The 144,179-nt window shown below is 40.9% G+C and overlaps 2 protein-coding genes across 2 annotated transcripts; both read left to right on the top strand.

The window, feature by feature from the left end:
• Positions 1–56,101: 56,101 nt before the first annotated feature.
• Positions 56,102–118,273, top strand: LOC148042135 (uncharacterized). Its single transcript, XM_087664802.1, is given in 4 exon segments — positions 56,102–56,269; positions 116,426–116,599; positions 117,186–117,243; positions 117,684–118,273. Coding segments are annotated over 4 exon segments (990 nt in total).
• Positions 118,274–123,786: 5,513 nt separating this feature from the next.
• On the top strand, positions 123,787–124,251 carry LOC148042134 (putative F-box/LRR-repeat protein 8). Its single transcript, XM_087664708.1, has one exon. The coding sequence runs from the start codon at positions 123,787–123,789 to the stop codon at positions 124,249–124,251; it is 465 nt and encodes a 154-aa protein (XP_087520834.1).
• The last annotated feature ends 19,928 nt before the right edge of the window (positions 124,252–144,179 follow it).

Here is a 144,179-nt window from a genome sequence, read left to right as displayed (position 1 = left end):
CTTCACCTTGAACTGCGTCCCGTCATCTTTACTAATGAGCATCTTCATCACCCCACTTCGTCAACTTCGTTCGTCTCTTCTACTATAGTGCCCACGTTCCTCTTCTTTGATAGTTTCTTTTTTTGTAGGTCTTATGTTTGATCCGCTGCTACTAGTCTCCCTTCTCCTTCGTCGTTCCATTCATAGCAACCATCGGTGAGCTTCCTTCCCCTCTCCAAAATCTTTTTTTTCTACAATTGTCTTGATATTATTCCTGGCTCCTAGTCTTCATCAGGTTTCGTCATTCGGCATTACCTTGGTCCTCCATCATGCGAGCTTTTGGGATGTGGCCTCAGCATCTGGTTTTGTTGTCAAGATGTCTTCTTTCTCCCCCGGTTCGTTGATCGTCTTCGTCCTTATACTTTTCAGTAGCTCACAAAAGCTTGATGATTTTGTAAGCATAAAAAAGCTTCATGACATTTTTGTTCTCGACGTTTTCTATTGATGGCTTCATCCCGTCAAAAAGCTTCAGAAAGCTTTATTCTTTGATACCCTGCTATGACGTCAATGTTGACACCTTGCTTCGTACTCTATTTTTTTCTGCCATATTGGCTATCCACAATGTCTCTTATGAGGATAGTCTTGTCAGTATTTCAAAAATAAACAAGGTCACCTCTTGTGTTGGAATTAGGAGTATATATGTGATATCAAAGCCTATTCATTGGCATTTCCCTTAGTACTTTATCCTCAATGCTATCTTTGGAAAATGATAGAATCTTAAAAGAAAATCATATGAAAGTCAGAAAGTTGTTTTGAGAGAGGAAATAGCTTTGTGTGGCCTATTGAAATGAATACTAAACCTAGCAATGTTTTATCAATATTTCAACCTTCCCTTTCACGATATGAAATAGACCTGAATGAAGCATTGCTATGCCTCTCTTCACATATCTAATTCTTCTCATCAACAACAAGATACAATCCAACATAACACTGCAATGGTAATGGTTTCAAGTCAATGTATACAACATTGCACAGTTGCTTGTGCAAATATTATATCCATTATCGAGGCTTTAAAGACATTTTCAATCTTTTTCTTGAGGTCAAATCTCATGATCCTCTATGTCCTTGAGTCCTCGAGATGGAATCCTTCGTAGGAGCCTATTTTTCCCATGCATTGTGCCCTATCAAAAATATGGTTTGGAAGAGAATATCGTGCCCAATCACTCATGCAGTTTGCAAATTAAAATACATGCTATGCAATCAATCGACCGTTGCTCCACACAAAAAAATATGAATGCATTGAAGAATTTGTGCCTAGCTTATCTATATGTGCTCGTGCGTCATGCAAATGCAAACACAAAAGATACACACAATGGAAAATTAATCCCTAATGACACTAACTTAAGACTCCAAAATCTTGGTAGAAAATTCCGCCCTCAAGTTTGTAGTGGTAGACGCACAACGTCATGAAAAAGTCCTCTCTTCTATCCCCCCTTAAAAAACTATAAATTGAGGTGTTGGGGATGACCAGAAGAGCAACAACAAGCAATCTTGACCAAGACGAAATGCTGATTGACAAGGAGGAGAGTCTATTCCATGAGAGGAAGAGACATCATTCCATTCAATCCAGGCAAGGGGACATGCTGAAGGACTATCATTTTCTCCTACCTTGATCTAAGAAGAGAAGACACTCAAGAAATCTATCCTATTCTATCATACATCTACTCTTGTCTCTATTCTCTGATGGCCCCAAAGAAAAAAATGGAGCCCCTCCCTGGCGTCATCAATGACATTGCCAAAAAATGCTAAAAGAAAGCATTCTCTCTTTGTCATCAATGATGTCATTAAAAAATGCAAAAAAAAAGCAAGCATCCTCTCTTCTATCCCCTCCTGTGCAAAACTATAAATTGAGGAGTTGGGAATGACCAGAAGAGCGACAACGAGCAAACTTGAGGGGTTGGGGATGACTTTGTTCTATCCCCCCTCTTTGCAAAACTATAAATTGAGGGGTTGGGGAATGACCAAAAGAGTGACAACAAGCAATCTTGATGAGGACGAGACACTAATCAAGAAGAAAAAGGCTCTTTTCCACGAGACGAACAGACATTATTCCATTCAACATAATGAAGGGTATATGCTAAAGTACTGTCATCCTCTCCTACCTTGATCCGAGAAGAGAAGATACTGAAGAACTCTATGCTATTCTATCATTCCTCTACTCTTGTCTCTATTCTCTCATGGCTGCGAAGCAAACAATGGAGCCCTTCCCTGATGTCATCAATGATGTCGCCAAAAATGCTAAAAGAAAGCATTTCCTCTTTGTCATCGATGATGTCATTGTAAAATGCAAAAAAAGCAAGCGTCCTTTCTTCTATCCCCCCCTTGCAAAACTATAAATTAACAGATTCAGGATGCCCAGAAGAGTGACAATGAGTAATCTTGACGAGGACGAGATGTTGATTGAGAAGGCGAAGAGTCTATTTCACGAGGTGAAGAGACATCATTCTAATCAACCCAATGAAGGGTATACATTGAGAGACTCTCATCCTCTCCTACCCTGATCCAAGAAGAGAAGATACTGAAGAGCTCTATTCCATTGTATCATACCTCAAGTCTCGTCTCTATTCTCTCATGGCTCCGAAGAAAAAAATGGAGCCACTCCTTGATGTCATCAATGATGAGATCTAAAAATTTAAAACAAAGGGTTCTCTCTTTGTCATCAATGATGTCTTTGAAAAATGGAAAAAAGCAAGCGTCCTCTCCTCTTCCCCTTGCAAAACTATAAATTGAGGGGTTGGGGATTACTAGAAGAGTGAGAACAAACAATCTTGACAAGAACGAGACAATAATCAAGAAGAAAGAGACTCTATTCCATGAGACGAAGAGACATCATTCCTTTCAACCGAAGGAAGATCAGGAGACACTATAGGACTCTTATCCTCTCCTACCTTGATCGGAGAAGAGAAGACACTGAAGAACTCTATTCTATTCTATCATACCTCTACTCTTGTATTTATTCTTTCATGGCCCTGAAGAAAAAAATGGAGCCCCTTCCCGACGTCATCAATGATGTCGCAAGAAACACTAAAACAAAGCATTCTCTATTTGTCATGGATGATATGATCGAAAAACACAAAAAAAGCAAGGGTCCTCTCTTCTTCCCCCCCCTTTGAAAACGTATAAATTCACGAGTTGGGGATGACCAGAAGAACAACAATGAGCAATCTTGATGAGGAGGAGATGCTGATCCAGAAGGAGAAAGGTCTATTCCACGAGACGAAGAGATACCATTCCATTCAACCCAAGGAACGGGACACGCTAAAGGACTCTCATCCTCTCCTACCCTGATCTAAGAAGAGAAAACACTCAAGAACTCTATCCTATTCTATCGTACCTCTACTCTCGTCTCTATTCTCTCATGGCCGCAAAGAAAAAAAGGGAGCCCCTCCTTGACGTCATCCATGATGTTGCTAAAAATGCTAAAAGGAAGCGTGTTGTCTTTATCATCGATAACGTCATCAAAAACACAAAAATAGCAAGTGTCCTCTCTTCTCTCCCCCATGTGCAAAACTATAAATTGAGGGATTCGGGATGACCAGAAGAGCAACAACGAGTAATCTTGACGAGGACGGGACGTTGACCGAGAAGGAGGAGAGCATATTCAACGAGACAAAGAGACATCATTGCGCTTAACCCAAGAAAGGGGATAAGTGAAGGACTCTCATCCTCTCCTAGCTTTATCCGAGAAGAGAAGAAACTGAAAAAAAACTCTATTTTATTCTACCATACCTCTACTCTCATCTTTATTCTGTCATGGCCGCAAAGAAAAAAATGGAGCCCCTCCCTGACATCATGAATGATGTCGTAAAAAATGGTAAAAGAAAGCGCTCTCTCTTTGTCATCGATGATGTCCTTGAAAAACGCAAAAAAATACATGTGTCCTCTCTTCTATCCCCCTGTGCAAAACTATAAATTGAGGGGTTGGGGATGATCAAAAGTGCAACAATGAGCTCTCATACTCTCATACTCTCCTACTCTCCTACCTTGATCCGAGAAGAGAAGAAAATGAAGAAAAAAACTATTCTTTTCTAGCATACCTCTACTCTCCTCTCTATTCTATCATGGCCTCGATGAAAAAAATGGAGCCCCTTCTTGAGGTCATCAATGATTTCATCAAAATTACTAAAACAAAGCGTTCTCTCTTTGTCATGGGTGAAGTAGTCCAAAAAGGTAAAAAAAGCAAGCGTTCTCTCTTCTATCCCCCCCTTTGGAAAACTATAAATTGAGGGGTTGGGGATAACCAAAAGAGCAACAACGAGCAATCTTGACAAGGACTAGAGACTAATCGAGAAGGAGGACACTCTATTCCATGAGACAAACAAACATTATTCCATTTAACCTAATGAAGGGTATACGTTGAAGGACTCTCATCCTCTCCTACCCGGATGCGAGAACAGAAGACATTGAAGAACTCTATTCTATTCTATCATACCTCTACTCTCATCTCTATTCTCTCATGGCCCTGAAGCAAAAAATTGACCCCTTCTCTAACATCGCCAAAAATGCTAAAAGAAATCGTTCTCTCTTTGTCATCGATGATGTCATTAAAAAATGCGAAAAAATCAAGTGTCCTCTTTTCTATCCCCCCTTGCAAAACTATAAATTGAGGTTTGGGAATGTCCAGAGAAGGGGGACAACGAGCAATCTTGAAGAGGATGAGACGCTGATCAAGAAGGAAAAGAGTCTATTCCTCAAGACGAAGAGACATCATTTTTTTCAATCCAGTGAAGGGTATACGCTGAGGGACTCTCATCTTCGTCTACCCTGATCCGAGAAGAGAAGACACTGAAGAACTCTATCCCATTCTATCATAGCTCTACTCTTGTCTCTATTCTAACATGGCTCCGAAGAAGAAAACGGAGCCCCTCCTTGACATCATGAATGACGTCGTAAAAAAAGTTAAAAGAAAGGGTTCACTCTTTATAATTGATGATGCCATCCAAAAACACAAAAAAGCAAGCAACCTCTCCTCTACCCCCCCTTGCAAAACTATAAACTGAGGGGTTGGGGATGACAAGAAGAGCGACAACGAACTATCTTGACGAGGATGAGACACTAATCAAGAAGGAGGAGACTCTATTCCACAAGACGAATAGACATTATTCCATTCAACCTAATGAAGGGCATATGTTGAAGGACTCTCATCCTCTCCTACCTTGATCCGGGAAGAGAAGACACTGAAGAACTCTATTCCATTGTATCATAGCTCTACTCTGTTGAGAAATCAAATGATGTATGCCTAGAAGAGGCTTTGTATAAGAGAGATTACAAAAGTTGTATGCTCCAGGATGCTCTAGGAAGAGATATCCTAAATCCCATAAGCACAGTGAGGAAGAGTAGAACCATCCAAAAGCTATATAAGCATGTACTTGGCTCTATTTTCAATGTAAGCTATTATCATTTTGTGACACTCAAGATTGTGTTTATGAGTCCAAGTTAATCTATCTTGGAACCTAATTCACTTGAGTTACAATTCTTTATCTCAGTCATGGTTTATGTGTATGACCTCCGTCTGCCATAGCTAGCATAGTTCTAGATCCGTGTTTCTCAACATGGTATCAGAGCCATGGTGAGCTATGTCTAGCCACACCCATTCTCTCTTCTACTTCTACTACGTCATTTTTTGGTCCTCACAGTGGCCATAGCCTCCTCAGTAATGCGTGCTTGCTCCGCATTCACCACATCCATGATGACACTTCCTCTCAGAATCTGAGCAAGGCCCACCTTAACGGCGTAGGATGATTTCTTCGGGTCTGAAATAGGCCCATTCCCATACACGGCAACAACTCCATTGTTTGCCATTTGCAAGTGGAATCAGTCCCGGTAATCTAAAAAGCACAACAGACCACAGAGAGGCGGTGAGGGACGTGTGCAAGAGAGTGTACCACTAATATAAGGGCTGAAGGTGGAGTTGCGAGAATGAGTGACCCCGGCCTGATCAAGGAAATCAAGAATGCAGTCACTATCCCTGTTATGGCAAAAGCAAGGATTGGGCATTTTTGTTGAAGCCCAGATACTTGAGGCTATTGGTGTTGATTACATCGATGAAAGCGAAGTGTTAACACCTGCAGATGATGTTAACCACATAAACAAGCACAATTTTCGTATTCCTTTTGTCTGTGGATGTCGAAACTTGGGAGAGGCTTTGCGAAGAATAGCAGAGGGTGCAGCCATGATCAGAACAAAAGGTGAAGCTGGAACTGGTAATGTTGTAGAAGCTGTGAGGCACGTACGTTCTGTTCTTGAAGAATGACAAGAAGCATGTCATTCAATCTCAGCTAGTCACGAACTGTGGAGCTTGCTGAAGCCTGAAAGGGAAGCCCTCATCACAGTCAGTATCAACAGATCGAAAGATGCCATCAGATCAATCGTGCCATTAGATCAATTGCGAGCCACAGAGAAGCGACGCCTGCAATTTGTCATTTGATCTTAACCTTATCCTAAGGTTCACAAAATTTATTTTAAAAAAAAGCCTCTTTCACACCTATTCACACCCTCTCTATTGAACCTCTTTTCACACTAAACTATTTTGGACTGAAATTTATTTGCATTGAAAAAGGCCTATTGTTCTAGTCAGAATCTTGATCTCAAAAGTGAGTTTATGCTTCAGTGATTAAAATCCTTATAAATCTCTAGTTTATTGTAAAAGGATAGACACTGCCCGAGAGTTCTCGTGGTAAGACCTCCTACTAAGAAGACTGAAGTAGAACATATAGCAAAGTTTAATGGTGAAGGCTTCCATACCTGGAAGGAAAAGACCATGTATCACCTAATGCGGAAAGACTTGTGGGACCTGTTTGAAGATGATGCAGATAACAAGAAGGAAGTTGGTGAAGACGGGTTTGTTGAAGAAGAGCAGTTCAAATCCAAAGAATGGAAGAAGATGAATAATAAGGCACTAGGCATCATTGCCTGGGGATTAAGTGATGATGTGTTATTTCATATATCTGGCATTAGAAATGCTAGAACCGCCTGGGAGGAACTTGATAAAATGTTTGGTACTCAAGCAAAGAATTCAAAGGTAAAACTTCTCATGCAGTTTTATAAACTGGATATCAAAGACAGTGCTTCTATGACCATACACATTAATAAGTTTAAGAGTTTAAAAACTCAGCTTGCATCTCTTAAAAAGAATATTGAGGAAGATGAAGCAATAGCCGTACTGCTTGCAAGTGTAAACAAGGATCCATATGAAAATCTTGTGTCCACTTTGAGTAATGTTCCAAGCCTCACACTTAAAGATATTGAGCACTCACTACTCGATGAAGAAGGCAAAGTAAAAACCAAGAATGCAAAAGACAATGTCTCATCATCTAGGGAAAATCTTTTGTACACCAAAGGAGCTGCTGGAACCTAAAGGAAGAGGTCGAGGATTCATCAACAACAATAACAAGGATCAGATTACATGTCACTATTGTGGTAAGACTCGCCATGTAGCCAGTGAATGTTTCCACAAGAAGAGAGCCCAACAATTGCAAAGTGATCATCACCAGAACCAATACATGGAAGAAAGAGAAGAAGAAGAATATGCTTCCACTACCATCAACAACTCAGACAGATTGTTTTGAAGAACTTTCATTGTATCTTTCATATGTTTTTCCCACAGTGGATCTTTCTTTTCCTTAGTGAATTTGATTTGTACAACCCTTGCCAAGATGTAAAGTCTCAAGCTTTAACTTGACTAGGCTGCCTATGAGCTAGTCTTCCGGGCCATGTTATCATGAAGGGGGGGCAAAAGCCAGCAAGTGAAGGGACTCATCATTTGAGGGGGGGTGTTGAGAAATCAAATTATGTATGCCTAGAAGAGGCTTTGTATAAGAGAGATTACAAAAATTGTATGCTCCAGGATGCTCTAGGAAGAGATATCCTAAATCCCATAAGCACAGTGACGAAGAGTAGAACCATCCAAAAGCTATATAAGCATGTACTTGGCTCTATTTTCAATGTAAGCTATTATCATTTTGTGACACTCAAGATTGTGTTTATGAGTCCAAGTTAATCTATCTTGGAACCTAATTCACTTGAGTTACAATTCTTTATCTCAGTCATCGTTTATGTGTATGACCTCCGTCCGCCATAGCTAGCATAGTTCTAGATCCGTGTTTCTCAACATACTCTCATCTCTATTCTCTCATGGCCCCGAAGAAAAAAATGAAGCCCCTCCTTGATGTCATGAATAACGTCATAAAAAAAGGTAAAAGAAAGGGTTCTCTCTTTGTCATCCATGATGTCATCGAAAAACGGAAAAGAGCAAGCGTTGTGTCCCCTACCCCCCCTTGCAAAACTATAAATTGAGGGGACAGGGAGGACAAGAAGAGCGAGAATGAACAATCTTGACGAGGATGAGACGCTATTCAAGAAGAAAATGACTCTATTCCATAAGACGAAGAGACATCATTCTATTCAATCCAAGGAAGAGGATACGTTGTAGGACTCTCATCCTCTCCTACCCTCATCCGAGAAGGGAATACACTGAGGAACTCTATTCTATTCTATCATACCTCTACTCTGCATGGAATACTTTGAGTTTGGCTTGTCTCTGTGTGAGTCTTTTTGTTTCAATCATGGTCCTATGTGTTGTGTTTCCTCAACGCAAACCGAAGCATATCTTTAGAGATTCTACCAGAAAAAAGACAAAAAAACCTCAAAGAAATTAGTAAGCTAAATATTTACCTTTGGGGGATGATAAACCAAAATATTGTTTACAAAGAAATCTTATCACTAGGAAATTTGATATCACTTATAGACACTTGATGGAACCATTTTCTCCTCTAAGGAGGGATTGAAAGATACTTGTCAATCCTCCTTAATAATTGAAAAAGTGTTTTCTTAAACTTGTATAGACAATATGTTTGCTCCAAGCTTAGGCAAACTGCTAGTGTAGCTACCCAACACATGGGATGGAGACTTAAGTAGTACGTGTATTTCTACTTGTTGGGAGAAATTCAATGTCATGTTAACAGGACTTGGTATGATTAACTCTCAATGATACAGAATATGCCAAGGACGTGAGAGTTCTTCTCATGCACCATTGCTATACCAAGCAAGCAAGGAAGATAACTATACCTCGGACACTCTTGATGTCAATGCAACCTCAATGCCATGGAAAGGAAGAAGTTAAATTGTGATTGCCACAATGGTGTGAAAAGTGTTCCAAACAACTGGTTACTACATAGGAAAAATATGCTTCCTTTTTATTATATCTCCATTACCAAACAATTACAATTACTACCAAAAGTAGAACCTTGTGTCATGAATTATTCAAAATGTGGAGAAATTTGAAAGAAGGTTAAGAGAGGATAATGCAATTGGTGCTTCATAGACAAACGAGTTCTAGGATGGCACAAAGTGCAAGGGTGTAAAAGATTAATGGGATCTAGAGTCATATATTGAGCTTCCAATGATATGTAATAATATGAATTGCAAGCAATCATAGAAAGTATGGCCTCGTTTCTAAAGGTCACTAGTGCTTTATAGATGGCTGGAATGAGATAGAGAAAACCTACAACTTTATTTGCAAATCATGTCAAGCTCATGTACACAAGGACAAAAGATTCTACAAGGTACACTTTATTGGAATGCACACTTGATGAGTCTTATGTGCATTATCTTCGAGACACATCTTATGTATATGCTAGACTTGAGCATTCATGGTTCTAGCATCTTATTGGTTTCTTTATCCCATTACAATCATTTCTTACTATAGCATATATCAAGTATCAAAGGGGTTGGTTGGAAATATGTATGATGCTTTATAAGGTGTATTGTGGTTTCAATTCTCATGAGGATCCTCATTTAGATTGTTTATGTAGCTTTACATTGTTCATGTTTGCCAGCCTATAAAGTGTAGTGTGGCTTCTCTCATGAGGATCCTCATTTATATTGTTTATGTAGCTTTACATTGTCTTGTTACAAACTAAGTGTATGATCGTATTTTATATTGTAAGCACACAATCTCTTTTCTCAACAGAGGAGCATGCTAATAAATTTTTAACCAATGAAAATAGTGGAGCAACTCTCACTAAACGTAGTTGAGCATGAATAAAGCCCTTTTTTTTGCTCGTATTTTTTACCTTAGTTAGGTTGTATCATATGTAAGATGGTAAATGTGTTGTCCTTAAACACTAATAGAGCATGAATAGAGCCCTTTCCAATAAAAGTATTTTTGACCCATTGTGAATATTCTCCTCGGGGGGTATTTAATTATGAAAAAACCTGAAAAACATGTAACATGTCCACATGTTCCCTTCAGGACACGTATTAGCAGTCCCATCGGAAAGAAGATCTAGAAAGCTTCGTCCGGCACTCCCTTGGAATGTTACGGGGTTTGCGATCTAGGAGTTCCCGCGTTCTGCCACGTAGCGGAAGTATTCTGGCCATTCCCACTTAGGACCGACTTGAGTTAGGGTCTCCCCTAATGGTCATTTCCTAAACGGCAACTAGCATCGAACCCCCAAGCGAACTACTTTACGCAAAAATGCCAGGGCCGAAGCGGATTCATGCTGCACTTGGTTTAAGGAGAATGGGAAACGAGAGGGATGCAAGGCTAGACCTCTTTGCCATAAGGCATAGTCCCATTTCGTTCCCCTAAAACAGCGTAAATCGGGGTTATTATAACCTAGACTCTAGGTCAGCGCTCTTGCTATTCATTTCCTTTGAACGATCTTCTTGCTGTCATTTATGATTGAGAAATGTTCCTGGCCAACCGGGACCACCCATCCGTAGGACGGACCGATGGCCACATCCACCGTACTTTCCTCAAGTTGTTTAGTTGTCTAATTACCTACCACATTTATTTGGACATGCATCAAACAGCTTCCTTAATTAGTCCGTTAGGCACCGATTCCTTCACGTAATCATAGCACTTGACATAGAAAAGCAATGTCAAACAAGTTTCTTTTCAACAGCTTATTATATTTATCTTTGGAATACATTTATAATGTCTAGCTCGTAGGCTTATCCATAATCTGCCTGAAGGCTATCCAGCAATCCACAGGGATTACTAATCCAAGATTCCGCCCGTAGACAATTGTACAGGCCTCGAGATCCAATCCCGAGTCACGTTGGCCTCTTGTGCAGGGCCCGAAAGGCAAGGGATTTATGGCCAGAGCCCCCCTGGCACCCAAGCGTCCTCCTACTCCAAGTAGTGCTCAATGGAGAGACCTCTTGTGGTGGGTTTGGTCCACCTTCCCGGCGCGGTTAACAACCCCCTTGGTTAGGGTCAAGTAGACAGTCTGGGGTAACTGAGGCTGCCTCTCCCTTCAGGCCTTCAACGTGAAGCATTAGATATCTTTTCAACCTTTAATTCCTTGAGCAAACAAAGCAAACAATGCTCTTTAAACTATTACAAGCACAATCATTTCCAGTGGTCGTTATTTGGCCAACTGCTAAGGAGTAAATCCTTCTCTCCGAATGCATCCAACATTCGATCCGGGATCAATTGCGACTTGGCAAGATCCCCAAGGGTTTTTTTGTTAACCCTTATGTCCTTGGGTTAGGGTTGTACCCTATTAACCCAACTTAACCAATACCTTAAGTTCTATTAACAGAAAATATGTCGCTCCAACTTATTGATTGGTCCTTTGCTTCCAAGCAAATATCTAATTCCCTTATCTTGGTCACTTTTCCCAAGAAAGGTGCTATAACAGGATGACTACTCATCCTCTTACAAGCTCATAAACTTGCGTAGGAATCTGCCAATCTCATTCCGAGGAATTGGTCATTCTCTTGTGGTCAAACCACAAGATCATGCGACTCTGCAACTTGTTGCACAAGTGCCGCATCTAATCCATGGGACTATTTCACCCATCGAACAACATCTTCTAATCATGGAATCATGATTAGATAGGAAACATGGTTAGGGTGTCTTCATATCCAATCCGTTCCTCATTGCACTAGGCTGACATCGTCGGTCCTAGGGTTCCAACTCAAACCGAGTTTCATCTTTTTAGCGAGCGATCCTTAGGGTAGGAACCCTAGATCGTTTCTCATAAGTATGTCCTACTGTCCCTATATTCCTTGAATGTGGATAGGTCTTTAGGTTATGAGAGTTTCAACTTGGCCATAAGTGCGACTAGGTTACGTCCTCAATGTGCTAAACCCTAGTGAGCACTTGGGATATGTTGCATCGATTTAACCATTCCTAAGCAATTCCTTTACGGTTTAGGTGTTTACGGTAACCCAATTTACTTGTCTATTCCAGAAGATATTTACGATACCATTCTGGTAATCACATGATTCATTGCCTATGTATGATTAGATTTACAAAACCCTAACTTTTCTGGTTAAGATCAAAGCATATGCTACGTTACGGCATAATTTCTATTGAAGCATTTACGATTCATGCTGCTAAGCTTTTAGGGTTTAAGTTAAAACAAACCATGTAGCCTTTTCCTAATTTCATTTCTGAATGAATTATTTGTATACTGAATGAGCATTACACAACCTTTCGTAACTACTTACGTAATTGATTGAGATTTATGCCAACTGACTAGAGTTTAATCTACTTCGTGCAGCCCTAGAATCATTTCCATGCCTTGCAAATTCCTACGGTTATTAGCAATCTTCTTTAATGAATCCTTGCAAAGAAAGAGATGTCTAATAAAGCAACATGCGATTTTATCTTTCCATGCATAATTGAAGTTTATAACACTAATTTTGACTTTGTAAAGATGATTGTTAGTTGATCTAAATTCGTTACTTTGCATGGAATCACAAATCCTAAATACATAGACAGAGCAGAGAGAGGAAGATAGAAAGAAAGAGAGAGAGAGAGAGAGAGGGAGAGACTCACCTTGGGTGTTTGGTGTGGCGGGTGGTGGCGCTTCTTCCTTCTCCTTCTTCCTCTCCTTGGTAAGTTACCATCCCTTGATGCTTGCTTACTTGCTTGCTGCTTCTTCTTGTTCTCCTCTCTCTTGTTCTCTCTTTTTTCCTCTCCTAGGCTTTCCTTTTTCCCTTCTTGTGTGTTTGAAATGAAAGAAGAGGTGAGTCATGAGGAGGTGAGGCATGAAGAGACTAGGTGAGGCATAAAGAGACTGCATGTCGGCTAAACTCAAGCTTCAGAACCGCAAAAAACGTAGGAAAGGAAAGGCATAGTTTGAAAAGAAATGATTTAAGTATGATTTGAATTTTGACGTGTGCGTCTATTTTTGCATGTATAAGCGCGTCTATTTGCATGGATATATAGACGCAAAAGTCGCGTCTATTTACACGCACGTTTACACGCACTTATAGACGCTGTGATAGACGCGCCCGACTTTGCGCGTCTAACATGCGCGTCTATGCCTCGTTTCTGTTGTAGTGGATAGGTAATGGAAGTAATAAACCATATGATTTACCATGATGTCTTTTTATGTGTTGACATACAATACAATCAGAAACAAAATTAGAAACATCACATTGCATATTTGGCCATAAAAAATCTTCATGTAAAATTTTAAGTGTGGAGATAATACCACGGTGTCCCATATAAGGAGGTTCATGTACTTCTCGCAGAATGAAATGACGAAAAGGATTAGTAATACATAACCGTTTTTCATAAAATAGAAAATCATCGGAAACAGAAAAGTTATTAGTAGGGATCCATTGATTGTTAGATAAATTTAACCAAACATCTTGAAAATGACAAGTATTTTTTATTGTGTCCAATGAAGAAGTAGAAATGACAAAAATATTGTTTAATGATGGCCTACGGCTAAGTGCATCGGCTACTACATTTTCCTTACCTAGTTGATATTGAATGAGTGGATGAAAGGATTGAATAAATGATGCCCACTGTACGTGTCTATCTGATATTTGTGGTTATGACAATAAATGTTTAATACTCTGCTGATCGATTTTAATCATAAACTCCGAACCCATTAAATAATGCTTCCATATGCGCAATGCATGAACTACGGTTAGTAATTCTTTGCCATATGCACTATATTTAACTTCAGACAGTTTCAGTTTACAACTAGAGTATGCTATAGGGTGATTGTCTTGCATCAATACTGTACCGATGCCAGAACCACTTGCATCAGTAACCACAAGAAAGAATGGTCTATTGAAATCATGTAACTATAAAACTAGTGCGTATGTGAGTGCATGCTTAAGTATTTCAAACGATCGTTGTTGGCTGTCGGCCCAACGATAAACAAGACCTTTCTTTAACAAAAGAGTTAAGGTAAAGCAAGCAATGAAAAGTTTCTAACAAATTTTTGATGAAAGCTAGCTAGTCCTAGAAATGAACGAACTTCATGGACATTTTTAGGTGTTGGCCAAGACTTAATTGTTTCAATTTTACGTGGATCTACGTGTATACCTTTGGTAGACACGATATGACCTAATATTCTATTTCACATTGAAAGAAAGAACTTTTGTCACGGTTAGCATACAAATGATTTTGTTTTAATAAACTAAACACTAAAGATAAATGTTCTTCGTGTTCTGTTTCAGTTTTGCTGAAAACAAGAATGTCATCGAAAAAGACTATTACACAATGCTGAAATTGCAGAAATATTCTATTCATCATTCTACTTCATGTAGTTGGTGTGTTGGTAAGTCCAAAGGGCATTACCAAGAATTCATAATTTCCAAATTATGTATGAAAAGCTGTCTTAAAAATATCAGAAGTAGACATACGAACTTGGTGATATCCTGATTTTAAATCAATTTTACTAAACATTGTTGCTCCTTGTAATTTATCTAGAAGGTCATCTATTCTAGGTATTGGATATCTATTTTTAACCATTATTTTATTAAGTGCTCTATAATCTATACATATGCGGTAAGTTTGATTTTTCTTTTTAACTAATAATACAAGAGCTCCAAAAGGCGAACTACTTGGATGAATTAATTTTCTACTTAAAAGTTCTTCAATTTGCTTTTGGATCTCTTTCTGTTCTAATTGGTTATGGCGATAGGGAGCTTTGCAAGGTGGTTGATTACCAGGAAGTAAATCAATTTCGTAGTCTTCGGGTCATGATGGAGGAAGTTGTAAAGGTAAATCATCAGAAAAGCAATCAGAAATTTAGCAATAAAATGTTGTTGCTTTGGAGTTAATTCAATTTTTGTAACATCAACTTCATTAATCCATACTAAGAAAGCTTTTGATTGTTTACGCAAAGCTCGCTTTGCATGTGTATGACTAATAATTGGAAATAATTCAGTTTTTCTTAATCCTTCAAGTAAAATTTGTTTACCTTTGTGCTCAATGTGCATTAAATGTGTGTTGTAATCTATATTGGGGTTGAGTTGATGACGCCATGGCATGCCTAGAATTATGTCAATAGATTGCAAAGGTGCTACTAAAAAACTTCACTTTTGCTTGTAAGATCCAATACAAATTTCTAAATTATGAACTTCTTTAGTACCATTATATCGTTGTCCTAGAAATGCAGCCTTAATTTTATAGGCAGATGGAATAGTTTTAAGTTGTAAGTTTCTAACTAATTTTTCTGAAACAGAATCATGAGTACTACCATCGTCATGCAAGACAATCATATCATTATTATTGATTTTACATCGCATATTTAATAAGGCATGCATAGAAATTTTACCAGTAAGGTCTTCAGGTTTGTTAGAATTTTCACCAATAAGTGTAGCCTCATCGAAGTCGGGCATTGCTTCAAGGTCTTCATTGGATTCTTCAGCACCAAGAAAATTTAGATGTACCATGGGTTTCTTCCAATCACGGGTGTTGCCCATGGGACAACGACTCACAATATGACCAGGATGCTTACAATTATAACAAATTACATTTTTGGAAATGGTATTGAAGACACTTGGGTTAACATTGTTAGGTTCACCAGATTTAGGAAAATTTGAAGGTAGATTGGGAGGTTTAGAATTGGAAACTGATTGACCATGATTATTAAGAACATTTCGCATCCATGCTCGTCAGTTAAAACAATTCTTTCCATATTGAGAATTGAAGTTACGAAAAGAATTAAAATTAAAGTTACCCATGTTGTTACCGTTGGATGTCGAAAATTGCCTTCCGTCTTTAGTCTGCTTCTTTTCAACGTCGTTAGCTAGGGATATGGCTTCGTCCAAGTTATTGGGCTTGAACATGTTGACTTTGGCTTGGATGGATGGAATTAAGCCGGACATATACTTTCTCTTGAAGGTAGATTCACCCACTGGCTCCACAATTTGGAGCTGCAAGAGAGTGCTCCAAAATCTTTCTGTGTATTGAGGGATAGACTCATATTCCCGTTGCATGAATAGATCCCATTGTTGTTGCATGCAGAGCTCGAATTGTGAAGGGAGAAAATTTACAAGAACCTTCTTGCGAAAGTCATTCCATGTGAGAGGATGATCAATGCTTTTACACGTGACATCCCACCATAATGCAGATTTCTCAATAAAATAATGAGATGCACATTTAATTTTGTCACTTTTTGAGTATTTCTCATTGTCAAAATAAGCTTCAAACTGACTTAACCATGACAAAAATTTGCGACCATCTTTAAGACCATCAAAAGAATTAAATTTGAATGTACGCTTGCTTATCTTGGACTCCTTTCGACTAGCGTGGACATCCAAAGTAGCGTTGATGGTGTGGACTAGGTTGTCGTCATTGGTAGAAATTTCAGTGGCTGGACGCTTGAGGGACTTCAGTTCTTGCTCTAGTTGTATGCGGTGTTGACGCTCTTCTTCATGTTGCATGGATATTAAATCCATACGCTGCTCCAAGGTTGGCTCAGGAAGCGGTGACGTAGAGTTGAAATTGGCCATGATTGCTTGATGGAGAAATCCAGAGATTTAGGACGCCTTGCAAATGAAATACGCCTTTCTTATTGTTGAAGAATTTTGGCGTGTAAGACCAAAATTTTATACGGTCTTTGGACAAGAAATTATGGATAGAAATAGGCAAGAAAGGCAGTAAATTTTTATGGAAATTTTGTGAGATTTATGAAGCTGGAAAGAACTGCCTCTATGGGAGAGAGAGTCGGCTGTACCTTGTGATGATCGACAGAGTCTGTGTATGACACGGAGTAAGAGAGGTTGAAGTTGATCAAGTAAGTTAGTAATGTAACTTGCTTGATAAGTTTATCAAGTTAAGAAATAACTTGACGTTTTTGGACAAGAATGTGTCATGATGCTGCCATGGCATCGAAAAACGGCCCCCCCACGAAATTTAAGAAAAAGAGCTTAAGCTCTTGCTTAAGATTAAGCTAAGCTTTTACTTAAGCTTTAATTAAGCTTACTAACCATTTGAAAGCTCCAACTCATCACAAAATATGGTGCCATGATGATGTAGGAGTGGGTATTCTTCAATGTTTTGGAAAAGAACAGAATTTATTGACTATGATAGAGGGGTTTGAGGTTTTGAAGGCCCGGGAATCCAGCCATGTAGTTAGTTCGTGATGAGATGGATGGTAGAGCCTGTTTACAGCAGAGGCCTCGTCTTCACGCCAAAGGGTAGGCGATTGGAAGCCCAAGAGGTAGGCTAGGCTTTGATACCACTATTGCAAGCAACAGATGTGTGGTTTGTGCATAGCGAATGGAGGAAGCTCCCTCTTTCTCTCTTTCACTCATAAAATTGCATACGACTCATGAGAATTTAAAAATAGACTAAAAGAGAAGGTAAAGTAAGATGAAACGACTCAAGATTGGGTTCAATCTCCCCCTGACATGAAGTGGGCAGCTCTCTTCATGCCATATTTATACTAATATTATGAAATCCTCTTTGCCCAAAATTTAGGCCCTTTACAATCACTCTTTGCATAAAGAGTTTGAGTGAACTGAAAAGGAGATAGAGTAATCTGAATTAATGGATGCCAGCAGTTGTGTATCCCACAACTCTCTAGAACCATTAATATTTTATTAGACATATCTTCTAAAAATCTATTTTGCTAATAAATATTTACATAGAGGCTATGCATACGCTTTATAAGAAATAGCGGTGCGTCTAATACAATAATCCAATAAATTCTTGGTCAAATAATTTTTAGAATGCTTACGCTATCGAAGGGTTTGTGAAAGCAAAGTCGCGTCTTCAGAAGACCTTGATAAATTTCAGGATAAAAGATCAAACAGATGAATAAGCAAGATGAGGAAATAATGTCAAGACTCTGTTTTATTTCTGTCAATAAGAGATTCAAAATTCAAGATGAAGAAACCCGAGCAGCCTGTGGATTGCATAGATCATCTATACATTTCAAACAAAATTTCCAAGAGTATGGTCTTCATCGATGAGTAAGAAAGTGGATGAACATGGATAATTTTTTGATTCAAGTTCCATCATGATGACTATTTACTAATATTGAGATGGCTTACGGTTAGAAATGGTTTTCAAATTTTCCATTTTTATATATAATGTTAGCCTTCAATCTGCCCTGTTCCTGGATTATCGTCTGTTGCCTTTCAGTTCTTTCAGCCTGTCAACAAGATAAGCCACCATGCTGCTTGAAGTTGCTTGCCAATCTAGATCCCAATTGTCCTGAACATATGAAGGCTGCAATTCAATTAGAACCTGTGGCATTGGCCATTTTTGGATTGGGATTCTTAGGCCGAGTTAGATCTTCAAAGTTTTGCATTTTATATGGATTTCCACAGCCAGGCAAGGTGCATGTTTCCCTATCCAGAGCTACATAGTCCAAGCAAAGTAAATGTTTACAAAGGGGTAATTATCGGTAAAGAGTCTGCATTTGCAAGGTTTTTCAGATCGTCGACAGCAGAGCTACTTAGGTTTCTAGCAGCATTTGCCAATTCTGTAATAAAGAGGCGTCGATGTGGGGCTGCCAAATCAGCTAGCTTATTGAGCACCTCTGAAACTCGTGAATATGCCAGCTCTGAGAGTCCTTCACGTGCAAGAAGCAAGCAAAGCTTTCGAAGCTCCTCACTCGGTAAGCTCAAAAGAATTGCACATGGATCCAACTTTTCTTCAGAGCCAGAAGTTGATGCTTCAACGCGTTCCTCCTTTGGAATAACATCACTACTCCTGATTTACTGCAGATGCCTCAATCTTACCAGCACAATTGCTAAGAGCTTGCCACAAAAGCTCAATTGCTGTATTCAAATCCCTTACTATAGACAAGCTTTCCTCATGGTCTTGATCCATATTACCCTCTTGACTTCTATCTTTGATTGCAGTCCAAGCACTCAAAGCCAGCAACACTCTTAAGATTGCTGTTCCTTCCAATTCTTCTCAGCGCCTTCCATCCTCCAACACTTTCACCATCGTCTTTCCTTCTTCTACGCCTCACAGTCTTTGACTTGTGCGTGAATTCTTCTGATGATTTTTTATGGTAGAGGATTGTCCTTTGCTTACTTTGTAAGCATGGCACCCGAACAGGTCAGGCTAGTCGTAGCAATTGGAGCACAAATATTTGACGTAGTGGAGCGAGACAATTTGTCTCAGGATGGATAGATTGATGATGTCGCAGTAGTGCCAAGAGAGGTAATGCGGAGTGTGGCTGACGTGACGATAATGCTCTTAATCCCCCCCCTTTTTCTTCTCCATCTTCATAAATAGAGCATCGGTTGTAGCTTCCTCTTCATCATCCCCTTCGTCATCCAATTCCCATTCGTATCCTTCTCCCCTGTTCTCCTCGTTGATGTCTTGTAGAGCTTCGCTAATCCATCTTCCAGCAGCCTCCTTGTTGGAGTCTTTGCCCTCATGTTCTTCCTCTCTGATTTCCTTCTGAAGTTGCAGAGATTGATCAATCAATTGATCTTCGATCACAGTTCAGATCTCCAGCGTCGTCAGCCTTGAAGCCGCCAAATTCACACTGGACATTCCAGCTATCCACCTCTTTGTCCTCGACATCATGATCAGCAAGAACCCCCAAATTCACGTAGAGCAATCTGTTTTCCTCTGGACCCTCCAAATTCACGTAGGCGTCTCTGTTTTTCCTCTTTTTCGTTGCTGAGATTCCCCCCCTTTTCCTCCGACTAGACAACGATCACCATGTCCCTCTCAAAATAGTGTTCCCCCCCCCCCCCCCCTAAAAAGGCTCTTTCAAAAATAGTCCTCTTTTGCTTTTTCTTTTTCACGCCCCCTTTGTCCTCTTCCCCAGCATACAATGTGGACCAACTGTTGATTTGTACCCAAATTGAGCTGTAGGATGAACCACATTATTATGTTTGGACACCTCATAGCTGGTAAGATGGATAGCTCTCTCCCATTCGAGCATTCCATTGAAGAGGGCTTGAGCTTCAACCATACATGAATAGTCACCATACGTGCAGATAAATGCCATTCCAAATTCAGGAAGCAGATCATACCTCTAGATAGATAGAAAACAAAGCATTCCATAACACAACAGGGTGCTTAGACAACCCATCAAACACATTCTCTGCTTCTACAATGCTCCCACATTTGCTATACATAGACACCAGGGTACTATAAACATAAATGTCTGATGTAAATACTTTCTGAAGAGCATCAACATATAATGCTTGTCCAATGTAAAGCCTTCTCTCCTTAGCCCTGCTCAATATAGACTGAAAGCATCCCTTCATGCTCACCACTATACCTCCAAACTTCTCTCCACTATACTCATACACAGAAAATAAATGTAAACACAACAACTAAGTATGTACAAAGTAACAAATGTCACACACACAACTTTTTGGGTGGTTTTCACACCTCGAATGCGCAGCAATACGACAACACGTGGCGTGCTTTTTCAATTCTCCTTGCTCTACACATCAGCTCCCAAAAATTCAAAAAATCATGTTAGAATAATAACCAACTGAATAATTACAGCTAGCCACATAAATCAATTAATTTGGAATTCCATATAATAATTAGTTCACGAAGACGTTTATACTCTTGTGGATAAAATGGTACCACCCACGTTCACACTTGCATTGATGCCCAGAAAGGATAGGCGTCCCCATCGATTTTCCGCATAAGACAATTCTTGGGAACGTGCTCCGCATTGACGGAAAACCATTTAAGGCGCTCATCCCACCAACGTACACCCAAAGGAGAACCATTTAAGGCACTCATCCCTTTGCATAGGTGCCACCTGGCAACAATGTTTCACCATTAATTGTTAGGAAGCTCTGATGAAAATCATATAGTTTTCAATATGCTAGGGGCATCATAGATTCATCTTTTTGTAATAGGATATTGTATCAATTATCCCTCTTGGAACGGTATTCGAGATCAAAGTATGAATACGTGGTGATAAGTTATTTATCAACATAAAGTGCTTATATAAAACTTCAATAATTTATAATGCTCCTAATAATCCCATCTATAAAGTTGATTATTTTGTATGACTATGCATGCCACTCAATCCATTTGTGTTTAGAACTAGGTGTCCCACATGCTAATATATTCAGGATCAACTGGGAATCTGCCACGTCTTCTTCTCAGTATACTTTTTAACCTTTTTCGGCAACTGGTATCAACAATTGTTGGAATGTGAGGTTTGGTTTAAAGGTATGTAGATCTCTGACCAGATCGTATTCCTTAATAGGATCCACTGGCTTCTCTAACCGATTAGGAAATGGGGCGACACCCATTTTCATTTTCTTTTTTTTTTCCAACAGGGGCATCATGGGGACTTCTTCTGCCACTTGTGGCACTTTCTCCTCTTCTATCTCCTGGACCTCTGGTCATGTCTCTGGGACTGTCTCTGTGACTCTCTATGGCACTGTAGTGCTCTGTACGACACTGTCAGGCTCTATTCTATTATGTTCTTCTGTTGGAAGATTGAACTTCACTGTTCTAGCTGGAGGATTATTTTCTTTCTGTTCCTTCTTCTTTGCACGTGTGATGGCAGCAACTTCAAATTCCACTAAATTGGAGGTAGGCTCTTGGGCCTTGGACGGATTATCAGTAGCATTGTTTTTCACTGGGGCTGGGCTTGGAGAGTCTTTTGCAGTGTGGCCTTCTCCTTTGCATCGACTGCATAAGGGCTTGTAATCCACTGACCTTCTAGGATTTGGACAATTTGGTGAAATGTGTCCCTTTCCTCCGTATCTGTAGCACTCCACTTCTGATCTCTGACCACCGCTAGACTGTCTTCCTCTATAAGTTTGAGATGGAAACCTTCTAGGTCCAAAGTTTGGACCAAACTCTCTAGGCTTGGGTCCAATATTCTCTGTTGTCATTTTGGATTCCAGCAAGTTGAATCTTGCGTCTTCTTCCTTCCTTCTCCTATCATGCATCTCTTTCAGAGAGCAAATATCCTCTGTATGGTTCTTCCTAAGATAGTAGGAGCAGAAAGCTCTAGGGACTGTTGGCTTCCGTGTACATTTAGTGGCTAAATGGCCTGCTTGATGACACTTACCACACCAAGTATTTGACTGCATCACATCTCTTCCTGCTCCTGCAAGAGTGGATATATTGGCGGTATTCACTTGTAGTATCTGCAACTGCTCTGTAATCACATATATCAACTCCTTTTTTATATTTGCAACTGAGTTGGATAAATAATCCTTCAAGCTTTCTCCTCCTGAGGCACTGGCAGTAGGGCTTTGAGGAGTCTCTGTAATCATTGCATAAACAGATTGGGCTGGTGCAGAGGGGTCTCTGTTCTGATTCTAATTCAGAGCTCCTGTTTGAACTGTTGGCTGTTGGCTCCAGTTGGTAGGGTTCCACTGTTGCTGCTGATTTGGCATTGGGGGAATTGTTTGGGACCATTGTTGTTGTGGTTGAACCATCATTTGAGGCATTGATTGTGGCCAATGTGGATTTGGTGCACTGTACTGTGATACTGGGGGCATTTGTTGGTAGGGGTAGGGGACAGTCCCTGGGATTACATTTGGTGGGTACATCATTCCTTGCATCAGAGGAGGTGGGACTCCTCTTCCTGGATTCATCTCCAATCTAGCTTCCACTTCATCATACAGTCTTGCACCTTCTGTTGCAGCTTGCAGTGTGGTTGGTCTTTGCAGCTCCACAAACTTACGAACTTCTGGTTGTAATCCTCTGAGAAACACTCCCTTCTGAATGCCATCATCTAGATTATGGTTGGTGGTCCATCTTTTCAGGATGGATTCCATTCGTGAGACATAAGCTTCTACTCTTTCTCTAGAGGACTGACTTAAATTCATGAACTCCTCTCGCATCCGCTCTTCAAAACCTTCACGCCTGAATTTAGTGAGGAAGGCCAATTTCAGGTCGTCCCATGTGCCAAAAGTTCCTGCTGCTTGTCTCTCATACCACTGAAACGCCGTGCCCTTGAAAGTGGCGAGGAATATTGCTAACCAATGCTCAAGGATTCTGGCATTGTTAGCCACACATGCTACCATAAACTCTGCTACATGAAGATCGGGGTCTTCATTGTACTCTCCCTTAAAAATTGCCAACGCGACTACATTCGCTGGCCTGTCATCAATATTTCCAGGATGGATCTGGCTTGGAAGTGGACCTCCATCAGGAGGAGGAAGGACTTGATGTGCCATTGGGACTTCTCTAAAGAGTTCCGCAAGGGCGTCAAAGGTGGCTTCTCCTACTAGCTCATTCTCGGCTTTGATTTTTGCCTTCTCTCTTCTCACGTACCTCTGAAGTCATTCTAGTGCTTGTCTCCGGATGGCGTCATTCATGTGGGGGGTTGGCTCCGCTATGTTGTTAGTGCTCCATAGAGGGATAACAGAAGGCTTCAGTCTCTGGAGGACTCTCTGGCCAACATTTCTTCTACTTTTTTCTTTTCAACGTCTCTGAATTATGCTTTCATGCCACTGCACAGAGGAAGGTATTCGATTTTGAAGGTGTCAAAATGCATACGTCTAAGCATTGTGGTGGTGCCATCATCCACCACAGACCACGACTCCTGAAGCTTCTTGACTATTTCCCACTTGATGATGTCTAGAAATTCTTGAAAGAAGGCCAAATCCTCCATTGATAATCATTCTCTCTGTTCTACTCTTTAGTTTTGTGGGACGAACTTTGCAACTGTGATGCAACTTTCTACAGCTTCAGACAGTAGTGAAAACAGACGGTCACATAGAGGGACTTCATCAGAATGGCATTGTGCTTTCTCCATTGGGGAATGAATCTTTTTTAGAATGTTGCCTTAGCAATGAAGGCTTGCAATTCTTCAACAGTGTGGCAGGAACTCTACTATCCATTGATTTACTTCCTTTTCCACAGTGCCACTTCTTCCATTTTCAGCCTCTGTTTGTGCTTGTTGATGGTAGTTTTCCCCGGCTACGCACCAAAAACATGGAGCTCCAAGAGAGACACCAAGGAAATAGGGTTTCTACTGCAAAAAAATCTATCTTTTCATCATCACCAAGCTTTTTTATTAGGTTTTATATGATTACAATGAAGAAAAGAACACCAGGCACAACAAATCTTCATGCAGCATCATGTAGATCTCCCACGGATTTGATAGAATCAACCATATTCTTCAACATCTTCATAATTTCCATCAAAAGAACAAAGAACACAAAAGAATACACCATCTTTGAATGGAAATCAATCACATATTATTCATCTTCAATATCTTCATAGTTCTCTCTCTCAATCTCTCACATGTAGATACATTGTCTTGACAGAATTGACTATCTCTGACTCTCTCTCTCTCTCTCTCTATCAATAGTACATCATATCCTCACTACAATAATCAATAATCACTCTCAATAATCCTTCTTAGGTCGTGGATACACCTCCCAAAAGGTATGTCTGATATGAAGAGGCACCAGAGACTTCATAGTGTCCTGTGAGATCTGTCTTCTGTCACTGTCTTCTGTAACCTTCTGTAACCTTCTGTAACCTTCTGTGAATCTTCAACAGTTACTTCTTCACTTCAATTAGCTTGGATAGAGCTTCCATTCATCATTTCCTAAGACAAAAACCTTTCCCAAAATATCCACACATCCATCATAACACTCAACAGAAACAACATAACAGAACAACAGAGCAATAGAAGTACAGAACAACAGAGCTACAGAAGCTTACAGAACTTCACAGAAGATCAACAGAACCCATAAAAATCATAAAAACCAAAACAGAACCAATTCAATCGTTCATAAACCTCTTCACACAACTTCAATCACCTCTTAAAACATTCATTCAACCATCTCTACTACCAAAACAGAAGAAAATAGAAGAAAATCATACCTTACGGAACCAAACATCCTCATAAAAAACCATCAAAACCCCTTCAAACTTATCCAAACCTTTCCGAACACTTCAAAATAAACAACCATTTATCATCAAAAACAACAAAAAATAAGTCCAAAAACCAACATATTTCACACTCAACAAGGGCACACTACTATCGTGAGCCAAAAAGGTAGATTCAATACTTGCCTTTGGTTGAATTTGCCTACAATGCTTCTTACCAACAGAGCATTCAGATGACCCCTTTCCAAGCATTGTACGGTCATGATTGTCGAAGTCCCCTAAACTTCTCAAATCCAACCTTAAGGGTTGAAGCTTCAAGGCAGATGTTGGAAGAGATGGATGACCAAATAAAGTCAATAATACAGGACATCCAAGCTGCCAAGGATAGACAGAAGGCATACACGGATTTGAAGCGTCAAGATAGAGTCTTCAAAGAAGGAGACATTGTCTTCATTCGTGTACGCCCTAAGAGGAGTTCCCTATCCTTAGGAGAGTGTAAGAAGCTAAGTCCAAGGTATTGTGGACCGTACAAGATCCTCAAGTGCCTAAGACCTAATGCTTATAAACTAAAACTCCCTGAGAACCTAAAGGTTCATAATGTATTCCATATCAGTCTATTGAAGAAATACGTACCTAATCCTAACCATGTACTTGATGACCAACAAGTTGTAATGCCTAGTCAAGGAATCCTTGAACTAAGGCCTGATAGGATCTTAGATGTTAGGGAGAGACAACTGAGATCCAGAACCTTGAGAGAATGCCTCATCCAGTGGAAAGATTATCTCGAGGAGAATGCCACATGGATAGATGAAGGCACTCTCAACCATTAATATCCCCAGTTTATCTCGAGATGAGGACATCTCGATTAAGGGGGAGAGAATGTAACATTTCCAAAACAAAGACATGCATTCCACATACGAATCCCCTCTCAGGAGGCTATAAGGATTAGGATAATGACAATTTTTATTATTATTCCCCTTATTCCCCCCAGCCGACTGTCGTGCTGGAGGGGGAGGGGAATAGAAGGTGTGATCAAGATCCTCGATGGAGCTTACAGGGGGAAAGAGGCATGCGAGATGCCACGCAGGGGAGGGAGGATCCCCTCCCCTCCCCTATTTAAATCTATGCCATAGGGAGAAATCTGGGTGTGCAGGCTGAGGCGTTGCTGCGCTGAGCAAGAGAGGGAAAGCCTGAGATTGCAGTGGTCGTGAGAGGAGAGGGGTGCCATCACTCTGCCGTCGCTCTGATACCATAGAGGGAGAGGGTGGTCGTGAAGAGGGAGGAGCCAAGACCTAGCTGCCGCAGGGAAACAAGACACGCCAGCAGCCACCGTTCGGTCCGCCTGTCCATCGACATGTTGCCGCAGTTACAGCAAACGAGGCTTAAATGGATAGCTTTATGGAGATGTATGTCAAGTTGCAAGTTGACCATAAATCTTGCATTGTACATAGTAGTTGAGAGATTTATTGATGTTATATCTCGGCCCTATATCATGCTCAAGGATTTGTTTGTCCCACTAGATAATTATTCGTTATTGTAAAAAACTACATTAGAGGGCTTTGAGTATAAGTAATCCATTTATGAGCATCATTGAGGATCTCTTAGTCTAATAATAAATCGGTCTCAACAAAAAGCATCTTAGAAATGTGGTTTTTTTGTCCTAGGATCGCGTATTAAAATTAATGCCATCTATGAAATTTATCAACTATAGTAATAAAATTTATTTCAATCAATTCTACTCATAGTCATAAGACCTGAGAGAAAATATCATATACTCAATTTAAGGGATTCTTCTTCTATAACAATACTTTTGGGTTCATTTTGATGAAGTACCGTAATGACCATTAGCTAGGGTATCATTTTCTTTTAGTCCTTCCGTTGACTAGTTGGCATGATTTCTAATTTGTTATGTCTATAAAGTTAATACAAAAACAATGAATTATGCATATCACAATTAGATCCCCTACTTGGACATTATGAAGGACATGACCAATTTTAAGGCATCTTAAAGAGTCACCAATGTACATGGCCCATGGCAAAGCACATTGCATACCATTATCGATAAGTCTATTATCGTGCATCTTAAATCTCCTAATTAGACTTTATAAAGTGTATGACTAATTTTTAGCCCTCTTAAGGAGTCGATGTAATGGTACCCATAAAAAAGGCAAAGTGGATACCATTACCATAATCATGGATATGCTATCATTCCAATATATGTTATCTTTCTCTTTCTCTCCCTCTCCCTCCTTCTCTTTCTCTTTCTCTCGCATTTCCTCTCCCTCTCACAATATATCTTAACACTCTCCAAAAGTAAAAGGGAGAGGGAGAGAGAGAATGCACTCTCCCTCCCTCTCCCTCTCTTTCTCTTTCTCTCCCTCTCTCATTTCCTCCCTCTCCCTCTCCCTCTCTTTCTCTCTCTCTCCCTCTCTCTCCCTCTCCCTCTCCCTCTCTTTCTCTCCTTCTCTCTCATTTCCTCTCCTAAACAAGCAAAAAAGAAAGTGATTTAAACCTTTAATAAGCAAAAGGGAGAGGGAGAGAGAGAATGCACTCTCCCTCCCTCTCCCTCTCCCTCTCGCTCTCTTTCTCTTTCTCTCTCTCTCTCATTTCCTTCCCCTCCCTCTCCCTCTCCCTCTCTTTCTCTCTCTCTCTCTCCCTCTCCCTCTCTTTCTCTGTTTCTCTCTCATTTCCTCTCCTAAACAAGCAAAAAAGAAAGTGATTTAAACATTAAACAAGCAAAAGGGAGAGGGGGAGAGGGAGAGAGAGAATGCACTCTCCCTCCCTCTCCCTCTCCCTCTCCCTCTCTTTCTCTTTCTCTCCCTCTCTCATTTCCTTCCCCTCCCTCTCTCTCTCCCTCTCTTTCTCTCCCTCTCTCTCCCTCTCCCTCTCTTTCTCTCTTTCTCTCTCATTTCCTCTCCTAAACAAGCAAAAAAGAAAGCGATTTAAACATTAAACAAGCAAAAGGGAGAGGGAGAGAGAGAATGCACTCTCCCTCCCTCTCCCTCTCCCTCTCTTTCTCTTTCTCTCCCTCTCTCATTTCCTCCCCCTCCCTCTCCCTCTCTCTCTCTTTCTCTTTATCTCCCTCTCCCTCTCTTTCAGTCTTTCTCTCTTTCTCTCACATTTCCTCTTCTAAACAAGAAAAAAAGAAAGTGATTTAAACCTTAAACAAGCAAAAGGGAGAGGGAGAGAGAGAATGCAATCTCCCTCCCTCTCCCTCTCCCTCTCCCTCTCCCTCTCCCTCTCCTTCTCCCTCTCTTTCTCTTTCTCTCCCTCTCTCTCCCTCTCCCTCTCTTTCTCTCTCATTTCCTCTCCTAAACAAGCAAAAGAGAAAGTGATTTAAACCTTAAACAAGCAAAAGAAAGAGAGAGGGAGACTCACTGATGAGATATGGCGAGTCTGGGGCAGCTCCTCTTTGCGATGAAGGCTCCTCCTCTCCTTCGCGAACAACAGCGGCGGCGGTGGCGGCGGCAGCGGCAAGTCTTCTTCCTCTCCTTCTCTCACGACGGTCGCTCTCTCCCTCACTCTCGCTCTCAAAATACACAAGCCGCAAACGCGAAATAAAACCGCGCTCAGTTTCAGCCCGCTTTTTTTCCATGTGGAGCGTCGCTATTTGCGTCGCAAATGCGACGCAAATAGCGACGCTAGTAGCAACGCCAATAGCGACGCCGCTGTTTGCCATCGCTAATCGGCGTCGCTACTAGCTCAAATCCTTGTAGTGTTGATTGATTGGAGTGAAGAGTCTAGGAGTGTGAATTCATACCCATTGACCACGGATACTTCTAGTTCAGTGATTAGTAATCTAACTAAAGAAGAGGGATCGACTGATGATACTTTGGAGCTTGAGGACTTTAAAGATGAGCTGGAGTTGGATCTGAGTTGTAAAGAAGAAAATGAGAGACCAGATTGTTTTAAGGACCAAGAGTTCTCATGTTTCTTGGGAGAGGATGAGAGATAAGAAAGTTTTGATATTTCTGATGCGGGAAGGTGTGATGAAAATTCTGATAGTCATGGCAGTGTTGAAGAGAGTAAAGACAATTTAGAGAGTGAGCTTATTTGCCTTAGTGATAGTATAGATGGATCTGATTGCTTAAAAGTTGAAGAGAGAATAGAGTATGACTTTTTGAGTTTTTTGGAAAACTATGAGGGGGAGGGCTTAGAAACTTTAAGTTTTCAAGATGAAGTTAAGGGTTGGAATTTATTGCCTAATGAGTTTGTTGAGATTTTTTGTGAGTTGGATGATCAAGAGAGTATGGAGGTTTTAGGTTCTGACTCTTGTTGTGATTCTGGCATTGGTGTTATTGATTCAGTTGAGTCTTGTGAGTTATTTGGTGATGTTTTGAGTAGCCCTGGAGAGGCTTTTGTTTGTGATGTTGATGATGTTGTTTTGAGTAGACCTAATTTCTTACTCCTTGATAGTTGTGATGATGATTGTTTGGTTGTTTTAGGCAACAATGACGAAGTGAAAACTTCATCTGATAGTCTTTTAGTTTCTTTGAGTTCTCCTAAAGGTTTTGATGTTGTTTGTGATGATTCTGATTGGGGTTTTGAGGATCTTGAGTGACGTTGATGAGGATGTAAGAGAGAATTTGAGTAAGGCTTTGAAAAGAATTGAAAATTTGAGGAAAGGGAGATTTAAAACCAAGGAAATAGAGTTGGAAGGTATTTGTGAGAAGGAAGTTAAGGATTTGGTAGTTGAGGAGTCTTTGGTTGAGGTTATTGACCCGAAGTTGTTACATTGTGAGGATGTTATTTGTAATGATGATGTTTCTTGTGAGGTTGCTTGTAAGGATACTATGGAAGGTGTTTACGACTCTTTGTGTGTGAAAGACTCGATGGAGTCTTGTATTGTTGATGATGGAGTGACCCCATGTGTTGATGTTGTTGGTTCTTGTGGTGTTGTGAGTCCAGAGTTGACTCCTTTTGATGTTGTGTTTGATTTGGATATTGAGTTGGGAGATCCTTACATAGTATCTTAGTTGGGATTTGAAGAATTTGGAGGATGATGTATTTTCCTTAGATGGAGAGGATTTTCTCAAGGATTTTGATGAGAATTTCATGGATGATTTTTATCTACCTATAAAGGAGTTGTTTGAGAAAGATGTACCATTTGTGTTTGTTGAGAAGATTGTGGATAGATCATTGGATTTGATTTTTGATTGGCTTATAAATATTGCATCATTTTATGAAAACAACTGCTGCACATGAATGTTTGCAGACTAGGGGGATGGCTAAATATGTCAAGCATTTTTGTGAAAACTGAAAGCCCTAGTCAAACTGTAGTTAGGTTTGATTTTTGCTAGCTTAATTATTTGCGTGACAATTTGTTTTGTTATTTCGTAGTTGGATTTCTTGTGTTTGTCTAGCTTAGGATTTGCTTTTGTCATTTTGTTTGATTTGTTGAGTATGAAACTTGATAGCCTTGGTCGAGCTTGGTATTTTTTTGAATAGGATGAAGCTTGTGTTTGTCAATAGCTACTGAACATTGAGGAGCAAGGTTTGTATTCTTATTGAGACTCTTGCACATCACAGGGACTATGGGTTCACGAGCAATTCACATTGCACTTGTTGATGCACTGCACTCGGGGGTTGTCTCTTGTTCTTATCATATACTTCCATGCCATGGGTTGGGATTATGCACGTTTTGCACCATCATTGAGCACTAGCACGGCATGAGGTCCCTTGCAGCTATATGCAGTAAATTTTAGATGCACGCACACATGAGATAGCACGTGTCATTGAGTACGCACATTTCTTGCGCAATATTTGGGATGCTCATCACAAAGTTAGGAACCTCTGGTTGAGTGTGTAAGGAGGTTGGGTGAGTTTAGAGGGTCGTGAAGGACGCCACCAATTGTGAAATGGGTTGTTCATATCTGGTCAATATCTTGAGGACCATCATTTTCTAGAGTGATGGTGAGATTTTGGATGGGTGGAGCGGAGTATATCATATTTTTTTAATGAGAGTTGAGAGGTGAGGATAAGGAATTTTAAATTAACAAGGAATTTTGTTTGCATTTTGCATAACGCACGATCGCATGTAGATAGACTAGGCACAACTTCTTCAGTGCATTCATAATTTTTGTGTGGAACATTGATTGATTTGTTGCATATCATGGATCCAACTTTGCATGTTTTCTCAAATCATGTATGGTTGTGCACGAAGTTCTATTCTAAAGCATATTTCTGTTAGGGCACACTGCATAAAAGAAACCCGTTCATATCCAGCGAATATTTATTTTGAAGACTCAAGGATCAAAGGAACAAGGTCGTACGTTTTACATAGTCAGCGAGTATTTCTTGAAGAAAAAGAGGACATGTTTGGTGACAGTCTGTGCAATTACAAGAACAATAGGCCAAGGAAGGGAATAAGTCGTCCAAGATAAAAGATGGAGAAAAATGATGCGATTTACAAAAATCAGTATTTTTGCCCCATTTTGGTGGATTTTCGTAATTCTCCTCACGTTGGCTTGTGGATCAGATGCATTCCAATAAGTTTGAGTACTCGAATGACTATATTCGAAGTTCAAATGACGAAGCTATGATCCAAACAAGTTGTAAACATGCATCAAGCAGAAAAAAACGAAAATAATGAAAAGCAATAGAAAAGCAAAAGCCAAAATCTGAAAGCAAAAATCCTAATGTGTGTGAGTGTGGATAGAAAACTATATAAGGAGAAGAGATTGAAGAGTTAAGGGCCTTCCCCCTTGATTATAATTGTATTTTATGAGAGAGGAGAGAGGAGGGTCGCATGCTAGAGTGAGCTCTTGTCATGCTAATTTGAAAGTCGGATCCTTTGGATGTCAAAGCGCCGAGCGTCGGATCATGGTTGTTAAGGTACGAGAATATTTTTCACTTGGTTTGTTTTCAAATTATTGGATTTTTTCTGTTGAGTTGTAGTTGTGTGATGCTCTACCCGAATTAGGGTTTTAGTTGTTTGAGCTACAAGAGGCAGTTCTTTATTGTTTTGTTTTTTGTGGTGTATTGTCAAATATTTGAATTTTTCAAGTTGAGTTGTGCATTCAACAAAGTCAATTACCCTAACCGGCACTCCTTAACGTCTCGTTATCGGGTTGTGAGTGAGGCTTGCTCTCGATCATCGCTTGCGTAACAGCGGCAATTGTTTCATCCCTCTCCACTCCACAACGGTGTTCAGTAGCAACACGTCAACAATAAGCCTCCCACCTTCTGGAGAAATCTCCCCTTCTCTCACGATCAGCCTATTCTCTTACCTCCACTCATATAGACTAGCGCAGTATTTCTTTCCTCATGCCTTCCCGTTTTTTCACGCCCTCTCCCCTTTGCTCCCTCCACAAGGGGTTTTTATAGGTGAAGTGAGCCCCCCCCTCCCCCCCCCCACACGGCCTATTGCATGGCCATATCCCCCACCCCCTCCCCCCCCCAACCTCCAGCACTGCGCTTAGTCATCCGTGCTTACTCCCTCTCCTCCAGCACAGCCTTCAGCTGGGGAAAAGAAGGGTACAATAAAAACAATTTGCCATAAAACAATCAATTTCCTCTTGACCTCCTCCCAAGTGGAGGTTCACATGAAGATATGCAGTTTCTTTTACTTTGGTCTCGTTTCTGCCAATCATGATACGTCGTGTACAATTGCACCGTCCGTATTTTCAATGCCGGCATTGTCATTGCATGAGACTCATGCGTGCACATAATATTTTTCAGCAGAAATATTACAAAACAATAGTGATAGCCTAAAATACTCAAGATTGGTGAGATGCACTCATGAGTATTGATTCATTAGGTAGCAAGATTGTCTATTTGATTGAATTTTTTGGGCTTCAAAGAGAATATAATTGCTAATAACGGAAATCCTAAATTGGCCTATCTGTTTGAATGCTATGGGCTTTAAAGATGATATATTTGTTCTTAAGAAAAATTCTAACATGGCCTATCAATTTTCAAGAGGAAATGAAATTTTAGAAAGCTTGTGGGATCACATGAAATTAACTAGGTATCTCTATAGCAAATTATTTTCAGGTACTCCTTGATGTCAAAGAAAGTGAGGTAAAACATATCTACCTTGAGAACTCAATCCATTTGACAATATGGAATGCCATATATTTTATAAGTTTTAATATGTTTCTTTGGAGGCAAGTTGCATTGAAGTTTTTCAGAGGTGGACTTAGTATGCTAATTCTTATTTTCGAACATTTACATTGTGAGAAAGATAATCATTTTCATCTCTTTTTACAATGCACGTGTATTAGAAATGTGTTGAAGAATATGCATAAATGACACACTAGAATTGGTTCGTAATTTCCATAAGTAGGGGAGGGATTTACGGCCAGAGCCCCCTGGCACCCAAGCGTCCTCCTACTCCAAGTAGCGCTTAACGGAGAGACCTCTCGCGGCCGGTTCGGTCCACCTTCCCGGTGCGGTTAATAACCCCCTTGGTCAAGGTCAGGCAGACAGTCGGGGATAACTGAAGCTGCCTCTCCCTTCAGGCCTTCAACCTGAAGCATTAGATATCCATTTATCCTTTAATTCTTTGATCAAATAAAGCAAAACAGTGCTCTTAAATCTGTAACAAGCACAAACATTTCCATTGGTTGTTTATTTTTGGCCAACTGCTAAGGAGTGAATCCTTCTTTCCAAATGCATCCAGCACTCGATGCGGGATTACTTGTGGCTCGGCAAGATAGGACGATTTTTCATCCTCTTGCAAGATAACTCGCATAAGAGTCTGCCAACCTCATTCTGAGGAATTTGGCCATTTCCTTGAGATCAATTCACAAGATCCTGCGACTCTACTACTTGTTGCACAAGTGTTGCATCAAGCTATGGGACTATTTACCCTTCGAATAGAGTCATGAAACAATCTGTTCATGATTACATTAGGCTGACATTGTCGGTCCTAGGGTTCCAAGTTCCATCTTTTTTTAGCAAGAGATTCCTAGGGAAGAACCCTAGATCACTTCTCAAGTATGTTTCGCTGTCCCTACATTCTGTGAATGTAGGCAAGTATTTAGGGTATAGGAGTTTCAGTTTTAGCAATACGTGCGATTAGGTCACATATTAAATCCTAGTTACTTCTTTGGAATTGAATTAACTCTTTCTAAAACGAGTGCTCCCTGGGTTTAGGTGTTTAGGTTTATGCCAATTTAACCTATCTACTTTTGAAGATAATTACGCTATCATTTCCATAACCACATGACTTATTATCTACGCGTAAGTTGATTTTCAAATCCTAACTTTTCGGTTTAAGATCAAGCATAGGTTAGGTTATAGCCTAATTCCAATTAATCACCCTATAGTTTGCGAACAAGATTCATGCTAAAACATGCAACCTTTTACTAATAAATATGTAGTTGAAAAATGATATTTATACCAATTTACTAGAGTTATGCAACTTAAGAATCATTTCATGCCTTGCAGTTTCCTATGGATTATTAGCACTTCCCATAATGACTCATTGCGAAGAAGATATGTCGTAATAATGCGACATGCAATTTATACTTCCATGCCTAAACGAAGTGCACTATCTTAATTCTGTTTCGTAAATATGGACATTAATCAAAGTTCAGTTCATTGAAATGCACAAAAACTACTTGCTAGAAATGCATATCAAATTTTTTTCTCACTTTATTTTATTCATTTTATTAAAAATACTAATGACCGAACTTGTCCGTCCTAAGCTAATTCTTTTAAACTAACCAAAGTATTTAAGATGGAAATCGCATCCTATCTTCAAAAATTATCTACGCACGATTGAATTATAACAACGAAAAATAAAAATTAGGAAGAAAAACCTGGACTTGTGGTGAGATGTCCACGTGGATGCTAGGAGACGATCCTCCTGCGGTTGCGCCTTGGGCTTTCTTAGGAGCCATCGTGAATGTAGCCTTTTCGCCTTGGGCGCGGAGTTACAATCTTGTCCGTCTCCTTCGTACGCGAACATGGAAAGGGATTGAGGTGGAATTTATGCGAAATTGGGTTGAAGAATCCCGAAGAGGAGGGAAAAACAAAGGGTATGAAAGGGGCACACGAAGGGGCTTTGGATTCCCAGGGCAAGGGGGTGTTTTAGTAAGCCCACATGACCAGGGCTAGGAGGAAGCCCAAAAGAAGAATTCGTGGGGGGGGTTTTAAAGTCTTTCGATGGTAAGCCTTCTTTAAAGCCACGGAAAGAAGCTTTTCTGGAATCCCGAGGGGGGGGGGGGGGGAAAGGTATGAAAGGGCCTTAGGAGGAATTATTGTATGGGGAAAAATGACAGGCTTACGAACCGCATGAAGGCCCTTCAAGGGGAAATTTTTGGCGGAAATAAGGACTTTAGGGGGTCCATATGAGGGTCCCTTCAAGGCAAATGTTGGGGAAAAGAGGGCCTTAAAGGGAGTCTATTCTTTTTGTGTTGGGGGGGGGGGGGGGGGGGGGAACAAAGGTATGAAAGGGGCTAAGTAAGGGATTTTTGCATGGGGGGAAAAGGGGCTTTAATAGTCCATATGAGACTTTTGAGCTTTTGAAGGAGGACGTAGAAGCTCCAGTGGCGACTGCGGCAACATGTCGATGGACAGGCGGACCGAACGGTGGCTGCTGGCGTGTCTTGTTTCCCTGCGGCAGCTAGGTCTTGGCTCCTCCCTCTTCACGACCACCCTCTCCCTCTATGGTATCGGAGCGACGGCAGAGTGATGGCACCCCTCTCCTCTCACGACCACTGCAATCTCAGGCTTTCCCTCTCTTGCTCAGCGCAGCAACGCCTCAGCCTGCACACCCAGATTTCTCCCTATGGCATAGATTTAAATAGGGGAGGGGAGGGGATCCTCCCTCCCCTGCGTGGCATCTCGCATGCCTCTTTCCCCCTGTAAGCTCCATCGAGGATCTTGATCACACCTTCTATTCCCCTCCCCCTCCAGCACGACAGTCGGCTGGGGGGAATAAGGGGAATAATAATAAAAATTGTCATTATCCTAATCCTTATAGCCTCCTGAGAGGGGATTCGTATGTGGAATGCATGTCTTTGTTTTGGAAATGTTACATTCTCTCCCCCTTAATCGAGATGTCCTCATCTCGAGATAAACTGGGGATATTAATGGTTGAGAGTGCCTTCATCTATCCATGTGGCATTCTCCTCGAGATAATCTTTCCACTGGATGAGGCATTCTCTCAAGGTTCTGGATCTCAGTTGTCTCTCCCTAACATCTAAGATCCTATCAGGCCTTAGTTCAAGGATTCCTTGACTAGACATTACAACTTGTTGGTCATCAAGTACATGGTTAGGATTAGGTACGTATTTCTTCAATAGACTGATATGGAATACATTATGAACCTTTAGGTTCTCAGGGAGTTTTAGTTTATAAGCATTAGGTCTTAGGCACTTGAGGATCTTGTACGGTCCACAATACCTTGGACTTAGCTTCTTACACTCTCCTAAGGATAGGGAACTCCTCTTAGGGCGTACACGAATGAAGACAATGTCTCCTTCTTTGAAGACTCTATCTTGACGCTTCAAATCCGTGTATGCCTTCTGTCTATCCTTGGCAGCTTGGATGTCCTGTATTATTGACTTTATTTGGTCATCCATCTCTTCCAACATCTGCCTTGAAGCTTCAACCCTTAAGGTTGGATTTGAGAAGTTTAGGGGACTTCGACAATCATGACCGTACAATGCTTGGAAAGGGGTCATCTGAATGCTCTGTTGGTAAGAAGCATTGTAGGCAAATTCAACCAAAGGCAAGTATTGAATCTACCTTTTTGGCTCACGATAGCAGTGTGCCCTTGTTGAGTGTGAAATATGTTGGTTTTTGGACTTATTTTTTGTTGTTTTTGATGATAAATGGTTGTTTATTTTGAAGTGTTCGGAAAGGTTTGGATAAGTTTGAAGGGGTTTTGATGGTTTTTTATGAGGATGTTTGGTTCTGTAAGGTATGATTTTCTTCTATTTTCTTCTGTTTTGGTAGTAGAGATGGTTGAATGAATGTTTTAAGAGGTGATTGAAGTTGTGTGAAGAGGTTTATGAACGATTGAATTAGTTCTGTTTTGGTTTTTATGATTTTTATGGGTTCTGTTGATCTTCTGTGAAGTTCTGTAAGCTTCTGTAGCTCTGTTGTTCTGTACTTCTATTGCTCTGTTGTTCTGTTATGTTGTTTCTGTTGAGTGTTATGATGGATGTGTGGATATTTTGGGAAAGGTTTTTGTCTTAGGAAATGATGAATGGAAGCTCTATCCAAGCTAATTGAAGTGAAGAAGTAACTGTTGAAGATTCACAGAAGGTTACAGAAGGTTACAGAAGACAGATCTCACAGGACACTATGAAGTCTCTGGTGCCTCTTCATATCAGACATACCTTTTGGGAGGTGTATCCACGACCTAAGAAGGATTATTGAGAGTGATTATTGATTATTGTAGTGAGGATATGATGTACTATTGATAGAGAGAGAGAGAGAGAGAGTCAGAGATAGTCAATTCTGTCAAGACAATGTATCTACATGTGAGAGATTGAGAGAGAGAACTATGAAGATATTGAAGATGAATAATATGTGATTGATTTCCATTCAAAGATGGTGTATTCTTTTGTGTTCTTTGTTCTTTTGATGGAAATTATGAAGATGTTGAAGAATATGGTTGATTCTATCAAATCCGTGGGAGATCTACATGATGCTGCATGAAGATTTGTTGTGCCTGGTGTTCTTTTCTTCATTGTAATCATATAAAACCTAATAAAAAAGCTTGGTGATGATGAAAAGATAGATTTTTTTGCAGTAGAAACCCTATTTCCTTGGTGTCTCTCTTGGAGCTCCATGTTTTTGGTGCGTAGCCGGGGAAAACTACCATCAACAAGCACAAACAGAGGCTGAAAATGGAAGAAGTGGCACTGTGGAAAAGGAAGTAAATCAATGGATAGTAGAGTTCCTGCCACACTGGTGAAGAATTGCAAGCCTTCATTGCTAAGGCAACATTCTAAAAAAGATTCATTCCCCAATGGAGAAAGCACAATGCCATTTTGATGAAGTCCCTCTATGTGACCGTCTGTTTTCACTACTGTCTGAAGCTGTAGAAAGTTGCATCACAGTTGCAAAGTTCGTCCCACAAAACTAAAGAGTAGAACAGAGAGAATGATTATCAATGGAGGATTTGGCCTTCTTTCAAGAATTTCCAGACATCATCAAGTGGGAAATAGTCAAGAAGCTTCAGGAGTCGTGGTCTGTGGTGGATGATGGCACCACCACAATGCTTAGACGTATGCATTTTGACACCTTCAAAATCGAATACCTTCCTCTGTGCAGTGGCATGAAAGCATAATTCAGAGACGTTGAAAAGAAAAAAGTAGAAGAAATGTTGGCCAGAGAGTCCTCCAGAGACTGAAGCCTTCTGTTATCCCTCTATGGAGCACTAACAACATAGCGGAGCCAACCCCCCACATGAATGACGCCATCCGGAGACAAGCACTAGAATGACTTCAGAGGTACGTGAGAAGAGAGAAGGCAAAAATCAAAGCCGAGAATGAGCTAGTAGGAGAAGCCACCTTTGACGCCCTTGCGGAACTCTTTAGAGAAGTCCCAATGGCACATCAAGTCCTTCCTCCTCCTGATGGAGGTCCACTTCCAAGCCAGATCCATCCTGGAAATATTGATGACAGGCCAGCGAATGTAGTCGCGTTGGCAATTTTTAAGGGAGAGTACAATGAAGACCCCGATCTTCATGTAGCAGAGTTTATGGTAGCATGTGTGGCTAACAATGCCAGAATCCCTGAGCATTGGTTAGCAATATTCCTCGCCACTTTCAAGGGCACGGCGTTTCAGTGGTATGAGAGACAAGCAGCAGGAACTTTTGGTACATGGGACGACCTGAAATTGGCCTTTCTCACTAAATTCAGGCGTGAAGGTTTTGAAGAGCGGATGCGAGAGGAGTTCATGAATTTAAGTCAGTCCTCTAGAGAAAGAGTAGAAGCTTATGTCTCACGAATGGAATCCATCCTGAAAAGATGGACCACCAACCATAATCTAGATGATGGCATTCAGAAGGGAGTGTTTCTCAGAGGATTACAACCAGAAGTTCGTAAGTTTGTGGAGCTGCAAAGACCAACCACACTGCAAGCTGCAACAGAAGGTGCAAGACTGTATGATGAAGTGGAGGCTAGATTGGAGATGAATCCAGGAAGAGGAGTCCCACCTCCTCTGATGCAAGGAATGATGTACCCACCAAATGTAATCCCAGGGACTGTCCCCTACCCCTACCAACAAATGCCCCCAGTATCACAGTACAGTGCACCAAATCCACATTGGCCACAATCAATGCCTCAAATGATGGTTCAACCACAACAACAATGGTCCCAAACAATTCCCCCAATGCCAAATCAGCAGCAACAGTGGAACCCTACCAACTGGAGCCAACAGCCAACAGTTCAAACAGGAGCTCTGAATTAGAATCAGAACAGAGACCCCTCTGCACCAGCCCAATCTGTTTATGCAATGATTACAGAGACTCCTCAAAGCCCTACTGCCAGTGCCTCAGGAGGAGAAAGCTTGAAGGATTATTTATCCAACTCAGTTGCAAATATAAAAAAGGAGTTGATATATGTGATTACAGAGCAGTTGCAGACACTGCAAGTGAATACCGCCAATATATCCACTCTTGCAGGAGCAGGAAGAGATGTGATGCAGTCAAATACTTGGTGTGGTAAGTGTCATCAAGCAGGCCATTTAGCCACTAAATGTACACGGAAGCCAACAGTCCCTAGAGCTTTCTGCTCCTACTATCTTAGGAAGAACCATACAGAGGATATTTGCTCTCTGAAAGAGATGCATGATAGGAGAAGGAAGGAAGAAGACGCAAGATTCAACTTGCTGGAATCCAAAATGACAACAGAGAATATTGGACCCAAGCCTAGAGAGTTTGGTCCAAACTTTGGACCTAGAAGGTTTCCATCTCAAACTTATAGCGGAAGACAGTCTAGCGGTGGTAAGAGATCAGAAGTGGAGTGCTACAGATACGGAGGAAAGGGACACATTTCACCAAATTGTCCAAATCCTAGAAGGTCAGTGGATTACAAGCCCTTATGCAGTCGATGCAAAGGAGAAGGCCACACTGCAAAAGACTCTCCAAGCCCAGCCCCAGTGAAAAACAATGCTACTGATAATCCGTCCAAGGCCCAAGAGCCTACCTCCAATTTAGTGGAATTTGAAGTTGCTGCCATCACACGTGCAAAGAAGAAGGAACAGAAAGAAAATAATCCTCCAGCTAGAACAGTGAAGTTCAATCTTCCAACAGAAGAACATAATAGAATAGAGCCTGACAGTGTCGTACAGAGCACTACAGTGCCATAGAGAGTCACAGAGACAGTCCCAGAGACATGACCAGAGGTCCAGGAGATAGAAGAGGAGAAAGTGCCACAAGTGGCAGAAGAAGTCCCCATGATGCCCCTGTTGGAAAAAAAAAAGAAAATGAAAATGGGTGTCGCCCCATTTCCTAATCGGTTAGAGAAGCCAGTGGATCCTATTAAGGAATACGATCTGGTCAGAGATCTACATACCTTTAAACCAAACCTCACATTCCAACAATTGTTGATACCAGTTGCCGAAAAAGGTTAAAAAGTATACTGAGAAGAAGACGTGGCAGATTCCCAGTTGATCCTGAATATATTAGCATGTGGGACACCTAGTTCTAAACACAAATGGATTGAGTGGCATGCATAGTCATACAAAATAATCAACTTTATAGATGGGATTATTAGGAGCATTATAAATTATTGAAGTTTTATATAAGCACTTTATGTTGATAAATAACTTATCACCACGTATTCATACTTTGATCTCGAATACCGTTCCAAGAGGGATAATTGATACAATATCCTATTACAAAAAGATGAATCTATGATGCCCCTAGCATATTGAAAACTATATGATTTTCATCAGAGCTTCCTAACAATTAATGGTGAAACATTGTTGCCAGGTGGCACCTATGCAAAGGGATGAGTGCCTTAAATGGTTCTCCTTTGGGTGTACGTTGATGGGATGAGCGCCTTAAATGGTTTTCCGTCAATGCGGAGCACGTTCCCAAGAATTGTCTTATGCGGAAAATCGATGGGGACGCCTATCCTTTCTGGGCATCAATGCAAGTGTGAACGTGGGTGGTACCATTTTATCCACAAGAGTATAAACGTCTTCGTGAACTAATTATTATATGGAATTCCAAATTAATTGATTTATGTGACTAGCTGTAATTATTCAGTTGGTTATTATTCTAACATGATTTTTTGAATTTTTGGGAGCTGATGTGTAGAGCAAGGAGAATTGAAAAAGCACGCCACGTGTTGTCGTATTGCTGCGCATTCGAGGTGTGAAAACCACCCAAAAAGTTGTGTGTGTGACATTTGTTACTTTGTACATACTTAGTTGTTGTGTTTACATTTATTTTCTGTGTATGAGTATAGTGGAGAGAAGTTTGGAGGTATAGTGGTGAGCATGAAGGGATGCTTTCAGTCTATATTGAGCAGGGCTAAGGAGAGAAGGCTTTACATTGGACAAGCATTATATGTTGATGCTCTTCAGAAAGTATTTACATCAGACATTTATGTTTATAGTACCCTGGTGTCTATGTATAGCAAATGTGGGAGCATTGTAGAAGCAAAGAATGTGTTTGATGGGTTGTCTAAGCACCCTGTTGTGTTATGGAATGCTTTGTTTTCTATCTATCTAGAGGTATGATCTGCTTCCTGAATTTGGAATGGCATTTATCTGCACGTATGGTGACTATTCATGTATGGTTGAAGCTCAAGCCCTCTTCAATGGAATGCTCGAATGGGAGAGAGCTATCCATCTTACCAGCTATGAGGTGTCCAAACATAATAATGTGGTTCATCCTACAGCTCAATTTGGGTACAAATCAACAGTTGGTCCACATTGTATGCTGGGGAAGAGGACAAAGGGGGCGTGAAAAAGAAAAAGCAAAAGAGGACTATTTTTGAAAGAGCCTTTTTAGGGGGGGGGGGGGGGGGAACACTATTTTGAGAGGGACATGGTGATCATTGTCTAGTCGGAGGAAAAGGGGGGGAATCTCAGCAACGAAAAAGAGGAAAAACAGAGACGCCTACGTGAATTTGGAGGGTCCAGAGGAAAACAGATTGCTCTACGTGAATTTGGGGGTTCTTGCTGATCATGATGTCGAGGACAAAGAGGTGGATAGCTGGAATGTCCAGTGTGAATTTGGCGGCTTCAAGGCTGACGACGCTGGAGATCTGAACTGTGATCGAAGATCAATTGATTGATCAATCTCTGCAACTTCAGAAGGAAATCAGAGAGGAAGAACATGAGGGCAAAGACTCCAACAAGGAGGCTGCTGGAAGATGGATTAGCGAAGCTCTACAAGACATCAACGAGGAGAACAGGGGAGAAGGATACGAATGGGAATTGGATGACGAAGGGGATGATGAAGAGGAAGCTACAACCGATGCTCTATTTATGAAGATGGAGAAGAAAAAGGGGGGGGATTAAGAGCATTATCGTCACGTCAGCCACACTCCGCATTACCTCTCTTGGCACTACTGCGACATCATCAATCTATCCATCTTGAGACAAATTGTCTCGCTCCACTACGTCAAATATTTGTGCTCCAATTGCTACGACTAGCCTGACCTGTTCGGGTGCCATGCTTACAAAGTAAGCAAAGGACAATCCTCTACCATAAAAAATCATCAGAAGAATTCACGCACAAGTCAAAGACTGTGAGGCGTAGAAGAAGGAAAGACGATGGTGAAAGTGTTGGAGGATGGAAGGCGCTGAGAAGAATTGGAAGGAACAGCAATCTTAAGAGTGTTGCTGGCTTTGAGTGCTTGGACTGCAATCAAAGATAGAAGTCAAGAGGGTAATATGGATCAAGACCATGAGGAAAGCTTGTCTATAGTAAGGGATTTGAATACAGCAATTGAGCTTTTGTGGCAAGCTCTTAGCAATTGTGCTGGTAAGATTGAGGCATCTGCAGTAAATCAGGAGTAGTGATGTTATTCCAAAGGAGGAACGCGTTGAAGCATCAACTTCTGGCTCTGAAGAAAAGTTGGATCCATGTGCAATTCTTTTGAGCTTACCGAGTGAGGAGCTTCGAAAGCTTTGCTTGCTTCTTGCACGTGAAGGACTCTCAGAGCTGGCATATTCACGAGTTTCAGAGGTGCTCAATAAGCTAGCTGATTTGGCAGCCCCACATCGACGCCTCTTTATTACAGAATTGGCAAATGCTGCTAGAAACCTAAGTAGCTCTGCTGTCGACGATCTGAAAAACCTTGCAAATGCAGACTCTTTACCGATAATTACCCCTTTGTAAACATTTACTTTGCTTGGACTATGTAGCTCTGGATAGGGAAACATGCACCTTGCCTGGCTGTGGAAATCCATATAAAATGCAAAACTTTGAAGATCTAACTCGGCCTAAGAATCCCAATCCAAAAATGGCCAATGCCACAGGTTCTAATTGAATTGCAGCCTTCATATGTTCAGGACAATTGGGATCTAGATTGGCAAGCAACTTCAAGCAGCATGGTGGCTTATCTTGTTGACAGGCTGAAAGAACTGAAAGGCAACAGACGATAATCCAGGAACAGGGCAGATTGAAGGCTAACATTATATATAAAAATGGAAAATTTGAAAACCGTTTCTAACCGTAAGCCATCTCAATATTAGTAAATAGTCATCATGATGGAACTTGAATCAGAAAATTATCCATGTTCATCCACTTTCTTACTCATCGATGAAGACCATACTCTTGGAAATTTTGTTTGAAATGTATAGATGATCTATGCAATCCACAGGCTGCTCGGGTTTCTTCATCTTGAATTTTGAATCTCTTATTGACAGAAATAAAACAGAGTCTTGACATTATTTCCTCATCTTGCTTATTCATCTGTTTGATCTTTTATCCTGAAATTTATCAAGGTCTTCTGAAGACGCGACTTTGCTTTCACAAACCCTTCGATAGCGTAAGCATTCTAAAAATTATTTGACCAAGAATTTATTGGATTATTGTATTAGACGCACCGCTATTTCTTATAAAGCGTACGCATAGCCTCTATGTAAATATTTATTAGCAAAATAGATTTTTAGAAGATATGTCTAATAAAATATTAATGGTTCTAGAGAGTTGTGGGATACACAACTGCTAGCATCCATTAATTCAGATTACTCTATCTCCTTTTCAGTTCACTCAAACTCTTTATGCAAAGAGTGATTGTAAAGGGCCTAAATTTTGGGCAAAGAGGATTTCATAATATTAGTATAAATATGGCATGAAGAGAGCTGCCCACTTCATGTCAGGGGGAGATTGAACCCAATCTTGAGTCGTTTCATCTTACTTTACCTTCTCTTTTAGTCTATTTTTAAATTCTCATGAGTCGTATGCAATTTTATGAGTGAAAGAGAGAAAGAGGGAGCTTCCTCCATTCGCTATGCACAAACCACACATCTGTTGCTTGCAATAGTGGTATCAAAGCCTAGCCTACCTCTTGGGCTTCCAATTGCCTACCCTTTGGCGTGAAGACGAGGCCTCTGCTGTAAACAGGCTCTACCATCCATCTCATCACGAACTAACTACATGGCTGGATTCCCGGGCCTTCAAAACCTCAAACCCCTCTATCATAGTCAATAAATTCTGTTCTTTTCCAAAACATTGAAGAATACCCACTCCTACATCATCATGGCACCATATTTTGTGATGAGTTGGAGCTTTCAAATGGTTAGTAAGCTTAATTAAAGCTTAAGTAAAAGCTTAGCTTAATCTTAAGCAAGAGCTTAAGCTCTTTTTCTTAAATTTCGTGGGGGGGCCGTTTTTCGATGCCATGGCAGCATCATGACACATTCTTGTCCAAAAACGTCAAGTTATTTCTTAACTTGATAAACTTATCAAGCAAGTTACATTACTAACTTACTTGATCAACTTCAACCTCTCTTACTCCGTGTCATACACAGACTCTGTCGATCATCACAAGGTACAGCCGACTCTCTCTCCCATAGAGGCAGTTCTTTCCAGCTTCATAAATCTCACAAAATTTCCATAAAAATTTACTGCCTTTCTTGCCTATTTCTATCCATAATTTCTTGTCCAAAGACCGTATAAAATTTTGGTCTTACACGCCAAAATTCTTCAACAATAAGAAAGGCGTATTTCATTTGCAAGGCGTCCTAAATCTCTGGATTTCTCCATCAAGCAATCATGGCCAATTTCAACTCTACGTCACCGCTTCCTGAGCCAACCTTGGAGCAGCGTATGGATTTAATATCCATGCAACATGAAGAAGAGCGTCAACACCGCATACAACTAGAGCAAGAACTGAAGTCCCTCAAGCGTCCAGCCACTGAAATTTCTACCAATGACGACAACCTAGTCCACACCATCAACGCTACTTTGGATGTCCACGCTAGTCGAAAGGAGTCCAAGATAAGCAAGCGTACATTCAAATTTAATTCTTTTGATGGTCTTAAAGATGGTCGCAAATTTTTGTCATGGTTAAGTCAGTTTGAAGCTTATTTTGACAATGAGAAATACTCAAAAAGTGACAAAATTAAATGTGCATCTCATTATTTTATTGAGAAATCTGCATTATGGTGGGATGTCACGTGTAAAAGCATTGATCATCCTCTCACATGGAATGACTTTCGCAAGAAGGTTCTTGTAAATTTTCTCCCTTCACAATTCGAGCTCTGCATGCAACAACAATGGGATCTATTCATGCAACGGGAATATGAGTCTATCCCTCAATACACAGAAAGATTTTGGAGCACTCTCTTGCAGCTCCAAATTGTGGAGCCAGTGGGTGAATCTACCTTCAAGAGAAAGTATATGTCCGGCTTAATTCCATCCATCCAAGCCAAAGTCAACATGTTCAAGCCCAATAACTTGGACGAAGCCATATCCCTAGCTAACGACGTTGAAAAGAAGCAGACTAAAGACGGAAGGCAATTTTCGACATCCAACGGTAACAGCATGGGTAACTTTAATTTTAATTCTTTTCGTAACTTCAATTCTCAATATGGAAAGAATCGTTTTAACCGACGAGCATGGATGCGAAATGTTCTTAATAATCATGGTCAATCAGTTTCCAATTCTAAACCTCCCAATCTACCTTCAAATTTTCCTAAATCTGGTGAACCTAACAATGTTAACCCAAGTGTCTTCAATACCATTTCCAAAAATGTAATTTGTTATAATTGTAAGCATCCTGGTCATATTGTGAGTCGTTGTCCCATGGGCAACACCCGTGATTGGAAGAAACCCATGGTACATCTAAATTTTCTTGGTGCTGAAGAATCCAATGAAGACCTTGAAGCAATGCCCGACTTCGATGAGGCTACACTTATTGGTGAAAATTCTAACAAACCTAAAGACCTTACTGGTAAAATTTCTATGCATGCCTTATTAAATATGCGATGTAAAATCAATAATAATGATATGATTGTCTTGCATGACGATGGTAGTACTCATGATTCTGTTTCAGAAAAATTAGTTAGAAACTTACAACTTAAAACTATTCCATCTGCCTATAAAATTAAGGCTGCATTTCTAGGACAACGATATAATGGTACTAAAGAAGTTCATAATTTAGAAATTTGTATTGGATCTTACAAGCAAAAGTGAAGTTTTTTAGTAGCACCTTTGCAATCTATTGACATAATTCTAGGCATGCCATGGCGTCATCAACTCAACCCCAATATAGATTACAACACACATTTAATGCACATTGAGCACAAAGGTAAACAAATTTTACTTGAAGGATTAAGAAAAACTGAATTATTTCCAATTATTAGTCATACACATGCGAAGCGAGCTTTGCGTAAACAATCAAAAGCTTTCTTAGTATGGATTAATGAAGTTGATGTTACAAAAATTGAATTAACTCCAAAGCAACAACATTTTATTGCTAAATTTCTGATTGCTTTTCTGATGATTTACCTTTACAACTTCCTCCATCATGACCCGAAGACTACGAAATTGATTTACTTCCTGGTAATCAACCACCTTGCAAAGCTCCCTATCGCCATAACCAATTAGAACAGAAAGAGATCCAGAAGCAAATTGAAGAACTTTTAAGTAGAAAATTAATTCATCCAAGTAGTTCGCCTTTTGGAGCTCTTGTATTATTAGTTAAAAAGAAAAATCAAACTTACCGCATATGTATAGATTATAGAGCACTTAATAAAATAATGGTTAAAAATAGATATCCAATACCTAGAATAGATGACCTTCTAGATAAATTACAAGGAGCAACAATGTTTAGTAAAATTGATTTAAAATCAGGATATCACCAAGTTCGTATGTCTACTTCTGATATTTTTAAGACAGCTTTTCATACATAATTTGGAAATTATGAATTCTTGGTAATGCCCTTTGGACTTACCAACACACCAACTACATGAAGTAGAATGATGAATAGAATATTTCTGCAGTTTCAGCATTGTGTAATAGTCTTTTTCGATGACATTCTTGTTTTCAACAAAACTGAAACAGAACACGAAGAACATTTATCTTTAGTGTTTAGTTTATTAAAACAAAATCATTTGTATGCTAACCGTGACAAAAGTTCTTTCTTTCAATGTGAAATAGAATATTAGGTCATATCGTGTCTACCAAAGGTATACACGTAGATCCACGTAAAATTGAAACAATTAAGTCTTGGCCAACACCTAAAAATGTCCATGAAGTTCGTTCATTTCTAGGACTAGCTAGCTTTCATCAAAAATTTGTTAGAAACTTTTCATTGCTTGCTTTACCTTAACTCTTTTGTTAAAGAAAGGTCTTGTTTATCGTTGGGCCGACAGCCAACAACGATCGTTTGAAATACTTAAGCATGCACTCACATACGCACTAGTTTTATAGTTACATGATTTCAATAGACCATTCTTTCTTGTGGTTACTGATGCAAGTGGTTCTGGCATCGGTACAGTATTGATGCAAGACAATCACCCTATAGCATACTCTAGTTGTAAACTGAAACTGTCTGAAGTTAAATATAGTGCATATGGCAAAGAATTACTAACCGTAGTTCATGCATTGCGCATATGGAAGCATTATTTAATGGGTTCGGAGTTTATGATTAAAATCGATCAGCAGAGTATTAAACATTTATTGTCATAACCACAAATATCAGATAGACACGTACAGTGGGCATCATTTATTCAATCCTTTCATCCACTCATTCAATATCAACTAGGTAAGGAAAATGTAGTAGCCGATGCACTTAGCCGTAGGCCATCATTAAACAATATTTTTGTCATTTCTACTTCTTCATTGGACACAATAAAAAATACTTGTCATTTTCAAGATGTTTGGTTAAATTTATCTAACAATCAATGGATCCCTACTAATAACTTTTCTGTTTCCGATGATTTTCTATTTTATGAAAAACGGTTATGTATTACTAATCCTTTTCATCATTTCATTCTGCGAGAAGTACATGAACCTCCTTATATGGGACACCGTGGTATTATCTCCACACTTAAAATTTTACATGAAGATTTTTTATGGCCAAATATGCAATGTGATGTTTCTAATTTTGTTTTTGATTGTATTGTATGTCAACACATAAAAAGACATCATGGTAAATCATATGGTTTATTACTTCCATTACCTATCCACTACAACAGAAACGAGGCATAGACGCGCAAAGTCGGGCGCGTCTATCACAGCGTCTATAAGTGCGTGTAAACGTGCGTGTAAATAGACGCGACTTTTGCGTCTATATATCCATGCAAATAGACGTGCTTATACATGCAAAAATAGACGCACACGTCAAAATTCAAATCATACTTAAATCATTTCTTTTCAAACTATGCCTTTCCTTTCCTACGTTTTTTGCGGTTCTGAAGCTTGAGTTTAGCCGACATGCAGTCTCTTTATGCCTCACCTAGTCTCTTCATGCCTCACCTCCTCATGACTCACCTCTTCTTTCATTTCAAACACACAAGAAGGGAAAAAGGAAAGCCTAGGAGAGGAAAAAAGAGAGAACAAGAGAGAGGAGAACAAGAAGAAGCAGCAAGCAAGTAAGCAAGCATCAAGGGATGGTAACTTACCAAGGAGAGGAAGAAGGAGAAGGAAGAAGCGCCACCACCCGCCACACCAAACACCCAAGGTGAGTCTCTCCCTCTCTCTCTCTCTCTCTCTTTCTTTCTATCTTCCTCTCTCTGCTCTGTCTATGTATTTAGGATTTGTGATTCCATGCAAAGTAACGAATTTAGATCAACTAACAATCATCTTTACAAAGTCAAAATTAGTGTTATAAACTTCAATTATGCATGGAAAGATAAAATCGCATGTTGCTTTATTAGACATCTCTTTCTTTGCAAGGATTCATTAAAGAAGATTGCTAATAACCGTAGGAATTTGCAAGGCATGGAAATGATTCTAGGGCTGCACGAAGTAGATTAAACTCTAGTCAGTTGGCATAAATCTCAATCAATTACGTAAGTAGTTACGAAAGGTTGTGTAATGCTCATTCAGTATACAAATAATTCATTCAGAAATGAAATTAGAAAAAGGCTACATGGTTTGTTTTAACTTAAACCCTAAAAGCTTAGCAGCATGAATCGTAAATGCTTCAATAGAAATTATGCCGTAACGTAGCATATGCTTTGATCTTAACCAGAAAAGTTAGGGTTTTGTAAATCTAATCATACATAGGCAATGAATCATGTGATTACCAGAATGGTATCGTAAATATCTTCTGGAATAGACAAGTAAATTGGGTTACCGTAAACACCTAAACCGTAAAGGAATTGCTTAGGAATGGTTAAATCGATGCAACATATCCCAAGTGCTCACTAGGGTTTAGCACATTGAGGACGTAACCTAGTCGCACTTATGGCCAAGTTGAAACTCTCATAACCTAAAGACCTATCCACATTCAAGGAATATAGGGACGGTAGGACATACTTATGAGAAACGATCTAGGGTTCCTACCCTAAGGATCGCTCGCTAAAAAGATGAAACTCGGTTTGAGTTGGAACCCTAGGACCGACGATGTCAGCCTAGTGCAATGAGGAACGGATTGGATATGAAGACACCCTAACCATGTTTCCTATCTAATCATGATTCCATGATTAGAAGATGTTGTTCGATGGGTGAAATAGTCCCATGGATTAGATGCGGCACTTGTGCAACAAGTTGCAGAGTCGCATGATCTTGTGGTTTGACCACAAGAGAATGACCAATTCCTCGGAATGAGATTGGCAGATTCCTACGCAAGTTTATGAGCTTGTAAGAGGATGAGTAGTCATCCTGTTATAGCACCTTTCTTGGGAAAAGTGACCAAGATAAGGGAATTAGATATTTGCTTGGAAGCAAAGGACCAATCAATAAGTTGGAGCGACATATTTTCTGTTAATAGAACTTAAGGTATTGGTTAAGTTGGGTTAATAGGGTACAACCCTAACCCAAGGACATAAGGGTTAACAAAAAAACCCTTGGGGATCTTGCCAAGTCGCAATTGATCGAATGTTGGATGCATTCGGAGAGAAGGATTTACTCCTTAGCAGTTGGCCAAATAACGACCACTGGAAATGATTGTGCTTGTAATAGTTTAAAGAGCATTGTTTGCTTTGTTTGCTCAAGGAATTAAAGGTTGAAAAGATATCTAATGCTTCACGTTGAAGGCCTGAAGGGAGAGGTAGCCTCAGTTACCCCAGACTGTCTACTTGACCCTAACCAAGGGGGTTGTTAACCGCGCCGGGAAGGTGGACCAAACCCACCACAAGAGGTCTCTCCATTGAGCACTACTTGGAGTAGGAGGACGCTTGGGTGCCAGGGGGGCTCTGGCCATAAATCCCTTGCCTTTCGGGCCCTGCACAAGAGGCCAACGTGACTCAGGATTGGATCTCGAGGCCTGTACAATTGTCTACGGGCGGAATCTTGGATTAGTAATCCCTGTGGATTGCTGGATAGCCTTCAGGCAGATTATGGATAAGCCTACGAGCTAGACATTATAAATGTATTCCAAAGATAAATATAATAAGCTGTTGAAAAGAAACTTGTTTGACATTGCTTTTCTATGTCAAGTGCTATGATTACGTGAAGGAATCGGTGCCTAACGGACTAATTAAGGAAGCTGTTTGATGCATGTCCAAATAAATGTGGTAGGTAATTAGACAACTAAACAACTTGAGGAAAGTACGGTGGATGTGGCCATCGGTCCGTCCTACGGATGGGTGGTCCCGGTTGGCCAGGAACATTTCTCAATCATAAATGACAGCAAGAAGATCGTTCAAAGGAAATGAATAGCAAGAGCACTGACCTAGAGTCTAGGTTATAATAACCCCGATTTACGCTGTTTTAGGGGAACGAAATGGGACTATGCCTTATGGCAAAGAGGTCTAGCCTTGCATCCCTCTCGTTTCCCATTCTCCTTAAACCAAGTGCAGCATGAATCCGCTTCGGCCCTGGCATTTTTGCGTAAAGTAGTTCGCTTGGGGGTTCGATGCTAGTTGCCGTTTAGGAAATGACCATTAGGGGAGACCCTAACTCAAGTCGGTCCTAAGTGGGAATGGCCAGAATACTTCCGCTACGTGGCAGAACGCGGGAACTCCTAGATCGCAAACCCCGTAACATTCCAAGGGAGTGCCGGACGAAGCTTTCTAGATCTTCTTTCCGATGGGACTGCTAATACGTGTCCTGAAGGGAACATGTGGACATGTTACATGTTTTTCAGGTTTTTTCATAATTAAATACCCCCCGAGGAGAATATTCACAATGGGTCAAAAATACTTTTATTGGAAAGGGCTCTATTCATGCTCTATTAGTGTTTAAGGACAACACATTTACCATCTTACATATGATACAACCTAACTATGGTAAAAAATACGAGCAAAAAAAAGGGCTTTATTCATGCTCAACTACGTTTAGTGAGAGTTGCTCCACTATTTTCATTGGTTAAAAATTTATTAGCATGCTCCTCTGTTGAGAAAAGAGATTGTGTGCTTACAATATAAAATACGATCATACACTTAGTTTGTAACAAGACAATGTAAAGCTACATAAACAATATAAATGAGGATCCTCATGAGAGAAGCCACACTACACTTTATAGGGTGGCAAACATGAACAATGTAAAGCTACATAAACAATCTAAATGAGGATCCTCATGAGAATTGAAACCACAATACACCTTATAAAGCATCATACATATTTCCAACCAACCCCTTTGATACTTGATATATGCTATAGTAAGAAATGATTGTAATGGGATAAAGAAACCAATAAGATGCTAGAACCATGAATGCTCAAGTCTAGCATATACATAAGATGTGTCTCGAAGATAATGCACATAAGACTCATCAAGTGTGCATTCCAATAAAGTGTACCTTGTAGAATCTTTTGTCCTTGTGTACATGAGCTTGACATGATTTGCAAATAAAGTTGTAGGTTTTCTCTATCTCATTCCAGCCATCTATAAAGCACTAGTGACCTTTAGAAACGAGGCCATACTTTCTATGATTGCTTGCAATTCATATTATTACATATCATTGGAAGCTCAATATATGACTCTAGATCCCATTAATCTTTTACACCCTTGCACTTTGTGCCATCCTAGAACTCGTTTGTCTATGAAGCACCAATTGCATTATCCTCTCTTAACCTTCTTTCAAATTTCTCCACATTTTGAATAATTCATGACACAAGGTTCTACTTTTGGTAGTAATTGTAATTGTTTGGTAATGGAGATATAATAAAAAGGAAGCATATTTTTCCTATGTAGTAACCAGTTGTTTGGAACACTTTTCACACCATTGTGGCAATCACAATTTAACTTCTTCCTTTCCATGGCATTGAGGTTGCATTGACATTCAAGAGTGTCCGAGGTATAGTTATCTTCCTTGCTTGCTTGGTATAGCAATGGTGCATGAGAAGAACTCTCACGTCCTTGGCATATTCTGTATCATTGAGAGTTAATCATACCAAGTCCTGTTAACATGACATTGAATTTCTCCCAACAAGTAGAAATACACGTACTACTTAAGTCTCCATCCCATGTGTTGGGTAGCTACACTAGCAGTTTGCCTAAGCTTGGAGCAAACATATTGTCTATACAAGTTTAAGAAAACACTTTTTCAATTATTAAGGAGGATTGACAAGTATCTTTCAATCCCTCCTTAGAGGAGAAAATGGTTCCATCAAGTGTCTATAAGTGATATCAAATTTCCTAGTGATAAGATTTCTTTGTAAACAATATTTTGGTTTATCATCCCCCAAAGGTAAATCTTTAGCTTACTAATTTCTTTGAGGTTTTTTTGTCTTTTTTCTGGTAGAATCTCTAAAGATATGCTTCGGTTTGCGTTGAGGAAACACAACACATAGGACCATGATTGAAACAAAAAGACTCACACAGAGACAAGCCAAACTCAAAGTATTCCATGCAGAGTAGAGGTATGATAGAATAGAATAGAGTTCCTCAGTGTATTCCCTTCTCGGATGAGGGTAGGAGAGGATGAGAGTCCTACAACGTATCCTCTTCCTTGGATTGAATAGAATGATGTCTCTTCGTCTTATGGAATAGAGTCATTTTCTTCTTGAATAGCGTCTCATCCTCGTCAAGATTGTTCATTCTCGCTCTTCTTGTCCTCCCTGTCCCCTCAATTTATAGTTTTGCAAGGGGGGGTAGGGGACACAACGCTTGCTCTTTTCCGTTTTTCGATGACATCATGGATGACAAAGAGAGAACCCTTTCTTTTACCTTTTTTTATGACGTTATTCATGACATCAAGGAGGGGCTTCATTTTTTTCTTCGGGGCCATGAGAGAATAGAGATGAGAGTATGTTGAGAAACACGGATCTAGAACTATGCTAGCTATGGCGGACGGAGGTCATACACATAAACGATGACTGAGATAAAGAATTGTAACTCAAGTGAATTAGGTTCCAAGATAGATTAACTTGGACTCATAAACACAATCTTGAGTGTCACAAAATGATAATAGCTTACATTGAAAATAGAGCCAAGTACATGCTTATATAGCTTTTGGATGGTTCTACTCTTCGTCACTGTGCTTATGGGATTTAGGATATCTCTTCCTAGAGCATCCTGGAGCATACAATTTTTGTAATCTCTCTTATACAAAGCCTCTTCTAGGCATACATCATTTGATTTCTCAACACCCCCCCTCAAATGATGAGTCCCTTCACTTGCTGGCTTTTGCCCCCCCTTCATGATAACATGGCCCGGAAGACTAGCTCATAGGCAGCCTAGTCAAGTTAAAGCTTGAGACTTTACATCTTGGCAAGGGTTGTACAAATCAAATTCACTAAGGAAAAGAAAGATCCACTGTGGGAAAAACATATGAAAGATACAATGAAAGTTCTTCAAAACAATCTGTCTGAGTTATTGATGGTAGTGGAAGCATATTCTTCTTCTTCTCTTTCTTCCATGTATTGGTTCTGGTGATGATCACTTTGCAATTGTTGGGCTCTCTTCTTGTGGAAACATTCACTGGCTACATGGCCAGTCTTACCACAATAGTGACATGTAATCTGATCCTTGTTATTGTTGTTGATGAATCCTCGACCTCTTCCTTTAGGTTCCAGCAGCTCCTTTGGTGTACAAAAGATTTTCCCTAGATGATGAGACATTGTCTTTTGCATTCTTGGTTTTTACTTTGCCTTCTTCATCGAGTAGTGAGTGCTCAATATCTTTAAGTGTGAGGCTTGGAACATTACTCAAAGTGGACACAAGATTTTCATATGGATCCTTGTTTACACTTGCAAGCAGTACGGCTATTGCTTCATCTTCCTCAATATTCTTTTTAAGAGATGCAAGCTGAGTTTTTAAACTCTTAAACTTATTAATGTGTATGGTCATAGAAGCACTGTCTTTGATATCCAGTTTATAAAACTGCATGAGAAGTTTTACCTTTGAATTCTTTGCTTGAGTACCAAACATTTTATCAAGTTCCTCCCAGGCGGTTCTAGCATTTCTAATGCCAGATATATGAAATAACACATCATCACTTAATCCCCAGGCAATGATGCCTAGTGCCTTATTATTCATCTTCTTCCATTCTTTGGATTTGAACTGGTCTTCTTCAACAAACCCGTCTTCATCAACTTCCTTCTTGTTATCTGCATCATCTTCAAACAGGTCCCACAAGTCTTTCCGCATTAGGTGATACATGGTCTTTTCCTTCCAGGTATGGAAGCCTTCACCATTAAACTTTGCTATATGTTCTACTTCAGTCTTCTTAGTAGGAGGTCTTACCACGAGAACTCTCGGGCAGTGTCTATCCTTTTACAATAAACTAGAGATTTATAAGGATTTTAATCACTGAAGCATAAACTCACTTTTGAGATCAAGATTCTGACTAGAACAATAGGCCTTTTTCAATGCAAATAAATTTCAGTCCAAAATAGTTTAGTGTGAAAAGAGGTTCAATAGAGAGGGTGTGAATAGGTGTGAAAGAGGCTTTTTTTTAAAATAAATTTTGTGAACCTTAGGATAAGGTTAAGATCAAATGACAAATTGCAGGCGTCGCTTCTCTGTGGCTCGCAATTGATCTAATGGCACGATTGATCTGATGGCATCTTTCGATCTGTTGATACTGACTGTGATGAGGGCTTCCCTTTCAGGCTTTAGCAAGCTCCACAGTTCGTGACTAGCTGAGATTGAATGACATGCTTCTTGTCATTCTTCAAGAACAGAACGTACGTGCCTCACAGCTTCTACAACATTACCAGTTCCAGCTTCACCTTTTGTTCTGATCATGGCTGCACCCTCTGCTATTCTTCGCAAAGCCTCTCCCAAGTTTCGACATCCACAGACAAAAGGAATACGAAAATTGTGCTTGTTTATGTGGTTAACATCATCTGCAGGTGTTAACACTTCGCTTTCATCGATGTAATCAACACCAATAGCCTCAAGTATCTGGGCTTCAACAAAAATGCCCAATCCTTGCTTTTGCCATAACAGGGATAGTGACTGCATTCTTGATTTCCTTGATCAGGCCGGGGTCACTCATTCTCGCAACTCCACCTTCAGCCCTTATATTAGTGGTACACTCTCTTGCACACGTCCCTCACCGCCTCTCTGTGGTCTGTTGTGCTTTTTAGATTACCGGGACTGATTCCACTCGCAAATGGCAAACAATGGAGTTGTTGCCGTGTATGGGAATGGGCCTATTTCAGACCCGAAGAAATCATCCTACGCCGTTAAGGTGGGCCTTGCTCAGATTCTGAGAGGAAGTGTCATCATGGATGTGGTGAATGCGGAGCAAGCACGCATTACTGAGGAGGCTGTGGCCACTGTGAGGACCAAAAAATGACGTAGTAGAAGTAGAAGAGAGAATGGGTGTGGCTAGACATAGCTCACCATGGCTCTGATACCATGTTGAGAAACACGGATCTAGAACTATGCTAGCTATGGCAGACGGAGGTCATACACATAAACCATGACTGAGATAAAGAATTGTAACTCAAGTGAATTAGGTTCCAAGATAGATTAACTTGGACTCATAAACACAATCTTGAGTGTCACAAAATGATAATAGCTTACATTGAAAATAGAGCCAAGTACATGCTTATATAGCTTTTGGATGGTTCTACTCTTCCTCACTGTGCTTATGGGATTTAGGATATCTCTTCCTAGAGCATCCTGGAGCATACAACTTTTGTAATCTCTCTTATACAAAGCCTCTTCTAGGCATACATCATTTGATTTCTCAACAGAGTAGAGCTATGATACAATGGAATAGAGTTCTTCAGTGTCTTCTCTTCCCGGATCAAGGTAGGAGAGGATGAGAGTCCTTCAACATATGCCCTTCATTAGGTTGAATGGAATAATGTCTATTCGTCTTGTGGAATAGAGTCTCCTCCGTCTTGATTAGTGTCTCATCCTCGTCAAGATAGTTCATTGTCGCTCTTCTTGTCATCCCCAACCCCTCAGTTTATAGTTTTGCAAGGGGGGGTAGAGGAGAGGTTGCTTGCTTTTTTGTGTTTTTGGATGGCATCATCAATTATAAAGAGTGAACCCTTTCTTTTAACTTTTTTTACGACGTCATTCATGATGTCAAGGAGGGGCTCCGTTTTCTTCTTCGGAGCCATGTTAGAATAGAGACAAGAGTAGAGCTATGATAGAATGGGATAGAGTTCTTCAGTGTCTTCTCTTCTCGGATCAGGGTAGACGAAGATGAGAGTCCCTCAGCGTATACCCTTCACTGGATTGAAAAAAATGATGTCTCTTCGTCTTGAGGAATAGACTCTTTTCCTTCTTGATCAGTGTCTCATCCTCTTCAAGATTGCTCGTTGTCCCCCTTCTCTGGACATTCCCAAACCTCAATTTATAGTTTTGCAAGGGGGGATAGAAAAGAGGACACTTGATTTTTTCGCATTTTTTAATGACATCATCGATGACAAAGAGAGAACGATTTCTTTTAGCATTTTTGGCGATGTTAGAGAAGGGGTCAATTTTTTGCTTCAGGGCCATGAGAGAATAGAGATGAGAGTAGAGGTATGATAGAATAGAATAGAGTTCTTCAATGTCTTCTGTTCTCGCATCCGGGTAGGAGAGGATGAGAGTCCTTCAACGTATACCCTTCATTAGGTTAAATGGAATAATGTTTGTTTGTCTCATGGAATAGAGTGTCCTCCTTCTCGATTAGTCTCTAGTCCTTGTCAAGATTGCTCGTTGTTGCTCTTTTGGTTATCCCCAACCCCTCAATTTATAGTTTTCCAAAGGGGGGGATAGAAGAGAGAACGCTTGCTTTTTTTACCTTTTTGGACTACTTCACCCATGACAAAGAGAGAACGCTTTGTTTTAGTAATTTTGATGAAATCATTGATGACCTCAAGAAGGGGCTCCATTTTTTTCATCGAGGCCATGATAGAATAGAGAGGAGAGTAGAGGTATGCTAGAAAAGAATAGTTTTTTTCTTCAGTTTCTTCTCTTCTCCGATCAAGGTAGGAGAGTAGGAGAGTATGAGAGTATGAGAGCTCATTGTTGCACTTTTGATCATCCCCAACCCCTCAATTTATAGTTTTGCACAGGGGGATAGAAGAGAGGACACATGTATTTTTTTGCGTTTTTCAAGGACATCATCGATGACAAAGAGAGAGCGCTTTCTTTTACCATTTTTTACGACATCATTCATGATGTCAGGGAGGGGCTCCATTTTTTTCTTTGCGGCCATGACAGAATAAAGATGAGAGTAGAGGTATGGTAGAATAAAATAGAGTTTTTTTTCAGTTTCTTCTCTTCTCGGATAAAGCTAGGAGAGGATGAGAGTCCTTCACTTATCCCCTTTCTTGGGTTAAGCGCAATGATGTCTCTTTGTCTCGTTGAATATGCTCTCCTCCTTCTCGGTCAACGTCCCGTCCTCGTCAAGATTACTCGTTGTTGCTCTTCTGGTCATCCCGAATCCCTCAATTTATAGTTTTGCACATGGGGGAGAGAAGAGAGGACACTTGCTATTTTTGTGTTTTTGATGACGTTATCGATGATAAAGACAACACGCTTCCTTTTAGCATTTTTAGCAACATCATGGATGACGTCAAGGAGGGGCTCCCTTTTTTTCTTTGCGGCCATGAGAGAATAGAGACGAGAGTAGAGGTACGATAGAATAGGATAGAGTTCTTGAGTGTTTTCTCTTCTTAGATCAGGGTAGGAGAGGATGAGAGTCCTTTAGCGTGTCCCGTTCCTTGGGTTGAATGGAATGGTATCTCTTCGTCTCGTGGAATAGACCTTTCTCCTTCTGGATCAGCATCTCCTCCTCATCAAGATTGCTCATTGTTGTTCTTCTGGTCATCCCCAACTCGTGAATTTATACTTTTTCAAAGGGGGGGGAAGAAGAGAGGACCCTTGCTTTTTTTGTGTTTTTCGATCATATCATCCATGACAAATAGAGAATGCTTTGTTTTAGTGTTTCTTGCGACATCATTGATGACGTCGGGAAGGGGCTCCATTTTTTTCTTCAGGGCCATGAAAGAATAAATACAAGAGTAGAGGTATGATAGAATAGAATAGAGTTCTTCAGTGTCTTCTCTTCTCCGATCAAGGTAGGAGAGGATAAGAGTCCTATAGTGTCTCCTGATCTTCCTTCGGTTGAAAGGAATGATGTCTCTTCGTCTCATGGAATAGAGTCTCTTTCTTCTTAATTATTGTCTTGTTCTTGTCAAGATTGTTTGTTCTCACTCTTCTAGTAATCCCCAACCCCTCAATTTATAGTTTTGCAAGGGGAAGAGGAGAGGACGCTTGCTTTTTTCCATTTTTCAAAGACATCATTGATGACAAAGAGAGAACCCTTTGTTTTAAATTTTTAGATCTCATCATTGATGACATCAAGGAGTGGCTCCATTTTTTTCTTCGGAGCCATGAGAGAATAGAGACGAGACTTGAGGTATGATACAATGGAATAGAGCTCTTCAGTATCTTCTCTTCTTGGATCAGGGTAGGAGAGGATGAGAGTCTCTCAATGTATACCCTTCATTGGGTTGATTAGAATGATGTCTCTTCACCTCGTGAAATAGACTCTTCGCCTTCTCAATCAACATCTCGTCCTCGTCAAGATTACTCATTGTCACTCTTCTGGGCATCCTGAATCTGTTAATTTATAGTTTTGCAAGGGGGGGATAGAACAAAGGACGCTTGCTTTTTTTGCATTTTACAATGACATCATCGATGACAAAGAGGAAATGCTTTCTTTTAGCATTTTTGGCGACATCATTGATGACATCAGGGAAGGGCTCCATTGTTTGCTTCGCAGCCATGAGAGAATAGAGACAAGAGTAGAGGAATGATAGAATAGCATAGAGTTCTTCAGTATCTTCTCTTCTCGGATCAAGGTAGGAGAGGATGACAGTACTTTAGCATATACCCTTCATTATGTTGAATGGAATAATGTATGTTCGTCTCGTGGAAAAGAGCCTTTTTCTTCTTGATTAGTGTCTCGTCCTCATCAAGATTGCTTGTTGTCACTCTTTTGGTCATTCCCCAACCCCTCAATTTATAGTTTTGCAAAGAGGGGGGATAGAACAAAGTCATCCCCAACCCCTCAAGTTTGCTCGTTGTCGCTCTTCTGGTCATTCCCAACTCCTCAATTTATAGTTTTGCACAGGAGGGGATAGAAGAGAGGATGCTTGCTTTTTTTTTGCATTTTTTAATGACATCATTGATGACAAAGAGAGAATGCTTTCTTTTAGCATTTTTTGGCAATGTCATTGATGACGCCAGGGAGGGGCTCCATTTTTTTCTTTGGGGCCATCAGAGAATAGAGACAAGAGTAGATGTATGATAGAATAGGATAGATTTCTTGAGTGTCTTCTCTTCTTAGATCAAGGTAGGAGAAAATGATAGTCCTTCAGCATGTCCCCTTGCCTGGATTGAATGGAATGATGTCTCTTCCTCTCATGGAATAGACTCTCCTCCTTGTCAATCAGCATTTCGTCTTGGTCAAGATTGCTTGTTGTTGCTCTTCTGGTCATCCCCAACACCTCAATTTATAGTTTTTTAAGGGGGGATAGAAGAGAGGACTTTTTCATGACGTTGTGCGTCTACCACTACAAACTTGAGGGCGGAATTTTCTACCAAGATTTTGGAGTCTTAAGTTAGTGTCATTAGGGATTAATTTTCCATTGTGTGTATCTTTTGTGTTTGCATTTGCATGACGCACGAGCACATATAGATAAGCTAGGCACAAATTCTTCAATGCATTCATATTTTTTTGTGTGGAGCAACGGTCGGTTGATTGCATAGCATGTATTTTAATTTGCAAACTGCATGAGTGATTGGGCACGATATTCTCTTCCAAACCATATTTTTGATAGGGCACAATGCATGGGAAAAATAGGCTCCTACGAAGGATTCCATCTCGAGGACTCAAGGACATAGAGGATCATGAGATTTGACCTCAAGAAAAAGATTGAAAATGTCTTTAAAGCCTCGATAATGGATATAATATTTGCACAAGCAACTGTGCAATGTTGTATACATTGACTTGAAACCATTACCATTGCAGTGTTATGTTGGATTGTATCTTGTTGTTGATGAGAAGAATTAGATATGTGAAGAGAGGCATAGCAATGCTTCATTCAGGTCTATTTCATATCGTGAAAGGGAAGGTTGAAATATTGATAAAACATTGCTAGGTTTAGTATTCATTTCAATAGGCCACACAAAGCTATTTCCTCTCTCAAAACAACTTTCTGACTTTCATATGATTTTCTTTTAAGATTCTATCATTTTCCAAAGATAGCATTGAGGATAAAGTACTAAGGGAAATGCCAATGAATAGGCTTTGATATCACATATATACTCCTAATTCCAACACAAGAGGTGACCTTGTTTATTTTTGAAATACTGACAAGACTATCCTCATAAGAGACATTGTGGATAGCCAATATGGCAGAAAAAAATAGAGTACGAAGCAAGGTGTCAACATTGACGTCATAGCAGGGTATCAAAGAATAAAGCTTTCTGAAGCTTTTTGACGGGATGAAGCCATCAATAGAAAACGTCGAGAACAAAAATGTCATGAAGCTTTTTTATGCTTACAAAATCATCAAGCTTTTGTGAGCTACTGAAAAGTATAAGGACGAAGACGATCAACGAACCGGGGGAGAAAGAAGACATCTTGACAACAAAACCAGATGCTGAGGCCACATCCCAAAAGCTCGCATGATGGAGGACCAAGGTAATGCCGAATGACGAAACCTGATGAAGACTAGGAGCCAGGAATAATATCAAGACAATTGTAGAAAAAAAAGATTTTGGAGAGGGGAAGGAAGCTCACCGATGGTTGCTATGAATGGAACGACGAAGGAGAAGGGAGACTAGTAGCAGCGGATCAAACATAAGACCTACAAAAAAAGAAACTATCAAAGAAGAGGAACGTGGGCACTATAGTAGAAGAGACGAACGAAGTTGACGAAGTGGGGTGATGAAGATGCTCATTAGTAAAGATGACGGGACGCAGTTCAAGGTGAAGAAGAAAAGACAATGCTATAGGAGGCCACAAGGGAGCATCATGCTGACAGAAGACAAATGATGGAGGTGAAGATAGAACATTGGCGAAGACTGGAACGGACAGAGATGCTGAATATGAAGAGGAGAGAGGCCATGCCTTAATCATAAAACAACGTGGAAAAATCCGCTTCTCTGTGAAATGACTTGTGAGCACCTGATAGGTGTTCTCAATTGGTGTGCAGGTGAGAACAAGTCGCGGCGAGGATGACCGACTTATTGCATGCTATCATGCGGATAAGTTGATTGAGGAGCTGCCACCATATTGAAAAGGGCTTGATCTGCATGACTGCCGCACTTTGCTACTTCTTGTTGTTGTTATGCTACAGCACAAGGTTTTGCTTGGTCGTCTTCTATCGTTCCTGGCTCGTTTTGATTGGTGAATGTTGCAGTGGTATGAATGTGGTAGCTTGGCCTCTGGGCATGGTGCACGTGTTGGAAGGCACAGATTGGGAAGATGGTGCGCCAATGACCATGCTCCACATAGTGATAGTTGGGGTATTACATTGTGCCTTTGGAGTTGTAATTGAAGGAAACATATAATTATGCACTGTGCATACACACGTTAAAGCAAATAATCATAGCAAGAGGATAACTTCTACAAGCTACAAAAGTTACTTGCATCATTACAATTGGAGAAGGAAAGTTGGATGATTGCGCAGTCGAAATGAATAAGAGCTTAAAGGTTTTCTTTTTCATGAAGAGAAAGTATCAATACCGAGAGATTCAGCTCAATTGGGCGATTGGTTGGAAGGTTGAAGGAAGAAGAAAATCCTTTATCTTGTGAGAAGAGTGGCATGATTACTTTCCTCAATATTCTCCATATGACCTTAATTCCTTTCTCCTTCTTGTTCCTTCCCCAAATATTACCACATCTTTGAATATAGAAAAAGGAGACAAAATTGAATAACACTTCTATCTATACAATTGCTTTTTGGAATAGTCTACTAAAGCAAATTATTGAAAAGCTTGTATGCTATGGGACAAACAATGAATTCATTCACATTGCACCCATGTATTCTTCTTGACTTGAGTACTAGTCATCATCTTTTGCTCCCATCTTGCTAAGCTTCCCTGTTACGAGTAACTTCACGATCTCTCACGGAAATCCCATGCAAAAACACTTGCTTTTTTTGCATTTTTCATTGACATCATCGATAATAAAGAGAGAACACTTTCTTTTACCATTTTTGACGACGTCATTGATCACATCACGGAGGGGCTCCATTTTTTTTCTTCGGGGCCATGACAGAATAGAGACAAGAATAGAGATATAACAGAATAGGATAGAGTTCTTCAGTGTCTTCTCTTCTCGAATCAGAAAAGGAGAGGATGAGAGTCCTTCAACATATACCCTTCCATGGGTTGAATGCAATAATATCTATTCGTCTCCTTGAATAGAGTCTCCTCCTTCTCGATCAATGTCTCTCCCTTGTCAAGATTGCTCATTGTCGCTCTTCTAGTCATCCGCAACTCGTCAATTTATAGTTTTGCAAGGGGGGGATAGAAGAGAGGATGATTTCTTTTTTTTCATTTTTTGATGACATCATCGATGACAAAGAGAGAATGCTTTCTTTTAGCATTCTTGACGATGTCGTTGATGACGTCAGGGAGGGGCTCCATTTTTTTTTTCCTGACCATGAGAGAATAAAGACGAGAGTAGAGGTATGATAGAATAGGATAGAGTTCTTGAGTGTCTTCTCTTCTCAGATCAGGGTAGGAGAGGATGAGAGTCCTTCCGTGTGTCCCCTTGCATTGAATGAAATGATGTCTCTTTTTCTCGTGGAATAGACTCTCCTCCTTCTCGATCAACATCTTGTCCTCATCAAGATTGCTCTTTATCCTTCTTCTGGTCAACCCCAACCCGTCAATTTATAATTTTGCAAAGGGGGGGTAGAAGAGAGAACCCTTACTTTTTTTGTGTTTTTTGATGATATCATCCATCACAAATAGAGAACGCTTTGTTTTAGTGTTTTTGACGACGTCATTAATGAGGTCAAGAAGGGGCTCCTTTTTTTGGTTCGGCACCACGACAGAATAGAGACAAGAGTAGAGGTATGATAGAATAGAATAGAGCTCATTAGAGTATTCTCTTCTCGGATCAGGGTTGGAGAGGATGAGAGCACTACAACATATCCTCTTCCTTAGGTTGAACGAAATGATGTCACTTCGTCTCGTGGAATAGAGTCTTTCTTCTTGAATAGTGTCTCGTCCTCATCAAGATTATGTCATTCACGCTCTTCATATCATCCCCAACCCCTCAATTTATAGTTTTGCAAGGGGGGTAGAGGATATGACACTTTCTTTTTTGCATTTTTTGAAGACATCATCGATGACAAAGAGAGAACCCTTTCTTTTTTCTTTTTTGACAAGGTCATTGATGACGTCAAGGAGGGGCTCCATTTCTTTCTTCGAGGCCATGACAGAATAGAGGCCAAAGTAGAGCTATGATAGAATGGGATAGAGTCCTTGAGTGTCTTCTCTTCTAGGATCGAGGTAGGAGAGGATGAGAGTCCCTCAATGTATACCCTCTATTGGGTTGAATGGAATAATTTCTATTTTTCTCGTGGAATAGAGTCTCCTACTTCTCAATTAGCGATTCATCCTTGTCAAGATTGTTCGTTCTCACTCTTTTGGCCATCCCCAACCCCTCAATTTATAGTGTTGCAAGGGGGGGTAGAGGAGAGGACACTTACTTTTTCGCATTTTTTGAAGACATCATCGATGACAAAGACATAACCCTTTCTTTTAACATTTTTAACGACGTCATTGATGAGGTAAAGTAGGGGCTCCTTTTTTTCCTTCGGGCCCATGACAAAATAGAGACGAGAGTAGAGGTATGATAGAATGGGATAGAGTTCTTCAGTGTCTTATTTTGTCGGATCAAGGTAGGAGAGGATGAGAGTCCCTTAGTGTATACCCTTCATTGGGTTGAATAGAATGATGTCTCTTCATCTCATGAAATACACTCTCTTCGTTCTCGATCAGTGTCTCATCCTCGTCAAGATTGCTCGTTGTCACTCTTCTGGACATCCCCAACCCCTCAATTTATATATTTCAAGGGGGGGGATAGAAGAGAGGATGCTTGAGTTTTTTGCATTTTTTTATGACATTGTGGATGACAAAGAGAGAACGATTTCTTTTAGCATTTTCGGCGATGTTAGGGAAGGGCTCCATTTTTTGCTTCAGGGCCATGAGAGAATAGAGACGAGAGTAGAGTTATGATAGAATAGAATAGAGTTCTTCAGTTTCTTCTCTTCTCCGATAAGGGTAGGAGAGGATGAGAGTCCTTCAACGTATACCCTTCATTAGCTTGAATGGAACAATGTCTCTTTGTCTCGTGGAATAGAGTGTCCTTCTTCTCGATTAGTGTCTTGTCCTCGTCAACATAACTCGTTGTTGCTCTTTTGGTTTCCCCAACCCCTCAATTTATAGTTTTGCAAAGGGGGGGATAGAAGAGAGAACACTTGCTTTTTTGCCTTTTTGAATGACATCATCGATGACAAAGAGAGAACACTTTGTTTTTGTGTTTTTGACGAAGTCATTGATGACCTCAAGAAGGGGCTTCATTTTTTTCATCGGGGCCATGATAGAATAGAGACGAGAGTAGAGATATGATAGAATAGAATAGAGTTTTTCTTCAGTGTCTTCTCTTCTTAGATCAAGGTAGGGGAGGATGAGAGTCCTTCAGCATATCCCCTTTCTTGGGTTGAACAAAATGATGTCTCTTCATATCATGGAATGGAGTCTCCTCCTTCGCGATTAGTGTCTCCTCCTCATCAAGATTGCTGGTTGTTGCTCTTCTGATTACTCCCAACCCCTAAATTTATAGTTTTGCACAGGGGCGGATAGACAAGAGAACGCTTATATTTTTTGTGTTTCTTTATGACATCATCGATGACAAAGACATAACACTTTCTTTTACCATTTTTTACGACGTCATTGATGACCTCAGGGAGGGGCTCCAATTTTTTCTTCACAGCCATGACAGAATAGAGATGAGAGTAGAGGTATGGTAGAATAAAATAGAGTTTTTCTTCAATTTCTTCTCTTCTAAGATCAAGGTAGGAGAGGATGAGAGTCCTTCAGCATATCCCGTTTCTTGAGTTGAACGAAATGATGTCTCTTTGTCTCGTTGAATGTGCTCTCCTCCTTCTCGATCAATGTCTTGTCCTCGTCAAGATTGCTCGTTGTCACTCTTCAAGTTATCCCCAACCCCTTAATTTATAGTTTTGCACGGGTAGATAGAAGAGAGAACGTTTGCTATTTTTGCGTTTTTGGATGACATCATCAATGACAAAGAGAGAATGCTTTCTTTTAGCATTTTTGGCGACGTCATTGATGACGCCAGGGAGTGGCTCCATTCTTTTCTTTGCGGACATGAGAGAATAGAGACAAGAGTAGAGATATGATAGAATAGGATAGAGTTCTTGAGTGTCTTCTCTTCTCAGATTACGGTAGGAGAGGATGAGAGTCCTTTAGCCTATCCCCTTCGTTGGGCTGAACAGAATGATGTCTCTTTGTCTCGTGGAATAGACTCTTGTCCTTCTCGATTAGCTTCTCGTCCTCGTCAAGATTTCTCGTTGTCGTTCTTCTAGTGATCCCCAACCCGTCAAATTATAGTTTTACAAAGGGGGGGTAGAAAAGAGGACCCTTTTTTGTGTTTTTTTATGACATCATCCATGACAAAGAGAGAACGCTTTGTTTTAGTGTTTTTTATGACGTCATTGATGACGTCAGGAAGGTGCTCCCTTTTTTTCTTCGGGGCCATGATAGAATAGAGACAAGAGTAGAGGTATGGTAGAATAGAATAGAGTTTTTCTTCAGTGTCTTCTCTTCTCGGATCAAGATAGCAGAGGATGAGAGTCCTTCAGCGTATCCCCTATCCTAGGATGAACGGAATGATGTCTTTTCATCTCGTGAAATATAGTTTCCTTCTTCTCGATCAGTGTCTCGTCCTCATCAAGATTTCTCGTTGTTTCTCTTCTAATCGTCCCCAACCTCTCAATTTATAGTTTTGCACAGGGAGGATAGAAGAAAGGATGCTTGCATTTTTTATGATTTTTTATGACATCATCGATGACAAAGAGAGAACTGTTTCTTTTACCATTTTGACGACATCATTGATGACGTCAGGTAGGGGTTCCATTTTTTTCTTCGTGGCCATGAAAAAATAGATACAAGAGTAGAGGTATGGTAGAATAGAATAGAGTTTTTCTTCACTGTCTTCTCTTCTCATATCAAGGTAGGAGAGGATGAGAGTTCTTCAACGTATCCCCTTTCTTGGGTTGAACGGAATGATATCTCTTCATCTCATTGAATATGCTCTCCTCCTTTTGGATCAGCATCTCCTCCTCGTCAAGATTCCTCGTTGTCACTCTTCAGGTCATCCCCAACCCCTCAATTTATAGTTTTGCACATGGAGGGATAGAAGAGAGAATACTTGCTATTTTTGCATTTTCGATGATATCATCGATGACAAAGAGAGAATGCTTTCTTTTAGACTTTTTGGCAATGTCATTGATGACGTTAAGGAGAGGCTCCATTTTTTTCTTTGGAGCCATGAGAGAATAGAGACGAGAGTAGAGATACTTCATTGATGACATCATTGATGACGTCAAGGAGGGGCTTCATTTTTTTCTTCAGGGCCATGACAAAATAGAGACGAGAGTATAGCTATGATAGAATCGGATAGAGTTCTTCAGTGTCTTCTCTTCTCGGATGATGGTAGGAGAGGATGAGAGTCCTTCAGCGTGTTCCCTTCCTTGCGTTGAATGGAACGATGTCTCTTCGTCCCATGGAATAGACTCTCCTACTTCTTGATCAGCGTCTCGCCCTCGTCAAGATTGTTCGTTGTCGCTCTTATGGTCATTCCCAACCCCTAAATTTATAGTTTTGTAAGGGGGGGAAAAGAGGAGAGGATGCTTGCTTTTTTGCATTTTTGGATGACATCATCGATGACAAAGAGAGAACCCTTTCTTTTAACTTTTTTGACGATGTCATTGATGATGTCAAGGAGCGGTTTCATATTTTTCTTTCAGGTCATGACTGAATAGAGACGAGAGGAGAGCCATGATAGAATGGGATAGATTTCTTTAGTGTCTTCTCTTCTCAGATTAGGGTAGGAGAGGATGAGAGTCCTTCAGTGTATACCCTATATGGGTTGAGCTAAATGATGCCTCTTTGTCTCGTGGAATAGACCCTCCTCCTTCTCGATCATTGACTTGTCCTCGTCAAGATTGCTAGTTATCGCTCTTATGGTTATCCCCAACCCCTCAATTAATAGTTTTGCAATGGGGGGGATGAGAGTCCTTCAGGATATCCTCTTCCTTGGGTTGAACAGAATGATGTCTCTTAGTCTCGTGGAATAGAGTCTCTTTCTTCTCGATTAGGATCTCGTCCTTGTCAACATTGTCCATTGTCGCTCTTCTTGTCATCCCCAACCCCTCAATTTATAGTTTTGCAAGGGTGGGGGTAGAGGAGAGGACACATGCTTTTTTTCGTTGTCCAATGACATCATCGATGAGAAAGAGAGAACCCTTTCCTTTAACTTTTTTGACGAAGTTATTGATGACGTCAGGGAGGGGCTCCATGTTTTTCTTCGGGGCCATGAGAGAATAGAGATGAGAGTAGAGCTGTGATATAATGAGATAGAGTTCTTTAGTGTCTTCTCTTCTTGGCTCAAGGTAGGAGAGGATAAGAGTCCTTCAGCATATACCCTTAATTGGGTTGAATGGAATGATGTCTCTTCGTCTCCTGAAATAGACTCTTCTCCTTCTCGATCAACGTCTCGTCCTCGTCAAGATTGCTTATTATCACTCTTCTGGTCATCCCCAACCCCTCAATTTAAAGTTTTACAAGGGGGGATAGAGGAGAGTACGCTTGCTTTTTTGCATTTTTTGATGACATCATCGATGACAAAGAGAGAACCCTTTCTTTTAACTTTTTTGATGACCTCATATATGACATCAAGAAGGGGCTCCATTTTTCTCTTCGGGGCCATGACAGAATATTGAGGAGAGTAGAGGTATGATAGAATAGGAAAGAGTTTGTGAGTGTCTTCTCTTCTTGGATCAAGGTAGGAGAGGATGAGTGTGCTTCAGCGAATCCTCTTCCTTGGGTTGAACAGAATGATGTCTCTTAGTCTCATGGAATAGAGTCTCTTTCTTCTCGATTAGCGTCTTGTCCTCATTAAGATTCCTTGTTGTGGTTCTTCTGGTCATCCCCAACCCCTCAATTTATAGTTTTGCAAGGGTGGGGGTAGAGGAGAGGACACTTGATTTTTTGCATTTTTTGATGACATCATCGATGACAAAGAGAGAACCCTTTCTTTTAGCTTTTTTGATTATGTTATTGATGACGTCAATGAGGGGCTCCATTTTTTTCTTCAGGGCCATGACAGAATAGAGACGAGAGTAGAGCAATGATAGAATGGGATAGAGTTCTTCAGTGACTTCTCTTTTCAGATCAGGGTAGGAGAGGATGAGAGTCCTTCAGCGTATATCCTTCATTAGGTTGAACGGAATAATGTCTATTCATCTCGTGGAATAGAGTCTCCTCCTTCTTCATTAGCGACTCTTCTAGTCATCCCCAACCCCTCGATTTATAGTTTTGCAAGGGGGACAGAGAAGAGGACGCTTGCTTTTTTGCATTTTTGGATAACATCATCGATGACAAAGAGTGTAATATTACTGCCATAACACTTCATAAAACAAATTCAGGCTTGAAATGTTTTAAAAATTACTCGTTGAGTTATCACATAAGTGACCGCATGTAATATTAAATCTTGTATTAAATCAATTTTGCAATCCGACACGAGAAGATGCCTCAATGAACCCAACCAACAAAAAAGTAAATACGCCTTGTAAATAATATTATGGCGGCTTGATCACAATATTTCCCACATTATATTTGATTTAGCATTCCCGATTCCATTTAATGCATCAAAGATCGCATTGATTTTCCAACGGCAAGACAAATCACAAAAGCCTTAATCGATAGACAAAGAACACGCAAGAACAAGCATGATATTGAGTAAGTTAAGTATTAAAGAGTATGGCATGACTTTATAAACTAGATAAGTCATGAGGTAACTTAGCCAAAAACTACCAGATGAAGTCATTTTGATGAAAAAAAGACGTTCACGACGTTTTTTACGCCTGGAGGGAGAGAAAGCTTTTTTAAATCATCCCCACGCCACCATCCAATAGGTAAGTAATCAAAAATCATTTTTTATCAAGCTTACTTAGCTCTTGACAAGTAGCTAAAAGAATGAGTCACTGCATGCGTCTCCCTCATGGCTATAAATACAACCCCTCTCCTTCACAAAGAAAGTAAGAAGGAAGACCTTCTTGATGATAGAAAATTTTCTCTACATCTCTTTTCCATTCTAGCTTTGAGCCTTGAAGAAGGAAAATACCCCTCTTCTACCTCATTTCCATTTTCTCTACCACCTGTTACACCTTTCTTCCATACAGCCATATCGCTAAGAAAAACGCTCACAAAATTTTCCTAGATGACCACCAACTCTCATTGAGCTACCACATTAATTTCGCCTGATATCCATGGCTCCACGAGATTGCAAAAATTCAAGAAGCCCATTTGAAGCAAAACAAGCAAGAAACGCGGTCAATGGAGAAAATGACGCGGTAGAAATTGGTGAAACCCCCGTTACTACAAACTTGATAGAGGTAACATCTCGTCGATTTGGAAAAAAATAATGTTTTATAAGCTTATCGCTATATTTGGCTTTAAATGATTATAAACACATTTTTTAAAAAATACATATGAAGTGCCACTTAGGAAAATGGCCCGAGTTATATAATAATAAACTATTCAGTGAAAAGACTCTTTCACTTGAAAAAGGATTATATGGCTATCATGAAGAAAATATTGTATTTATGGTTTATTTCCTGATATTTATTGTTATTTTGTTAATGATGTGTGTGATTATAATAACTTAAAAAAGGTAGATGGTGTTAGGGAAGGAAATATTTTATATTTTTTTCCTAAAAGTGACTATCTCTATTTTATTTTTATAATGATAAATAAAGCATATAAGTCTTATAATAATTTATAGAACATCATCTAGATAATATCATGAAATAATCAATGCATTAGATCAACAGAAAATTGTATAGAAAAATATATACTAGACACCCATAAATTAGGTGCGTAGTAATATAATTCGATGTCTGAAAGATGAAAGAAAAGATACACTTATGATTTTTACATTGCTTAGAATAAAGTTTTCTGAAAAACAATTAGCATTGCATTTATGACATAGCTCAATGAAAATTGATCTTCCTAGATAATGTTGAAAGTTCGACAAATGGTTGGACATCGTCGATTAAACCATAGAATACGAGTAGAATAAAATAAAATTTATTTTCTTGCTGAAAACACACACAATGTTAATACTAATGGTTATATTAGCGAGAGCATCAATATCATGAGTCGACCCACATATGAATCAATGAGAAAACCTTACCTAAAATATCGAGGATGTTAAAGCAAAAACAACTATGAAATCTCAACAACCCTGAAACTATCGGTATTTCAAGAAATTAAATAAATATCCAAAGTCTGTAAGACTTTTTTGACATTGATAATAATTTGTCAATACAAATTCTAATGTCTAAATAGACTTGGAAAAGCATTTGAAATCCTGTTAAGTGTGGGTTAGGGCAGGGTATCGCATGAATTGCCTGCCATAAGTATAAATGCCCATATTATCTTTTAGGGTGAAAATACCAAGTTTTCATAATGATAAAATAGACTTCAGATTTACGAAATAACTTGCGGATCCGGAAAAAAGAGTTGCAAGTAGGAAGCGAAACCCTAAGAATAAGGTCGGACCTTAAACGAGAAACCCTAGAATTGGGTGGGGCTGCTTCCTATGCTAAAAACACTTGCTAACGGTTATTTTCTTTATTTGTGGATGTATTGATAGTTGCACAAGAATGATTAATTGTACTTATAGCAGTTAGATTTGATTGTAAATATTTAATCATGATAATAAGATGAAAGATCGCACTATGCCTCCCGCACGACTAGACGCGAAACCCTACTCCAAGGGAGATTGTTTTGTACTGCCACTAGGAGCTTTGGATCGGCTCCGATGGTGAAAGGTCATTCGGTGAGGAATCCATTAGGCAGGAGGAGGCAAGAGTGCCAAGGGGCTCTAGCCGTAAATCTCTCGATCACTCCTAGGAACTGCTTGACCCTCACGCGAATCAGGATGGGATCCTAAAGTCCACGATACTAGTGAAGGGATGGAAATCTTGGAGGGTTTGCTTTCTTTTGCACACACAGAAGGGATTTTCTGATGAACGAAGGTTTTATCTTCTACATAGGCAGAAGGGAGAAAGCATTGTAAATAACTTTTGTAAAATAATAAATAAATATGTTTTGTCAAAATATTGTTTTTATCTTTAAAGGTGTTATGTCGTAAAATTACGCAAAGGAACCTATGATAATGGGTTAAGTAACAAAGATGCTTTTATATGTCATAACTTAATGTGATAGGTAATTAGAAAACTAAAGAAAACCGTTTGTGGGAAGCCGATGGGGTGAGATCCCTGACAGATCCGTCCTATGGATGGGTGGTCCCAGTAAGGTGGGAGCTTCTTTCAAGAGATTGAATGAAACATTAATTAGGAGAAATTAGGTAGAGTCGAGCATTGACTTACCTAAGGTTGGGGTCTTAAGACCTTGATCAATCATTATCTTAGGGGAAAGGTGGAGCGCATGTGCCAGAACTCCGTTAAGACTCCCTGAATCCTAACTAGTTGCTGGAAAAAAGCATTGCACTCCATGAACCAAGGGTAACTACGATGCATTAAGACCTTAGTTGTCAATTTAGGACCCCCAGCTTGCAAGTTGATCCTCCTGGGGATGGCCGGTACCTTCCATTATGGGGTGCACTCTGGGAAACCTAGACAATAGACCATGTGCATTCTCACAAGTGCCAAGCGAAGCCATCTAGGATAGTTCCCCGATGGACCCCTAAAACGTGCTACTAGGGATCTCTTAGGTAGGCACGTGACAAAGAGAGAACCCTTTCTTTTAACTTTTTTGATGACATCATTGATGACGTCAAGGAGGGGCTCCATTTTTTTTCTTCGGGGCCATGACAGAATAGAGACAAGAGTAGAGCTATGATAGAATGGGATAGAGTTCTTTAGTGTCTTCTCTTCTCGGATTAGGGTAGGAGAGGATGAGAGTCCTTTAGCATATACTTTGATTTCTCTTCTCAACCTATAGAGGTTGCCTCTAGCTTTAGTTTCTTGATCTCTTCTTGGTATCTGCATGCCCTTTATTCCCTCACCACCTCTAGCTCTTCTATGGCTTTATGGACCTTCTCCATCTCCCCTTGCACGTCTTCATAGAGCCTTAGGAGCTCCTCATTATGGCATCACAGGCTTACTAGGGCTTGAGTCTCTTCATCTAGCCTTGCTTGCCACTTGGTTTCTACTTCGTCCTTGGCTTGCAACTGCTCCTTTAGCTCACTTATCTTCTTTTGGCACATGGCTACTTGATGAGTTTTCTCTATTTGTGACACAACCATGGCCATTCACAAAATTCATAGGTGGCAGCTCCATAGAGGTCAAGTCCAGGGTTTACGAAAAGAAAAAGGAGCAAAGCGATTTTGATTGAATCTTCAAAAGTTAGAATTTAATTGCTATGTACCAAAGTTACCATTAATTAAAAATTGCTACGGTCGCTTTTCTTGTCTACGAACTTTATCCTCCACATCATGCACTGAAGAAATCGCATCCCCCAAAGTCTTTGGTAGCTTGAACATATTCACTTCCATATAGAAGTGACCAAGCAAACATGACATGTACTTTTACTTGTGGTTCGCCTCAGGAACATCTTCAAGCATTCGAAGTTAAAGTAAGGCACCCCAGAAATGCTTAATGTATTGCAAGATGGATTCACGATTTCTTTGTTGCGGGAGATCCCACTCTTTGATGTCCTTCTCATGGAATTGAGATAGAAGGAAATTTTGCAAAATTTTCTTTTGAAAAGCTTCCCAAGTAGAGGGACAATCAACACTCTTGCGGACAATAGTCCACCATAATGATGATCTATCACAACTTTTAATCATTCCCTATATAGGAAATTTTATGAAATGTAGGAAATTGGATGATATTTCCTATATATGCATTCATATATTCCCTACATAGAACTAGGGAATTAAACTCCCCACATCTACTAGTAGGGAATTACACATCAAAATAGAGAATTTCCTACATTCTTTCAAAATTCCCCATATAAGAGAATAGGATCATGTGTTTCCCACTTCTAATAGTAGGAAATTATAGATCACTTTAGTGAATTCCTATGTTCTTTGAAAATTTTCTATATAAGAGAATGTAAGAATATCATTTCCCACTTTTGATAGTAGGAAATTATATGTACATATAGAGAATTTGTAACGTGTCCACTTGTATCTTCAGGACACGTCTTAGCAGTCTATCGGAAAGGATGTCTAGAAAGTTCCGCCCGGCACTCCCATGGAATGTTACGGGGTTTGCGATCTAGGACTTTCCGCGTCTTCCACGTAGCGAAAGTATTCCAGCCGTTCCCACTTAGGACCGACCTGAATTAGGGTTTTTGCTTATTGGTCATTTTATAACAGCAACTAGCATCGAACCAGTGAACTACTTTACACAGAAGCGCCAGGTCCGAAGTGGATTCACGCTACACTTGGTTTAAGGAGTATGGGAAACGAGAGGGACGCCAAGCTCTCAACCTCTCTGCCATAAGGCATAGTCCCATTCCGTTTCCCTAAAACAACGTAAATCGGGATCATTTATAAATCTAGGTCAACGCTCTTGTTGTTTGTGTTCTTTGACGATCTTCTGGCTGTCCATCGTGATTTGAGAAAACCACCCATCCGTAGGACGGACCTATGGCCACATCCTCCGCACTTTCTCAAGTTGTTTTAGTTATTTAATTACCTAACACATTTAGTTGGATATGTATCAATCAGCTTCCTTAATTAACCCGTTAGGCATTCGTTCTTTCACGTAATCATAGCACTTGACATAGAAAAGCAATGTCAAACAAGTTCCTTTTTAACAGGTTATTATATTTATCTTGGAAATACATAAAATCCAGCCCGTAGGCTTATCCACAATCCGCCCGAAGGCTATCCAGCAATCCACAGGGATTAATAATCCAAGATTCTGCCCGTAGACTAGTATGTGGGCCTCGAGATCCAATCGCGAGTCACGTTAGCCTCTTGTGCAGGGACTCAAAGGCGAGGGATTTACGGCCAGAGCCCCCCTGGCACCCAAGCATCCTCTTGCTCCAAGTAGCGCTTAACGGAGAGACCTCTCACAGCCGGCTGGGTCTACCTTCCCGGCACGGTTAATAACCCCCTTGGTCAAGGTCAGGCAGGCAGTCGGGATAACTGAAGCTGTCTTCCCCTTCAGGCCTTCAACCTGAAGCATTAGATATCCATTTATCCTTTAATTCTTTGATCAAATAAAGCAAAATAGTGCTCTTAAATCTATAACATGCACAAACAGTTCCATTGGTCGTTTATTTTTGGCCAACTGCTAAGGAGTGAATCCTTCTTTCCAAATGCATCCAGCACTCGATCCGGGATTACTTACGACTTGGCAAGTTCCCCTATATCCTGGGTTCAGGCCATACCCTATTAACCGAACTTGGTCAATACCTTAAGTTCATATGTTATATGGTTGGCCTCTTACTTTCAAGTAATTATCTTTACCCAAGAAAGATACTATTAGGATGATTTTTCATCCTCTTGCAAGATAACTTGCGTAAGAGTCTGCCAACCTCATTCCGAGGAATTTGGCCATTTCCTTGAGATCAATTCACAAGATCGTGCGACTCTACTACTTGTTGCACAAGTGTCGCATCAAGCTATGGGACTATTTACCCTTCGAATGGAGTCATGAAACAATATGTTCATGATTACATTAGGCTGACGTTGTCATTCCTAGGGTTCCAAGTTCCATCTTTTTTAAGCGAGAGATTCCTAGGGAAAAACCCTAGATCACTTCTCAAGTATGTTCCGCTATCCCTATATTCTGTGAATGTGGACAAGTATTTAGGGTATAGGAGTTTCAGTTTTAGCAATATGTGCAATTAGGTCACGCATTAAATCCTAGTTAGTTCTTTGGAATTGAATTAACTCTTTCTAAAACGAGTACTCCGTGGGTTTAGGTATTTAGGTTTATGCCAATTTAACCTATCTACTTCTGAAGATAATTACGCTATCATTTCCATAACCACATGACTTATTATCTACGCGTAAGTTGATTTTCAAATCCTAACTTTTCGGTTTAAGATCAAGCATAGGTTAGGTTATAGCCTAATTCCAATTAATCACCCTATAGCTTGCGAACAAGATTCATGCTAAAACATGCAGCCTTTTACTAATAAATATGCAGTTGAAAAACGATATTTATACCAATTTACTAGAGTTATGCAACTTAAGAATCATTTCATGCCTTGCAATTTCCTATGGATTATTAGCACTTCCCATAATGACTTATTGCAAAGAAGATATGTCCTAATAATGTGACATGCAATTTATATTTCCATGCCTAAACAAAGTGCACTATCTTAATTCTGTTTCGTAAATATGGACATTAATCAAATTTCAGTTCATTGAAATGCACAAAAACTACTTGCTAGAAATGCATATCAATTTTTTTGCTCACTTTATTGTGTTCATTTTATTAAAAATACTAATGACCAAACTTGTCCGTCGTAAGCCAATTCTTTTAAATTAACCAAAGTATTTAAGACGAAAATTGCATCCTATCTTCAAAAATTATCTACGCACGATTGAATTATAACAACGAAAAATAAAAATTAGGAAGAAAAACTTGGACTTGTGGTGAGATGTCCACGTGGATGCTAGGAGATGATCCTCCTGCGGTTGCGCCTTCGGTTTTCTTAGGAGCCATCATGAATGTAGCCTTTTCGCCTTGGGCGCGGAGTTACAATCTTATCCGTCTCCTTCGTACGCAAACACGGAAAGAGATTTAGGTGGATTTTAGAATCCCGAAGAGGAGGGAAAAACAAAGGGTATGAAAGGGGCACATGAAGGGGCTTTGGATTCCCGGGGCAAGGGGGTGTTTTAGCAAGCCCACATGACCAGGGCTAGGAGGAAGCCCAAAAGAAGAATTCGTGGGGGGGGGGGGGGGGTTTAAGTCTTTCGATGGTAAGGCTTCTTTAAAGCCACGGAAAGAAGCTTTCTAGAATCCCGAGGGGGGGGGGGGGAAACAAAAGGTATGAAAGGGCCTTAGGAGGAATTATTGTATAGGGGAAAATGAAAGGCTTATGGACCGCATGAAGGCCCTTCAAGGGGAAAATTTGGGGGGAAATAAGGACTTTAAGGGGTCCATATGAGGGCCCCTTCAAGGAAAATGTTGGGGAAAAGAGGGCCTTAAAGGGAGTCTATTCTTTTTGTGTGTGTGTATGGGGGGTGGGGGGTGGGGGGGGGGGAGGGGAACAAAGGTATGAAAGGGGCTAAGTTTTTGAGCTTCTGAAAGAGGACCTAGAAGCTCCACGTGGCGACTGCAGCAGCATGTCGATGGATAGGTGGACTGAACGGCGACTGCTGGCGTGTCTTGTTTCCCTGCGGCAGCTGGGCCTTGGCTCCTCCCTCATCACGACCACCCTCTCCCTCTATGGTATCAAAGCGATGGCAGAGTGATGGCACCCCTCTCCTCTCACGACCACTGCAATCTCAGGCTTTCCCTCTCTTGCTCAGCGGGGCGACGCCTCAGCCTGCACACCCAAATTTCTCCCTATGGCATAGATTTAAATAGGGGAGGGGAGGGGATCTTCCCTCCCCTGCGTGGCATCTCGCATGCCTCTTTCCCCCTGTAAGCTCCATCGAGGAGCTTGATCACACCTTCTATTCCCCTCCCCCTCCACCACGACAGTCAGCTGGGGGGAATAAGGGGAATAATTAAAAAAACTTGTCATTATCCTAATCCTGATAGCCTCCTAAGAGGGGATTCGTATGTGGAATGCATGTCTTTGTTTTGGAAATGTTAGATTCTCTCCCCCTTGGAGGAATCGAGATGTCCTCATCTCAAGATAAACTGGGGATATTGATGGTTGAGAGTGCCTTCATCTATCCATGTGGCATCCTCCTCGGGATAATCTTTCCACTGGATGAGGCATTCTCTCAAGGTTCTGGATCTCAGTTGTCTCTCCCTACCATCTAAGATCATGCCAGGCCTTAGTTCAAGGATTCCTTGACTAGGCATTACAACTTGTTGGTCATCAAGTATATGGTTAGGATTAGGTACGTATTTCTTCATGTAATATTTCCGCACACTGCGTGCCGTAAATATTGACTTCCCGCACGCCGTGTAAATCCTGTGCAAGGGTATCACCTACATTGTATTATTGGTAGCATTATCCATACCGTGTATACTCAAAAATAAGGCCGCCACATTGTAAATACGAGGCTGAGATTGAGAACCGGCATAGCCGCGGGAAAACAGCCTCTTGGGAGGAGGATAAGGGGATAAAGGTAAAATTAGTGCAATTTTTTTTTATTATTTTCCCCAGCCGATGTGTGGCTTGGGGAAAGGGGATGGGCTAGCATGTGAAGGGAGAGGGAGAGAGACATGCAAGTGACCACGTGGGGAGGACCCCTCTCCCCTCCTTGGCCTATAAGAACCCCCTCTTGGGGAGAAGGAGGACAGACGGCCGTGGGCTGAAGATGTGTGAAGGGAGGTCGCCATGTCGACGTGCCGGACGTAAGAGGGGGAAGGATCGTGTGAAGGCCGTCGGGTGGAGGAATGCCATGAAGGAGGGGACGGAAAGTGTGAAGGAAGGATGGGAGGTCGCCGTGTGAAGGGGACGGCCATGGATGGAGGTCGCTGCTGCTGCCGCCGTTGGGGGAGCCGTGAAGAAGACGTCGGTGATGAGGAGAGGCGGCCGCCAGCTGAATGCGCCGCCGACTGTAGCTGACGGCCACCACCAGATCCACCAAAGGCCAATGTGGCCATCTCCTAACAAGGAAACCCCTCTCCCGACGCCACGTGCTGGAGAAGCTTCCTAAGAAGCTTCTCTAAAGAAGCTTCCTAAGAAGCTTCTCTAAAGAAGCTTCTAAGGGGGCTTCTTAAGCCCCCCTTCCCACTACCTTTTCCCCCATTAGTCTATCCACACCCCCGGGGACTTTGAAGAGAAGGAGGCGACACGGGAAGCCCTTCATCAGCCCATTTTTATCCCGGAATTTGAAGAAAAGGAGGTGACAAAAGTCCTTCCTACTACATTGCCATAGGTCTATCCACACACCCCCGGGACTCTGAAGAGAAGGAGGCGACGAACCTTCTCACCGATTTTCCACGAGCCCTCTAGGCTCAGATCTTGTAGAGAAGAAGAGGGGTCCTCAACACCTTTCCACAATATCATTAACCCTCCGGATTTTGGAAGAGTAAAAGAGGAAGACTATAAAGGTCCTTCCCCACCAATCCCCCCCAAGGCCGGTCCTTGGATTTTTGGAAGAAGAAGAAGAACTCTAAAGGCCCATTCGCAAGAGCCCTTTTTCCGCGGACATCATCGTAAGGCCCACACAATCCTTCCTAAAACCGGAATTTCAAGGTGGATTAAAGCTCTCAAATCTCCATTGTCAAGGGGATCTCATAAGAACCCTAAGGCCTTCCCAAGGCAAATTCCGCAAGTCGGAACTTCGGTCAAGGAAGCCATATATCAAAGAGAGTTGCGCATACAAGGAAGGCGGACCAAGGTCATAAGACTGCAAGCCAAGGCCAGAAGTTGAAACCCACAAAGGCTAACTGGAGATCGAATTCGCGAAGGCCTCTAAAAAGATCACAAGGTGCGATGCGGAAGGTTCACCCCGAGCATACGTGGACATTTCCCGGAATTCACAAGTCCAGGTTTGATCTATTTGGATTCCAAACAAAAGTATTGAATTATTCACGATAACTTCACGGATTAGGAAGCACTCATGCATGTTCGAATTCAACTAGTCCAGTTAAATGCAGTTGGAAAATGAATTGGCTATTTGAACATAACTTAAGATATGGAAATTGATCATTGGTACGTTCAATAGAGTTAATGAAAGGAGCATTAGGTGTCTATGCATTTGCAGGACCTTATTAGTAAGTTTCCTTTTGTGCATTCTAAAGTGACGAGCCGAGGACAACTGTTGCCTCATTACAAGGTTGAACTTATTAAGGTACACCTTTTTACTAGGTATGGGAAGATTAATGGCATGTCACCTTGTTAGATAAATCTTCCTTATAACGATTCATGAGGGAAAGTTAACACCCATAAGATGTTATTCAAAGAGGAATAGAAGGGCACAAACATGATCTATGGACTTGCAAGTGGCATGTTTATTTGATGTAAGTCCTAGTAGAACCTAGGAAAGTTAGTGTCCGGATTATCAGGCATTTTTCCTTTGCCAAGGAAAGATGGGGTTATGAGATGCGTAGAAGCAGTGAATCGCATGTTTACACGTATTGGTGTAGCTGTATCTATTGATCTAGTTTATTACCCTTGGAAAAGGTTCATCCTTGTCGCAAGACAAGTATATTGTGTCGTCTAAATCACCTAAGCCACAGGGATTCATATGGGCATGGTTTAGACGATATGATAAGTATTCCAAGTGCTAACTAGGGTTTGGTGCGGCAAGAATTCGACCTAGTTTTACATTTGTTGCCAAGTTAGAACCGCATACCCTAAGATCTTACACACATTCGGAATGTCGAGTCAATTGGGTGCTTATGCATGAAATGATCTAAGGTTTTATCCTAAGGATCACTCGTACAAATGATGAAACTCCGACTGATTTGGAAAATTCCTAGGGCCGTGGGCCAATATAATTAGGAATGGATTGGGTAAGAGGATACCCTAAAACCCTGTTACTCGGCTGGAGGTAAATTCCGTGACCGGAAAGCGCTAAGCAATGGGTAGAATGATCCCGTGAAATTAAATGCAATACATGTGCAAAAAGCTGCAACACTGTATAGACTTGAGATTTGTCCACAAGAGAGTTTTGTCATCTCTCGAAATGAGGTTGGCAAGTTATTGAAGGAATTTAACTTACAAGAGGATAAGTAATCATCCTGTTACTCACTTTCCTTGGGGAATAATTGCCAAGGAAAAGGAAAGGTTAGGTGTTTGTCTTGAAGCAAATGACCAGACAATAAACTAAAGCGACATGGTCGCTGGAATCTACCACAACAAGACCTAAAGTATTGGTAGGGTATGACCCTAACCCAAGAATGATAGGAATCTTGCCAAGTTGCAATTGATTCCGGATCGAATGCGGGTTGCATTCGGAGAAAAGGAGTCACTCCTTAACAGTTTACCAGTTAAATGACCATTGAAATTGATTGTGCTTGTAACAGTTTAGAAAGGACTGTTTGCATTGTTTGCTCAATGAACTAAAGGATGAAAAGATATCTAAATACTTCAGGTTGGTGCCTGAGAGGCAGCTTCAGTTACCCCCGACTGCCTGCCTGACCCTAACCAAGGGGGTTGTTAACCGCGCCGGGAACGTGGACCGAACCCGCCGTGAGAGATCTCTCCGTTGAGTTCTACTTGGAGCAGGAGGACGCTTGGGTGCCAGGGGGGGCTCTGGCTATAAATCCCTCGCCTTCCCGGCCCTGCACAAGAGACTAACGTGACTCGGGATTGGATCTCAAGGCCCGCATACTAGTGTACGGGCGGAAACTTGGGATAGTAATCACTGAAGGATTACTGGATAGCCTTCGGGCGGATTATGAATGCGCCTACGGGCGGGAACTCCTTGTATTCCAAAGATAAAAGGATAAAATGATAATAAAGGAGTTGTTTGACATTGTCTTCTTTATGTCCTCTGATAAGATTACGTGAAGGAACCAGTGCTTAACAGGGCTAATCAAGGAAGTTGTTTGTATATGTCAAACTAATGTGGTAGGTAATTACATAACTAAAACAAACCGAGGAAAGTGCGGAGGATGGACCATGGGTCTGTCCTATGGAAGGGTGGTCCCGGTTAGCCGGGAACTTTTCTCAAAGTCTTCAACGAACAGAGGAGGATCGTCAACACCGAAACAAGTAACGAGAACGATGACTTAGAATTAACTATTACTCGATTCGCGCTGTTTTAGGGGAACGGAATGGGACTATGCCTTGTGGCAGAGAGGTCGAGCCTTGCATCCCTCTCGTTTCCCATTCTCCTTGAACCAAGTGCAGCTTGAATCCGCTTCAGACCGGGCATTTCTACGTAAAGTAGTTCGATCGGGCTGACACTAGTTGCTGCTAGCTAATGACCAAATAGGAAAACCCAAATTCAGGTCGATCCTAAGTGGGAACGGCCAGGATACTTCTGCTACGTGGCAGACGCAGGAAGACCTAGATCGCAAGTCCCGTAACATTCCATGGGAGTGCCGGGCGGAGCTTTCTAGACATCCTTCCCGATGGACTGCTAAGACGTGTCCGTGATGGTTCTAGTGGACACGTTACAGTTGGTATCAGAGCAAACCAACAAAGGACTTGTTTTTAGGAAATTTTAATAAGAGGAAGTAAAGCAAATGTTGTGTCCCAAACATTTCCTTACTTTGATTGCTGTCTTCCAGAATTATGAAGCATGGAACAAGTTTCTAGTGTTCCGAGTCATGTTTATGACCGCGATGCATTCCACAAATTATCGACAAAGGGTTGAGATGATGAACATCCTAGACCGCATTTACAATCCATCACCTGTGTACGTGGAATGGAGATGGATGGGTGTTACAGGGATCTATTACATAACTGCCTATCAACCTGCATACCTTCAAATTAACTTGAAGAGAATCAAGTGGATGGAGGATTTGAAGATCGTAAAGCTGTTCGTCTTTATTGAGGCTCACGCAAACACGACCCTACAGGTTGGAGGTCGAAGGGTTAACCAGAATAAGTATGTGTACGGAGAAGTGATTCAAAGAATCCCTGCCGACCGAATCAAGGTTTTGGGGCGTCGTGAGAAGAATGGATATCGAAGGAAGAGATACCCTAATCTTCCAATGAACTATCGATTCCTGAAAATCAATGACCCCAATCCATACTACTACTCAGTTCCTGTAGCTGAATGCAATAATATCTTATTCTCCTCGAATTGATGTATTAACTTGTTCCATCACCCCAAGAAATAATTGTAAGGGCTATGCTGATATGAATGGAATAAAACTTTTTCCCGATTGTCTTGACTATGAATATTGATAAAGAAGTAAAGTGAATTGGTCACCTGACTGAAGGAATACGTGGATGTAGTTTTTGAAGAGTTAACAAAAACGCCCACTTCAAAGAGAAGTAGATCATGAGATCAAGCCAGTAATAGGAGCTGTGCCAATTGTGAAGAGAACCTATAGAATGTCTATATCGGAAGCAATTGAGTTGAAGGAACAACTCAAGCAACTACTAGATTAGGGCTACATCCGTCCTAACAGTTGACCATGGGAAGCACCAGTACTGTTCCAGAAAAGAAAGATGGAACACTTCACCAGGTATTAATTACCGTGGGTTGAATCAATCAATAGTCAAGAACAAATATCATATTCCTAGAATAGATGAGCTTTTTGATCGCCTTCAAGATGCAAAGATCTTTTCCAAAATTGATCTCAGGTCAAGTTACTATCAAATCAGGATCAAGGATGAGGATATTCCTAAAACGGCCTTCAATACAAGATATGGGCACTTTGAATTCTTGGTTATGTCATTCGGACTTACAAATGCACCTGCCACCTTCAATAGATTAATGCAGGATATTTTTAGACCATATCTTGATGATTTCGTGCTTGTATTCTTCGATGACACTTTAGTCTATTCTAAACAGGAAGAAGATCATGAACCCCAACTACGGATTGTGTGGGAGACAATGAGGTCTCATAAGCTGTATGCAAAAATGAAGAAGTGTGCATTCTTCAAACGGCAGATTGAATATCTAGGATTCATAGTATCATCAAAAGGAATATCAGTGGATCCGGCCAAAGTCAAAGATGTGCTTGAATGGCCAATACCAGTATCTGTCAAAGAGATACGTAGTTTTCTTGGCTTGACAGGATGGTATAGGATCTTTATCAAAAACTATGCTTTGATTGCAGCACCTTTGACAGAATTATTGAGGAAACAAGCATTGCTTGGTCAACTGACGAATAAACTAGCTTTGATAGGTTGAAGCAAAGTTTGGTATCAGCACCGATCCTAAACTTTTAGACCACAGTAAGGAGTAGAGGTAGTAACTGATACTAGCATGCTTGCCTTAAGATATGGCTCATCAGCATATTCTTCAAGGAAATTGAAGAGTTAGGAAAAGAATTATGCCACTCATGATCTGGAGTTATTAACTGTCATCCATGCTCTAAAGCTTTGGAGACACTATCTGTTGGGAAATAAGTTTACTCTAGTAACCGATCATAAGAGCCTCAAAATGGATTTTTACCCAGAACGAGCTCAACATGAGGCAACGTTGACGGATTGAAGTATTGGAGGAATATGATTTTAGGATCAAGTACCGACCTGGAAAGAAGAATGTAGTTGTTGATGCATTCAATCGCAAGGCATTCCTTAATTCATTAATCTTGCAAAATCTATCAATAGCTAGATCTCTAGCTACAGAGGTGTCCATGCCAAACGACCTAATACTTGAACTAGCTAGAGAGGAAGGATGCCATGATCTAGCCTATCAAAGGATGCTAAGGGGAGTCTCTATCAAGGACCAGGAACAAAAGCTAGAGGCTAAGTATCATGAATTCTCTATCAGCAGTGGACTTGTCTACTATAGGACGAGAGTATGTATACGAGCAAGCCAATTATTTAAATAGAAGATATTGTGCGAAGCTCATGATTTCACTTTCATGGGACATCAAAGCTGCGAAGGATAGACAGAAGGCATACACGGATTTGAAGTGTCAAGATAGAATAATTGAGGAAGGAGACATGGTCTTCATTCACGTCTGCCCAAAGAAGAGTTCTCTATCCTTAGGAGATTGCAGGAAGCTAAGTCCAAGGTATTGTGGACGATACAAGATCCTCAAGTGCTTAAGACCTAATGTTTATAGACTGTAATGCCCTGAAAACCTGAAAGTTCATAATGTATTCCATAACAGTCTATTGAAGAATGAAGTATGTACCTAACCCTAATCATGTACTTGATGACCAACAAAATTGTAATGCCTAGTCAAGGAATCCTTGAACTAAGGCCGGACAAGATTTTAGATGCTAGGGTGAGACAACTGAGATCCAGAACCTTGAGAGAATGCCTCGTCCAGTGGGAAGATTATCCTAAGGAGGATGCTACCTGGATGGATGAAAGCTCTCTCAATCTTCGATATCCCCAGTTTACCTCGAGATGAGGACATCTCGATTCTTCTAAGGGGGAGAGAATGTAATATTTCCGCACACTGCGTGCCGTAAATATTGACTTCCCGCACGCCGTGTAAATCCTGTGCAAGGGTATCACCTACATCGTATTATTGGTAGCATTATCCATACCGTGTATACTCAAAAATAAGACCGCCACATTGTAAATACGAGGCTGAGATTGAGAACCGGCATAGCCGCGGGAAAACAGCCTCTTGGGAGGAGGATAAGGGGATAAAGGTAAAATTAGTGCAAATTTTTTTTATTATTTTCCCCAGCCGATGTGTGGCTTGGGGAAAGGGGATGGGCTAGCATGTGAAGGGAGAGGGAGAGAGACATGCAAGTGACCACGTGGGGAGGACCCCTCTCCCCTCCTTGGCCTATAAGAACCCCCTCTTGGGGAGAAGGAGGACAGACGGCCGTGGGCTGAAGATGTGTGAAGGGAGGTCGCCATGTCGACGTGCCGAACGTAAGAGGGGGAAGGATCGTGTGAAGGCCGTCGGGTGGAGGAATGCCATGAAGGAGGGGACGGAAAGTGTGAAGGAAGGATGGAGGTCGCCGTGTGAAGGGGACGGCCATGGATGGAGGTCGTTGCTGCTGCCGCCGTTGGGGGAGCCATGAAGAAGACGTCGGTGATGAAGAGAGGCGGCCGCCAGCTGAATGCGTCGCCGACTGTAGCTGACGGCCACCACCAGATCCACCAAAGGCCAACGTGGCCATCTTCTAACAAGGGAACCCCTCTCCCGACGCCACGTGCTGGAGAAGCTTCCTAAGAAGCTTCTCTAAAGAAGCTTCTAAGGGGGCTTCTTAAGCCCCCCTTCCCACTACCTTTTCCCCCATTAGTCTATCCACACCCTCGGGGACTTTGAAGAGAAGGAGGCAACACGAGAAGCCCTTCATCAGCCCATTTTTATCCCGGAATTTGAAGAAAAGGAGGTGACAAAAGTCCTTCCTACTACATTGCCATAGGTCTATCCACACACCCCCAGGACTTTGAAGAGAAGGAGGCGACGAACCTTCTCACCGATTTTCCACGAGCCCTCTAGGCTCAGATCTTGTAGAGAAGAAGAGGGGTCATCAACACCTTTCCACAATATCATTAACCCTCGGGATTTTGGAAGAGTAAAAGAGGAAGACTATAAAGGTCCTTCCCCACCAATCCCCCCCAAGGCCGGTCCTTGGATTTTTGGAAGAAGAAGAAGAACTCTAAAGGCCCATTCTTGCAAGGCCCATTCGCAAGAGCCCTTTTTCCGCGGACATCATCGTAAGGCCCACACAATCCTTCCTAAAACCGGAATTTCAAGGTGGATTAAAGCTCTCAAATCTCCATTGTCAAGGGGATCTCATAAGAACCCTAAGGCCTTCCCAAGGCAAATTCCGCAAGTCGGAACTTCGGTCAAGGAAGCCATATATCAAAGAGAGTTGCGCATACAAGGAAGACGGACCAAGGTCATAAGACTGCAAGCCAAGGCCAAAAGTTGAAACCCACAAAGGCTAACTGGAGATCGAATTCGCGAAGGCCTCTAAAAAGATCACAAGATGCGATGCGGAAGGTTCACCCCGAGCATACGTGGACATTTCCCGGAATTCACAAGTCCAGGTTTGATCTATTTGGATTCCACTCAAAAGTATTGAATTATTCACGATAACTTCTCGGATTAGGAAGCACTCATGCATGTTCGAATTCAACTAGTCCAGTTAAATGCAGTTGGAAAATGAATTGGCTATTTGAACATAACTTAAGATATGGAAATTGATCATTGGTACGTTCAATAGAGTTAATGAAAGGAGCATAAGGTGTCTATTAATTTGCAGGACCTTATTAGTAAGTTTCCTTTTGTGCATTCTAAAGTGACGAGCCGAGGACAACTGTTGCCTCATTACAAGGTTGAACTTATTAAGGTACACCTTTTTACTAGGTATGGGAAGATTAATGGCATGTCACCTTGTTAGATAAATCTTCCTTATAACGATTCATGAGGGAAAGTTAACACCCATAAGATGTTATTCAAAGAGGAATAGAAGGGCACAAACATGATCTATGGACTTGCAAGTGGCATGTTTATTTGATGTAAGTCCTAGTAGAACCTAGGAAAGTTAGTGTCCGGATTATCAGGCATTTTTCCTTTGCCAAGGAAAGATGGGGTTATGAGATGCGTAGAAGCAGTGAATCGCATGTTTACACGTATTGGTGTAGCTGTATCTATTGATCTAGTTTATTACCCTTGGAAAAGGTTCATCCTTGTCGCAAGACAAGTATATTGTGTCGTCTAAATCACCTAAGCCACAGGGATTCATATGGGCATGGTTTAGACGATATGATAAGTATTCCAAGTGCTAACTAGGGTTTGGTGCGGCAAGAATTCGACCTAGTTTTACATTTGTTGCCAAGTTAGAACCGCATACCCTAAGATCTTACACACATTCGGAATGTCGAGTCAATTGGGTGCTTATGCATGAAATGATCTAAGGTTTTATCCTAAGGATCACTCGTACAAATGATGAAACTCCGACTGATTTGGAAAATTCCTAGGGCCGTGGGCCAATATAATTAGGAATGGATTGGGTAAGAGGATACCCTAAAACCCTGTTACTCGGCTGGAGGTAAATTCCGTGACCGGAAAACGCTAAGCAATGGGTAGAATGATCCCGTGAAATTAAATGCAATACATGTGCAAAAAGCTGCAACACTGTATAGACTTGAGATTTGTCCACAAGAGAGTTTTGTCATCTCTCGAAATGAGGTTGGCAAGTTATTGAAGGAATTTAACTTACAAGAGGATAAGTAATCATCCTGTTACTCACTTTCCTTGGGGAATAATTGCCAAGGAAAAGGAAAGGTTAGGTGTTTGTCTTGAAGCAAATGACCAGACAATAAACTAAAGCGACATGGTCGCTGGAATCTACCACAACAAGACCTAAAGTATTGGTAGGGTATGACCCTAACCCAAGAATGATAGGAATCTTGCCAAGTTGCAATTGATTCCGGATCGAATGCGGGTTGCATTCGGAGAAAAGGAGTCACTCCTTAACAGTTTACCAGTTAAATGACCATTGAAATTGATTGTGCTTGTAACAGTTTAGAAAGGACTGTTTGCATTGTTTGCTCAATGAACTAAAGGATGAAAAGATATCTAAATACTTCAGGTTGGTGCCTGAGAGGCAGCTTCAGTTACCCCCGACTGCCTGCATGACCCTAACCAAGGGGGTTGTTAACCGCGCCGAGAACGTGGACCGAACCCGCCATGAGAGGTCTCTCCGTTGAGTTCTACTTGGAGCAGGAGGACGCTTGGGTGCCAGGGGGGGCTCTGGCTGTAAATCCCTCGCCTTCCCGGCCCTGCACAAGAGACTAACGTGACTCGGGATTGGATCTCAAGGCCCGCATACTAGTCTACGGGCGGAAACTTGGGATAGTAATCACTGAAGGATTACTGGATAGCCTTCGGGCGGATTATGAATGCGCCTACGGGCGGGAACTCCTTGTATTCCAAAGATAAAAGGATAAAATGATAATAAAGGAGTTGTTTGACATTGTCTTCTTTATGTCCTGTGATAAGATTACGTGAAGGAACCAGTGCTTAACAGGGCTAATCAAGGAAGCTGTTTGTATATGTCAAACTAATGTGGTAGGTAATTACATAACTAAAACAAACCGAGGAAAGTGCGGAGGATGGACCATGGGTCTGTCCTATGGAAGGGTGGTCCCGGTTAGCCGGGAACTTTTCTCAAAGTCTTCAACGAACAGAGGAGGATCGTCAACACCGAAACAAGTAACGAGAACGACGACTTAGAATTAACTATTACCCGATTCGCGTTGTTTTAGGGGAACGGAATGGGACTATGCCTTGTGGCAGAGAGGTCGAGCCTTGCATCCCTCTCGTTTCCCATTCTCCTTGAACCAAGTGCAGCTTGAATCCGCTTCAGACCGGGCATTTCTACGTAAAGTAGTTCGATCGGGCTGACACTAGTTGCTGCTAGGTAATGACCAAACAGGAAAACCCAAATTCAGGTCGATCCTAAGTGGGAACGGCCAGGATACTTCCGCTACGTGGCAGACGCAGGAAGACCTAGATCGCAAGTCCCGTAACATTCCATGGGAGTGCCGGGCGGAGCTTTCTAGACATCCTTCCCGATGGACTGCTAAGACGTGTCCGTGATGGTTCTAGTGGACACGTTACAGTTGGTATCAGAGCAAACCAACAAAGGACTTGTTTTTAGGAAATTTTAATAAGAGGAAGTAAAGCAAATGTTGTGTCCCAAACATTTCCTTACTTTGATTGCTGTCTTCCAGAATTATGAAGCATGGAACAAGTTCCTAGTGTTCCGAGTCATGTTTATGACCGCGATGCATTCCACAAATTATCGACAAAGGGTTGAGATGATGAACATCCTAGACCGCATTTACAATCCATCACCTGTGTACGTGGAATGGAGATGGATGGGTGTTACAGGGATCTATTACATAACTGCCTATCAACCTGCGTACCTTCAAATTAACTTGAAGAGAATCAAGTGGATGGAGGATTTGGAGATCGTAAAGTTGTTCGTCTTTATTGAGGCTCACGCAAACACGACCCTACAGGTTGGAGGTCGAAGGGTTAACCAGAATAAGTATGTGTACGGAGAAGTGATTCAAAGAATCCCTGCCGACCGAATCAAGGTTTTGGGGCGTCGTGAGAAGAATGGATATCGAAGGAAGAGATACCCTAATCTTCCAATGAACTATCGATTCCTGAAAATCAATGACCCCAATCCATACTACTACTCAGTTCCTGTAGCTGAATGCAATAATATCTTATTCTCCTCGAATTGATGTATTAACTTGTTCCATTGCCCCAAGAAATAATTGTAAGGGCTATGCTGATATGAATGGAATAAAACTTTTTCCCGATTGTCTTGACTATGAATATTGATAAAGAAGTAAAGTGAATTGGTCACTTGACTGAAGGAATACGTGGATGTAGTTTTTGAAGAGTTAACAAAAACGCCCACTTCAAAGAGAAGTAGATCATGAGATCAAGCCAGTAATAGGAGCTGTGCCAATTGTGAAGAGAACCTATAGAATGTCTATATCGGAAGCAATTGAGTTGAAGGAACAACTCAAGCAACTACTAGATTAGGGCTACATCCGTCCTAACAGTTGACCATGGGAAGCACCAGTACTGTTCCAGAAAAGAAAGATGGAACACTTCACCAGGTATTAATTACCGTGGGTTGAATCAATCAACAGTCAAGAACAAATATCATATTCCTAGAATAGATGAGCTTTTTGATCGCCTTCAAGATGCAAATATATTTTCCAAAATTGATCTCAGGTCAAGTTACTATCAAATCAGGATCAAGGATGAGGATATTCCTAAAACGGCCTTCAATACAAGATATGGGCACTTTGAATTCTTGGTTATGTCATTCGGACTTACAAATGCACCTGCCACCTTCAATAGATTAATGCAGGATATTTTTAGACCATATCTTGATGATTTCGTGCTTGTATTCTTCGATGACACTTTAGTCTATTCTAAACAGGAAGAAGATCATGAACCCCAACTACGGATTGTGTGGGAGACAATGAGGTCTCATAAGCTGTATGCAAAAATGAAGAAGTGTGCATTCTTCAAACGGCAGATTGAATATCTAGGATTCATAGTATCATCAAAAGGAATATCAGTGGATCCGGCCAAAGTCAGAGATGTGCTTGAATGGCCAATACCAGTATCTGTCAAAGAGATACGTAGTTTTCTTGGCTTGACAGGATGGTATAGGATCTTTATCAAAAACTATGCTTTGATTGCAGCACCTTTGACAGAATTATTGAGGAAACAAGCATTGCTTGGTCAACTGACGAATAAACTAGCTTCGATAGGTTGAAGCAAAGTTTGGTATCAGCACCGATCCTAAACTTTTAGACCACAGTAAGGAGTAGAGGTAGTAACTGATACTAGCATGCTTGCCTTAAGATATGGCTCATCAGCATATTCTTCAAGGAAATTGAAGAGTCACGAAAAGAATTATGCCACTCATGATCTGGAGTTATTAGCTGTCATCCATGCTCTAAAGCTTTGGAGACACTATCTGTTGGGAAATAAGTTTACTCTAGTAACCGATCATAAGAGCCTCAAAATGGATTTTTACCCAGAACGAGCTCAACATGAGGCAACGTTGACGGATTGAAGTATTGGAGGAATATGATTTTAGGATCAAGTACCGACCTGGAAAGAAGAATGTAGTTGTTGATGCATTCAATCGCAAGGCATTCCTTAATTCATTAATCTTGCAAAATCTATCAATAGCTAGATCTCTAGCTACAGAGGTGTCCATGCCAAACGACCTAATACTTGAACTAGCTAGAGAGGAAGGATGCCATGATCTAGCCTATCAAAGGATGCTAAGGGGAGTCTCTATCAAGGACCAGGAACAAAAGCTAGAGGCTAAGTATCATGAATTCTCTATCAGCAGTGGACTTGTCTACTATAGGACGAGAGTATGTATACGAGCAAGCCAATTATTTAAATAGAAGATATTGTGCGAAGCTCATGATTTCACTTTCATGGGACATCAAAGCTGCGAAGGATAGACAGAAGGCATACACGGATTTGAAGTGTCAAGATAGAATAATTGAGGAAGGAGACATGGTCTTCATTCACGTATGCCCAAAGAAGAGTTCTCTATCCTTAGGAGATTGCAGGAAGCTAAGTCCAAGGTATTGTGGACGATACAAGATCCTCAAGTGCTTAAGACCTAATGTTTATAGACTGTAATGCCCTGAAAACCTGAAAGTTCATAATGTATTCCATAACAGTCTATTGAAGAATGAAGTATGTACCTAACCCTAATCATGTACTTGATGACCAACAAAATTGTAATGCCTAGTCAAGGAATCCTTGAACTAAGGCCGGACAAGATTTTAGATGCTAGGGTGAGACAACTGAGATCCAGAACCTTGAGAGAATGCCTCGTCCAGTGGGAAGATTATCCTAAGGAGGATGCTACCTGGATGGATGAAAGCTCTCTCAATCTTCGATATCCCCAGTTTACCTCGAGATGAGGACATCTCGATTCTTCTAAGGGGGAGAGAATGTAATATTTCCGCACACTGCGTGCCGTAAATATTGACTTCCCGCACGCCGTGTAAATCCTGTGCAAGGGTATCACCTACATCGTATTATTGGTAGCATTATCCATACCGTGTATACTCAAAAATAAGGCCGCCACATTGTAAATACGAGGCTGAGATTGAGAACCGGCATAGCCGCAGGAAAACAGCCTCTTGGGAGGAGGATAAGGGGATAAAGGTAAAATTAGTGCAAATTTTTTTTATTATTTTCCCCAGCCGATGTGTGGCTTGGGGAAAGGGGATGGGCTAGCATGTGAAGGGAGAGGGAGAGAGACATGCAAGTGACCACGTGGGGAGGACCCCTCTCCCCTCCTTGGCCTATAAGAACCCCCTCTTGGGGAGAAGGAGGACAGACGGCCGTGGGCTGAAGATGTGTGAAGGGAGGTCGCCATGTCGACGTGCCGGACGTAAGAGGGGGAAGGATCGTGTGAAGGCCGTCGGGTGGAGGAATGCCATGAAGGAGGGGACAGAAAGTGTGAAGGAAGGATGGAGGTCGCCGTGTGAAGGGGACGGCCATGGATGGAGGTCACTGCTGCTGCCGCCGTTGGGGGAGCCATGAAGAAGACGTCGGTGATGAAGAGAGGCGGCCGCCAGCTGAATGCGCCGCCGACTGTAGTTGACGACCACCACCAGATCCACCAAAGGCCAACGTGGCCATCTCCTAACAAGGGAACCCCTCTCCCGACGCCACGTGCTGGAGAAGCTTCCTAAGAAGCTTCTTTAGAGAAGCTTCTAAGGGGGCTTCTTAAGCCCCCCTTCCCACTACCTTTTCCCCCATTAGTCTATCCACACCCCCGGGGACTTTGAAGAGAAGGAGGCGACACGGGAAGCCCTTCATTAGCCCATTTTTATCCCGGAATTTGAAGAAAAGGAGGTGACAAAAGTCCTTCCTACTACATTGCCATAGGTCTATCCACACACCCCCGGGACTCTGAAGAGAAGGAGGCGACGAACCTTCTCACCGATTTTCCACGAGCCCTCTAGGCTCAGATCTTGTAGAGAAGAAGAGGGGTCCTCAACACCTTTCCACAATATCATTAACCCTCGGGATTTTGGAAGAGTAAAAGAGGAAGACTATAAAGGTCCTTCCTCACCAATCCCCCCCAAGGCCGGTCCTTGGATTTTTGGAAGAAGAAGAAGAACTCTAAAGGCCCATTCTTGCAAGGCCCATTCGCAAGAGCCCTTTTTCCGCGGACATCATCGTAAGGCCCACACAATCCTTCCTAAAACCGGAATTTCAAGGTGGATTAAAGCTCTCAAATCTCCATTGTCAAGGGGATCTCATAAGAACCCTAAGGCCTTCCCAAGGCAAATTCCGCAAGTCGGAACTTCGGTCAAGGAAGCCATATATCAAAGAGAGTTGCGCATACAAGGAAGACGGACCAAGGTCATAAGACTGCAAGCCAAGGCCAGAAGTTGAAACCCACAAAGGCTAACTGGAGATCGAATTCGCGAAGGCCTCTAAAAAGATCACAAGGTGCGATGCGGAAGGTTCACCCCGAGCATACGTGGACATTTCCCGGAATTCACAAGTCCAGGTTTGATCTATTTGGATTCCACACAAAAGTATTGAATTATTCACGATAACTTCACGGATTAGGAAGCACTCATGCATGTTCGAATTCAACTAGTCCAGTTAAATGCAGTTGGAAAATGAATTGGCTATTTGAACATAACTTAAGATATGGAAATTGATCATTGGTACGTTCAATAGAGTTAATGAAAGGAGCATAAGGTGTCTATTCATTTGCAGGACCTTATTAGTAAGTTTCCTTTTGTGCATTCTAAAGTGACGAGCCGAGGACAACTGTTGCCTCATTACAAGGTTGAACTTATTAAGGTACACCTTTTTACTAGGTATGGGAAGATTAATGGCATGTCACCTTGTTAGATAAATCTTCCTTATAACGATTCATGAGGGAAAGTTAACACCCATAAGATGTTATTCAAAGAGGAATAGAAGGGCACAAACATGATCTATGGACTTGCAAGTGGCATGTTTATTTGATGTAAGTCCTAGTAGAACCTAGGAAAGTTAGTGTCCGGATTATCAGGCATTTTTCCTTTGCCAAGGAAAGATGGGGTTATGAGATGCGTAGAAGCAGTGAATCGCATGTTTACACGTATTGGTGTAGCTGTATCTATTGATCTAGTTTATTACCCTTGGAAAAGGTTCATCCTTGTCGCAAGACAAGTATATTGTGTCGTCTAAATCACCTAAGCCACAGGGATTCATATGGGCATGGTTTAGACGATATGATAAGTATTCCAAGTGCTAACTAGGGTTTGGTGCGGCAAGAATTCGACCTAGTTTTACATTTGTTGCCAAGTTAGAACCGCATACCCTAAGATCTTACACACATTCGGAATGTCGAGTCAATTGGGTGCTTATGCATGAAATGATCTAAGGTTTTATCCTAAGGATCACTCGTACAAATGATGAAACTCCGACTGATTTGGAAAATTCCTAGGGCCGTGGGCCAATATAATTAGGAATGGATTGGGTAAGAGGATACCCTAAAACCCTGTTACTCGGCTGGAGGTAAATTCCGTGACCGGAAAACGCTAAGCAATGGGTAGAATGATCCCGTGAAATTAAATGCAATACATGTGCAAAAAGCTGCAACACTGTATAGACTTGAGATTTGTCCACAAGAGAGTTTTGTCATCTCTCGAAATGAGGTTGGCAAGTTATTGAAGGAATTTAACTTACAAGAGGATAAGTAATCATCCTGTTACTCACTTTCCTTGGGGAATAATTGCCAAGGAAAAGGAAAGGTTAGGTGTTTGTCTTGAAGCAAATGACCAGACAATAAACTAAAGCGACATGGTCGCTGGAATCTACCACAACAAGACCTAAAGTATTGGTAGGGTATGACCCTAACCCAAGAATGATAGGAATCTTGCCAAGTTGCAATTGATTCCGGATCGAATGCGGGTTGCATTCGGAGAAAAGGAGTCACTCCTTAACAGTTTACCAGTTAAATGACCATTGAAATTGATTGTGCTTGTAACAGTTTAGAAAGGACTGTTTGCATTGTTTGCTCAATGAACTAAAGGATGAAAAGATATCTAAATACTTCAGGTTGGTGCCTGAGAGGCAGCTTCAGTTACCCCCGACTGCCTGCATGACCCTAACCAAGGGGGTTGTTAACCGCGCCGAGAACGTGGACCGAACCCGCCATGAGAGGTCTCTCCGTTGAGTTCTACTTGGAGCAGGAGGACGCTTGGGTGCCAGGGGGGGCTCTGGCTGTAAATCCCTCGCCTTCCCGGCCCTGCACAAGAGACTAACGTGACTCGGGATTGGATCTCAAGGCCCGCATACTAGTCTACGGGCGGAAACTTGGGATAGTAATCACTGAAGGATTACTGGATAGCCTTCGGGCGGATTATGAATGCGCCTACGGGCGGGAACTCCTTGTATTCCAAAGATAAAAGGATAAAATGATAATAAAGGAGTTGTTTGACATTGTCTTCTTTATGTCCTGTGATAAGATTACGTGAAGGAACCAGTGCTTAACAGGGCTAATCAAGGAAGCTGTTTGTATATGTCAAACTAATGTGGTAGGTAATTACATAACTAAAACAAACCGAGGAAAGTGCGGAGGATGGACCATGGGTCTGTCCTATGGAAGGGTGGTCCCGGTTAGCCGGGAACTTTTCTCAAAGTCTTCAACGAACAGAGGAGGATCGTCAACACCGAAACAAGTAACGAGAACGATGACTTAGAATTAACTATTACCCGATTCGCGCTGTTTTAGGGGAACGGAATGGGACTATGCCTTGTGGCAGAGAGGTCGAGCCTTGCATCCCTCTCATTTCCCATTCTCCTTGAACCAAGTGCAGCTTGAATCCGCTTCAGACCGGGCATTTCTACGTAAAGTAGTTCGATCGGGCTGACACTAGTTGCTGCTACCTAATGACCAAACAGGAAAACCCAAATTCAGGTTGATCCTAAGTGGGAACGGCCAGGATACTTCCGCTACGTGGCAGACGCGGGAAGACCTAGATCGCAAGTCCTGTAACATTCCATGGGAGTACCGGGCGGAGCTTTCTAGACATCCTTCCCGATGGACTGCTAAGACGTGTCCGTGATGGTTCTAGTGGACACGTTACACTTCAATAGGCTGATATGGAATACATTATGAACCTTTAGGTTCTCAGGGAGTTGCAGTTTATAAGCATTAGGTATTAGGCACTTGAGGATCTTGTACGGTCCATAATACCTTGGACTTAGCTTCTTGCAATCTCCTAAGGATAGGGAACTCTTCTTAGGACCTACACGAATGAAGACCATGTCTCCTTCTTTGAAGACTCTATCTTGACGCTTCAAATCCGCATATGCCTTCTGTCTATCCTTGGCAGCTTGGATGTCCTGTCTTATTGACTTTATTTGGTCATCCATCTCTTCCAACATCTCCCTTGAAGCTTCAACCCTTAAGGTTGGATCTGAGAAGTTTAGGGGACTTCGACAATAATGACCTTACAATGCTTGGAAAGGGGTCATCTGAATGCTTTGTTGGTAAGAAACATTGTAGGCAAATTCAACCAAAGGGAAGTATTGAATCCACCTTCTTCGGGGCCATGACACAGTAGACATGAGAGTAGAGGTATGATAGAATAGAATAGGGTTTTTCTTCAATGTCTTCTCTTCTCGGATCAAGATAGCAGAGGATGAGAGTCCTTCAGCGTATCCCCTTTCCTAGGTTGAACGGAATGATATCTCTTCATATCGTGAAATATAGTCTCCTTCTTCTCGATCAGTGTCTCGTCCTCATCAAGAATTCTTGTTGTTGCTCTTCTGATCATCCCCAACCTCTCAATTGATAGTTTTGCAGAGGGGGGATAGAAGAAAGGACGCTTGCATTTTTTTTTAAAATGACATCATCGATGACAAAGAGAGAACTGTTTCTTTTACCATTTTGACGACATCATTGATGACGTCAGGTAGGGGCTCCATTTTTTTCTTCGCGGCCATGAAAAAATAGATACAAAAGTAGAGGTATGGTAGAATAGAATAGAGTTTTTCTTCACTGTCTTCTCTTCTCATATCAAGGTAGGAGAGGATGAGAGTTCTTCAACGTATCCCCTTTCTTGGGTTGAACGGAATGATATCTCTTCATCTCATTGAATATGCTCTCCTCTTTTTGGATCAACATCTCCTCCTCGTCAAGATTCCTCGTTGTCACTCTTCAGGTCATCCCCAACCCCTCAATTTATAGTTTTGCAGATGGAGGGATAGAAGAGAGAATACTTGCTATTTTTGCATTTTCGATGATATCATCGATGACAAAGAGAGAATGCTTTCTTTTAGACTTTTTGGCAATGTCATTGATGACGTTAAGGAGAGGCTCCAATTTTTTCTTTGGAGCCATGAGAGAATAGAGACGAGAGTAGAGATACTTCATTGATGACATCATTGATGACGTCAAGGAGGGGCTTCATTTTTTTCTTCAGGGCCATGACAAAATAGAGACGAGAGTATAGCTATGATAGGATGGGATAGAGTTCTTCAGTGTCTTCTCTTCTCGAATGATGGTAGGAGAGGATGAGAGTCCTTCAGCGTGTTCCCTTCCTTGCGTTGAATGGAATGATGTCTCTTCGTCCCATGGAATAGACTCTCCTGCTTCTTGATCAGCGTCTCGCCCTCGTCAAGATTGTTCGTTGTCGCTCTTATGGTCATTTCCAACCCCTAAATTTATAGTTTTGTAAGGGGGGAAAGAGGAGAGGATGCTTGCTTTTTTGCGTTTTTGGATGACATCATCGATGACAAAGAAAGAACCCTTTCTTTTAACTTTTTTGACGATGTCATTGACGATGTCAAGGAGGGGTTCCATTTTTTTCTTTCGGGTCATGGCAGAATAGAGACGAGAGGAGACACTACAAGATATAGACCTTATAGCGACGTTTAAAGCGACGAAAATACAAACAACAAAATTTGCCCCCGTCGTCGCAAAAAGCGTCGTTATTGACGACGCCATAGAATTATCACTATATACGTCGCAAATAGCGATGGTTACAGAGAATCTGGGACGCTGATAGTGACGACAATAGCGACGCGTGCAGTAAATTTGCGACGCAAATAGCGACGGTAACAGAGAAAAAAACAATTTTGTGGCAGGGCAGCAAGCTGCCCTGCCACATATAGCACTGTGTGCTGTATGAGAGCCATACAAAATAGTTTCTACACTGCTGCATACAAAGCGTTTGCAAACAAAAAGAATGTATACTGAAATCATAAAACTGATAGATGAAATAAATACATGATATCGCATAAAATGCGATTGGTACAATCATAAAACAATATCACTAATACATAGAAAATGTCTACATAGATCGGGCGACTAAAAACTAAAGGTATGTGAGCTCTAAGGATCCAAGGGCGAGCTACAAATCGTCGTCCCCCGAAAGCTCTTCCCGCTGTAAAGGAGCATCAAACGGATTCTGCAGAAAAAGAAACAACATATCAATCCACCATACAATAATGCATTCAAATATCTCATGGTAACTACGGACAAGAAAGATGAGTGACTTACTGGGCCGCCGCGTCTATACAATCGGTCGATCAATGATCTGAGATCGTGCCTCTCTGCATATCGAGTCTCAAGGCCTTGCGGATCGCGATTTGTAATGGAGTGCTGCAAAGAAAACAAAATGCTAACTGTTAGAAACATGATTGTCAGTACAAAGAACATCTCAAATAAACAAATAAGCAAAACAAAAGAGAAACTTACAAAGTCCTCCAAATATGTCCTGTGGCTGCCACTCCCAAGATGATGTACCGATCCGGCCTCGATTCGTGCCCTCGCCGCCTCCCGCTGCTGACTCCAACGTCCTGGCGAATTTGTAGCCTCCTCCCTCAGTCGGCGCCAGTCGTCTGCATCTAACCACTCCGGCTTTGGAGCCCCACTCTTGATTGCCTTGCGTGCGTCGAATCGTCTATGTGACATGTATGTACGCATGCAATCCATCATCCAGCCCGTAGAGAATCTATCCACTGCGGCTGGCACCGGGAACTCCTCGTGCAAGGATGCTACTATGTACTCCTTGCTCCCCTCCGGTATGTTCCTCCAATGATCCAGGACATTGTGCCGAAAAACTTGTTGGCACAACTCCCTCATGCGAGCCATCACCCTCCTCCCCTCATCATTCATGATGATGGCTCCTGACCTGCCATCCACTAGGTATCCATAATCCCTAGGAGTGTGCCTTGTATGGGCCCTCTCCCATCTCCGTCCACGCTCCTGGGCATATCCAGGAGACCCCTGAACATCCGGTGTACCGACGGGGGTACCCTCTCCCGGAGTGCCACTGAAAGGGGTGCCACCAGAGGGGGTGCCACCAAAAGGATTGCCACCAAAAGGCGTGACATCTGCCGACGGCTGCGCAAAAGCCGGAGTAACTGGAGTGGACGTCCCCATAGGTGTGAAAAATCCTAGAGATGACCGAGCTCGAGCTGAACGACGAGACGGAGACACTGCGTCCGTGTCTCCACAGCAGCACCCCCCGGATCCTCCTGTAGTCGCAGTCCCTCCCTCTGGCCCAAGTCGCGAGCATCGAGATCGTCTGCTCGAAGCTGAAGTATCTGATCGCGCTGAATCTGATCTAGCAGAGCGCCCTGACGAAGAACGAGACAGCTCTTGATTTGCCATCTCTCTGAATCTCGCGAGCTGATCTGGAGACATACGTGCCATCATCTCCTGAAACTCCTCATCGCTCATCCCTCGACTCATCCTGAAAATGTCGATACCTGCACAGATAAAAAATAATGTTAGAATAATCAATTTAAACTATACAAAGCACATTAATATAAATCATTTTTGAAAAATCCCTCTTAAAATGCATATCTTATCTACCTTTATGAAAGATCTAAACAACGAATTGAGTAATACAATTCTCCAAGAATGAAGTATTCTATGGTCCCATGTTAATCTCCTGACACAACTCTGCATACACTGGAAGGTCGATAGACATGTCACCACAAAAGAACGAGTCTGCCTCATTCTCAAAAAATTCTACGACTTCTGTATTTCCATCATTGTTAGCCGATGCGGGCTCCAAGCTTGCGGTGGCCTCCACCCCTTGTAATTTCGATCCCTCTATTTGCATATTTTCTTCATCTATGCCTGGAACATCGCTTTGATCGTATACTCTCGCACCTCGAGGAGTTGAAGGTATAACATACCACCATCGAGGTTGTCGGGGATTTGAATAGAAGATTACCTGTTCACAAATACTTACAAACCGTCTTCAAACCATTGTGACATAAACCATGTCGTATTACAATTAGCAAGCAAATGACTAGTTGTACCTGTTCACAATGGGCCGGCAATACAAAGGTGTCGCACAAATCCATCCATTTTTTTTCGGAATCTATTTCGAAAAATCCAGATGGACCTCGTCGAACTGTTGCGCCAGCTCCTCCAAGTACCACTTTGAACCACTGCACATCGAATATTATCATGGAGAAGCTACGGTAATCCATCGTAATAATACTTTGCAAATTCCCAAAATACTCCATCTCATCCACAACCGTGTTCGGATCCGTTGCTCGTCGCCGGCTCTCTTGCTCAAACCTTGCCATGACACCACAATCCATTGTGGAGCGCATTTTGTCAATACGCTCCACCCGAAAATGCCGTCCGCGCGACCACGCTGCACTATATATTTTGTACTGCACATTGAAACACTCAAATTAGATGTAGCAAGCAAATTTAGATACGACACATTCTAAACCCCTCATTACCTTTGGACTACATCCCCTCGAGAACTCCCACTCCTCCATGGAGACCTCTGTCCCTTCGCTGGATGCTGCAGTCAAGGCTCCATGCAACCATCGTGTTGACATAAACCGTGGCATCTCCTCCATGCCTTCGGGATATCGAATCGGTCGGTGACGCGTACTGCGTCGGAATTCAGCTCGCGCTTCCTCTCGATCTTGCCTTGCAATCTAGTACTTGGCGAGCCACGTCTCCATGGAGGCATGGTGCAACATACAAAAGCGATTCACCTTCTCTTCCATTGAGGCATCCATTCTTTTTTCTACCCCATTTCCAACCACCACATCTCCAGTCAGCCTGTCATTGTCCTTCAGCGTCCATAGCATTTCATTGTCTGGTTCCACCATTGGTAGCCATTGTGAGATATGCACTAACGCCTCTGACACCAACCAACCTTCCGCCATGCTACCTTCCGGATGAGCTCGTTGTCGCACAAAGCCTTTCAGGGTTTTCATGAAGCACTCCAGGAAGAACATCCATCGCGTATGGACAGGTCCAGCAATCTCCACTTCATCCACAAGATGCACAAGAAGGTGAACTTGTATCGTGAGCATGCTAGTGGGCAGGTATTTCTCAAAGAGACAGACCATCTCAACTGCTCCCCACCTTGCGGATTCAATAGAGGACGTCTTAATCTCTTTCTGTGAGATCCATTGCACCAAAGTCGACAGCTTGTAAATGGCCCCGCGAATTTCTGGAGTTAGGCATCCCGCGATCGCGATCGGTAGGACAAACTGCCACAAATGAGAAAGCATTAAGAATAATGGTCACTTTTCAAATTTGAAAATGTCCACGCTAATTAAAATCCATTCTGTTCACAAACTTGACATATCTTATGCCAATCATGGGATTTTAGCCCAGACATTTGGTCATCTTTAGAAAATGCGGACCTGAGAGAACGCATCATACCCGTCAGAGTGCAGATAGACTTGATTACTTGCTTCACAATGCGCTCTTCTTTGGTAGACAAAACCCAGGGAGCGCGAGGAAGCTGCACTCCCCCTTCAGCACTCGACTGCGGCCAAAGCGCCTCCATCTTACCTACCTCCTTTAAATCCATTCGTGACCCTATAGTGTCTCTCTTTCCTGTGATGTGGTCCCATAGCAAGCTGCCCACATTTTTGAAAATATGCATGGGATCCAACAAGTGGTTGACCTGTAAGTGGGTCCAATATGGCAACTCGTAGAAAACTGAGAACCGTCGCATTCCATTTGGATGTGATTCCGGGTTTACCATTTTCAGCTCGTACCAGCTTGCAGTGTTCATACGTGCTGGAGGTCGTCCAAGAAAACCTTCCCTGAGTTCATGATCCTCCGGCAAGAAAGCCGCGTGTCCTTGATATACCATCTTCTTCATGGTTCGTGACCTTCGGGAGTCTAACTGTGGCCCACACAATGGACATGCATGATAACCTGAGGTAACGAGACCTGCAAGGCGATCCACGACCTAGTGAATACTTGATTGAATGAAATAAAATATAGATATTACCGGCGAGAACAAAGGTCTGCTCACCTGAGCACTCTCCCAATCCCGGAAAGTCATGCATCGTCCACATGAGAATGGCTCGAATGTTGGCTGACCGCCGACCATCGCGCCTGCTCATATCTTGCACCGTGACCCCCTCCTCCCACAAAATCTTAAGCTCATCGACTAATGGACGAAGATACACGTCCATATTTTTTACTTTGTAGCGTCCCGGGACGAGCAAGCTAAGGATGAGATGTCCTTTCTTCGTAGAAAGCCATGGAAGAATGTTGTAGTTGACAAGCACTATAGGCCACACACTGTAAGAAGTCGAGCGCAGACCGAATGGGTTCACACCATCCATGGCGAGACCGAGCCGAAGATTCCTTGGCTCTCACGCAAAGCCTGGGAAGGTAGAGTCAATGTGGCTCCATGCGCGCGAATCTACTGATATTCGTTGCACTCCATCCGTGGACCTATTCTGCACATGCCACGTTGTCAAGCTTGCCATGGCAGACGTGCGAAACATGTGGTTTATGCGGGGGATGAGCGGAAAGTGTCTGAGGACTTTTTGAGGGATGGTCTGCCCTTGCAAGTCCTGTCGATACCTATGAGCACCACACTTTGGACATGTCTCCATAGTCTCGTATTCATCTCGAAACAATATGCAGTCGTTGATACACGCATGGATGTTATTGTAGTCCATGCCAAGCTTCCGTAAAACATGTCATGCATCATCACGAGACTCAGGCATGGTGTTTGCAGGTGGCAATATATGATATTTCAATAACCTGAAAAAATCATAAAACACCTTGAAAAATCCATCCATGTTTGCAATAATACTGTTTAAAAAAAAAAACAATGAAGTCTGTGTGCAAGGTACCTGAATAACTCAGTCACACTCGTATCTCTCCAACCGTATTTTGCTTGCACACTTAAGAGTGCAAGCAATGTCTTCAACCGAGATACTCGGCACCCATCATATAATGGTATGGATGCTTCCTCTCTAAGCGGGTCAGATGTCTCAACATCCATGGGAATCAATGCATCGATCATTGCCTCCATCTCAGGCTCCAAGATTGTAGGCAAGTCGGGAAGGTTGTCTGTCTCCTCTAGCATTGACGGTATAGATGGGCCTTGCGATGGTTGATTGGCTCCTGCAATCCATCCATCGCACGTCCACGAACTCTTCTAATTGGCCGCAAAGGGTGCACTCCCCCTTGGGTCGAGACATCACCCCCCTGGATACAAAATTTGCCAACAAGACCCAATCTTATTGTGTATGGTTTTCAATTAGCTTGAGAGTACAATGCATGAAAAATGCTAACTTCAAATTACCGTTTGCTGAAAATCTGCAATCGCCTGATCAATGATCTCAGATTGAAACTCGCCAAATCGTCGTACGTGTTCTATAGACAATCGGCATTTTCGTCTAATTGCCAACTTGCATTGAGAGCAAGGACATGGGACACGCTGATTAAGATACGACTCGCGGTCTTAAACAATAGGACCTTCTTTGTTTGCCATCTTATCTACATTACAGCAAACGAGGCTTAAATGGATAGCTTTATGGAGATGTACGTCAAGTTGCAAGTTGACCATAAACCTTGCATTGTATATAGTAGTCGAGAGATTTTCCGATGTTATATCTCGGCCTTGTATCATGCTCAACGATTTGTTTGTCTCGGTAGATAATTTTTTGTTATATCTCGGCTTTGAGTATAAGTAATCCATTTTAAAATTAATGCGCGCCATCTATGAAATTTTATAACTATAGTAATAAAATTTATTTCAATCAATTCTACTCATAGTCATAAGACCTGAGAGAAATTATCCTATACTCAATTTAAGGGTTTCTTCTTCTATAACAAAAATTTTGGGTTCATTTTGATGAAGTACGTGGCCCTATGCAAAGCACATTGCATACCATTATCAATACGTATATTATCTTAAATTTCCTTCCATTCCCTCTCCCTCTCTTCCTCTCTTTCTCTCACCCTCTCCCTCTCCCTCTCATTCTCTTTCTCTCCCTCTCTCATTTCCTCCCTCCCCCTTCCTCTCCCTCTCCCTCCCTCTTTCTCCCTCTCCCTCTCCCTCGCTCCCTCTCCCTCCCCCTCCCTCTTTCTCTCCCTCTCTCATTTCCTTCCCCTCCCCCTCCCTCTCCCTCTCCCTCTCCCTCTCCCTCTCCCTCTCTTTCTCTTTTTCTCCCTCTCCCTCTCTATCTCTCTTTCTCTCTCATTTCCTAAACAAGCAAAAAATAAAGTGATTTAAACATCCTCCAAGCAAAAGGGAGAGGGAGAGATACAATGCACTCTCCCTCTCTTTCTCTTTCTATCCCTCTCTCATTTCCTTCCCCTTCCTCTCCCTCTCACTCTCTTTCTCTCTCATTTCCTCTCCTAAACAAGCAAAAAATAAAGTGATTCAAACATCAAACAAGCAAAAGGGAGAGGGAGGGAGAGAGAGAATGCACTCTCCCTCCTTCTCCCTCTCTTTCTCTTTCGCTCCCTCTCCTATTTCCTCCCCCTCCCTCTCCCTCTCCCTCTATTTCTCTTTCTCTTTCTTTCTCTTTCTCTTTCTTTCCCTCTCCCTCTCCCTCTCCCTCTGTTTCTCTCTTACTCTCTCGTTTCCTCTCCTAAACAAGCAAAAAAGAAAGTAATTTAAACATTAAACAAGCAAAAGGGAGAGAGAGAGAGAATGCACTCTCCCTCTCTTTCTCTCCCTCTCCCTCTCCCTCTCCCTCTCTCTCCCTCTCCCTCTCCTTCTCTTTCATTTCCTCTCCTAAACAAACAAAAGAGAACGATTTAAACCTTCAACAAGTAAAAGAAAGAGAGAGGGAGACTCACCAATGAGATATGGCGAGCGTGGGCGGCAGCAAGTCTCTTCCTCCTCTTCTCTCACAAAGCCTTGGCTCTCTCCCTCGCTCTCTCCCTCGCTCTCGCTCTCAAAAGGCGAAGAAAAGAAAATGAAAACGGCACTCTGGTTTTGGCCGCGCTTTTTTTCCGTGCGGCGTCGCTATTGGCGTCGCTATTTGCGACGCTATATGCATCGCTATTTGCGTCGCAAATAGCGACGCATATAGCGACGCCAATTGCGACGCCAATAGCGACGCCTATAGCGACGTCGATATCCGCCGTCGCTAATCGGTGTCGCTATTGCCCCATTCCCTTGTAGTGAGAGCCATGATAGAATGGGATAGATTTCTTTAGTGTCTTCTCTTCTCAGATTAGGGTATCCTTCATTGGGTTGAATGGAATAATGTCTATTCATCTCGTGAAATAGAGCCTCCTCCTTCTTCATTAGCGGCTTGTCCATGTCAAGATTGATTGTTGTCACTATTCTAGTCATCCCCAACCCCTCGATTTATAGTTTTGCAAGGGGGGATAGAGGAGAGGATGCTTGCTTTTTTGCATTTTTAGATAACATCATCGATGAAAAAGAGTGTAATATTACTGCCATAACACTTCATAAAACATATTCGGGCTTGAAATGTTTTAAAAATTACTCATTGAGTTATCACATAAGTGATGGTATGTAATATCAAATCTTGTATTAAATCAATTCTGCAATTCGATACGAGAAGACGCCTCAATAAACCCAACCAACAAAAAGTAAATACGCCTCATAAATAATACTACGACGGCTTGATCACAATATTTCCCGCATTATATTTGATTTAGCATTCCCGATTCCATTTAATGCATCAAAGATCGCATTGATTTTCCAATGGCAAGACAAATCACAAAATCCTTAATCGATAGACAAAGAACGCGCAAGAACGAGCATGATGTTGAGTAAGTTAAGTATTAAAGAGTATGGTATGACTTTATAAACTAGATAAGTCATGAGGTAACTTAGCCAAAAACTACCATATGAAGTTGTTTTGATGAAAAAAAGATGTTCACGACGTTTTTTACGCATGGAGGGAGAGAAAGAATTTTTAAATCATCCCCATGCCACCATCCAACAGGTAAGTAATCAAAAAGCATTTTTTATCAAGCTTACTTAGCTCTTGACAAGTAGTTAAAAGAACGAGTGATTGCATGCATCTCCCTCATGGCTATAAATACAACCCCTCTCCTTCACAAAGAAAGCAAGAAGGAAGATCTTCTTGATTACAGAAAATTTTCTCTACATCTCTTTTCCATTCTAGCTTTGAGCCTTGAAGAAGGAAATACTCATTTTCTACCTCATTTCCATTTTCTCTACCCCCTGTTACACCTTTCTTCCATACAGCCATATCGCTAAGAAAAACACTCACAAAATTTTCCTAGATGACCACCAACTCTCCTTGAGCTACCACATTAATTTCGCCTGACATCCATGCCTCCACGAGATTGCAAAAATTCAAGAAGCCCATTTGAAGAAAAACAAGCAAGAAACACAGTCGATAGAGAAAATGACGCGGTAGGAATTGGTAAAACCCCCGTTACTACAAACTTGATAGAGGTAACATCTCGTCGGTTTGGAAAAAAATGATGTTTTATAAGCTTATCGCTATATTTGGCTTTGAATTATTATAAACACATTTTTAAAAAAATACATATGAAGTGCCACTTAGGAAAATGACCTGAGTTATATAATAATAAACAATTCAATGAAAATACTCTTTCACTTGAAAAAGGATTATATGGCTATCATAAAGAAAATATCGTATTTATGGTTTATTTCGTGATATTTATTGTTATTTCGTTAATGATGCGTGTGATTATAATAACTTAAAAAAGGTAGACGCTGTTAGGGAAGGAAATATTTTATAATTTTTCTTTGAAAGTGACTATCTCTATTTCATTTTGCTAATGATAAACAAACGCATATGAGTCTTATAATAATTTATAGAAAATCATCTAGATAATATCATGAAATAATCAATGCATTAGATCAACAGAAATTTGTATAGGAAAATATATACTAGACGCGCATAAATTAGGTGCGTATTAATATAATTCGATGTTTGAAAGATGAAAGAAAAATTACACTTATGATTTTTACCTTGCTCCTAAGAAAGCCCAAGGCGCAACCGCAGGAGGATCGTCTCCTAGCATCCACGTGGACATCTCACCACAAGTCCAGGTTTTTCTTCCTAATTTTTATTTTTCGTTGTTATAATTCAATCGTGCGTAGATCATTTTTGAAGATGGGATGCGATTTCCGTCTTAAATACTTTGGTTAGTTTAAAAGAATTAGCTTAGGACGGACAAGTTCGGTCATTAGTATTTTTAATAAAATGAATAAAATAAAGTGAGAAAAAAATTTGATATGCATTTCTAGCAAGTAGTTTTTGTGCATTTCAATGAACTGAACTTTGATTAATGTCCATATTTACGAAACAGAATTAAGATAGTGCACTTCGTTTAGGCATGGAAGTATAAATTGCATGTCGCATTATTAGGACATATCTTCTTCGCAATGAGTCATTATGGGAAGTGCTAATAATCCATAGGAAATTGCAAGGCATGAAATGATTCTTAAGTTGCATAACTCTAGTAAATTGGTATAAATATCATTTTTCAACTACATATTTATTAGTAAAAGGTTGCATGTTTTAGCATGAATCTTGTTCGCAAACTATAGGGTGATTAATTGGAATTAGGCTATAACCTAACCTATGCTTGATCTTAAACCGAAAAGTTAGGATTTGAAAATCAACTTACGCGTAGATAATAAGTCATGTGGTTATGGAAATGATAGCGTAATTTTCAAAAGTAGATAGGTTAAATTGGCATAAACCTAAACACCTAAACCCAGGGAGCACTCGTTTTAGAAAGAGTTAATTCAATTCCAAAGAAGTAACTAGGATTTAATACGTGACCTAATCGCACGTATTGCTAAAACTGAAACTCCTATACCCTAAATACTTGCCTACATTCACAGAATGTAGGGACAACGAAACATACTTGAGAAGTGATCTAGGGTTTTTCCCTAGGAATCTCTCACTAAAAAAAGATGGAACTTGGAACCCTAGGACCGACAATGTCAACCTAATGTAATCATGAACAGATTGTTTCATGACTCTATTCGAAGGGTAAATAGTCCCATAGCTTGATGCAACACTTGTGCAACAAGTAGTAGAGTCGCAGGATCTTGTGAATTGATCTCAAGGAAATGGCCAAATTCCTCAGAATGAGGTTGGCAGACTCTTATGCGAGTTATCTTGTAAGAGGATGAAAAATCGTCCTATCTTGCCGAGTCACAAGTAATCCCGCATCGAGTGCTGGATGCATTTGGAAAGAAGGATTCACTCCTTAGCAGTTGGCAAAAAATAAACAACCAATGGAAATGTTTGTGCTTGTTACAGATTTAAGAGCACTGTTTTGCTTTATTTGATCAAAGAATTAAAGGATAAATGGATATCTAATGCTTCAGGTTGAAGGCCTGAAGGGAGAGGCAGCTTCAGTTATCCCCGACTGCCTGCCTGACCTTGACCAAGGGGGTTATTAACCGCGCCGGGAAGGTGGACCGAACCGGCCGCGAGAGGTCTCTCCGTTAAGCGCTACTTGGAGCAGGAGGACGCTTGGGTGCCAGGGGGCTCTGGCCGTAAATCCCTCCCCTACTTATGGAAATTATGAACCAATTCTAGTGTGTCATTTATGCATATTCTTCAACACATTTCTAATACACGTGCATTGTAAAAAGAGATGAAAATGATTATCTTTCTCACAATGTAAATGTTCGAAAATAAGCATTAGCATACTAAGTCCACCTCTGAAAAACTTCAACGCAACTTGCCTCCAAAGAAACATATTAAAACTTATAAAATATATGGCATTCCATATTGTTAAACTTATAAAATATATGGCATTCCATATTGTCAAATGGATTGAGTTCTCAAGGTAGATATGTTTTACCTCACTTTCTTTGACATCAAGGAGTACCTGAAAATAATTTGCTATAGAGATACCTAGTTAATTTCATGTGATCCCACAAGCTTTCTAAAATTTCATTTCCTCTTGAAAATTGATAGGCCATGTTAGAATTTTTCTTAAGAACAAATATATCATCTTTAAAGCCCATAGCATTCAAACAGATAGGCCAATTTAGGATTTCCGTTATTAGCAATTATATTCTCTTTGAAGCCCAAAAAATTCAATCAAATAGACAATCTTGCTACCAATGAATCAATACTCATGAGTGCATCTCGCCAATCTTGAGTATTTTAGGCTATCACTATTGTTTTGTAATATTTCTGCTGAAAAATATCACATGCACGCATGAGTCTCATGCAATGACAATGCTGGCATTGAAAATACGGACGGTGCAATTGTACACGACGTATCATGATTGGCAGAAACGAGACCAAAGTAAAAGAAACTGCATATCTTCATGTGAACCTCCACTTGGGAGGAGGTCAAGAGGAAATTGATTGTTTTATGGCAAATTGTTTTTATTGTACCCTTCTTTTCCCCAGCTGAAGGCTGTGTTGGAGGAGAGGGAGTAAGCACGGATGACTAAGCGCAGTGTTGGAGGTTGGGGGGGGAGGGGGTGGGGGATATGGCCATGCAATAGGCCGTGTGGGGGGTGGGGGGCTCACTTCACCTATAAAAACCCCTTGTGAAGGGAGCAAAGGGGAGAGGGCATGAAAAAACGGGAAGGCATGAGGAAAGAAATACTGCGCTAGTCTATATGAGTGGAGGTAAGAGAATAGGCTGATCGTGAGAGAAGGGGAGATTTCTCCAGAAGGTGGGAGGCTTATTGTTGACGTGTTGCTACTAAACACCGTTGTGGAGTGGAGAGGGACGAAACAATTGCCGCTGTTACGCAAGCGATGATCGAGAGCAAGCCTCACTCACAACCCGATAACGAGACGTTAAGGAGTGCCGGTTAGGGTAATTGACTTTATTGAATGCACAACTCAACTTGAAAAATTCAAATATTTGACAATACACCACGAAAAACAAAACAATAAAGAACTGCCTCTTGTAGCTCAAACAACTAAAACCCTAATTCGGGTAGAGCATCACACAACCACAACTCAACAGAAAAAATCCAATAGTTTGAAAACAAACGAAGTGAAAAATATTCTCGTACCTTAACAACCATGATCCGACGCTCGGCGCTTTGACATCCAAAGGATCCGACTTTCAAATTAGCATGACAAGAGCTCACTCTAGCATGCGACCCTCCTCTCTCCTCTCTCATAAAATACAATTATAATCAAGGGGGAAGGCCCTTAACTCTTCAATCTCTTCTCCTTATATAGTTTTCTATCCACACTCACACACATTGGGATTTTTGCTTTCAGATTTTGGCTTTTGCTTTTCTTTTGCTTTTCATTATTTTCCTTTTTTTCTGCTTGATGCATGTTTACAACTTGTTTGGATCATAGCTTCGTCATTTGAACTTCGAATATAGTCATTCGAGTACTCAAACTTATTGGAACGCATCTGATCCACAAGCCAACGCGAGGAGAATTACGAAAATCCACCAAAATGGGGCAAAAATACTGATTTTTGTAAATCGCATCATTTTTCTCCATCTTTTATCTTGGACGACTTATTCCCTTCCTTGGCCTATTGTTCTTGTAATTGCACAAATTGTCACCAAACACGTCCTCTTTTTCTTCAAGAAATACTCGCTGACTATGTAAAACGTACGACCTTGTTCCTTTGATCCTTGAGTCTTCAAAATAAATATTCGCTGGATATGAATGTGTTTCTTTTATGTAGTGTGCCCTAACAGAAATATGCTTTGGAATAGAACTTCGTGCACAACCATACATGATTTGAGAAAACATGCAAAGTTAGATCCATGATATGCAACAAATCAATCAATGTTCCACACAAAAATTATGAATGCATTGAAGAAGTTGTGCCTAGTCTATCTACATGTGATCGTGCGTCATGCAAAATGCAAACAAAATTCCTTGTTAATTTAAAATTCCTTATCCTCACCTCTCAACTCTCATTAAAAAAATATGATATACTCCGCTCCACCCATCCAAAATCTCACAATCACTCTAGAAAATGATGGTCCTCAAGATATTGACCAGATATGAACAACCCATTTCACAATTGGTGGCGTCCTTCACGACCCTCTAAACTCACCCAACCTCCTTACACACTCAACCAGAGGTTCCTAACTTTGTGATGAGCATCCCAAATATTGTGCAAGAAATGTGCGTACTCAATGACACATGCTATCTCATGTGTGCGTGCATCTAAAATTTAGTGCATATAGCTGCAGCGGACCTCATGCCGTGCTAGTGCTCAATGATGGTGCAAAACGTGCATAATCCCAACCCATGGCATGGAAGTATATGATAAGAACAAGAGACAACCCCCGAGTGCAGTGCATCAACAAGTGCAATGTGAATTGCTCGTGAACCCATAGTCCCTGTGATGTGCAAGAGTCTCAATAAGAATACAAACCTTGCTCCTCAATGTTCAGTAGCTATTGACAAACACAAGCTTCATCCTGTTCAAAAAAATACCAAGCTCGACCAAGGCTATCAAGTTTCATACTCAACAAATCAAACAAAATGACAAAAGCAAATCCTAAGCTAGACAAACACAAGAAATCCAACTACGAAATAACAAAACAAACTGTCACGCAAATAATTAAGCTAGCAAAAATCAAACCTAACTACAGTTTGACTAGGGCTTTCAGTTTTCACAAAAATGCTTGACATATTTAGCCATCCCCCTAGTCTGCAAACATTCATGTGCAGCAGTTGTTTTCATAAAATGATGCAACATTTATAAGCCAATCAAAAATCAAATCCAATGATCTATCCACAATCTTCTCAACAAACACAAATGGTACATCTTTCTCAAACAACTCCTTTATAGGTAGACAAAAATCATCCATGAAATTCTCATCAAAATCCTTGAGACAATCCTCTCCATCTAAGGAAAATACATCATCCTCCAAATTCTTCAAATCCCAACTAAGATACTATGTAAGGATCTCCCAACTCAATATCCAAATCAAACACAACATCAAAAGGAGTCAACTCTGGACTCACAACACCACAAGAACCAACAACATCAACACATGGGGTCACTCCAGGAGAGAAAGAGAGGGAGAGGGAGAGGGAGAGGGAGAGAGAGAGAGAGGGAGAGAGAGAGAGAGAGAAAGAGAGGGAGAGGGAGAGGGAGGAAATGAGAGAGGGAGAGAAAGAGAAAGAGAGGGAGAGGGAGGGAGAGTGCATTCTCTCTCTCCCTCTCCCTTTTACTTTTGGAGAGTGTTAAGATATATTGTGAGAGGGAGAGGAAATGCGAGAGAAAGAGAAAGAGAAGGAGGGAGAGGGAGAGAAAGAGAAAGATAACATATATTGGAATGATAGCATATCCATGATTATGGTAATGGTATCCACTTTGCCTTTTTTATGGGTACCATTACATCGACTCCTTAAGAGGGCTAAAAATTAGTCATACACTTTATAAAGTCTAATTAGGAGATTTAAGATGCACGATAATAGACTTATCGATAATGGTATGCAATGTGCTTTGCCATGGGCCACGTACATTGGTGACTCTTTAAGATGCCTTAAAATTGGTCATGTCCTTCATAATGTCCAAGTAGGGGATCTAATTGTGATATGCATAATTCATTGTTTTTGTATTAACTTTATAGACATAACAAATTAGAAATCATGCCAACTAGTCAACGGAAGGACTAAAAGAAAATGATACCCTAGCTAATGGTCATTACGGTACTTCATCAAAATGAACCCAAAAGTATTGTTATAGAAGAAGAATCCCTTAAATTGAGTATAGGATATTTTCTGTCAGGTCTTATGACTATGAGTAGAATTGATTGAAATAAATTTTATTACTATAGTTGATAAATTTCATAGATGGCATTAATTTTAATACACGATCCTAGGACAAAAAAACCACATTTCTAAGATGCTTTTTGTTGATACTGATTTATTATTAGACTAAGAGATCCTCAATGATGCTCATAAATGGATTACTTATACTCAAAGCCCTCTAGTGCAGTTTTTTACAATAACGAATAATTATCTAGCGGGACAAACAAATCCTTGAGCATGATATAGGGCCGAGATATAACATCAATAAATCTCTCAACTACTATGTACAATGCAAGATTTATGGTCAACTTGCAACTTGACATACATCTCCATAAAGCTATCCATTTAAGCCTCGTTTGTTGTAATATAGATAAGATGGAAAGCGAAGAAGGTCTTATTGTTCAAGATCGCGAGACGTATCTTAATCAGCGTGTCCCATGTCCTTGCTCTCAATGCAAGTTGGCAATTAGACGAAAACACCGATTGTCTATAGAACACGTACGACGATTTGGCGAGTTTCAATCTAAGATCATTGATCAGGCGATTGCGGATTTTCAGCAAACGGTAATTTGAAGTTAATATTAATCATGCATTGTACTCGCAAGCTAATTGAAAACCATACACAATAAGATTGGGTCTTGTTGGCAAATTTTCTATCCAGGGGGGTGATATATTGACCCAAGGGGGAGTGCACCCTTTGCGGCCAATTAGAAGAGTTCATGGACGTGCGATGAATGGATTGCAGGAGCCAATCCACCACTCGCAAGGCCCATCTATACCGTCAATGCCAGAGGAGACAGACAACCTTCCCGACCTACCTACAATCTTGGAGCTTGAGATGGAGGCAATGATCGATGCATTGATTCCCATGGATGTCGAGACATCTGACCCGCTTAGAGAGGAAGCATCCATACCATTATATGATGGGTGCCGAGTATCTCGGTTGAAGACATTTCTTGCACTCTTAAGTGTGCAAGCAAAATATGGGTGGAGCGATACGAGTGTGACCGAGTTATTCAGGTACCTTGCACATAGGCTTCATTGCTTTTTTTTTTTGACACTATTATTACAAACATTTATGCTTTCTCAAGGTGTTTTATGATTTTTTTTCAGGTTATTGAAATATCATATATTACCACCTGCAAATACCATGTCTGAGTCTTGTTGAGATGACAAGCTCAACACATGCGGACATTGATGATGGACCGCCTGGTTAGATGGGTCCACACGTCTACACTTAGCATGTCGGTGGTCATTATGAATCTCACATGGTCACTGACTCATTACTTATTATATTCAGGTCGTTACACCTATTTACAGCTGGCATAGTTATAGCGCCAGTCGATTAGTGTAGTCGGTTATGCATTGTTTGACTTAGTAGGCCACTTTACTTTTAAGTTGTATCTTATCTATACTTTGTGTACATTGTAAAGTGTGTGGAAGAAGAAGAAGAAATTAGCAAGAAAACGTTTTGGCCTCCATCTCTCTTCTTGTCTCTTGAGTGAGCTTCTCCTTGTGCATTCTGTGTGTGTTCGGCGCAGCATCTTGAGCAACTCCCCCCACCACGCGATTCTTGACATGGTATCAGAGCCGCGCCATTGAGAGAGGCTAATTTCGAAGGTTGAAGCAAAGGAGAAGAAGCAAGGTTCGAGCAAGCAAGCCACGGGTAAGAAGCTCTCCCATCCTTCAACTCTTTCTCTTGGATAGTGCCTGTGGAGGCACCGGAAGCAGGGCAGAGCAAAAATCTCAGATTGCAGTGAGATTTGGTGTGCACGAAGAGCGCTATATATTCTGTAGATGTGCCCTTCAGGGCTTTCCCGCAGTTATTTTGGGCATTTGAGGCCGTTTCAGGGCCCGTTTTAGAGCCGCAAGGTTGCGGACAGCAATTTCAGGGTACGCTGTGACTTCGACTGTATTGACCGAAAGTGGGTGCGTAGGTTACAGATTTCAGATCTGTAAGTTCAAATGTGTTTACCAGTGAGTAAACACAAGGTTTATCTGCAAACTAGTTGCAGATTGCATGTATTGTTGAGCAGACAGTGAAAAAGGATGTCTGGTGTATTGCTGTGCACTACAGGTCCAGGGTTGCAAAAGATTTGTGTGCTGTTGGTATTAATTTTGTGATAATGGCAGAGAACAGTGGAAGCCCCATCATTGAGAAGCTCGACAAGAACAATTACCCTTCATGGAAGTTCCGTGTCACGAACTTCTTTATTGGAAAAGGCCTCTACGAGTTCGTTTCAGGTGAAGAAAAGGAGTCGGAGATGAGTGATCCTCCAACTGCAGGAGAGACAAAGGCACGGAAAGAATGGAATGCAAAGGATAAAAATGTCATGTATTGGTTGTCTGCAGTAATTAACAATAATATGCTAGGACACATTAGAAATGCAGAGAATTCATATGCAGCTTGGACCATACTTGAAAGTATGTTTTCTGTAAATACAAAGGCACGAAAGATTCAACTCAAGCAAGAGTTGAATACATTGAAGAAAGGGAAGATGTCTATCAATGAGTATGCATTGAAGGTAAAGAGCATTGCAGATGTATTGGCAACGATTGATGCAATGCCCGATGATGATGATTTGGTGTCGTCTACCTTAGGTGGACTTAACAATGAAAATGCTTGGAAGTCTTTTGTAACTTCCGTATATGTCAGAAAGCCATTTTTTTTTGGTATGATAGAATAGAGACAAGAGTAGAGGTATGATAGAATAGAATAGAGCTCCTCAGAGTATTCTCTTCTCAGATCAGGGTTGGAGAGGATGAGAGCCCTACAACATATCCTCTTTCTTGGGTTGAACGATGTCGTGATGCTGCGCATCCGAGCCGTATACACCTCCATTTTTATTTTTTTTTTGTGCATTTGTGTTAATTTCTGCGTGTGATTTATTTTTTGTGTGGTGCATTTTAATAAATTACATCCAATGTATGTATATATTCCCTTAAATGTATTGTACACACGATGCTTGTACTAGGAAGGAAAACTTATCCTACCCTTTGTAGACCGTCCTGTTCGTGGGAGCATCCGAGACTTGGGGCAAGCTTACAATGAGTCCTTCACAGATCCAGATTGTAATCAGGACTCCAGTGATAAGGTCCCTGATTTTGTTGAGACTATGATATACTGTCCAAACGAGGCTGTTTGTATGGTTGGTCACTATGCGTCAAAAGAGGAATTCACAAATGGAAAGATAGGAAGCTAAAGATAGAGGGAGGATTTTCGAAAGGCAGGGATCAGAGGGAAAAGAGGAAGGAAAAAAGGAGACTAATTGGGGGAAAAGGAGGATTCGAATGGCGAAAGGGAGGGAAAAAAGCTCAGCAAATCCAGGACCTCCCCGAGCTCGAAATGGGGTGGCTACCTTCAGCGTCGGGCAAGACAAGATCGACCAGGAGAGGTTCAGAAGGGGAGATTGATCAATTTGGGGAGTACCACCATAAAGTCAGGGCCGCCATCGACAGTTAGGGAGGGAGACACACTTCTCTCTGGGGATCTCGCCACTTCTCTTCGTTCCATTGCTCGCTCTGGTTATTTCTTTGAGGATTTGGATGTTTTTCATCCTGGAGTTTGACCTCGAACCAGTCGTTCATCAAGCCGGAGAGTGAGTTGACAAAAGGGAAGTTACGCATTCCGGATGGACATGAATATGGCGAGGTGAACCAAGCAGAGTAGTACTCTTTGAAGCTCAGAAGCGGCATCAGCTATGATTCGTTTACTGATACGGATCTTGGAGGCAGACAGACGAGGATCATGAGGAGGAGGCGATGACGGAGGGACTTCGACGAGCAGGGAAATGTAATGGCCGAAGTTCATGAAGAATGAAAGCTGGATTAACTGATCAATCTGTGGTTGATATCTGCAACGGCAACCCTCTTTTAAAAGTTTTGGTAGCAAGCTATGGGCCCCTAACTGACAGAGCATTAAGAGCTATAGGCACTTGCAAATTTATGCGAGAACTTGCCTTGAATAATTGCTCACGCTTAACAAGCCATGGACTAAACTACATTGCAGGCGGATATCCATTGCTTTGTTACATATCTCTAAGCTATTGCGAGCATGTCTTAGACTCTGGTATCATTGCATTGGGCAAAGGATGATTAAGGCTTCTAAAGGTCCGATTGGATGGATGTCGCCCTCTTTCAAATCCATCAGTTCGTGTACTCTGCAACACCAGTCTGAAGTTACGATACCTGAGTATGCAGCATTGTACAAAGCTTTCAGATGATGTGTTTCAGCATCTCTTATATGCTGCCTCTCTGAGGTTCATCGATTTAGGCAGGAGACATTGCATTTTGTCTTCAGTTGTGACATTTCTTTGGTACGCTTCCGCCATAAGCGGCGACAGGAGGACAGCTTTTCAGTGACAGATACATCTTTGACTCTGATATCTGTGAATTGTCCAGATCTGAAGGAACTTCACTTGGTTGATAAAACCATTGCAAATGACCCCTTGATGCTGACTGATCTTGGACTTCTACACCTGATATAGTGAGCTTCAACCCTCCGCATTTTGAAGCTAAAGCTAGCTCATATTTCAGCAGCTTCTGAAGTTGCTATTATGCAATTAGTGAATTTCTGTAGCAATCTTACTCATGTGGAACTTAGCAACTTCAAGCACCTTGGTGATCCTCCAGTGTACGAACTAGTTCAGAGATGCCCAAACTTGTTGGAGATGGCTTTTGACTACTCAACAATAACTGATACATCGTTGGTTCTCATTTCACATCATTGTAAGCGGCTTCGAAATATATCTTTAAAATGCTGTAAGAAGTTGACTGATGCAGGTGTGAAGGCACTGGGACAGAGATGGAACATCTTACCCTGAAAAGCAAGTTCTTAAGCTTTATTATAAAGCTATAAACAAATTGTAAAGCTTTGTCATTTAATTTGACTTTATACCCAAAAAGTCATCAACTCTGATCTATGTAAAGAGCTTTTTCAAAACATTGTAGCAGTGCAAAGCCGAGAGACGCTTAGCCTACGCAAATTCTTATACAAGCTGAATGCTCAGAATGGGAACCCTTGGACCTCTTGAAAGGTTCATGACTAGCAATATAGTGAACTTTGGCATCAAATTTTTGAGTTCTTCCTGACAGTCTCTTTCATTGCTGTACCTTGAACCCCGTGTTCTGCAGCTCTTGCACGATCTCTTTGACATTTCTGGTGAACCCGACGTGAAAGTGCTGCGTCATCAGCAAGATGGGAGACTCGCAAGAAGAGATGACAGATGATAATGTCATGAAGAACCTGTTTCAGTCATTTACCATGTATATGCAGCAGCAAGTTCATGCAAAACGAGATAGTGATGCTATGGATGCTTTGAAAGCTGTCCAACAGGAGATGAAGCAGTTTAATGGCCAGCAAGTGTCAACTTACTTGCATTTGTATGAAGAAAAGATTAAGTTTTTTGGAGTTTCTCAAGATGTTTGGAGCCGCTACTTCTTGCGGATCGTGGTGCGCGCTCTTGAAGGTCGAATTGCAGAAATTCAAGAGGCACATGCAGGTTGGGCTGAATTTAAAAAGGTATTAAAAGATGAATATTTCCTGGAGGATACAGGTCTTATGAATCGCATGAATTTTTTAGCATGGGTTTCTATGCCTAATAAGGGACTTTCTGTTACCGCTCTTCTGCGAGAGTTTGAAAGCCGTTATGATCAGTTGGATGGGACTGAACCGCAAGCTTTGGAGATGCAGAAAGTGGAGTTATTTTTGCAAGCTGCAGATGCTGATTTGCAGGAAAAGTTGGATGATCTTTTGGAAGATCAAGCTACTGATTCAGGTTTAAAGACTGAGTGGAGACATGTTATTGATGCTATGAATGCTCTTGTCAAGAAGCAGCGCAGGAGAGTCAGATTGCATCGTAATACAGGATTAGTTCCTGAAAAATCCTTGGAGACCTCTTCTTCTTCCCCTGCTACTTCTTTGCCTAAGCCTACTCCTCCTGTTATGAATCCACCAGTTCCTGCTGCTCCAGTGCCCTTATCTGTAGATGATGTTATTAAAGGCTTGGCGGATTTGACGATTGAAGCAGTCAAAGCTGAAGTTGGTAAGTTAAAGGAGCAACTTATGACAGTACCTGCTGTAGCACCTACTCCAGTGACTGCTTTTCCAGCTGGTCAAAGAAAAGGGCGTCGATGTATTTGGTGTGATAGTACAGAGCACCAACACTGCAGAGATTGTGATGCTTTTCAGGAAGCACGTAAGAAGAATGTAGTGTTCTGGGGACAAGATGGGAAGATATGGCTGACAGAGACTGGCGCTCCTCTTGACACGAACTTTGGTAAGGGAGGTATGAAGAAGCTTGTTGATGATATGGCTGCGCGATCAGCTTATGTGAGTGTTAGAGGAGATGCTTCAGCTTTTGGAGTCCAGCTTGAGCAAAAATCTGATGGAGACTCTGCTTTATGGTCTTTTGCCTTGGAGATAGCGAGAAGAGGGAAAGTTCAAACTTCTACTATGACTTGTGTGGGCTCTAGCATCCGAGGAGAAACAGGATGGGATTCTCCCATTGATAGGTATTCTATTTTTGCTTATATGGCTAAAATGCAGGGATTAGATGCCATGGTTGAGGAAAAGAGAAGAAGAGATGAGGAGGGTCCTAGCTCCTCCAAAAAGACTAGAGGGGGTGACTTTGTTTCACCACCTGTTACAGCTCCACCTATGTCAAATTCTCCAACTCAAACAGGTTCCGATCAGCCAATGGAAAACAAGCAGAAGGAAAAGAGGCAACCAAGAAAAGAGCCAGGATTCAAGCTCTTGTCAGACCTTGATATGCAAACGGATATGAGTAAGATTTTTCATGAAGGAATTTTGAATAGTGAAGTCACTTTTACTGTTGGAGAGGCTCTTGGGATTGCTAGTAGAGAAATACAGGATCAGATGCAGGATCTTTTGCGGAGGAAACGACATGCAATGGAAGGACCTGCTTTACAGGGATTGTGGCATGGAGCTCTTGAGAAAGAGCATGATGATGATGCAGTGATGGTTGAGAATGCTTCTGTTAATCCGCAATTGGAGAAAATAGTGCAGCCTATGCAGTATGAAGATGATGAGAACCCTATTCTCATTCCTCGTAGCCATTTTTCACGAAGTCATTGGGCTAGAGCAACCACTGAGACAGTGGTAAGGATTGGAGAGAAACAAATTCCCTTGATTGCTTTAGTTGATCATGGTTCTGAGATTAATCTTATTGCTCGAGGTGTTTATGAGAGTGGCAAGTGGCCTATGGATGCGGAGCATGGTTGGCGCATGAGAGCCGCCAACAATACTTCTGGTGATATGTATGCTGCTTGTCCGAGTATCAGAATTTCTATTGGTAATGTTGAAGAAGATTATCATTGCTTTGTTCAGGATTCATGTTCTTATCCGATTATTCTTGGACAGCCTTTCATTACAGAGGCAAGAATGGAAACAAAAGTGATGGATGACGGATCAGCTTATGCGCGGATACGCAGTAAAGATGGTATGCGAGCTATTCAGTTTATGACTGTTGGGGTAAATCATCCGAGAAACAGGGACTCCTTGCGTGAGGCACCACTACCTGCGAAGGAGTTGGATTTTCATTAGGTACCGCTGTCTTGCAAGACGCCACTGGTACGGAGCGGAGAAAAGAGGAGATCTCGCCTCCTGGTAGTAAGTCTTTCTCCAATAACTTTGTTGGGTTTACTTCAGATAGTTCGGTAAGTTATCAGAAAATTTCAGATTTGCCTAGAGCTGCCAGGCAGTACATTGGTCGTAAGGAGAAAGAGTTGAAGAATGCAGGTATTTTGCAAGCAGAAGAGCATGTGAATGGATTGTATGAAGGGATGTCTTATGCAGATACATTGTTTGAGATGAGAGCAATGCTGAAAACTGATGTATGCAAGGGTTCAAAGATCATACCTGTGCAAACCTTGGATATGTTTCAGGAAATTTCTGGTTTTATGCTGCAAAGAGAGTTAGAGGCTGAGAAAACTCAGCAAACTGAATTTATGGCTGATCTTGATCAGCTAATAGAATTACAAAGGGCTGAATTCATTCAGCCAACAGAGTTGAATGCAGAAAAATTTCTGCATACAGAGTTTCAGGATGCGTCTATGCAGTCCATTGAGCCAAGGGCTGAATTCAATCAGCCAACAGAGTTGAATGCAGAAAAATTTCTGCATACAGAGTTTCAGGCTGCACCCATGCAGTCCATAGAGCTAAAGGTTGAAATTTTTCAGCCAACAGAGTTGAAAGATGCTGAAAATTTGCAGAAATTGCAGCAAACGAGAGAGTGCTTGAATGATGCCAAGGTTGACACAAAATATAAAACAGTTGATAAGAAGGTTAAGCCGGTTGCAGGCCCGCTTCCTTCTGATAGTGATGAGCAGATTGAAAAAGCTATGAAACAGCCTATGTTGAGGGATCCTGCAAATATTGGACATAAGTTTTCAGGGATGAAATCTGTTTTTGTTGTTAATGAAGTCATCATAGTTGGGCATATGGTTGGATATTATGGCAGAAAGCCTTCTCCTGCAAAGGTGGATGCCATAAACAGGATTGCAGAGTATTGCTTGACTACTTCAGAGATGCGAAGATTTGTGGGAGCTTGTGTATTTTACATGATTTGGATTCCTCATTTTGCTCATATTGCAGATGTTCTCTATCAGCTGTTTCGAAAGGGGCAGAAATTTTATAGGGATGATGAAGCTGATGGAGAAACAAGTTTACTAGAATCAAAAGATGGACTTGACCTGTTTGTGGACTTGAATGATCCTGGATAGTTGGCACATCCGGAGGATGCGCAGGTTTAGAGGGGGTGGATGTCGTGATGCTGCGCATCCGAGCCGTATACACCTCCATTTTTTTTTTGTTGTTGTGCATTTGTGTTAATTTCTGCGTGTGATTTATTGTTTGTGTGGTGCATTTTAATAAATTACATCCAATGTATGTATATATTCCCTTAAATGTATTGTACACACGATGCTTGTACTAGGAAGGAAAACTTATCCTACCCTTTGTAGACCGTCCTGTTCGTGGGAGCATCCGAGACTTGGGGCAAGCTTACAATGAGTCCTTCACAGATCCAGATTGTAATCAGGACTCCAGTGATAAGGTCCCTGATTTTGTTGAGACTATGATATACTGTCCAAACGAGGCTGTTTGTATGGTTGGTCACTATGCGTCAAAAGAGGAATTCACAAATGGAAAGATAGGAAGCTAAAGATAGAGGGAGGACTTTCGAAATGCAGGGATCAGAGGGAAAAGAGGAAGGAAAAAAGGAGACTAATTGGGGGAAAAGGAGGATTCGAATGGCGAAAGGGAGGGAAAAAAGCTCAGCAAATCCAGGACCTCCCCGAGCTCGAAATGGGGTGGCTACCTTCAGCGTCGGGCAAGACAAGATCGACCAGGAGAGGTTCAGAAGGGGAGATTGATCAATTTGGGGAGTACCACCATAAAGTCAGGGCCGCCATCGACAGTTAGGGAGGGAGACACACTTCTCTCTGGGGATCTCGCCACTTCTCTTCGTTCCATTGCTCGCTCTGGTTATTTCTTTGAGGATTTGGATGTTTTTCATCCTGGAGTTTGACCTCGAACCAGTCGTTCATCAAGCCGGAGAGTGAGTTGACAAAAGGGAAGTTACGCATTCCGGATGGACATGAATATGGCGAGGTGAACCAAGCAGAGTAGTACTCTTTGAAGCTTAGAAGCGGCATCAGCTATGATTCGTTCACTGATACGGATCTTGGAGGCAGACAGACGAGGATCATGAGGAGGAGGCGATGACGGAGGGACTTCGACGAGCAGGGAAATGTAATGGCCGAAGTTCATGAAGAACGAAAGCTGGATTAACTGATCAATCTGTGGTTGATATCTGCAACGACAACCCTCTTTTAAAAGTTTTGGTAGCAAGCTATGGGCCCCTAACTGACAGAGCATTAAGAGCTATAGGCACTTGCAAATTTATGCGAGAACTTGCCTTGAATAATTGCTCACGCTTAACAAGCCATGGACTAAACTACATTGCAGGCGGATATCCATTGCTTCGTTACATATCTCTAAGCTATTGCGAGCATGTCTCAGACTCTGGTATCATTGCATTGGGCAAAGGATGATTAAGGCTTCTAAAGGTCCGATTGGATGGATGTCGCCCTCTTTCAAATCCATCAGTTCGTGTACTCTGCAACACCAGTCTGAAGTTACGATACCTGAGTATGCAGCATTGTACAAAGCTTTCAGATGATGTGTTTCAGCATCTCTTATATGCTGCCTCTCTGAGGTTCATCGATTTAGGCAGGAGACATTGCATTTTGTCTTCAGTTGTGACATTTCTTTGGTACGCTTCGCCATAAGCGGCGACAGGAGGACAGCTTTTCAATGACAGATACATCTTTGACTCTGATATCTGTGAATTGTCCAGATCTGAAGGAACTTCACTTGGTTGATAAAACCATTGCAAATGACCCCTTGATGCTGACTGATCTTGGACTTCTACACCTGATACAGCGAGCTTCAACCCTCCGCATTTTGAAGCTAAAGCTAGCTCATATTTCAGCAGCTTCTGAAGTTGCTATTATGCAATTAGTGAATTTCTGTAGCAATCTTACTCATGTGGAACTTAGCAACTTCAAGCACCTTGGTGATCCTCCAGTGTACGAACTAGTTCAGAGATGCCCAAACTTGTTGGAGATGGCTTTTGACTACTCAACAATAACTGATACATCGTTGGTTCTCATTTCACATCATTGTAAGCGGCTTCGAAATATATCTTTAAAATGCTGTAAGAAGTTGACTGATGCAGGTGTGAAGGCACTGGGACAGAGATGGAACATCTTACCCTGAAAAGCAAGTTCTTAAGCTTTATTATAAAGCTATAAACAAATTGTAAAGCTTTGTCATTTAATTTGACTTTATACCCAAAAAGTCATCAACTCTGATCTATGTAAAGAGCTTTTTCAAAACATTGTAGCAGTGCAAAGCTGAGAGACGCTTAGCCTACGCAAATTCTTATACAAGCTGAATGCTCAGAATGGGAACTCTTGGACCTCTTGAAAGGTTCATGACTAGCAATATAGTGAACTTTGGTATCAAATTTTTGAGTTCTTCCTGACAGTCTCTTTCATTGCTGTACCTTGAACCCCGTGTTCTGCAGCTCTTGCACGATCTCTTTGACAACGAAATGATGTCTCTTCGTCTCATGGAATAGAGTCTTTCTTCTTGAATAGTGTCTCGTCCTCATCAAGATTATGTCATTCACGCTCTTCATGTCATCCCCAACCCCTCAATTTATAGTTTTGCGAGGGGAGATAGAGGATATGACACTTTCTTTTTTGCATTTTTTGAAGACATCATCAATGACAAAGAGAGAACCCTTTCTTTTAACTTTTTTGACAAGGTCATTGATGACGTCAAGGAGGGGCTCCATTTCTTTCTTTGAGGCCATGACAGAATAGAGACCAGAGTAGAGCTATGATAGAATGGGATAGAGTCCTTGAGTGTCTTCTCTTCTAGGATCGGGGTAGGAGAGGATGAGAGTCCCTCAATGTATACCCTTTATTGGGTTGAATGGAATAATTTCTATTTTTCTCGTGGAATAGAGTCTCCTACTTCTCAATTAGCGATTCGTCCTTGTGAAGATTGTTCGTTCTCTCTTTTCGCCATCCCCAACCCCTCAATTTATAGTTTTGCAGGGGGGAGTAGAGGAGAGGACGCTTGCTTTTTTGCATTTTTTGAAGACATCACCGATGACAAAGAGAGAACCCTTTCTTTTAACATTTTTAACGACGTCATTGATGAGGTAAAGTAGGGACTCCTTTTTTTCCTTCGAGGCCAATGATAGAATAGAGTCGAGAGTAGAGGTATGATAGAATGGGATAGAGTTTTTCAGTGTCTTCTTTTGTCGGATCAAGGTAGGAGAGGATGAGAGTCCCTCAGTGTATACCCTTCATTGGGTTGAACATAATGATGTCTCTTCATCTCATGAAATACACTCTCTTCCTTCTTGATCAATATCTCATCCTCGTCAAGATTGCTCATTGTCACTCTTCTGGACATCCCCAACCCCTCAATTTATAGTTTTTCAAGGGGGGGATAGAAGAGACGACACTTGAGTTTTTTGCATTTTTTGATGACATCATGGATGACAAAGAGAGAACGATTTCTTTTAGCATTTTTGGCGATGTTAGGGAAGGGCTCCATTTTTTGCTTCGGGGCCATGAGAGAATAGAGACGAGAGTAGAGTTCTGATAGAATAGGATAGAGTTCTTCAGTTTCTTCTCTTCTCGGATCAGGGTAGTAGAGGATGAGAGTCCTTCAATGTATACCCTTCATTAGCTTGAATGGAATAATGTCTCTTTGTCTCGTGGAATAGAGTGTCCTCCTTCTAGATTAGTGTCTTGTCCTCGTCAACATAACTCGTTGTTGCTCTTTTGGTTTCCCCAACCCCTCAATTTATAGTTTTGCAAAGGGGGGGATAGAAGAGAGAACACTTGCTTTTTTTGCCTTTTTGAATGACATCATCAATAACAAAGAGAGAACACTTTGTTTTAGTGTTTTTGACGAAGTCATTGATGACCTCAAGAAGGGGCTCCATTTTTTTCATCGGGGCCATGATAGAATAGAGACGAGAGTAGAGGTATGATAGAATAGAATAGAGTTTTTCTTTAGTGTCTTCTCTTCTTAGATCAAGGTAGGGGAGGATGAGAGTCCTTCAGCATATCCCCTTTCTTGGGTTGAACGGAATGATGTCCCTTCATATCGTGGAATGGAATCTCCTCCTTCGCGATTAGTGTCTCCTCCTCATCAAGATTGCTGGTTGTTGCTCTTCTGATTACCCCCAACCCCTAAATTTATAGTTTTGCACAGGCGCGGATAGACAAGAGAATGCTTATATTTTTTGTGTTTTTTTATGACATCATTGATGACAAAGACATAACACTTTCTTTTACCATTTTTTACGACGCCATTGATGACCTCAGGGAGGGGCTCCAGTTTTTTCTTCACAGCCATGACAGAATAGAGATGAGAGTAGAGGTATGGTAGAATAAAATAGAGTTTTTCTTCAGTTTCTTCTCTTCTCAGATCAAGGTAGGAGAGGATGAGAGTCCTTCAACATATCCCGTTTCTTGGGTTGAATGGAATGATGTCTTTTTGTCTCGTTGAATGTGCTCTCCTCCTTCTCGATCAATGTCTCGTCCTCGTCAAGATTGCTCGTTGTCACTCTTCAGGTTATCCCTAACCCCTCAATTTATAGTTTTGCATGGGTAGATAAAAGAGAGAACGTTTGCTATTTTTGCATTTTTGGATGACATCATCAATGACAAAGAGAGAATGCTTTCTTTTAGCATTTTTGGCGACGTCATTGATGACGCCAGGGAGGGGCTCCATTATTTTCTTTGTGGACATGAGAGAATAGAGACGAGAGTAGAGGTATGATAGAATAAGATAGAGTTCTTGAGTGTCTTCTCTTCTCAGATCACGGTAGGAGAGGATGAGAGTCCTTTAGCCTATCCCCTTCATTGGGCTGAACAAAATGATGTCTCTTTGTCTCATGGAATAGACTCTTGTCCTTCTGAATTAGCTTCTCGTCCTCGTCAAGATTTCTCGTTGTCGTTCTTCTAGTGATCTCCAACCCGTCAAATTATAGTTTTACAAAGGGGGGGTAGAAAAGAGAACCCTTTTCTTGTTTTTTTTATGACATCATCCATGACAAAGAGAGAACGCTTTATTTTAGTGTTTTTTAATGATGTCATTGATGATGTCAGGTAGGTGCTCTGTTTTTTTCTTCGGGGCCATGACACAATAGACACGAGAGTAGAGGTATGATAGAATAGAATAGAGTTTTGCTTCAGTGTCTTCTCTTCTCGGATCAAGATAGCAGAGGATGAGAGTCCTTCAGCGTATCCCCTTTCCTAGGTTGAACGGAATGATGTCTCTTCATATCGTGAAATATAGTCTCCTTCTTCTCGATCAATGTCTCGTCCTCATCAAGAATTCTCGTTGTTGCTCTTCTAATCATCCCCAACCTCTCAATTGATAGTTTTGCACAGGGGGGATAGAAGAAAGGACGCTTGCATTTTTTTTTAAAATGACATCATCGATGACAAAGAGAGAACTGTTTCTTTTACCATTTTGACGACATCATTGATGATGTCAGGTAGGGGCTCCATTTTTTTCTTCGCGGCCATGAAAAAATAGATACAAAAGTAGAGGTATGGTAGAATAGAATAGAGTTTTTCTTCACTATCTTCTCTTCTCATATCAAGGTACGAGAGGATGAGAGTTCTTCAACGTATCCCCTTTCTTGGGTTGAATGGAACGATGTCTCTTCGTCTCGTTGAATATGCTCTCCTCCTTTTGGATCAACATCTCCTCCTCGTTAAGATTCCTCGTTGTCACTCTTCGGGTCATCCCCAACCCCTCAATTTATAGTTTTGCACATGGAGGGATAGAAGAGAGAATACTTGCTATTTTTGCATTTTCGATGATATCATCGATGACAAAGAGAGAATGCTTTCTTTTAGACTTTTTGGCAATGTCAGTGATGACATTAAGGAGAGGCTCCATTTTTTTCTTTGCAACCATGAGAGAATAGAGACGAGAGTAGAGATACTTCATTGATGACATCATTGATGACATCAAGGAGGGGCTTCATTTTTTTCTTCACGGCCATGACAAAATAGAGACGAGAGTATAGTTATGATAGAATGGGATAGAGTTCTTCAGTGTCTTCTCTTCTCGGATCATGGTAGGAGAGGATGAGAGTCCTTTAGCGTGTTCCCTTCCTTGCGTTGAATGGAATGATGTCTCTTCGTCCCATGGAATAGACTCTCCTGTTTCTTGATCAGCGTCTCACCCTCGTCAAGATTGTTCATTGTCGCTCTTATGGTCATTCCCAACCCCTAAATTTATAGTTTTGTAAGGGGGGGAAAGAAGAGAGGATGCTTGCTTTTTTGCATTTTTGGATGACATCATCGATGACAAAGAGAGAACCCTTTCTTTTAACTTTTTTGACGATGTCATTGATGATGTCAAGGAGGGGTTCCATTTTTTTCTTTCGGGTCATGGCAGAATAGAGACGAGAGGAGAGCCATGATAGAATGGGATAGATTTCTTTAGTGTCTTCTCTTCTCAGATTAGGGTAGGAGAGGATGAGAGTCCTTCAGTGTATACCCTAATTGGGTTGAACGGAATGATGCCTCTTTGTCTTGTGGAATAGACCCTCCTCCTTCTCGATCATTGACTTGTCCTCGTCAAGATTGCTAGTTATCGCTCTTATGGTCATCCCCAACCCCTCAATTAATCGTTTTGCAATGGGGCGGGGTAGAGGAGAGGACACTTGCTTTTTTGCATTTTTTGATGACATCATCGAGATGACAAAGAGAGAACCCTTCCTTTTAACCTTTTTGACGACGTCATATATAATGTCAAGGAGGAGCTCCATTTTTCTCTTCGGGGCTATGACAGAATAAAGAGGAGAGTAGAGGTATGAATGGAATAGGAGAGAGTTCTTGAGTATCTTCTCTTCTTTGGATTAGGATAGGAGAGGAGAGAGTCCTTCAGGATATCTTCTTCCTTGGGTTGAACAGAATGATGTCTCTTAGTCTCGTGGAATAGAGTCTCTTTCTTCTCGATTAGCATCTCGTCCTCGTCAACATTGTTCATTGTCACTCTTCTCGTCATCCCCAACCCCTCAATTTATAATTTTGCAAGGGTGGGGATAGAGGAGAGGCCACTTGCTTTTTTGCATTGTCCAATGACATCATCGATGAGAAAGAGAGAACCCTTTCCTTTAACTTTTTTGACGAAGTTATAGGGGCTTGCTTTTTTGCATTGTCACTCTTCTCGTCATCCCCAACCCCTCAATTTAAAGTTTTGCAAGGGGGGATAGAGGAGAGTACGCTTGCTTTTTTGCATTTTTTGATGACATCATCGATGACAAAGAGAGAACCCTTTCTTTTAACTTTTTTGACGATCTCATATATGACATCAAGAAGGGGCTCCATTTTTCTCTTCGGGGCCATGACAGAATATTGAGGAGAGTAGAGGTATGATAGAATAGGAAAGAGTTTGTAAGTGTCTTCTCTTCTTGGATCAGGGTAGGAGAGGATGAGTGTGCTTCAGCGAATCCTCTTCCTTGGGTTGAACGGAATGATGTCTCTTAGTCTCGTGGAATAGAGTCTCTTTCTTCTCGATTAGCGTCTTGTCCTCATTAAGATTCCTCGTTGTGGTTCTTCTAGTCATCCCCAACCCCTCAATTTATAGTTTTGCAAGGGTGGTGGTAGAGGAGAAGACACTTGATTTTTTGCATTTTTTGATGACATCATCGAGACAAAGAGAGAACCCTTTCTTGTAGCGTTTTTGATTATGTTATTGATGACGTCAATGAGGGGCTCCATTTTTTTCTTTGAGGCCATGAAAGAATAGAGATGAGAGTAGAGCAATGATAGAATGGGATAGAGTTCTTCAGTGTCTTCTCTTTTCGGATCAGGGTAGGAGAGGATGAGAGTCCTTCAGCGTATATCCTTCATTGGGTTGAGCTGAATAATGTCTATTCATCTCGTGAAATAGAGCCTCCTCCTTCTTCATTAGCGGCTTGCCCATGTCAAGATTGATTGTTGTCACTATTCTAGTCATCCCCAACCCCTCGGTTTATAGTTTTGCAAGGAGGGATAGAGGACAGGACGCTTGCTTTTTTGCATTTTTGGATAACATCATCGATGACAAAGAGTGTAATATTACTGCCATAACACTTCATAAAACATATTCAAGCTTGAAATGTTTTAAAAATTACTCATTGGGTTATCACATAAGTGACGGTATGTAATATCAAATCTTGTATTAAATCAATTCTGCAATCCGACACGAGAAGACGCCTCAATGAACCCAACCAACAAAAAGTAAATACGCCTCGTAAATAATATTAGGACGGCTTGATCACAATATTTCCCGCATTATATTTGATTTAGCATTCCCAATTCCATTTAATGCATCAAAGATCGCATTGATTTTCCAACGGCAAGACAAATCACAAAATCCTTAATCGATAGACAAAGAACGCGCAAGAACGAGCATGATGTTGAGTAAGTTAAGTATTAAAGAGTATGGTATGACTTTATAAACTAGATAAGTCATGAGGTAACTTAGCCAAAAACTACCATATGAAGTTGTTTTGATCAAAATAAGACGTTCACGACCTTTTTTACGCCTGGAGCGAGAGAAAGAATTTTTAAATCATCCCCATGCCACCATCCAACAGGTAAGTAATCAAAAAGCATTTTTTATCAAGCTTACTTAGCTCTTGACAAGTAGTTAAAAGAACGAGTGATTGCGTGCGTCTCCCTCATGGCTATAAATACAACCCCTCTCCTTCACAAAGAAAGCAAGAAGGAAGACCTTCTTGATTACAGAAAATTTTATCCACATCTCTTTTCCATTCTAGCTTTGAGCCTTGAAGAAGGAAATACTCATTTTCTACCTCATTTCCATTTTCTCTACCCCCTGTTACACCTTTCTTCCATACAGCCATATCGCTAAGAAAAACACTCACAAAATTTTCCTAGATGACCACCAACTCTCCTTGAGCTACCACATTAATTTCGCCTGGCATCCATGGCTCCACGAGGTTGCAAAAATTCAAGAAGCCCATTTGAAGCAAAACAAGCAAGAAATGCAGTCGATAGAGAAAATGATGTGGTAGGAATTGGTGAAACCCCCGTTACTACAAAGTTGATAGAGGTAACATCTCGTCGGTTTGGAAAAAAGTGATGTTTTATAAGCTTATCGCTATATTTGGCTTTGAATTATTATAAACACATTTTTAAAAAAAATACATATGAAGTGCCACTTAGGAAAATGACCCGAGTTATATAATAATAAACAATTCAATGAAAAGACTCTTTCACTTGAAAAAGGATTATATGGCTATCATAAAGAAAATATCGTATTTATGGTTTATTTCGTGATATTTATTGTTATTTCGTTAATGATGCGTGTGATTATAATAACTTAAAAAAGGTAGACGGTGTTAGGGAAGGAAATATTTTATAATTTTTCTTTGAAAGTGACTATCTCTATTTCGTTTTGCTAATGATAAACATATGAGTCTTATAATAATTTATAGAAAATCATCTAGATAATATCATGAAATAATCAATGCATTAGATCAACAGAAAATTGTATAGGAAAATATATACTAGACGCGCATAAATTAGGTGCGTATTAATATAATTCGATGTTTGAAAAATGAAAGAAAAATTACACTTATGATTTTTACCTTGCTTAGAATAAAGTTTTCTGAAAAAAAATTAGCATTGCATTTATGACATAGCTAAATGAAAATTGATCTTCCTAGATAATGTTGAAAGTTCGACAAATGGTTGGACATCGTCCATTAAACCATAGAATACGAGCACAATAAAATAAAAATTATTTTCTTGCTGAAAACACACACAATGTTAATTCTAATGGTTATATTAGCGAGAACATCAATATTATGAGTCGACCCACATATGAATCAACGAGAAAACCTTACCTAAAATATCGAGGATGTTAAAGAAAAAACAACTATGAAATACTCGACAACCCTGAAACTATCAGTATTTCAAGAAATTAAATAAATATCCAAAGTCTGTAAGACTTATTTGACATTGATAAAAACTTTTTGATACAAATTCTAATGTCTAAATAGACTTGGAAAAGCATTTGAAATCCTGCTAAGTGTGGGTTAGGGTAGGGCATCGCATAAATTGCCTGCCATAGGTATAAATACCAATATTATCTTTTAGGGTGAAAATACTAAGTTTTCATAATGATAAAATAGACTTCAGATTCACGAAATAACTTGCGGATTTGGAAAAAAGAGTTTCAAGTAGAAAGCCAAACCCTAAGAATAACGTGGGACCTTAAATGAGAAACCCTAGAATTGGCTGAGGCTGCTTCCTATGCTAAAAACACTTGCTGACGGTTTTTTTCTTTATTTGTGCATGTATTGATAGTTGCACAAGAATGATTAATTATGCTTGTAGCAGTTACATTTCATTGTAAATATATAATCATGATAATAAGAGGAAAGATTGCGCTATGCCTCCCCCACGACTAGACGTGAAACCCTATTCCAAGGGAGATTGTTTTGTACTGGCACTAGGAGCTTTGGATCGGCCCCAATGGTGAAAGATCGCTCGGTGAGGAATCCATTAGGCAGGAGGAGGTAGGAGTGCCAAGGGGCTCTGGCCGCAAATCTCTCGATCACTCCTAGGAACTGCTTGACCCTCACGCGAATCAGGATGGGATCCTAGAGTCTGCGATACTATTGAAGGGATGGAAATCTTGGACGGTTTGCTTTCTTCTGCACAGACAGAAGTGATTTTGCGATGAACGAAGGTTTTATCTTCTACATAGGTAGAAGGGAAAAAGCATTGTAAATAACTTTTATCAAATAATAAATAAATATGTTTTGCCAAAATATTATTTTTCTTTGTCTCTGTGTTGTGTCGTAAAATTACGCAAAGGAACCTATGATAATGAGTTAAGTAACAAAGATGCTTTTATATTTCATAACTTAATGTGATAGGTAATTAGAAACTAAAGAAAACCGTTTGTGGGAAGCCGCTGGGCGAGATCCCTGATAGATCCGTCCTATGGATGGGTGGTCCCGGTAAGCTGGGAGCTTCTTTTAAGAGATTGAATGAAACGTTAATTAGGAGAAATTCGGTAGAGCCGAGCATTGACTTACCTAGGGTTGGGGTCTTAAAACCTTGATCAATCATTATGTTAGGGGAAAGGTGCAGCGCCTGTGCCAGAACTCCGTTAAGGTTCCCTGAATCCTAACTAGTTGCTGGAAAAAAGCATTGCACTCCATGAACCAAGGGTAACTACGATGCATTAAGACCTTAGTTGTCAATTTAGGACCCCGAGCTTGCAAGTTGATCATCCTGGAGACGGCTGGTACCTTCCATTACGGGGTGCACTCTAGAAAACCTAGACAATAGACCATGTGCATTCTCGCAAGTGCCGAGCGAAGCCGTCTAGGATAGCTCCCCGAAGGACTCCTAAAACGTGCTACTAGGGATCTCTTAGGTAGGCACATGACAAAGAGAGAACCCTTTCTTTTAACTTTTTTGATGACGTCATTGATGACGTCAAGGAGGGGCTCCATTTTTTTTCTTCGGGGCCATGATAGAATAGAGACGAGAGTAGAGCTATGATAGAATGGGATAGAGTTCTTTAGTGTCTTCTCTTCTCAGATTAGAGTAGGACAGGATGAGAGTCCTTCATCATATACTTTCATTTCACTTCTGAACCTATAGAGGTTGCCTCTTGCTTCAGTTTCTTGATCTCTTCTTGGTATCTACATGCCCTTTATTTCCTCACCACCTCTAGCTCTTCTATGGCTTTATGGACCTTCTCCATCTCCCCTTGCACGTCTTCATAGAGCCTTAGAAGCTCCTCATTATGGCGTCATAGGCTTACTAGGGCTTGAGTCTCTTCATCTAGCCTTGCTTGCCACTTGGTTTCTACTTCGTCCTTGGCTTGCAATTGCTCCTTCAGCTCACTTATCTCCTTTTGGCACATGGCTACTTGATGAGTTTTCTCTATTTGTGACATAACCATGGCCATTCACAATAATTCATAGGTGGCAGCTCCGTAGAGGTCAAGTCCAGGGTTTATGAAAAGAAAAAGGAGCAAAGCGATTTTGATTGAATCTTCGAAAGTTAGAATTTAATTGCTATGTACCAAAGTTACCATTAATTGAAAATTGCTACGGTCGCTTTTCTTGTCTACGAATTTTATCCTCCACATCATGCACTGAAGAAATTGCATCCCCCAAAGTCTTTGGCAGCTTGAACATATTCACTTCCATATAGAAGTGACCAAGCAAATAGGACATGTACTTTTGTTTGTGGTTCGCCTCAGGAACATCTTTAAGCATTCGAAGTTGAAGTAAGGCACCCCAAAAATGCTTAATGTATTGCAAGATGGATTCATGATCTCTTTGTTGCGGGAGATCCCACTCTTTGATGTCCTTCTCATGGAATTGAGATGGAAGGAAATTTTGCAAATTTTTCTTTTGAAAGGCTTCCCAAGTAGAGGGACAATCAACACTCTTGCGGACAACAGTCCACCATAATGATGATCTATCACAACTTTTAATCATTCCCTATATAGGAAATTTTATGAAATGTAGGAAATTGAATGATATTTCCTATATATGCATTCATATATTCCCTACATAGAACTAGGGAATTAAACTCCCCACATCTACTAGCAGGAAATTACACATCAAAATAGAGATTTTCCTACATTCTTTCAAAATTCCCCATATAAGAGAATAGGATCATGTGTTTCCCACTTCTAATAGTAGGAAATTATAGATCACTTTAGTGAATTCCTATGTTCTTTGAAAATTTTCTATATAAGAGAATGTAAGAATATCATTTCCCACTTCTGATAGTAGGAAATTATATGTACATATAGAAAATTACATGCATTCTCTCAAAACTCTTTGTATAGGAGAATATAAGGAATTGAAGCATTGGTCTAGGTATTTAAGATCTAGCACTTAAAAAAAATAGAAAATTGTTCAAGTTGGGATCGAACTTATGGAGATGAACGTTAGATTTGTCTAAGAGCCATCTTCTCCAAGTACATGCATATACACGTGTACATCCATGCACCATTACACATGCCCTCTCCACTCCTAGTTAAATAGTCCTATCTAGATGTAGTTATGGACTTATTTTATCTCAAATTAAATCTTAGAAAGTCGCTAGATATGGCGCATACTGTAAAAATAGGTAGCCTCAACCTAGTAATTAGTTACTCAATCCTATGCCAAACATGGTTCTAATTTGTTTACTTCATGCCCATCTAATGCAAAAATGCTTGTTGCTTTTGCTCTAATAATTTTCTTTGATAATTTGAGAATTTCTCTTCCTTACTCCTTCAAAATTTTATTTTAATGGTGTAGTAAGTCATGTCAAGGTAAAATATGACTAACTAATAACTAATTGCTAGCCAACACTTGAGTAGCTCAATACATATAAACACTAGTAGATATGATAGTTTGATTAGTAAGAGGGGACAATTTGTTGTCTCTGATATGGAACACATTGAATTATCCATGGAAATTTAACAAGGATTAGTTGTACATTAGCAATAAATTGAATTATCCACATGAGCTTTTAACAAGGGTTACTACTATTAAAAGCATTAAGGAAGCTGAGAGTATATTATCTACCACTACTTAGTTGCCTCAAAAACTTAGAGCCAAGGCACAAAATGTGTTTAGTCTATTTCCTTCTCTTTTCTAGTATCCAACATGCCCAACCCTAGAAGGCACTGTAGGTACGAGAAAAATTCCCTCACCTGGATTATTTTACAACCCCATTGAGGAATCCAAGGTATCTTTCGATAGAGAATCTACATGTTGAGCTTACTATTTTTAATGGGTCAAAACTGCTCATAAATGCTAGCCCCAAATTAGCCATATTAGCTAAAATTAGATTTGACTTATCATTGACAAAAAGCTGAGTGCATATTTGGGAGTTATTAGTAGAGGGAGACCATGGATTAGTCCTCTCTACCATTTGATATCCACCATCTTAGCTAGTGGATGACCAAGTTTGGTGAAGAGAATAGGTGCAAGTGAACATCCTTGTATGACTAATCTACTTAAACCAAAAAGGGTGGAATATGTATCTATTGACCCCCACTCTTTGTGGCCACATTATTGAAGAATACATTCACCATATGGTAAGGTTGTCTCCCCATTCCTAGTCTAGCCATGACTGAAGTGGAAAAATCCCACCAAACCTTATTGTAGAACTTGTCTAAATCCATGTTGATGATCCCGAAGTCTCCCACACTTTCTATTGCATATTCAATGGAAGCCATTAAATTGAGGATTTTGTCATGCATCAATTTCTTATCATATGCAATCATGGTACAATTTGCATGCAACTAGTCAGCCTCACTTGGCATCTTGTTCTAGTCCCCTGCCAAGATGGTACACTCTTGTGAAATTTGTCCTTCAAAGTTTTCCAAAGCCCTAATCTATTCATGGATGCAAGAGAGCCATATATTGACCACATGACAACTACCATTTTGTTGTATTTCATGGAAGAAGCAACAACAACCCCTCTTTCCTCCCATTTTTGCATGGGACACTGAACTCCTCCTCTATCAATAGGATCACTCCTCCCTTTCCTCTACTTAAAGAAGAGTAAAAACAATCATAGCTACTCCATGAATTACTTTCACCAATGCAAAAAAGTCTTGTAGAAGCTTGCTTAAAAATGAAAGCAAGAAATTGACTCCTCATATTGACCCCAAAAGTTGACAATGTGATCCTAGAGAGAGAGATCACTATATTGGTAGCATTGTACCACTATAACCTTCATCCTTCATCACAAATGCTAGGACATAAGACGATAACGTCTTCATTTAGTAGCAAATTTTATTGTGATATAGTGCAAAATTATATGTGTTTGAAATTTAAGTTTGGGAGCCATAGAAAGTGGATGATTTTAATTATGCATAAGGAAATGGAAAGATTAAAGTGTATTACATGTGTGTGTGTGTGTGTGTGTGTGTGTGTGTGTGTGTGTGAGAGAGAGAGAGAGAGAGAGAGAATAGAGCTTTACAAAACGTAGGCACAACAAATCTTGTAGACACATTGGAGATATATTGAAAGATGGCCTTGGAGCTCAAATGATTTGACTCGTGGCTACCTTGCCATCATGGATGTACATCGATTACATCTTTGTTAACCAAGCGACATGCTTGATCCCTTTTTAAAATATTTAATGACTATCCCAAATCATGCCTCATGTAATTAGATGTTTTTTTTTCCATAAACATTGTTGCACCATAATGATAAGATGACCATAATCCTTCCTAGAATTCTTTTTCTAATGCAAAAAAATCTTGAGAAATCTTGCTCAAAAGCAAACCAATAAGTTGACTTGTCCTTGAATTGAGCCCAATAGTTAACAACTCATCCTCGAGATCCTAGAAACCCTTCACCTTCACAAGAAAGGTTTGGGACGGATTTCCACATCCACAAGGAGGAAGCTTTATCTAAAGCAAATCAATGAGTTGGTAGTGTCCTCGAACCGAGTCTAGAGTTGACAACTGATTCTCAAGATCCTAGAAAATCCACTACTCCTGAACCTATAATCCTTTTGATGTGCAAAGATATCGACACAAAAATATACCTAATTTAGGATATCCAACTGCTACAATAAAAACCTATCATCCTTTTGATGTGCAAGGATTTGATTCCATTCTTATTCCAATGCCCATGAATGCATACATCATAGAAGCAAGACAACTATCTAGTGGCAATATCAATAGGATCTCATGGGTTATGAGCACAAACAACATACAAAGACCATGTGTTAAAGATTCTTTTAGAGTTCCATTTCACATCTCTATTTATATCCCTATGCAAGATCTTCCAAAAAACATATAAGTGTTTTTTGTGCTTCGAAGGATAGTAAGCTTCAGCACCCTCTAACAAGTTTTCCTTACGAAGGGCAACTATATAAGCAACACATTTTAATGTAATGCCATCTAGCTTCAATTTTTCAAGTGTCAATGCTCGCTTGATCATAGATCCTAGTCCATCATGTTCCCCCTTCCGATGGCATGATAATGAGAAGAAGTGACTCATTTGAATCCTACATACATTGCTACAAAGTAAAATAGCCTAATAGTTTTTAATTGCAAAATAACACCATCACACCACACGTAATGCTTATTTATTATTACTTCTTGCTCGTGTAATCAATTAAAGTGCAACATAAAATAATGTTGCATGAACAATCCTCAAGAATTGTATAATTGAGAATGAAGAAGTGGATAGTTTGTATATCCTTAGTAGCCTTCTTTATGTAAGCGGTAACTTGGGTCGAATGCCAGTCATGGATCTCACTTTGTTACAACCACATTGTTTAGAGAATTTTGAAAATATTATCTAGATTGCTTGACTTGCCATTAGCTAATGTTATTGTGAGTAATGAAGGATTGAATTTTGACTTAAGTAGGGTAAGGAACACACAACCCTATATCTCTTTGTTCAAAATATCTTCCCATTTTTAGGATTTCGAAAGTACAACATGCCATTGTCTTCATACCACTATTTTTGCATTCTCCCATGAAACACTTTCTATCATGAAAAGACTTGTCTTTTGTATTTGGATAGATGATTGACTCCAATAGTTGTGTAACACAATTAAAAGTATGCCTTTGAGATGAGCATGCTCTATGGGCACTATCTTCCCCACATACCTCACAATTTTATGGACATCAAAATACATTAGACCAAATCTTTGTGATTGCATGTGATTGTGATTGAGTGCATCCTTTAAGAAAGACATTTCAACATTATATTCATAGAAACATGTTTGCCTATCCTTCACTCAATGAACAAACAAAGGCTTTAGTGACTCGAAACAATGTAATTGATTTTTGCATTCAGAGTGCTTTGGTGTGCATATTGTTAGTCAAGACATAGCCTGGGTGTCCATTGTATGATGGGGTGACAATCATAAAGCACCAAAATAGTTTATCGTAATCTAATTGCTAACATTCGAGTGCTTAATCCCCTTAGTCTCTTCATTTTGCTTTTATGAAAACAAGCTTAGATGTTATCCTAAATGTAAGTCATTGATTATACACATATGACAATGGATTTTCATTTCTATTTTGTGCCTACCTTATAAGGCATATACATTTAAAAGCATGGCATGTGTATCACGAAGATTGTGTGGAGTGATCTTCCAATCATTTAGTGTCTCACTGAATTGTTTTCATTGCCTTATGCAACCTAATTATAATGTAAACCCGAGAAAGAGAGCAGCACAGAGAGAGAGAGAGAGAGAGAGAGAGAGAGAGAGAGAGAGAGACCAAGAGAACAAATTGCTGGTGAATACTTAGGTGTTATAATATTAGTAACCAATACACATAATGAACGAAAACCCGTGCACCTTTGAAGTTTAAAAAAAGATTTACAAATCCCATGACATGTGCAAATAAGGGGTGTATATCGAGGCCTTGAATTTCAGCAAAATGATAGGAGCTTAGAACAGGTACACACTTTGTGAGAGTCCGTGCCCACTTTGAAAACCATCCAAAGATTTGATAACACACATAGTAGCCGCCAATGCAAAACCCAAAACCCATCAGAATATTACACCAACCCTGCTGGACACTTCCCTTTTTTGCGACACTAGGTGTCCCCACCTTTGTGTGTAACCGACCTTAGCGAGTGTCTCTAGTTGTGGTTAAAACCTCCCAAATCTCCGCAAGAATACTAGAGTCTTAGTGGATAGCCATGACAACATGGCCAAGAAAAGTGTGAATGCATGCAAAAGCATGGATGGGTTTGAAACATCAGAGGCTTCAACGGGCTCCACATCGATGCACTGCTTCTTGCGCTTCCTTCTTGCTTTCAGTCGCTTGCGGTTATGGTTCTTGGACGCCGGCGCAGACGTCGTTGTGGTAATTGAGGCCTGGTCATCATTAGGAGGATGTGGATCTTCCTCTAGCTCCATTGTTTTGGTAGGGGCATTGACATTGTGATCACTCGCAGGCTCGCCGCCATACTGTGCAGTAGTTGCAGGTTCAGTTGTAGGCGTACAACTAGACCCACTAGGCAGTTGCGAGTCTTTCTCCTCCATTTCCTTCTTATTGGTAGGGATATTATGGACGCTCAGATCACTTCCACGTTCCTCATCTTTCGCTCTTGGTGCAGCAGATCTCCTGTTACTGTATTTGGTGCCTTTTCTGCCGTGATAATATGTTCTAAAACCGTCCTGATCAACATCTAAAATCCCATCCCGGTGAGATCTCTCTACGTCATGATTAGTGTTTGGAATTGCAGCTCCGGAGCAGCATCTATATTGCCGTTCAGTGTCAGGAGCAGGCCTGCACGGGCGGCCACTGACGCCCGCTGGAGGACGTTGAGCTGGCAATCGACGTACCTGCTCATCGTGACGTGAACGACAGGGCAATGTGGGCAGAGCTGCGGCACCGTGCTTCAGCTTGGTACTGTATGTCATGTCCTCCTTGGCGTTGATCACGGTAGCAGCTGGACTAGCTGTTGCAATATTACTCGTCTGGCCGTAATTGTTATGAGGCAAATAGGTCGCTACTTCGGCATTCACGCCATTAATAGACGTACTGCTCCTCCCGTCGAATGCGATGGCACCTGTTCGATGCTGATAATTATGCTTAATGTCAGGTTGGAGTGGCACTGGCAAGGATTTGATGCGAGTAGTGCAGCCTTGACCACCATACACGTCTGTTAAGCATGGAAAATTATTGCATGATAATTTCAAGTCGACCTGGTTTGGACGTTCTTCCTCTTCTTCGGCCAGCTCCTCAACGACTTCTCGAATCTCTAATTCCTCTGCACGAACAAGGATAGCCGGCTCAGTATTCAATCCGGCATATGCAGGGCCAGAGGCGGCGACGGGCAGTTCTGTGACCTCAACAATGTCATCCATGGCGCCAATCTGGATCGGAACGCTGCCGATGATGATGGCCTTACAGCTATCAGCACCGTGCCAGCCGGCCTCACCATCATACTCTAATGATGAGGACAGGGCAGAGCTGTCGCGGTGCAGGTCACTGACAGCAGGTTCAACATTTGACGGCTGCTTCTCCAGAACCTCTATAAACGCGTCTCGCGGTGAGGCAATTCCAGTGTCACACGTGACACCAAGCTTCACCGGGACCAGGCCGATCATGATTGTGGAGCTGTTATTGGCGGTGGGCTGGCCAGCCTCCAGCTCATTGAAATCGAGGTCGGCGTCGTCGTCCACGTTGGCCTGCAGGGCCGTCCTCAATTCAGTGTCATTTACTACCTTATAATTATCGACGCCAATATCTGGCTCGACAACATCGGTGGCTCCCAAGGCGAGGTCAGCATGCACAATGTCCTCATGACGATCTTCCTTAACATCAGCTGCTGACCCCTGCAGCAGCGACGATGTATCGTCCTCAGGATCCTCATGAATGGGTGGCAGTGGTGGTAAAACCGGCACCGTCAAGTCCTCCTCCTCCTCCTCGGCAAGGTCCGCCCAGGACTTCTTTTGCTTGCTGCTGGAGAAAGACATACTTGCTGTAGCTACCAAGTGAGTTTAGTAGTACAGGGGATGAGTACGTCTTGCCTGATGAATTAGATGGATCAATATTGAACCGCGGATAAAGGACTGAGCCAATGATAAATTGCTTTATACTTGCTACTATTATCATCTACCGACTTCTGCGTTGATCTGATGTTCCGATTCAAAGTTAAAATCTCTAGCTATGAACGACAGTTACGTCGGTCGTCTGTGTATAAATCACTTCTGAGCTACTAATCGGAGTAAAACATAGACCTTAATTACAGTATATAATTAACCCCAAAAAACATTGGTGATTTTAATTCTAAGCCTAAGGTTCTAAGAGAGTTCAATGGTCACATTAATATTCAATGCATACAAGCTAGGAGAAATATGATTGCACAAGAATGATCCCGCCCAAACGGTACAAAAGGAGGATAGGTCTTAAGGTAGTAAAGCAAGTATAGAACATTAAAGAATATTGGCCACACTTGGATGAGAAAATGGTAATGCACATAATACCATTGTTTTTGGTATCAAATATAGCTACTATAGTCATGCACATTCAATAGTTTTAGGGAAAGGAAAGGTTCATTTCATCCTAGAGTAACCTAAACTCTTACGAAAGCCTTCCTAAAGCACATCTAATTATCTATATGTATAATTGCATCTAACGTAGGGGCTAGATGTGTTGATACACACAAACATAAACACCGTGTCTTTTGGTTTTAAGTACAAGGAAACTCTAGAGTTACTAGGAACAAAAGTACACCTCAAACTACAACTTATAGTAAAGCTGCAATCATACAACCAAACTGCTGCTCCTTTTCTTTAAAGTCCTACATGATGAAACATGCCTTATTCATAGTGACATGAGAATCAATATGACAATAAGAAAGACATAATAAAACCACGTGAATAAATAGAAACTAGAAAGTGGATTCAAAATCTAAAGTACAAACAATATACCTTGAGGATCTGGATATAAATTTCATACAAATAAATTATGACTATAGCAATAATACATATAAAAAACTACACTTTTATATTCAACGCGAATCAAAATTCTTCCATTTGAGTAGTGTAGTAGTTGATGAAGAAAAATTACTCCTTGGTTGGAGCTTGATCCTCTTGATCACCTTGATCAATGATGATGTATATGGAATGTCAACCTGACTCTCAATCACACGCATAATCTCAATCCTAATCTCCTTCTAATGATCACAATATCTTCTTCATGTAGATTAATGCATATAGCTCATATCTCTATCTCTCTTTTCAAAATAGTCTAAAGACAACAACAAAAAATCACCATAATTTTGCACTACTTTAAGCTCCGATTTTTGCTTTTGAAAAGTCAAAGTTAGATCATTTGAGTGGAATATGACATGTAATGCAATTATTTTTGCAAAAGCATTGTGTGGACAGAGAACAATGAGAATTTTAGAATTAGAACCACTAGTAGGGAAAGCAAAACAAGTTTCTCACATGTTGCAAATACTATCCAAATCTAAATGGCTAGTTATTGATCATGAGTCCTCGACCCAGAATCACAATTGAATATAGATTTAGTCTACGATAACTATAGCCCCATGTGGAGATCCCAAGTATATCAAGGACATCCAATCAAGGCTCAATTCCATGCTATCATCAGACCATTGCTACAATAATTATGAGGATAATATAACAAAGGGACCTAATACTATTCGATATCATAAGAGAAATGAAGATCACGTAATGATGCACAAGAATCCCCTTTATGCATTGAGAGATGACTTAAAATTAACACAATATATTCAAGATCTATTATTGATAATATTAAAATGAAAATGCATAAAGGCACTCGTAAGATGCAAGGGAGGTTGGCATTGTCCTAGAAGATTGTAAAGATGTTGTGTGTTAATATGTCTAATTGAAAAAATATTTTTTAATAGTTTTGATTTGAACATTAGGAAAATGCTTACAATCTTTGAAGTTGCTAGTTCCTTAAGAAGTTGCATCAACCCAAAAAGCATATTTGAAAGCAAAGGAACTTTAAACCTTGAGGTAATTTTTTTTAGTGCTTTCTTAGAAACACATTATCCAAGAACCTTACCCATTTATAAAGAATTTGTAGTTCATCATCCGGATGTTCTCAATACCAATCATGGTTTAGAAATTTCATATTTTGTATAGATAATATCCAAGGAGAAATAACATGGGAAATACATCCTAAATGAATATCTAAATCAAACACAATATAAACAATGACAATTAAGGAACAAGTGACAAAGTGATGGATCTATGCTTTTTAATTTGAAACCTAGATTTTTCAAGTTTAAGAAGAAGAATGTATCTGTTTAAGCCATTGATTGTTGTTGCAGACATTGGGTCTTTAAAAATATTCATATATCAAATCCAAGATGCAATGATATGGTAAATAAATTGAAAGGTTTAAAAGGATTATTAAGGCTATTTGAAAGAAATGAAGACATCGTGCTATTGTTAGGATCCAACTAGCTTTTTGATGCATCCTTGCAACCTAAAAATGGAAAATTTGATCATCAACCCAATATATGACACATTTGGCAAGTGAATTGGAGCATTAGCCTGCACTCAATGAGCCAGATATTAGCATGTGGGACACCTAGTTCTAAACACAAATAGATTGAGTGGCATGCA

The sequence above is a fragment of the Lygodium microphyllum genome, chromosome 1 (assembly GCF_053477565.2).
Source record: "Lygodium microphyllum isolate KBCC chromosome 1, Lygodium_microphyllum_v1.1.10, whole genome shotgun sequence".
Lineage (NCBI taxonomy): Eukaryota > Viridiplantae > Streptophyta > Polypodiopsida > Schizaeales > Lygodiaceae > Lygodium > Lygodium microphyllum.
The sequence above is the reverse complement of the archived record's forward strand: the minus strand, read 5'-3'. Positions and strand labels throughout refer to the sequence as shown.

Excerpts from the sequence above, each read along its gene's own strand:
- LOC148042134 (XM_087664708.1), top strand. The coding sequence starts at position 123,787 with ATGACAGATACATCTTTGACTCTGATATCTGTGAATTGTCCAGATCTG.